This window comes from Rhinolophus ferrumequinum, chromosome 28, assembly GCF_004115265.2.
Source record: "Rhinolophus ferrumequinum isolate MPI-CBG mRhiFer1 chromosome 28, mRhiFer1_v1.p, whole genome shotgun sequence".
NCBI lineage: Eukaryota > Metazoa > Chordata > Mammalia > Chiroptera > Rhinolophidae > Rhinolophus > Rhinolophus ferrumequinum.
The window spans coordinates 13048846-13157495 of record NC_046311.1 but is presented as its reverse complement, the minus strand read 5'-3'; the positions used below and the strand labels follow the sequence as shown (position 1 = coordinate 13157495).

At 45.1% G+C, this 108650-nt stretch overlaps 2 protein-coding genes and 1 long non-coding RNA gene across 4 annotated transcripts; 2 read left to right on the top strand and 1 right to left on the bottom strand.

Annotated features, from left to right (window-relative positions):
- Positions 1–22688: 22688 nt before the first annotated feature.
- On the bottom strand, positions 22689–32433 carry LOC117018744 (uncharacterized). Its single transcript, XR_004422305.1, has 3 exons — positions 32308–32433; positions 27298–27666; positions 22689–22772 (listed from the first exon to the last, which is right to left on the bottom strand). It is a non-coding gene; the product is annotated as an uncharacterized LOC117018744 (long non-coding RNA).
- On the top strand, positions 32239–63725 carry TARS3 (threonyl-tRNA synthetase 3). Its single transcript, XM_033099939.1, has 19 exons — positions 32239–32664; positions 34408–34476; positions 35177–35373; positions 37163–37286; positions 41779–41900; positions 43334–43451; positions 45504–45568; positions 47245–47323; positions 48090–48236; positions 49104–49202; positions 50127–50293; positions 51947–52109; positions 54768–54905; positions 56270–56347; positions 56430–56530; positions 58840–58944; positions 60647–60719; positions 61490–61604; positions 62930–63725. The coding sequence occupies exons 1-19, from the start codon at positions 32347–32349 to the stop codon at positions 63076–63078; spliced, it is 2427 nt and encodes an 808-aa protein (XP_032955830.1). The 5' UTR covers positions 32239–32346; the 3' UTR covers positions 63079–63725.
- A 1244-nt stretch (positions 63726–64969) lies between these two features.
- TM2D3 (TM2 domain containing 3) lies at positions 64970–76398 on the top strand. 2 transcript variants are annotated; one of them, XM_033100366.1, is made up of 6 exons: positions 64970–65128; positions 65537–65629; positions 67234–67391; positions 71873–72047; positions 73616–73691; positions 75659–76398. In XM_033100366.1, the coding sequence occupies exons 1-6, from the start codon at positions 65038–65040 to the stop codon at positions 75822–75824; spliced, it is 759 nt and encodes a 252-aa protein (XP_032956257.1). In that variant the 5' UTR covers positions 64970–65037; the 3' UTR covers positions 75825–76398. The 2 variants fall into 2 exon arrangements, with proteins under 2 accessions (XP_032956257.1, XP_032956258.1); XM_033100367.1 differs by lacking the exon at positions 65537–65629 and having other exon boundaries at positions 64977–65128.
- Positions 76399–108650: the final 32252 nt, after the last annotated feature.

Here is a 108650-nt window from a genome sequence, read left to right as displayed (position 1 = left end):
CCTACCTTGCGTTCTTAGGAAGGCAGCATAATTCCTATCAGTGAAGAAAGACATCTCTCTATGGCTTTCTTCTCCCAAGAGACTAGTGGGAGAGAAAGAAGGGTGTGATTCTAGTTCAGCAGAGTCTCTGAGTATTTAAATGGAGTCCCAGAGCTGAGTTCTCTAAAGGCGTGGATAGAAATTGGGGAAGGAGGACAGAGAAGGAAGAGGGAAAGGGAAGGCTAATAGCTTGGCAGAAGGCTGGAGCCTGAGCTGGGACCGTGTTTCCCTGAAAATAAGACCGGGTCTTATATTAATTTTTGCTCCAAAACACGCATTAGGGCTTATGTTCAGGGGATGTCATCCTGAAAAATCATGCTAGGGCTTGTTTTCCACAGTTACATCTTATTTTCGGGGAAACACGGCAGACATGGTCAAGGAACTTTTCAAGAACAAAGAGTGGAGATTCAAGGTGACCCACTTGTTCTCATCTGCTTTATATACACATATCTTGTGTGGACAATGCTATTGAGGAAAGGAAATCTGTATTTTATGTGTTTTTATTTTCTTCAGATAAATACCCAGAGGTGGAATTGCTGGGTCATGAGGTAGTTCTATTTTTTATTTCTTGTGGAGCCTCCATACTGGTTTCCATAGTGGTTGCACCAATCTGCAACCCCACCAACAGTGCACGAGGGTTCTCTTTTCTCCACATCCTGTGCAACATTTGTTATCGCTTGTCTTTTTGATAACAGCCACTCTAACGGGTGTGAGGTGGTATCTCACTGTGGCTTTCATTTGCATTTCTCTGATGATTAGTGAGTTGAGCATCTTTTCCTATGTCTGTTGGCCCTCTGTACATCCTCTTTGGAGACATGTCTGTTCAGGTCCTCTGCCCATTTTTTAATCCAATTTGTTTTGCTATTGAATGGTATGAGTTTTTTCTATGTTTTGCATATTAACCCCTTACCAGATATATGATTTGCAATTATTTTTTTCCATTTGGTAGGGTGCCTGCACTTTCAATATTTTGCCTGGAACCTGTCTGTTGGTAAAGTCACTTTGTAAAAGGACATACGGGAGGGGACAGGAAGGGACAGACTGGTTTGACCATCCTTGAAACGACCTACCTCACAGATAGAAGCAAAAAGCTCATGAGACCAAACCCTCTCTGAGGCCACCTCTCTGTCACAATCAGCAGGACACTTGATGCTCGGGCTGTCCCCTTAGCTCCCTGGCTAATTAAGCCAAGTAACGTCTGAAGGCAGTTAAAGCAATAAACATTCAACACAACTCCTTTCACGATCTTGCTGAGCATTTCAAGACACAGACCACCTCTGAAGGTGACCGATTCCATTGCTGAACAGCTCCACATTCTAGAAACGTCTTCCATTTGTGAAGCTGGAGCTGCCTTGCTGGGACACCTCCCAAGGTCAGATACCTGCCTTCTGGGGCCATCACAGGAACCCTACTCCCTTCTGAATATGGCTGACCGTATTCAGATGCAGACAGCTTGAGAGTCTGCGTGGCTCACGGCTTAACATCTCCCCACTTCTTTACTGGTCTATCCCAACTCATGATTTCTAGAAACATGTATTGGTGTGTATGCCCCTAACTCATAGACTGTTTAAGAAGAGAGGAAAGTATGTCATAGATTAGTGAAAGTTTAAAAATATCTGATGATGCAAAGAAGTAGGTTGTTTACTTTAAGTGTATTAAACATGTGCCTGGCTTAACCATTCAGTTTGAACCTGTGGAAATCCAGTGCTTGAAAGAGACCTTGTCCTGACTTCTTCATAACTTATTCACTGTTTATCAACATAATTGTCTAAATGGAGCATCATCTATAGTTGGTATTCAGGAGACAATGCAAGTGGGGAGCAGGAATACAAAAATTCTGAGAAAAGCTAAAGGCAAAATTTACTGTTATGTTGTAACTGACAAAAAAAGAATCGCCCGGATATAATAAACTGTGGTCTTTGTGTGCAAAGTGAAAAATAGGGAGCAAGCACGTATGACTGGTTGGAGAATCATTTCTCCCTGTGGATTGTACTAATATAAGAAGGTGCCTCAGACCCCGAATTAGGGGGAAGCTTTTACTTGTCGGGGAAGTTGGCTATAAAAAGACAGGAATAATGAAAAGCTATGACCAATAAAAAGAACGAGAACTTAATCACAGCCTTATCAACCCACAACAAGGGGTCACGAACAGACTTAATTGTGTCTTATATTATTAAAACAACAACCCCAAATTTTCCTGACAACAATTTTTTGGTGCCAATAGTTTGGTTTCTTGCCTCCAAGTAACCAGCCTCCAAAAAAAGTCAGAAAGTTTTCAAATGTGTGTGTGAGTGTGTCTGTTTTATATATAGAAATACATTTGAGGCTATATGAAAGGAACAAAGTATTTATCTCAGCACACAGCTAAGGACTTTCAAAATATTCATTGGTGTGTAATGTTTTTTAAATCATTAAAATAAATGGGACAGTTGCTTTGAATTTACGAAGAATAGCACATATATAATTAATGACTTTCCTCTTTTGTTTGTATTGAACTTGCTTAGATTTTTTTTGAGGCTTAGTGAAAAGGCTATGTACAGGAAAAAACAATGTTTATATGTAATAATAAAGAGACAATAATAAAGAGACAATATTAGTAAATCAAAAATAGTCCTTTGCATACGTTTAGTTTAAAGATAGTTCCAGATCTTTTTCTACATTTCTCTTTCATCTCTAGTGCATAAACAGCATGAGAAGATCTTCAAAATTAGATCAAGTGTATCCTTGTTGCACACACAAAAGTGAGAAAAACATAAATTTTTCTAAATATATAATACAGGATAGAAGATTGTTGGAATTGCAGAACTCTTTTTCAAAATTAATTCTGAAACTAGACAGTGGTGACGGTTGTACAACAATGTAAATGGACTAAATGCCTCTGAATTATACTTTAAAAAATAGTTAAAATGGTAAATTTTATTATATGTATTTTACCATGATTTAAAAATGATCTTGCAAAAAAATACCCAGCCCATCATTCATCTAAATATGCCTGAAAATCTGCTTTGCTAGGAACTGACAATCTGGGATTTGAAGGAAAAAAGAATAAATAAATCCAGGTCAAATTTGCAGGATTGCCCATCCTTTTCTTTGTTGACAACCTGCTAAATGTTTGCTGACTTCTGGGAAAGGATGAGTTAGGTCCGCATAACCGACACAGAAGCGATTCGCGCTTGGGCCCAGCAGACCGGCACCCAGGGTGTCTTTGGACATGGAATTGGTCCAAGTTCAAGAGCCACTGGTACAGTGTCCTGTGGAGTCAGCTGATGGTGAGCGCGGCTGACACAAGTGGTCTTTATGCTAGAAGCCTGCTGGCCGCACAGAGGCACAATCCCCCATTCATGTGTTCCCTTTGGACTGTTGTGGTCTTGGGGCCTTTTGGATTTGTGTCCCTGCCAATGACAGAAAATAGCGGTGGGTGAATATTCCACCATAAAGTAGGGTCTTCTTTAGACGGGGGAAAAACTCCTGGTTAAAAAGGAAATCACAGCAACGAGTGGGAAAGGTGGACCACACCGGGCAGGCTCGCTCCTGAGCAAGTGAGTCCGGCTTTTATCCAAAAGTGTAAGCCGACCTGGCACCACGCCACACGCGGTTGGTCACAGACTTGTATTAGCTTGTCAGAGACTGTGCCAGGGATGATTAAGATCACCTGACATTCTGGCTCTCTCATCAGGACAAGGTAACTCGGTCGATGGTGTGGGAACCAGGTGCGGGAGGAACTCGATGGTTCTTTGACAGAGACATGTCCACTGTCCTCAGCGGGAAAGTGCCAGCTGGAAGGGGTTATACAGTTGGGGGTTGAAATCAAAATCAGTAGCGCCACTGAGGGGGAGAAAGTCTAGCTCCAGAAGCTGTCCCAAGATGCTCTGAAGCTCTGCGTCTCCAACTTTTGTGTGTGTCTAGATTTCACGGGGATCTTCTCAAAATATAGTTTTGGATTCAGTGTATTTTGCATTTCTGACACGCTTTCAGGTGACGGAGATGCTACTGGTCTGAGGACCACACTTCCTGCAGGAGGCTCTAAAAACTAAGGGCCAAACAAGGGGGAGGCCAGCAGGTTCCAGTTGGATCCGGTATCGAAAGTTTGAGATTTGGATCGAAAGAATGGACTACATACGTGGAATTGGAACTGAACATCTGAAATCATTCAGTCACACTCCTCAGGGGACAGCTAGTGAATCTCGATTGCAGGAAGTACCACTTCCAAGGGGTATCGCATGCATGTAGAGGGTGCTATTGGTTGCCATGGTAACAGGGAACTGCTACAGCTCTTTGGTTCCTGGAAGCCTGGGATCCTAAATGTCTGATAACGTGTGGGAGGGTTCTGAACAAAGAACTGTCCCACTCAGAATGCGGGGAGATCCCCATTAAGATATCTGACCAACACCCGTGGGACGAAGGCGGCTACACCCCTACCATTAACCTTGCCCGTCAGTTCTTCGCACATCTTTTTGAATTTACAGTCTGGAACCGTAGTCGCGGCCCATGAGTTTCAGCTCCTCGTTTTAGAATTTGGGCTGCCTTTGGAAATTTCCAGAGGGAAGAAAGGCCGATCTGTCTAGTGCACCACATATGTAGCACCACAGCCTGATAAAGGCATGGCCGTTCTCTCAACAGAGGATGAGATCAACAGGAAAGACAGCAGGAAGTCCTACAGAGTCTGACTTCACCAACATTCTGAATGACAAATCAGAACAGGGAACTTCCAGGGTCCCCATGAAGATGACACTCTCACATGATGCCGCTGCTGGTGCTTGCCTTACTCCAAATGCGGTGCTAGAGCCACCGTGCCTGACTCCAAAAACAAACAAGTTCAAGGCTTCCGGTCCGGCAAACTCCCACCACGTTCTTCTTCCATAAAAGGAAGAGGCCCACAGCCCTCGGTGTGCTGGCCTTAGGAAGCCCTCCTAACAGCAAACAGAGTCTGACCTCTGACCCCAACCGACAGGGTCAAACATTGCAATGAGCACATCAGAACTTCCTCTGGTAAACTGAGGAGATAAATTAGATATAGAGATGAGAAATAAAATGGGGAAATAAAGGCACTGACTTAGGGCAGCGTTAGAGCAGGATGATACACGAAGAGACTTTTAAGGAAAACCTAAATCAACTTAGTGTGGGAGAGAAGAGGCCTTCACAACTGTTGTTTCGAAGACACTAGAAAAAAAAGATGAAATAGTAGATGTTGCGATAAGGATATTCAATGCAATATAACTGACCCTTGAACACGCGGGTTTGAACCACATGGGTCCATTTATACGTGGATTTTGTTTCTATAAATACTATGAATGTATCTTCTCTTATGATTTCTTAATAACTTTTTCTCTTCTCTAGCTTACTTTATTGTAAGGATACAGTAGATAATACATATAATATACAAAACAGGTGTCAACTGACTGTTCATGTGATCGGTAAGGCTTTTGGTCACCAGGAGGTTATTAGTAGTTAAGTTTTGGGGGAGTCAGAAGTTATACACGAATTTGCAGCTGAGCTGAGGCCGGGGGCTGGTGGTGCATTCACGGTGGGACCTGCAGGCTCCGGAACCATTTCTGTGGGGCACGGCCCCGACAGACCCAAGTTCTTCATCTCACTGAATGAGACCCCACAAAAAGCCCGTAGTGCCCTCCATGGAAGCCCTCGGTGCCCTCTGCAGCCTGGCCTCATCCACCGCCAGTGGCTGTCAGCTCAGGTCCCTGCTGCTGGAGACTGGAACACCCTGTGGCTGACGCCTTTGCTCAGTGCTCTTAAGCAGTGAGCTACCTCACGTTGGCTCAGGGGACCCCACCCTACAGCTCCTTGCACCGCCCGTGACGTCTGCTGGAACACTCAGCACCTACATTGGGCTGACCACCCACTTGGCTGGACCCTCTGGTTCCTCTTCCATCATCCTTCGGGATGGAGGAAGTAGGCTTCTCTTTTATGTCTCTGCTATGAGAGCTTCCTCCTACCAGACAGAAGAAAGCACCAAGGCCCAGCAAAGACAGATGGAAGGACTTCTTCTCTATTCACTTTAGCAGAGGGTTTATTTAAGCTGCGAGTCAGGTCTAGACCGTTTGAATGGCAACTGAAAGAATCAACCAAATCCATAAAGCCTGGATTTATCATCGAGCCTCTTGCCAAAGAGGGCACATACCCACTCTCTGCTCTGGGCATAAGCCTCTTGATTTTCCTTCAAGGTGAGAGAGGTAGGAATGAAATAGGGCTTAGGGATAAAATGCAGTGGTATTATATTTGTAAAATGTTGTTTTCATTACCTCTGTTTTATAGGATTTTGTGGTGGGGAGAACAAGACCATGCAACCAAGAAATATATCATCTAGTAGTTGCAATGGATAAAGAGACAGGCTTCCCAAATCATAAATCAGGTATGAAATATGAATCGTATTTTGAACATTATGTGTTTATTTGACTAGGCCTGTACAATAGAATGCCGCTGTGGCTTGTACATGCATTTGTGTTTGTCAGTTATTCTCCATCCTCTTTTCAGCCTCCTACAACTAATTGATGTTGACCCTCAAAGAAGAAAAGGACGCCTGAATGTCAGGGCATGTGACCTGTGTTGTAGGATATAGCGTAGCTTCCAGAGACCGTGTCAGCTGTCTGACGGTTTAGCCTTCATACTCCTGACAGCTGTTTCTTTCTTTCACTGTAAGTTCAGAGAAAAATATCCAGAAGGGATTTGCTGCCCTAGATCTATCAAACAACATAGTTGAGGTATTCTGTAGTCTTGTAATACAAAAATCTAACACCAAGCATCATATCATAAAAGGGTTACAACTTCAATAACAGTTTCTCTGAAATCAGGCAGAAAGGTGTTTAAAGCACACCACGGATCCTTTGTAGAGATTGAATGAGATAAAGCTTGGGGACAGCAGAAGCTGAGAGATGTTTCCAAGACAGATGCTTCTCGACTATGATGGGGTTACATCCGCAAAACCCATCCTAACTTGAAAATACCGAAAGTCGAAAATGTATTTCCTACACGTAACCTGCGGAACGTCACAGCTCAGCCTCACCCACCTTAAACGTGCTCAGAACACGCACATTAGCCTCCAGTTGGCAATGACCTTGAGTTTCATCTCAAGAGTCAATGCCTTCCTTTTCTTCTTACCAGAAGGAGACACTGATGGGCGCTTTGAAGACATGATACGATGTGAAAACACAGAACACAATATCACAATGCATGATGGCTCCTAAAAACTGAAGCCGAGATGTTCTACACACGTGTGCGTGCACAGCTCTCTACTTTGAAATCTCACTTATGAATCAAGTTACAGATCTCCAATACGTACTTAAAAGGCAAGGTCTTACAGGAAATGCAATATGACTCAGCAAGGCTTCATTAAAAACAAAAGGATCCTTGACTGGGGACTCCATTCATTAACAGTCGAGAATGAAAGCCTTTCGAGCATCTTCGTCCATTCTATGAAGCCATTTGAAAAATTCAATTGGCATTGCCGGAAAGACTTGCAAACACTAGTGTAGCAGAAAGAATGATTGATTATGCTAATAGATAGTACCAGGGTGTGTTTAGGGATGGAATGGTCTCTCTGTTTCGAAACTAGTTTGAGTGGAAAGCAAAGCCCTCAGGGAGTGGGTTGCCCCGGAATGCCCAACAGGGAAACAGCGACAGTCCTTGGCACAAAAACTGAACAAGGTCAGGGAAGGGGAAAAAGATGGGAGGGAAGCAAAATGGCATGTGTGTAGTTGAGCAAACTGGGGAGACTCTTGGAGAAGTGTGCCAGGGAGAAATTCCGACCTGGTGAGTTGACCAAAGGACTCTGAGAACATGGAACGTCTAACATTCAATCTCTAGTCGGTGCAGGAAGCCCCGCCTCCCACCCTGACCCTGTAGTGAGGGGCTGTGAGGAGAACCGAAGAGAGATGGTAGGTGAGTTCCTCATCTGGCTGACGAAGCAGAGAGCAGAATACGGTGAGGGCTGGGTGACACGGGAGAGATAAAGAGTCAGCCAGGGCAGAGAGTCACGATTAGCCCCTGGAGCCCACAGAAATCTTGGAAGGGTGTTGGGTGCATCATGCAGATTCAAGTCAACTTTTTGGTGACTCTCAAAAGACAGCGTCACCTCAACTGAAAGCTGCATTGTGCTAAGAATATAAAATGATCTATTTGCGATTTTTACCATGTTAAGAAACACAGCACATGCAAATGTAGTGTACTAATTTCAGATGGACTACAGATTAGAGTTCCACAATGAGAATCTATAAGAAAGAAATGGGTAAATATTTTTACTAGTCTTTTATAGGGAAGAGCCCCCTAAAGATGACATAAGACTCAAGAAACCAAGTAGGAAAGGATGGCTAAATCTGAGGGCGTAAATGTGAAGCTCCTTTACACAGAAAAGGAAAAGAACAATAAAAGTCCTGCAACCGGATTGCCAGGGATCAGATAACACCTCAGCAACTCCCTACCTGTGTGACTTTCCCGACCTGGACCCCGTCTGTAAGGTGGGGATAATACTGTGCTTACCTCGTAGCACTGGCATAAAGATTAGATTATTTATACACGTAAGAAGAACGCTTATCACACGGCTACAGCAGCTCAGTGGGCTACCACGTTCCATTCCAGTGAATGGAGCAAACGCCCCTGGGGGATCCACGTCCCACTCCGTGAAATCCTGGGGCCTCACTTATTCCAGGATATCACAACTTTGCACATTGCTTCCTTTTCTGTGTCAGAACTCTCGTAAGAGTTCTTAGCTGGGAGCAAGACAAGGGGCAATTGCAAAGACAGGTACTTTATTAAATGGTGGCCGCCAAGAGCTAGATTTGTAGCCTCTTTTCTTGTTCTTTTTCCCTTAGAGCAGGGTCTCCCCGTAGCGGCACCACTGACGTTTGGGAAAGGATAATTCTTTGTCGGGGGCTGTCCTGTCCACGGTAGGGTATTTAGCAGTATCTTTGTCCTCTACCTACAAAATACTTGGAGCACCCCTAAGTCTGAGGACCAAAATTGTCTCCAGACATTGTCAAGGGTCCCTTGGGGATAGTAGTGAAGTCACCCTCAGTGGAGGACCAGTGCTTTGGAGGCTGGGAATGGAAGGGGGCCTGTCACCCCTCTGCTTGAGAATGAAAATGGTCCCCCCATCAAAGGCAGAGACTGTGGTTCAGATTACGAAGCAGTTAGGAAAAGATTTCCCATTCATGTTTGGGGTGTGTGCGTGTGTGTGTGTGTGTGAGTGTGTGCGTCTGAGATTATTTGACCCAATAGTCATCTACTGAGCGGTCCTTGGATGCATAAGGAAGCTTCAATTTAATAGCTTCTGCTCAATCGGGAGCAAAATCCTTGAAAGGGTCCCAACTGGGACGGCCCGTGTCCCATCACACTGTCATGCCTCTGCAAGGGCATTTTTATTTTTAAATTTTAATTCATGAATTTTTTGAATTAGCCATATATTTGCATGGTTCAAAATGGAAAAGATATAAACGAATGTAGAGTGACAAGTTTCTCCCCACCCCTGTCTCCAGATACCTGGGTCCTTCCCATGGGGCAGCCACACAAACAGTGTCTTATTTACTCTTCCAAATATATTTTATGCTTACACAAATATATCGGGGGTGCCAAAAAATGTATACAAGTGGACATTTTGGTCAACGTTGCTCAAGCAGTCGTTCGCCGTCATCAGAAGTGTCTGGACGCTGATGGGAACCACTTTGAGCACCTCTTGTCATTGCAGAAGTCAAACGTGACTTGTATTCGTCTTTTGCTATCGGTATATATTGAGTACTACAATTTTAATACAGTGTTCCTTTCTTAAAATATACATACATTTCTTTGGCACCCTCTGTATATAATTTTCTCTTTTCTTAAATGAAAAATGGCAGCATATTGGACATACTGCTGTGTACCTTTATCCGGACTCTTCTATGCATATGTGGTACCTGTTCACTGCTTCCTCCCTCCTAGCAGAGCTCTGACTTTGAGTGGTTCTTCCCTCCCCCCATGAGCCTCAGGGGAGATGGATTCCACCCCAGATCTGGGAGGTGGTTGGTCAAAGGGTGACCCATTCTCCTTGCCCTACGTCAGTTCAGAAATGGGTGTGAGACCCAATTCAGGCCAACGAGCAGCTGAGAAGTTTACTGGGCCCTCCAGGAAAGATCTTCTTTTTCTTTTGGGAGAACCATGGACTTCCTCAGGACATCACTGTGTGGAGCAGTGAGGATGCGACAGACACTTTGGGTGTGGCCCTGGGAGTGCCTGGATCAAGCCAGTCCTGAAGCTCGCCTACTGCTGTCCTTCCAGGCAGCAGGTGGAGGTGTAATGTCACCTTTAGCGGTCTAAGGGGAGGCCAAGAGGAAGTGACATGGGAGCTACAATTTTCAATGTGAAGCCCTTTCACATCCAAGTCTGGTGTGGCTCGCAGGTTTTTGGTTTATAACCGTAAAATCATCTCTCTGATGGCCAGCATGTGCCCGTTGGACAAGTCCTCCACATTCAGCTCTTAAAAGAGAGCTGTGCAAGGCAAGGCCTATGCCCCCCCCACAGCACAAATGAGGACAGGAAAACACGGAGGGTGGGGGAGGGCTTGGCCAAGGCCACGTGTCTCAGAAGACGCAGGACTGGAATCTGACCCAGGTTTGTTTCCATATCAAGGTTACTTTCCCTGATTTTCCTCCAAAGCCCAGGCTACTCTGGCTCAAGCCATTCACACCCACAAACACGTACTGAGTGCCCCGCTGCCCTCCAGAGCAGCAGGACCAAAAAGTTCTGGAAGGTCAGGAAGTAGAAAAGATTCAGGAAGAGCCTCACGGGATACGGCTGTGGTCACTGAAGTTGCTGCCGTGATGACAATTCGACCGACGACCTCCGACGCTGCCCAGGTCCTTGCATCGTATCCTCAGGATTCAGTGTTCAGGAGCCAACGTGCCAGCCTGCACTGGGGCAGGAGAGAGGATCTGATGGAAGATTCCCCAAGATGGACACTGGGGTGCTCTAGGAGACAGCCCCAAAATGATAAATGTTCTCCTGCCATCTCCAAAACTCTGGTGGCCAATGCAGTGAATACCCCTTCAGTGACCTCTTCTCACTGGCAAGTTCCTCCACCCCTTTTTCTTATAATTATTCGATTTATCTAAAAAGGATTCATTCCTGAAGGTGAGAGTGGAGTTCATGATGGAGTTAGCGGGCTGACCTCAATCGAAAGTTAGGAAAAAAAGCGCGTGTGAGCAGTAACGGCCTTGGTCGCAAATGTTGTCACAGAGCTTCAACTGAGTGTATGAAAGTGTCCCCTGGACACGTGCTGCGCATAGCACACATCCTTTTGTTTCTACGTGAGCTCAGGCATGCCACAGTGGTGTGGTTGCATTTTGATTGCTTTTTTAAAATTTTTTTTAAATTGGGGAATATTGGGGAACAGTGTGTTTCTCCAGGGCCCATCAGCTCCAAGTCGTTGTCCTTCCATCTAGTTGTGGAGGGTGCAGCTCAGCTCCAAGTCCAGTCACTGTTTTCAATCTTAGTTGCAGGGGGCGCAGCCCACCATCCCATGCGGGAATTGAACCGGCAACCTTGTTGTTGAGAGCTCGCGCTCTAACCAACTGAGCCATCTGGCCCCCCTGCATTTTGATTTTAACCTGAGGTTTGTTTTTAGGCCCTAAAACACAAACCAGTTCAGTTTGGTTCAAGTGAGAATCTACTGGAACCACACTGAAAAAAGGTTTTTGCAGCCTCTGCAAAAGGAAGCTGCAGAATTCACCACAGTTTTAATTTTAACACACCAAGGAAACACAATGAGCAGCTCTTGGCTCTGAGGTTGAAATCTCTTGTCTATTTTTATCTCCAGGCAAATAACAGACCGGAAGCAGAAGTGAATACTTTGTGAGTGGATTACTGAATCTCGCATCAGCAGCTTCTTGGGCAGTATTTTGTACTGGATGCCAAAGAAAATCATGTATCTGAAGCTATTCGTGTTAACAAACTGAGCAAAACATTTAAGATGTTTTTAGGAGAAATTGTCTTCCCACAGACAAAGAAAGATTAAGCACATTACAAATACTCCACTATAAATTGTGGTCTGTACATAGGATGGAATATTACTCGGCCTTGAAAAGGGAATTCTGACACAGGCTACCACATGGGTGAACCTTGAGGACACTATGCTGGGTGAAATAAACCAGTTCTAAAAAGACAAATCCTGTCTGGTTCCACATATATTAGGGTCTGAGAGCAGTCAAATTCAGAGAGTCAGAAAGTAGGATGGTAGCTGTCAGGGTCTGGGGAGAGAGGGCGAATGGGAAGTTAGTGTGTCCTGGGAGCAGAGCCTCAGTTTTGCAAGATGAGAAAGCTCTTGAGATAGATGGTGGTGATGGCTGTGCCACACTGTAGATGTATCTGACACCACTTAACAGGACGCTTAAAAATGGTCAAGATGGGGGCCGGCCCGGTAGCTCAGGCGGTTGGAGCTCCACGCTCCTAGTGCTGAGGGCTGCCAGTTTGATTCCCACATGGACCAGTGCCAGATGGCTCAGTTGGTTGTAGCGCGGACTCTCAACCACAAGGTTGCTGGTTTGACTCCTCGACTCCTGCAAGGGATGGGCTCCGGCCCCTGCAACTAAAATTGAACACGGCACCTTGAGCTGAGCTGCAGCTGAGCTCCCGGCTGGCTCAGTTGGTTGGAGTGTGTCCTCTCAACCACAAGGTTGCCGGTTTGACTCCCACAAGGGATGGTGGGCTGCGCCCCCTGCAACCAACAATGGCAACTGGACCTGGAGCTGAGCTGTGCCCTCCACAACTAAGATCCAAGGGACAACAACTTGACTTGAAAACAGTCCTGGAAGTACACACTGTTCCCCAATAAAATCCTGTTTCCTTTCCCCCCCCCAAAATTTTTTTTAAATGGTCAAGATGGTAAATTTTGTGTGCGTTTCACCATCAGCCTCAAAAACATTTCCCTCACCTTTCTGCACCTGCTTTCTGGTTTTACTTTTCATAGTTAGGTACCAAATCCAACAGGAGTTTGTCTTCATTACACAGCGCAGGGTAGGGACTGGAGTCCATGCTGTCCATTTATTGAGATCGTTTCCCCAACCGTTGATGCAAACACCCCCTCTTCTCCCCACTGGTGTGGAGTGCTGCCGCTCTCTGCGCTCATCCTGGGCTGTGTGTGGGAGTCAGTGGGCTCTCCTGCAGGCTGATCCATCTCTTTGCGTTTCCTCTGCCACAGTGTCTTATGGCTGCAACCTCACGTAGGGGGACACCCTACCACCCTTGGCTCTCCTGTTGCCAAATTGTCATGGCTATTCATGGGCCTCACTCATCTGGATGCATTTTCAGATCCACTTTTTTTTTTTTAGTTCTTCCAAATGTATATAGAAAATCAGCAATCACTCACCAATGAAATACCCCCCTGGAATTTGAAAACAGTGAGTACAGGAGGCAAGCTCTGAGATTTCCTTCTGCACCTAGGAATGAAACTCCAAGGGCTAACGGTGATTTAAAAGTCCATTCCATGGAGGCTTGACTACCTTGTAAACGCTCATTCCCCAAGCTTCCCATTTGGAGGCTACTAACGCAGGCAGTGCGTTGCCATGGTAACGGGTACTTTTAGTACTTTTTATAGATTAAAAGTGTTACACCCTGGAGTCTCTTCATGTAAATGAATAAATCTTAAGACGGTTTGATGCTTCATTTAAGGTAGACGCCTAATGACACAGAGCCAGACTTAGCCCACCATTAACGGAACATTTTATGCTTGATATGGACATGCGTTGGCACAAGAAATATAACATTTTCATCAGAAATTTTTACAAAATACAAGTTAACCCCTTTTATCCATTGAAATGTATCACTATTTAATAAATCGTGGCAGAAATGTATGTGTCTGTCGGGAGTCTGCACACATAATTTTGCCCCTGGGGGGGCAGAATCCCCACCTATTGTGGGGATCCCAAAGACTTGGAGAACACGGTGTCTTGTGATCTAATGGGGGATGAGTCACGGGGGTCCCCTGGGTGGGAGGAGCGTATGGTCTTGGTCTCGGTACTGGCTGTACAGGAGGAGCATATGGCCTGGGTACTGGGTACTGGGTCTTTACTAGCTGTACAGTCTTGAACTTCAATTTCCTCCACCAGAAAATGGGGATTATCGTATTTACTTTATAGAGCAAATGTATCTTCAGGTAGTGGCGTCTCTGATTACACACATGACTAGACAATGACTTCAAGTCCATATTTAAGACAAAAGGAAGGGGTGGAACTATATCCAGTTCAAATGTTCTCAGGAAAGTCCACAGGGAGCCTTGATGGTGGCTGCAAGTCACCAGGGGACAGACTGGGGCCCTGCACTCCCAGACACAGAGAAGGCATACAGACACGAGGTCTCAGGAAGGTGGTGGGCAGCTGGGTGAAGACTGGTCAGAGAGGAACCATGGGAGGGCCACGGGAGGCCCAAGCGTAGGCTGGGAGCATTCTCTGTACCTTATCCAGAGAATGGCATGGGGGTAGGAGTGTTCCAGAAGGAAGATCTGGCCAAACTAGGAGGCCCATGGAACCAGCATGAGGGCTGTGTGTGCCCCTGGCCTGAGGAGAGTGGGGCCTGAATGCAGGGATCTGGAGAGTAAGATAAAGACGCAAATCTCAGAGTCATAAAGAGGCAGCCTCTTGGGATGTCTGGATTAGCTACGCTGGGAACAGAAACAGCAGAAGGAGCCAAAACGTATCCGGAAAGCTTTGATCTTTTCTGATACACAATTGTTTAAAGCACCACCAATGATAACACAGTAAATGGTTTGGGTAGCTGACATTTGTCCTTCTGTAAAATCCTTTCAAGATGTGTTTATGAGCATTATCTCATTTGGCTCCCGCTAGAACTTTGGGAGACAGACTGGGCAGATGGTACGTCCTTGTCTAAAATCGGAAGAGACCATTTCTAGAAAAGTAACAACTGCAATCATGGGAAAACAATTTCTTGGCCTTATTCTGTTTCAAAAAAATATCCAACTGGCTTCTTCCGCCTGTGTGAACATCGTGGCCAAGGTCAGTTTCATCAGTCAGTTCTCTGGGAATCAGGAGGAAACTGCTGAAAAATGGACATTCCCGGGACAGGCATTCCTTAGAGTTCTCAAGGACAGACCTGATTGTCCAGCTGGCAGACCAGTTAAGTGCACAGACGTGTGCAATGGAATTCAGTACACATGTCCGCACATGGTCAAAACGGGGTACTTCCTCATCTCTGTCTGCCGCTCGGCCTCTTCCTTGAGCTCTTCCGAAGCTCAAATGGCTGTGGGCGTGGTTCTGGACGCTGTGCAATTACCCCACGCTCACCCTGAAATACAACTCAGCTCACCATCTGGGTGCCTAGATGACTTCCATCCTGACAGTCCTTTCGTGGTCCATGACATTTCCACTCTTCCAGCCCCCTAGGTGTGGTAGGCAGCGTCCCACATAGCTCCCAGGGACCCCCACCTGAGGGACCCCTGTGTAGTCCTCTCCCCCTCCCCGTGTGCAGTCCTCCGGCTGGACCCAGTGACTTGACTTGAATGAATAAAGTACCACAAAGGAGATGGGATGTCAGTTTTGTCATTAAGTCCTAAAAGAGAGTGACTTCCATCTTCTCCATACACGCTCTGTTTCTGACCTCTCGCACATTTTCACTGAGAAAGCAAGTGGGAGAAGTTCACGTGGCAGGAAACCGAGGGCAGCCTCTGACCACCTGCCAGTGAAGAATCTCGACCCTCATTCTCATGTCTCACAGGGAAAATCCTGCGCACAGCCACGTGGGTGAGCTTGGAAGTGAATCCTGCTCCCATTGACCCTTCAGATGAGACCACAGCCCTGCCTGGCGGCATGACTGCAGACTGTGAGGGACCCCCGAGCTGGATAACCCAACTAAACTGTGCCCTGGGTCCTTACCCACAGATAGCGTGAGACAATGTGCCGAGGTAAGGTCTGGGGTAATTTGTTATGCAGCAACAGGGAACTAACACCCCTGTTGTCCAACACGTGGAGTTCACTTTCCTCCTCTCAGTTCCAATAAGGCATCTAGGAGCTCTCCTGCCCTTTCCAAGGCCCCGAAATGTATGCTCTTCTGGAATGTGAGGGAAGGTAGTGGGCTGCTGAGGGAAGAAGTGGTCACTCAGTGCTCACTTCCGCACACGCTTTCCCCTGCTGCACAAACGCCTCTCCAGCGTCTCTCTGGAAGAAAACACTCTCCTCGCTCTCCTCCCACGGGCTTTCTATGTTCCCAAGCTTGGCACGGGTGCAGCCTGTATTGCTGTATCTGAGCCTGACCTGGTCAGCAGATTTTTTATTGCTGCTGCGTTGGATGGTTGGTTTGCCATGTTCCTGACATCGTGTTGCACCCAAACAAATCAAAAGGGCCTCGGCAGCCCTGTGGGACACTTCGACCCCCTCCCCAGCGATTCAAAGCCAGGTCCTGAGCAGCCAAATGTGGGCCCTGGCCACGGCTCACAGGCCTTTCTCTCAAGCTTCTGTGCCACTCACCTCCCCAGCTCTTCTATCTTAAGGGGCGTGAATAATCTTTCAAAGGCCTAGGCCAGGTTTTCAGATGGTTCTCCCCATCTTTCCAGGGGGTGTAGGATGGGACATGTGAGTGTGCCAGCTCTTCGGGGGGTGCGGTATGAACACACCCACTGCAAGCAGAAACTGGCAGCAGATATGGCCACTTAGTGGCACACGGCACAGAGATGACTCATGAAAGCCATGGGGAGTGGGGCACGGTGGCAGAGAACCAGCTCCCAGGCCCTCTCAGCGGTTATGAAGGAGCCAGGAAAATCGAGTACAAGTTCCTTTTCTGGCTTCCAAGGACTGACATGGACCGACGCCAACCTGCACGCCCAGCATGCACCCCCCACCTGAGTGAGCCCTCTGCACCCACCCTTTCTAGCCCAGAATTCTCGGACTTATCACGGTGATCACTTCATTAGGCATATAAATGTTGAATAACTATGGCGTACCCCTGAAACTTACATATGCATATAATGTTGTATGTTATCTATATTTTTTATAAAAATCTTAAAAATATATAACAAAAAAATAGTTACTGAAAGGATGAACCTCACAGACAGTACGTAAAACAAAAGAATCTGGATGCAAAAGAGTCAATACTGTGTGCTTGATTTAGATGACATTTTAGAATAAGCAAAATTCATTTAAGGTGAAAAAAACAATCATATTAGTTGCTTCTGGCTGGTGAGGGATTGCCTGGAAAGAGATACTAAGGAACTGTTATGTGGATGTATGCATGTGTCAGAACCGTACAGCCAGTTTTGTCATTATGTCATTTTGATATATGTAATTTTTACCGCCAATAAAAAAATTTTAAAAAATTAGTGACTGTAGGAGGGGCAGGGAATGAGTGGAATTGTGGAAGAAGCAGGAACGGCAGGATGTTGGTAATTATTGAAACTGGTTAACTGGTGCATATGGGCTCATTACATTACTCTGTTTACGTTATAAATGTTTCAAATTTTCCACAATAAAAAACATCAAAAAAAGTCTATTAAATACACATTCTGTGCTAGATACTACAGCACAGGTGGAGAAGGATGCAGAGTACAGAGAGAAGTAAATTAAACATGGATTTTTACTCACAAACATCAAGAGCTTTGGAAAGGTGAAAAATGTGGAATAAATGGAAAGAAATGCTGACCATTTTTTTAATATCTTAAATTGTCATTTTGTAACCCTCTAGTGTCTGTTTATAATTTACCACGGACACATAGATGTTTGAACTAATGATTGTATTGTCAGATCCATGGACAAAGCTAGCTCTGGAATATCGTTTCTTCCCATTTCAATGTCTTTGTTCTGTTTCCATGACTGCTGGCTCCCTTCTGTTCCTCTACACCTATGCAAATTCCACTCAGGATTTAGCAGCATGACTCAAAACAGGACCCAAGAAGATGAGGACCTTGTCCCAGCAGGTAAATACACTGCTTCATCCAGTAAGAATGGCCTATTATGTTATTCTACGAAGAAAGATGTCAGCAGAATGAAACACTGTGCTAAGTGGTGTAGCTGATGTACATTCTGCTTCAAACTGGATTCTTGCACCAGCAGGTAGTCGTGGGACCAACACTGAGGCAGCTGGTCGTTAGACTCACCTGGGGGGCGGCCAGATCAACGAAATCAGAACGTCTGAGGGCAGGGCTCAGGCATCAGTGACCCACGTGACCCAGCTGTCCACGTGACCCAGTCCACAGCCAGGGTGAGAACCAGTGATGCACGAGCTGCTGAAGTCCTTTCTCTTCCAGAAGTTTCTTTCAGCTGGCTGCTGAAGAGGTTGCTGTATCCCACCGACCCCTCAGCACTGCTATCTAGGGACACAGGGCCTTGTACTCTGGAACAGTTCATGCTTGGTTTCTTCAGGGAGGTGTGGGGATGTGTTCCCCAAGGTAGGGACCACCTTTGACTTTGCATTTCTCCCAACACTTAGCACGATGGTGCTCAGCAAATGTCTGTTCAAAATGTTTATTTAGGAAATAATAAGGACTATTTTCTTATTAAAAATTGGCTGTGTTCTTTAATATATATTAACTTAATTGCAAATTCTTTAATTTTGTATATGTATAGTGCCAAAAAATACATATACACATTTTAAGAAAGGAAAACTGTATTAAAATTGTAATACTCAATATATACCGATAACAAAAGACAAATACAAGTCACGTTTGACTTCTGCAATGACAAGAGGTGCTCAAAGTGGTTCCTATCAGCATCCAGACACTTCTGATGACGGCTTGAACAACGCTGACCAAAGTGTCCACTTGTATACATTTTTTGGTACCCTTGGTGTGTGTGTGTGTGTATGTATATGTAAGCATATATATATGTGTGTGTGTATATATATATATATATACACACATATATACACATATATACATATATATGTATATTTATAATTCCTATGGTCTAAATGTTTGTGTTCCCCCGAGATTCATATGTTGACATCCTAATCCCCAAGGTGATAGCATTAGAAGGTGGGGTCTGTGGAAGGCGATTAGGCCATGAGGGTGGGGTCTCATGGTAATGGGATCGGTGTTCTTGTAAAAGACACCCCAGAAAGCTCCCTGCCCCTTTCTTCCCTGTGAGGACTCAGAGAGAAGACGGCTATCTAGGAACCAGGAAGTGCTCACCAGACACGGCCAGCCCTATGAACTTGGACTTCTCGGCCGTCAGCAACAGTGAGAAGTAAATGTTTGTTATTGTAAGGCATCCAATCAACAGTATTTTGTTATAACAGCCCAATGGACTAAGACATACAAGTATGTATAAGATATAAATGTACCAAGAATTCCTTCTCAAGGTTCGGAACTAAAGAATTATGACTGGGATGTGTCCTCTCAGGAGAGAATATAAAAAAAGATATAAACTTACACGTGACTTTTCAGTTCTTTAATTTTGGGATTTACCCATTCAACGTATTTTCTCTTTAACAATTCTATCTACATTATTATTACGGAGATTCCTTTTTGTATTATTTTTGCTATCTGACCTCACATAAATCATTCAAATACTAGGATGGTGGTAAGGGAAACATCTGTTCTCGTGGAGTTTCTGGGTGCTGAGCTGACTCAGGCCTTCTCGAACCACCACTCTTATCAGCTGACCACAAATGAGACAGAAGCTATAACCACATATTACAAATCAGTACCAGAATGACCTTCACACACAAATGGGGTAGAATTTTTTCAATGAAAAACGGAAATATTTGGTAGCTCAGAGTGTTGGCTTCCAACGGTCTGTGTAGTGAGACCATTGTGTCCTGGTGACTAGCCCAGGACTACTGTCCATCATGGAAGCTGCCAGAACGGCAATGCACTGATTAAACAGGGTGTTAACCACAGCCCGACACTGATAAAAACAGTCTCACCCTTTAATTCACCCTATCTACCAAAATGTTCTTTCCATGCAAGACTTAACAATGGAAATAAACAAAAGCTTAAGCTGTCAAAGGACATATATCATGAAGAATGGCGAGGTTTTGGCGTTTTGTTAATGCTATTTTGTCTTTTCATTGCTTAGTTGGCTATGAAAACTATTATTTGCATCCGTTTACAATATTGTTTAGCTTGAAGGTAATTGTAAAAAAAAAAAAAAAGGACAACTGCTATCACTTCTCAGAAGCCCCCATTTTATTTAACCTAAAGAACTTTATGTAAGAGATTTGGTTATGAATCAAAGGCTGTCATTCCTTCATAATGGGTGATTTAACAAATTAACGTTAGGAGAGAGCAGACAGTGCGGGAATGGCAAGAAGGCATTAAGAGTGATTTATTCCTCGAAGAAAAAAAATCACTGTCAAGGCCAAGTTTAAATGATGTGGAATTTCATGGCAACTTCATAGCACCACCTAGTGGTGACGTATCTATCGCCATTCTTGTTTAAGAGGAGGATTTCGGTTTGTCTGTAGCCTGAGCCTGGCAAACCGCGTCCGTAGTCGATTTACACACACTGCGACTGTAAATTAGTAAAAGGGTGAAACGGGAAACATCTTTCATCATTCACAAAGTGTCTGTTAAAGTGAGTTAATATAGATAAATAATTGGTAGCTCATGTGCCCTAATATAAAATTTTAAAATGTTCCCAGGTTTCAGATATGTCTCAGACATGGATTCTCGATAAATTGTGTTTTAGGATATTGAACAAGTAGTGTGCTGACATCTTTCACAATAATGACAGCAATTTGTTTTGGGTTATGCCACAGACTGGAGTATTGCTTTGTGTTTTCTTTATCTAAACAATTGTAGTTTGTGCATTTCTTCTAGTAAATGCAACCTGAAAAACAAACACTTTTCACTTGATCGGTGTTTGTTGGAACACAGTTATCTCTATCTAATGAGATTGATGGAGGGTGGAGAAAATAATTTTTTTAAAGGGACAATTTCTGTGATGAATGCATGCAACAGCTGAAGAGTAGTATAGGTAATTTGGGGATTTTAGATCAAATTCAGCTATAAACACTAGTTTACCAATAGTTTTAATTATAAGCACTTCATCAGACTTATTGATCTAACCCTGGTTTAAACACAGACAAGTTGTAAATCTATTTTTTTCTTGCTTCCATTATTGTTTCATAAAACTCACATTGATTTGTTTGGCATAGGTAAACCCAACAATTTAATCTATTAGATGTCGTATCTCAACAATAAAGGGTCTGAAGAATAAATGTCAATGTCGAGGTCAAAAACTGTTTTTTAACAATTCACAATGTGTCTATTCTATTTTGCTTCCTGAATTAACAAATCTTAAAGAAAACCTTCCTATGTATTATAGTGGTACGATTTATTCCATACAGTGATATGAATTATTGAATCCCCATTCAAGAAGGCCTTTCTCCTTACTGAAAACAACGAGTAGAAGGGGGAAAAAGAAACAGAACTTACAGCTTTGACAAACCCCAGAGGCACAGAGGTGCAGGATCCTGTACTAGAAAGGGCCGTGTGACCAATGGTGGCCAGACCCCAGCCAGCTGAATGGGGCTGGCAGGACCTCATGCTCTCCACAGAGGGGCCTCATCCCTGAGCCACCAACCCAGCCCCAGCCAGAGAGAGCTGGCCCTGCACGGGGAACCACCACTGTGGGAAACCCAAGCCCACCCAGGTCAGCCTCAGGGACCTCTGAGAGATTTGCCCTGACATCACGCAGCGTGTTCTTTCTAAAGGACAGACTCTGCGAGGGGGCCCCAAGCACATATTTAGATTAATAAGCCTGATGAATGGTAAAATCAATTATACACGCTAATGAAACACACTCAGTGTAGGCTTGCACACTTTTCTACGATGCCAATTATCCTAATTTAGATATGTATCAGCAAGCCATAAGCAAATTAAAGAAAACCGACAGTTTACATGTTTTGTGCCTTTTAGGGGTGGGAAGGACATTGAATGGCGTAGGAACCATTTCGATGTTGCTTTGAGTTCTTGGTGTAGTCAAATCCTTCCTACCAGAGAGTCTGTACCTGCAAGACATGGCCACAAAGGTTTACCCGAGTTCAAGTTCTACTCTAGCCCATACAACACGTCATTGGTGAGCCAAGACAGCAGACGAAGGCCATTCGTATTTGACCAACTCAAGAACACCCCGCAGGGAATTGAGTATTGAGGAGTTTGGGGGCACAGGAGCACTAGCAGGCATTTTGGGGACCACTGCACAATTCTACTGCATTCAGACTCTAGCGTTTTACTACTGAAGGACACGGAGTTATCTGAGACACTAATAATGAGGAGCTTCGGCCTGCCTGGGGCTCCAAAAAAAACAAACACTGAGGACAGGCCCACATTTTCAACAGCATCAACGGCCTGCGACAAGAGCTGCCCTCCACAAACCATTCTTTTTTTTTTTTTTTTAAACCTACAGCACCTGGTATTCCCAGGCGGTCTCCCATCCGAGTACTAACCAGGCCCGACCCTGCTTAGCTTCCGAGATCAGGCGAGATCCACAAATCATTCTTGTTACCCTGCGGAACAAGCCAAGAAGTCACCCAGCGGCCTGGGCACGTGCGAGAAGAATATGGGCGTCAGCAAAATGATTTGTAAATGGCCGGAGGACAGCATGGACTGAGAGAAACACAAGGGGAGGAAGGAAACGCCAAGGAAAAGATAGGACATTTCAAAGGTGGCAAACCCAAATTGTTCACATACTTGTCAAATAACTGAAGACTTGGTTCTCCATCTGCTGTCCCAAGGGCAGAGCGAGGTCCGGGCTGAGCTCCAACTCTTGCTTTTGCTTCTGCAGCTCATAAGATCCTATGGCTTTGTTCTGCATTACAACATAAACAAGTGTCAGAGTCCTGCCAAGAAACTCACCCTCGCGTCGCCACCTTTCTTTTCTTCTCTAAAGACATAGGTTGCTGGAGATTTGGCTATTCCAAATTGTAAATGGGAAGACGGAGATTATTCAGTTCACATTTTTCCAGACACCCATTGAAAAATGGGTCATTACAACTGGTTCAAAATAAACAATTGCTGGCTTTGGCTAGGAATACAGTGGCAGTTTTTCAAAAGTGCATGTTGGGATTTTTCTGGTTATGGGGGTTGGAGTAAGTACCCGCCTTCTTTGCAATATGGAAAAATGGGATTCATGGAAACGGGAAGAAGGAAAAGGAAGAATCAGAATCCCTGTCAAACGTGGCTTCTTGCTGAACTACTGACCAACAAAAAGCACAGCCTTCCTCACCATGGGTTCAGGTTTGGCCTCTCTTGGGTTTGGGAGCCAGAGTCACAGGGAGGTTCACCAATCAAACTCATTTTCTTTCTCCCAGAACCTGACTGTGATTCCTCACTTCGTCTCGGGCAACACCGTGTCCACACACCTGGTTCCAAACCTCCGAGGTTTGATTACCTGTGAGCCTCTTCACCCGCCTGCCATCAGTCACGAGAGGAGAGCTTCCCTAGCAAAGAGCTGATGGTGCCCCTGTTGGAAGCGTCCATGGAGCCCCTCCAGCATGCAAAGCCCACCCCACCAAGCTCTTGGCCCACCCTCAGGCCCGCACTACCCTTCGCCCTCAGGCACATGTCCTTCTGTCATGTCCCTCTCCTCCTCGAGCTCCTAGAAGGCAGTCCCCATCCTCCCATCCGTGCGTACCCAGGGCCGGGTCCTGAACCTGCAAGGTGCAGACATGTTGTGATCTGTGACATCGAATCTCATCGCCCGGAAAAGCCTCACCCCAATAGATAGGCTGCTTACTGGAAAGGATGGCTTTGGGGCCGCTCTCCTTGAGCTCTCTGTATGCTCACACGTCAGCTGTCCATCCAGCTCTAGCTACTGCCTCTCCTCCTGATGGGTCGGGGGTGGAACAAGACAAATGCAGGGGCCACCTTAAGGGGTGGCAGCTACTATAGGGAAGAGCCTCTTGCCCCAATGTGGTGGCTTTCCCCTATAATTAGGGGTGTCGGGCTCTCCTTGTATCCCGATTGGCCCAAGTCATCTGCTGCAACAACTAGTGTTGTCCCACACAACATTCAAACGTGGATGTAAAACATGAGACACTACAGCGCTCCTGGGTCCCGTGATCTCACTAGCTGGTGACACTGAACAAAGTACAGTGAGGTCTTGCCTCCGCCTTTGTACCGATTAGAGCATTTTGCTTTCCAGAACTCTCTCAAGGAGCCCTGCTAACTTGGAGGCTTTCTAGCTCGGTCACCCTGGGAGCATTAGTTTAACAGTATGTTTTTCTAATGAAGGCAGCTGGCCCTTTGTGTCGTGTGGGAACTACCAGGCCTCCGTGGTGTTTATTCAAGTAGATTCTACCCCCACCTTGGATTTCCTCCTCAAGGTAGCTGTCATTCTACACCATCATAAAGCAGCCCCTCCTGGGTGCCCGCAAGGGATGAGCCCGGTGGAGAACAGGTGGAGCGCCCCATGCGGGTAGGAAGCGAGTCTCTGCAAAGAACATGCTTAATAATAGCCCAGAATATTACCTAGGGAATCACTTACAAAAGTTAGCCTACAACTAAATTCTGCCCATCGATAGGACGTTCAGGCAAAAGAGGGGGAACATTTTAGAATTTTATTTTTAAAATAATCGCTCCAGGTAAATTTTGATAATACTATTATTGCTGTGTGTGTGTATTATTATTTTTTACAACTTTTAACTTTTAGGTAGTCTCAAGCTCACACAGAAGTTGTAAAACTAGTATAGAGAGTTCTACGTACCCTTCATTCAGCTTCCCCCGGTAATGTTACATAACCCTTGTACAACCATCAAAGCAGGAAATCGATATCGCTGCAATACTAAACAGCAGACGTTATTCATATTACACTAGTTTTTGCATGCACTCATTTTTTGTGGGTTTGTGTGTGTGTGTGGTTGTTGTATAGTTTTATAAAGTTTTAGTAAATCGGTACAGATTTGTGTAACTACCACTACAATCAGATTATTTCTTTTTAAAATCAAATATTTCTATTTTCAGTTTTACTTAAGAACATGTTCGAATATGCAGAAAAGTATAAAAACAATATAATAGACATCCATGTTTCCAACTCTAGATTTAACAAGTGTTAACATTTTGACACATATCCTTCAGAATTTTTTAAAGAATTAAAATATTAAAGATGCAGCTAAAACCCCACCTGATCTCTTTTCTTCTCCCTCTTCCTTCTCAACCAAGATTCTTTACAAGCAAAATTAACAAACAAAACTCACTCTGAGACTGTCTCTTACCTAAAAAACCAAATAATTACTAGAATGTTAAAACTATTTTTGCCTTGTCAGCATTTTAAATTACATTGTAAAAAAATAATTACCAAAGTTTTTGTTAAAGCATAAGAGATATTTAATAGCAATAAGGACTTGACAATACGAAAATACAGGGTTGTATCGGTCTCATTTCCCTTAGTACTCTATAAAGTTCTACTGAACTAATAAGTGAATAAACAAATACTTCTCTGATAAATTTATATTATATTATATTACAGCCTGAAATAATGTATAAGAACGTATTACATGACAATCTAAAATAACATATACATAAGCCGTTTATAAATATTCATTTTCACCAATGAGATGTTTTCAATGGATGAACTATTTTACCGAACGTTATCGTGGCTGTGGTATAGGAGAGTTTACAATAAGACTATAATTCACAACTACTCTGCTAAAAAACAAGGATAGTATTTCCATTAACACTAAAATCCATGTCACTGGTGTAAAGCTGTGACCAACAACCAAACACTGTTTCCAAACAATGCAAATCTTTTCCTGCACTTCTCAAAGATCTGAATGGGTGCCCGGGTCCACAGGCCACCAGCGTCACAAATACGGGTCCCCTTCTGTGCCTCTGTCGCCATCGGTCCCACAATGGCCCCAGAACATTGGCTGGCATCACTCTTTCCCAAGCCTTCCTCCTTTGTCCTGCTTTACACTCCTTTTCTCTCCCACTCACCTTCTCCCACCCTTCATCCCTTTATTGTGTTGACCAACCCAAACCCTCTCTTAGCAGGAAAGGATCCTTTGTCTGTAGAAAGAAGGAGGTGGGGAAATCGGGATAGGCAAATACAGGGCTGTCTTCGGAAGGCTGGGAGAAGAGAAACAGCTGAGAAGACTCCTGTGCTAATTTTTTTAAAAATAATAACTTTATCGATATATGACACACACATTAGAAGTCATCCCTTTAAAGTAATACAATTCAGTGGTTTTTAGTATATTCATAGATGTGCTCAACCATCATACTAATTCCAGAACATTTTTATCACCCCCTAAAGAAACACTGTACCCCACTAACAGTCGCTTTCCATCTCCCCCACTTCTAGTCCCTGGCAACCACTAATCTCCTGTCTCTATGGATTTACCTGTTCTGGACATTTCATATGAATGTACTCATACCACATTTTGTGGCATTTTGCGACTGGCTTCTTTCTTTTAGCATAAGATTTTCAAGGTTCATCCATGCTTGCAGCATGAATCAAGTCTTCATTTCTTTCCTATGGCAGAATAATATTCCATTGTATATGTGGCCAGACCACATTTTGTTTGCCCATTTATCAGCTGATGGATATCTGGGTTGTTTCTACTTTTTGGCTACTCGCCTAGAGTCACCCTAAGATTGTGTGCCGTAGAGAGGAATGATTTAAAGAAGCCCAAATGCTTCTTACTTTTTTCCAGTTAGGAAATTGATGAAAAGATCTGTAGTTATTGGAATATTCTTGCCAGCTCAGTTTATAGAAACAATTATTTTTCTATGCCACCTGCGTAGAAGATTTGTTTTTCAGAAACCAAAACCCCATTTCCTTGATCTGGTGGTGATGACCACAAGAAAAGGCTTTTCCTGCCTTGCCTCTGACCGCATGTGTGACCTTGAGAAAGTAACTTTACGCCACCATTGAATTACTCCATTATAACTGTAATACTCCATTGTATAACCACGTGTTTCTGATGTTTTGATATCTCGAGGCCTTGCTGAACCTGGATGCCCCTCCCAGGGCCAGCCAATTCTGTAAGATAGCAAAAGACTCACCTGCAAGCGTGACTTCCATATGCAAGCCAATCCATCCAGAGCCCACAGTTCAGACCACCATCCACCTGCCCTCACCACCTGCCCTCACCACCTCAGGGCCACAAGCCAGACACACAGGGACAGCCCCATATTCCCTCCCGGAGCCTGTGAAATTCAGACTGGCCAGCTTCTTCCCACTGCGTCTGCCTCCTGACCACCCTCGGTGCTTCCCTGTGTGGCCCTCCCTGGCGTGGCACGGCACCCCTGGCAGTGGTCTCGGATCTGCTGGCCTCACCATACCTGAATAACAACGAAACTCACATTGTAGAACACCCGCTGACAGTACGAACCTGGGGCTGGGCTGTGACAAGATCGTGCGGCACTCTGAGCCTCCTGGAGACCTGGAGGACAAACACAGAATCCCCACTACTTCCTTCAGCACCGGTGATTACGGTTAATCAGGGCCCACATTGAAACTTCTGAGGGAAATGGTGCCATCTCGTGGTAGTTTGCAGTCTCTCAGGCCACCTCTTTCTCTTTTTCTTTTTTTCTCTTTAAGAGAGGCTTTATATTTTGGAGCAGTTTTTAGGTTCTCAGCAGATTTGAACAGAATGTATGGCAGTCTGTAAAATGACAATAATGTCATTTTATTCAATGTCTTTTTGTTACAACGTTGAGGAGACGTGGTAGGATCGTAATTCTTCTTTATATCCAGGAGCCTGGGGGGAAATTGGTTTCGTTACACATAGTTTCGCTTGAAGTCCCAGAACTGACCCACGACGTTAAATGAGGACTTACTGTACAGAGTCCATTCCCCTCCCCGCCCCCCCCCACACTCACAGCCGTTCCCCACTCACAAATCCCCCACCAGAACGTCCCGTTTATTATAACTGACGAGCCTGCATCGACACGCCTTTAGCATGACTAGCTGACATCTTAGCATTCCCTCTTGGTGTTGTATGTCCTGTGGGTTTGGACAGCTGTGTGATGACATGTGTCTACCATTATAGTGTCACACAGAGTCGTTTCACTGCCCTAAACATGCCCTGTGCTCCACCTGTTCGTTCCTCCCGACCCCACTCCTGGCAACCACTGATCTGTTTTACTGTCTCCACATTTTCGTTGCAGGTCATTTTCACTCTAAGATTTTCTTTATTTGTCTGCCCACTTCGGGCTGGTGGGTGATATAGTACAATGGGGAGGAAGACACACGACTGCCCCCTGGAGGACAGGTGCAGGTAGGGATAGACCAAGTCAGGTAGACAAATAAATAAAACAATTACAATACAGCTGAAAGAGGTGCTGAGAGAAAGTGGTAGTCGGTCTATGTGAAATAGAGTGGGAAGGTGTCACCTAAACTAAAACTGCCGGGATGAAAAGAAGTCAAGATATTAAAAGCGGACAGAAGAGATTACCAAGCAGAGGCTCAGAATGTGTAAAATTCCCAGAGGCAGGAAAGAATGGGATGGAGCTGAGAACGGGAGGGCTCCATGAGCATGCGTGGAGGGTGTGAGGTCATCGGATAACGTTGGAGAGGCCATCAGGAACTCAACCTCGCTGGCCTGCTAGGTCCTGGTAAGAAATTTGGATTTTCCTCCGTTTGCAGTAGAAGGCTCCAGAAGGCTTTACCCAGGGCACTGACATAATCTGACAAGTGGTTTCAGTAGCTCCTAACATCTTACCCTTTGTTTTATCATTTGCTCTCTCTTTCTTTCCATTTTTTTCCTGAACTGTTTGGACATTAAGTTACACACAGTCATTCCCCCCTTATCCGCGGATTTGCTCTCTACAGTTTCAGTTACTTTCAGTCAGAAAATATTACATAGAAAATTCTAGAAAAAAATGAGTTTGAACTATTTTATCATACCAGAAAGCAAGGGAGCAATTAAATGTCTCTAGAATCCATTGAAGAGGCGTCTATGCCTCAAGGCTGCAGAGCCTGTCAGCCAGGCTCAAATCTTTTCTTCCTCAGTCAACCGGTCACATAGAATTTCCCATGAGCCCTTAGAATCTGTGGTCATATAGGTGACTTGCTTACATGACTGACTAGTGTCTTTAGAACTTCTTTGAGCCTGATCTCATCATATGTATCTATGCTGACACACACTACTGTGCATGTCCAAACTGAAGACCTGGCGGTTCAGACAACACTCGGTTCATGATGGACAATGTAGGTAGCCTGGTAATTTGGTGACCCATGACCTCTGTTATGGTCTACTACCAAACCTCTCAGAAGCAGAGAATGTCATACTTTCCTCCCTAAAGGACTATGATGCCGGGATTCACCTAGAAGGGCTGTCAACGTATACATACACACCCATATCTACAACGGACACTTCAAACACTGCCAAATCTGTTGAATCCTGAGGTCCACATACCTAAGTACCTTCAGGGCAATGTGACCTGCTAGAAGATTCTTCTGTTCAGTCCTACTCAAAACCTGCAGTCTCCGGAGTTACATAGTAATTAGATCAGAGCAACATACTCCAGCGAGGTAGATGTTGTCTCCAAAGTCCAAAGAGGCCCGTTTGGCATTATGCCTCTTCGTGAAAAAAGGGCAAGATTCAGCAACTTTTCCTTTACCGTCTCTAGATGTCCTAAACTACTGGAACCCTAGAAATTTCATGGAATGGCGGGCCCCTGCAATGTTTAATTTGGGGTTTTATTTTCCTCCTCGGAGCTTTCATATGTCCCACCAAGGTGACTATCATATTTGCTGTTTCCTGCTCACCAGGTAGACTCAGCAGGATATTCTCAGTGACAGGATGCCAGCACGATGTCCTCTGAAATGCGGCAGCACTCAAGGTCCCTGTGGACCAGACTCTGCCATAAAGCTAGAGAGTTGCTGCAGTCCTGACACAAGCCTATGAGTATATTCCTGGTCTTATCCACTGAATGCAACTGCTGTGGGTGGCCTTTAACAGGTACGGAGAAAAACGCATTCCCCAGATCCATAGCTGCTCATCAGGTGTCAGGATTATGTTGATTCTGGAATTCCACCAATGAGGGCATATCTGGAGGACTAGCTGGAACTAGAGGCACCATCTAACAGCATTTGCGACAAATGACAATGCGCTGTAATTCTTCAACACTTACTTGTCCTCTCACAGGCCAAAGACGTGAGACAAATGGAAGCATGGTGACAATCAGACACTGCTTCTTTCATGTCCCCGAGGGTGGCAGTAATTTCTGCAGGAATGTGATATTGCTTTTAGTTTACTACTTTCGAGGTTGAAAAATTTCTAGTGGCTATCACTTGATCTTTCCTACTCCCGTTTCCTTGAAAATAAGACCTAGCTGGACAACCAGCTCTAATGTGTCTTTTGGAGCAAAAATTAGTATAAGACCTGGTCTTATTTTACTATAATCTAAGACCAGGTGTTATATAAGACCTGGTCTTATATTATTTTTTACTCCAAAAGACACATTAAAGCTATTTGTCTGGCTAGGTCTTATTTTGGGGAAAACAGGGTAGAATAGCCTTAAGTCCAAGAGTCAGGGAACCACTCAGTGATTCTGTCAGTTGCTAAGGATGTCTATGGAAACTGCTTTCGGAAACTGGGGAAATAACCACAGTGTGAGTTTGGGGACCCAATGAGCTCACTGTCAGTTAGATCCTAGCCCAAACCTGCAAACAACCCAAATGTCCAACAACAGATAAATGGATAAACAAATGGTGGTATATCCATACAATGAAATACTATTCAGGAACAAAAAAGGAATGAAAAACAGATATGCCCAACAACATGGGTGTATAACTCTCAAAAAATTATTATGCTAAGTGCAAGAAGCCAGACAAAAGGAGTAAGACTGTATGATTTACACACTAACCCATAGTGACACTAACCCATAGTGACAGAAAGCAGACCAGTGGCTGCCTGGGGACTGGGGGTGGGGGGCACAAGACAGACAAATTACAGAGAAGCCTGAGGAAACTTGTGGGGCGCCAAGCAGGGTCACAGCATTTGACAACACATAGGTCATGGCATAATGGGAGGATCAGAAACCAGATGGCAGAGGGTTGAGAGGCGACTGGAAAGAAGGCAGAGCCAGTGTCGGTATAACTCTGTCCAGAAGCTTACCAGGGAAGGAATGAGAAAGATACAGTGGTTTCAGTGCCATGCTTTATGGAACTTCCTCCTGGGAGCTGTTTGTGATTCCAATTCGCTTACTCCAAACAGCTTGCCCTTGCCCCTAGCTGCTTCCGGCATGCTGCTTCTGCTCCTAGAGGAGCATTCACTCACCTCTCCACCCTTCTAACATCTGCCAACCTTCATTTTCCAGAGCAGTTAGTCCTTTTCCTACTGCATCAGTGCCAACTAAGCTCTCCCATTTTGGAACTCTGATGGCATTTATTACCTGTGTCTCATCATGTGACATGTTCAGTTCAAATTTCCCAACGTTGGAAGGCACATAATGTTAAATGCATACACACGGGCATAAGATTGTCTGAGTTTGAATCTCAGCTCTGTCATGTGGTGGTGGCTGTGTGACCTCAGTCAAGCCACTTAGCCTCCCTGTGCTCCATTTCTCCCTCTATAATAAATGGGTATAATATTATCGCCTGTTATAAGTTTTAGTGTTAATATTTGGAAGGAGCTTAGAACAGTGTTTGCCACATTCTAACCCCTAAGAAAGTTAATAAAAATCCATTTGTGTTCCTTCCACAGGAAGGGTTGTGCTTCTGGTTATGAGGATACAAAGATGCATGTGGCATTTGCCCCATCCTCGAGGAGCGGGCAACTTCTGGTCACATTTAAATTTTTGTAGAGATCCTCTATGTGCCCTGGCTCAAGCAGCCTTTGCATTGGGTCAGCCTTGGCATGAAAGCTAACGAAGGTTGATTCTCAATGGCCACTTTTCAGAACACGGATGCAAGTTGAAAGAACAGTGACTGCCGGAATTCACAAGAGTTAAAAGACAGGACCCATTGGGACAGGCGATGTTAGCCATCCCAAGATTTTGGAGGACTTGCGTTTGAACCGATGAATGGCGACACGTTGATAGCCCTGAAAGTACCTTGAGCCTATTCGGGCCCCTCAACCACTACTCTCCAGGCCCAGCCACTGCGCGAGCCTGCACCCAGTGGACCCTACTCGCGCGACGTGTCGGGTCTTGGCTCCGCCCCTGCAGGGTACAAGCCCCGGGCCCCGCCCCACCTGTCCCCGCCGCCCCGCCTCTCTACTGTTCCTATAGCCCCGCCCCTGCAGTGTACGTAGCTGCAGCCCCGCCTCCCCCATCGCCCCGCCCCCTGCAGTGTACGTGACCACAGCCCCGCCTCTCCCCGTCGTCCCGCCCCCTGCAGTGCTTCCAACAGCTGTCTCGCCCTCCCCGCAGCTGTCACCGCTGCCCCTACCTACCACTCAGTGCCCTGCTGGTCGTTGACAGGGGCCGGCGCCATGGCGGCCGAGGCCCTGGCGGCCGAGGCCGTGGCTTCGCGCCTGGAGCGGCAAGAGGAGGACATCCGCTGGTTGTGGGCGGAGGTCCAGCGCCTGAGGGACGAACAGCTAAACGCACCCGACCGGTGCCAGGCCGAAGGGCCGTGCCTCACGCGGGAGGTGGCGCAGCTCCGGGCCGAGAACCGCGACCTGCGCTACCGCCTGTACCGCTTGCGGGTGTGCCTCGCCGAAGAGCTGAGCCACCAGATAAAGATGGAAAGCGCGGCGCGGGCAGCGGCGGCGCAGGAGAACGCCGAGAACGCGGCTGCCGGCGCGCAGGTAACGGGGAGGCGGGACTCCCTGTGGGGAACGCGGTAGGGCGCCTCCTAGGGCCCGGGCGGGGCCGTGGGCCGGGACGTGTACATATAGCGGTTTTCTATGGAAGGACAGGTGCAGGTGCAGGCTGTGCCCCGCCCCTCTGCCCGGCCCCGCCCCTCTGCCCGGCCCCGCCCCTCTGCCCGGCCCCGCCCCTCTGCCCGGCCCCGCCCCTCTGCCCGGCCCCGCCCCTCTGCCCGGCCCCGCCCCTCTGCCCGGCCCCGCCCCTCTGCCCGGCCCCGCCCCTCTGCCCGGCCCCGCCCCTCTGCCCGGCCCCGCCCCGCCCCTCTGCCCGGCCCCGCCCCGCCTCATGCCCTGCAGGGTGTGCCTGTCCTGTTCCTCCTGCTCTGGCCTGCGGGGGAACCAATGAATGGCCTGGACATCTTGGGACCATTACCTTTCCAGAAATCGCCAGGTTGACCTCACGGTGCCGTTGCTCAGCTCTTCCAGTAAATTGACTTCCACTCATTTCCTTCAGTACCAGAAAAAGCATTTTCCTGCTGGAGTGTTGAAAGCTCACTATTCTTTGCTTGGGCAGGAAGACGAACGGCTGCGTAGTTTGCCGTGTATAATGCGCACCCAGGATTTTGGCCCAAACTTTCCTGGGGGAAAAAATCTTTCGTTTTAATTTTTTAATTCAAATTTTTATTTGTTTACATTTAGGTACTTGTTTTTTGTATTATTAAAGAATTTTAGTATTTTTTTTAACATGGTACAAGAAATTTTATATAACGAATAATTATAAAACACAAGAACAGATAAGAGGTACAAGAAATGTTAGGTATTGGTAACAAATTTACTATATTTACGCATCGTAGAAGGCCAAGAACTGTTTGTCATTACCAGTTCATTGTTAAGTTCAACAAAACTGATTATCGTATTACAGGGTATTCTTTTGCATATGGATATTGTTACTGATTTCTAGAGTTACACTTTTAACTCATAAGCATAAATAAAATAATTGAAAACATTTATATAAATACAGAATTAGTACTACCCACATATAATGCGCATCCTTATTTTTCCCTCACAAATTTGGGCAAAAACATGCACGTTATACATGACAAAATGTGGTCTATAATAAACCATTCCCTCTAATGATGGCTGGTTCTGAGCTATTTAGGATAGACGGTTGTTGGTCTTTTTGTTGGCTTGTTTTGGTGATCTAGCTGGAGTGCTGTATATTTAACATCATTAACACAGTATTTTAATGTTTTAGTTCATTGAAGGACAAATTATCTTCCTGTAACATAATAGATTTTATAAGTTCTGAAGACTTTTTTCAGACTGTGTGGTGTTCTTCGCTTCTTTACCAAGGAAAACCATGGCAACATCTTCATGAAATAATGCATTTAACATCTCTGGTGGCAGCTACACAACCATTTCCCAACAACATTATTTGTTTAAAGGTTGGGGAGAAAAGCTTTAAAATATAGTAAATGTATTTATATTTTAAATATACTATACATTAAAATATATTAAATGTTCTTAGGAAGAACGTATGAAAATGCACAGACAGGAAGGACCAAGTGTAAGAACACAACGTGTCCGTTGTGGGTTGTGAGCGGTGGTCAGAGGCCCAGCTTTGAGCCTCTCGGTATGAGACTCTTGCTACCTGCTGGCATGGCCCTCCTTCCTCAGGTTTCCGATGTGCTGCTCTTTCTTGTCATTGGTGTGAGTTACTTATAATTTACCTTTACTTCTCAGCCTCCTTCGAGTCAAAACCAAGAAAAGGACGTTAAAAAGAAGGAGGAGGAAAGGAAGCCTGAGAGTGAGGTAAGTCGTTGCTATGGAAATAACATAAAATACTACCTGTAATTAAAATGTTCTTATATAGTTAATTACCCAGGGTTTTAAAATTAAAACATAATTACTGATTACATTACCTCTTGGGGCACAGTAGTATATTTAAAACTTTGCAATCCTTAGATACAAGATGTCTTAACTTAAAGATGAGCTAGCCACTCGGCTATAAAGTACCCCTCAGCCTGCATGAGATAGTAGAGCTCTTCCTTTGTGTTAAGTAAACTGGCTACTATGCTTTTTTAAAAAAATATAAATCATTAAAACAACCAAAGAGTATTTATCAAGCATCAACGTTTGGTGGAGCAAAGGAGAAATACATGGCTTCAGAGGAATCAGTCTGGGTCAGGGATTGAGACAAAAGCAGAAGGCACAATAGCGAATAAAGTAAGACGGTTATAAGTAAGTGCTGAATTGTGCAACTGTGTACGTGTGTGTTAACAGGGAGATGCCATTGGGTGTAGGAGTTAGAGGAGGTGGGCTCTGAGCTGGACCATGAGAGCTCAGGAGACAGGTGGAGAGGAGTCTTCTGGAAGTGAGGGTCGAGTGATAGAGGCTGGAACTGGCAATGACCGGTGACATCCTGAGAAGGGGGTGGGACTTATTTAGAGCTGAGCAGTTAGAAAAAAATGGGCTGCATATGTTAACCGCAGTGGATTCTAATGATTTTCAGGTGAAAAATCAACCAAATTTCATAAAGGAAAGACTGAAACTTTTTGAAATGTTGAAGAAAGAGCATCAACTGTTATCTGCCACTTATGAAAAAAAGGGGAATACAAGTAATATGATCACAGTAAGACTGGCTGATGGGAAAACAGTGCAAGGGGAAGTTTGGAAGACAACACCTTATCAAGTGGCTGCTGATATTAGGTAAATCATGGTTTGGAGAAGGTATTCTCCTTCCTCATCAGAAGTGTTTTCTAAGAATGTATCCATTGCCTCCACACTTAGTCATCTGGCCAAAGGTGGCTGCAAGGAAGGCTGGGTCATGTGTACTTTAGGAGAGAATGGATTTGAGGAGCCCTTAGCAGTCTGTCACGACCTCATTAATAACCATATCTAATGTTTATTAAGTTCTTCTTATGAGTATGCCGTATTTAATCCATATAATCAGTGTATGGTGAAAGTCCCATAATCCTCATTTTACAGATGAGAAAACCGAGCTTAGCGTGGCTGAGTAAATTGTCCAGTGTTTAAACCCAGGTCGGCCTGACACCAGAGTGCACGCTCTTAACCACAGTGTTGCTCAGGTTACTCTCAGATGCAAAGGAAAATGTCACATTTAAGGATGACACCGTTTAGTGGTACCTAGTATTGTGAGAGCCCAGAGAAAAGGTACCGTTGCACCTTTCCTGATAGGAAAATGTGGCAGTATATTACGACAAAAATCATTAAAAGTGCATTTCCTTTGGTCCAGCAGTTTTACTTCTAGACTTTTTCCTTTTAGAAAAGAATAATTGGATACTAAGATGTATGTTCAGAAATGTTCTTTGTAACATTATTTGTTATGGCCAAAACATAACAAAAGAACAAAACCCACAAAGAAATAACCAAAATGCCCAGCAAGTCTCAGGTTCCACTGCAACTATTAGGTAGCGTGTTTTAGAAGTCTGTCTGCTGGTAGGGAAAATATGACTTATTTTAAGTGTAAAAGTAGCTTAGCAAATAACACACACAGAATGATACTATTAAAGATTTTATATTGATCTATATATTTATCAAAAAAGGTAGAAGGGCATACTAATTTCTGAGTGATGGGATTGAAGGTGATTTTTTTTTCTTTCTGCTTTTCTGTGCTTTCTAGGTTTCTTCTCTTAACATGTTATTTTTGTCAATTTTCAAACAACAATAAATGTTATTTAACACACTCACACACTCTCACACACGAAAAAGATCAATACCTCAATAGAAAATAGGAGGACATGGAAAGTTCATAAAAGTAAAATGGCCAGTAAATGTCTACAATAATCATCAAATAAATCAAATGAAGACAATAATTTCCAAATTCACATTGGCAAAGATTTAAAAATCTTTCAGGATGCATGGAAGTGGTACACTCAGACAGTATTTATCAGAAGTCTTTCAAGGCTCATATCGTTTGACCTAGCAGTTCCACTTCCGAGGGCTTATTCCCAGAAAAAAGTCACAGATGACACAAAGCTGCCTGTGCAAAGATGTCTGTGCAGTGTCTTCCACGATAGCAAAACGTACAGGTGACCTAACACTTCTAGACTCTCTTGGAAGTGTGTCTGATGGCATGGCTGTGAAAAAGCAGGCTACAAAATGATGTTGGCAACTGTGTTTAAAAAAAAAATAGGTGTGTGTGTGTGTGTGTGTGTGTGTGTGTGTGTGGAGTGGGTGTAAAAAAAGACTAGAAAGACATGTACTAAAATGTAGTTATCTCTGGGTGATGAGATGTATATGTGATCTTTATTCTTTGTGCTTTCTCTGTTTTCCAAGTTCTTTATAGTGAACGTATAATATTACTTTTGTACTTAAAAGAAATGTCACAAAATAGAAAATATCAGTCCCATTGGTTTACATTTGTATTGTCTTTTAAAACTAAGAGACAAGCCCTGGAAGTTATTTTAACCTTTTATTTGACGAATCATTGTAGCATGTGGTAAGGTTAACTGTCAAGTGACTTTTCTCTCACTAGTCAAGAACTGGCTGAAAACGCAGTAATAGCCAAAGTCAATGGTGAATTATGGGACTTGGACCGTCCGCTGGAAAGGGATTCCACGCTAGAGCTGCTCATGTTTGATAATGAGGAAGCTCAAGCTGTAAGTATTTAACAAACAACAACCAACTTGGGTATTTATGTTGTAAACTCCATTATGTAGGAAGCCACATGTTGAAGTCAAGAGTCATGACTTTTGTAGCCACCTAAGATTCAAAATCTCTATATTGGTGTTTAATAAATATTTAATAGACTTAAAAATTGATCAATTTTATAATTTAATAGGTATAGGAGAATTGGAAAAAATGTAACAGCTCAAATATCCTTTAAATACTTGTTAATGTAGTAGTCTATAAATAGATACCACATTGTCATGTAGGTCTCTGATACACATTGTCATTTTAACTTTGGAGTGTCCCTTCGAGCAGTCCATTAGCTGCATAAAATCAAACCTATTATCAGCATAGGTTGCATTCATTGTGATGTTTATGCTAAATTTCTTGATTTATTAATCCATGCTATAAGAACCATCTTATAATTACTTTCTCTTTAAAATATGCAAACTATGACCATTAAATAGCTAAACAATATAATCAAACCGCTTTTTAAAGTGTTTCAGAAAACAATTTTTAAAAGAAATCAGTACCTTGTATGTATTACTTAGTTTTTGTCGCTAGTCCTTAACAGCTGTCACCTAACCTCATCCCAGCTGTTGTAAAATGTTGTTTATTCCCTTAGTCAGCTGACCGGTATCCAAGGCGCTGGATGCATGTCCCAGAGCCCGTGGGGCTCCCACTTCAGAGTGTTTCCATCTAGTGGGGGGAGGTAGTTAACAGGAAATAGGCAGCCAGGTGCTTTCCCATAGTGTCAATCTCTGGAGAAAGAACTGAGACAGGCCTGGCGGTCAGTGTTAACTCTCTCCTGTGGGCATCAGCCATCCGGGCACTTTGTCATGCTGGCGGTCTCAGTTCACCTGCGGGCATCGTCCGTGACTCTTCTTTAACAGTGGCTGCTGAACTCTCCCAGTCTGGCAGGTGGTGGCTGGTAAGGGTGGGGGCTCTACCAAATTGAATGTTCCGTGGGCGTGTTTGGGGTTCTGTCCTTCTTGCATTTCATGACGTCATGGAAAACCCCACACTCATTATTACAGGGAGTCTCTAACGAGCCCAAGCAGCACACCACTGTACCCCTGCTACTGACAGGTACCTGGCATCTCATGGTCGGGCCCCCATAATACCTACATGCGGTGGTCGATGAAAATGAGAGTGGTAATACGCATTTAGTCAGTGCTGCTCTGTGCCAGGCACGGGCCGCGTCCCTCCTGAGCATCGTGTCCTCGAGGCCCAGTTACCTGGCCACAGGAACCGGCTGTTTTACAGACGAAGCAGCCGGGGCTTGGAATGCTTAGGTCACGCTTCCAAGATCTCGGTGCTGCTTTTACTGTAAATAAGTAACAGATTTTTTTGGTTCTTGGATTTTACTTTCCTGGGCTGAGCCTATTAACAAGATTTTGAACATCAACAGATTTAGGAATATTCGGTGCATATCCTGAATGAGGAAGAAAGCCCTATAGAAAAGCAAATTTAGAAAACTCATATCTGCAAAATGATACTGATTTTGTAAAAGCGTTTTCTGTTTTACTGAAAAACTCAAGTCTCTTTTATATAGCAAATTCTTACACTTTTATTTTAAAAAATTATCCTGTTTATAAGAATAGTTGGTGCATAATGTTACATGAAAGAAATACTCCCTACCCTCCAGATAAATTCACATAGAAATTGACAGAGGAAGAATGTTTGTGTAAAGTTAATAAATATGCAAACCAGAAACAAGGGGTGTTTTCTAAAATGATATTTCAAGTTTAAGGACACCTGATTGGTATTTCCTTTTGTAAGCGTAATGTCCAGCATATGTATGAATACATGTTTTACTTTAAATATTTAGTAAAATCCCAGTGGCATTCAGCTGGGATGTCATGCTCAAGAAAACATAAGGTGCTTATTTGGAAGTGTAAACAACAAAAGCAAACTTACATACGAACTAAAGCTGCTAATTATGCAATGTGCTTGTAGCTATGTTCATTGGCCTCTCAGGGTGTGTCAAAGCAGGAGTCAGGTGTCACCTGTTTTCAGTGGCTGCTCCCCCAGCCTGTGTATTCTCTCAGCTGTACTGACAGTTAACCATTCCTCCTTTTAAGGTTCTCTGTAGCACCAAAGCTTTCTTGGCTTTATTCTCACCTCTGGTCGTTCTTTCTCAATCCTCCTTGCTGGCTTGTTCTTATTTGTCTACCTCCAAATGTTAAGAATTGCTCAGTGCTCAGTTTTGGTTCCATCTTTTTTTTTTTTTAAAGATTTTTATTGGGGAAGGGGAACAGGACTTTATTGGGGAACAGTGTGTACTTCCAGGACTTTTTTCCAAGTCAAGTTGTTGTCCTTTCAGTCTTAGTTGTGGAGGGCGCAGCTCAGCTCGAGGTCCAGTTGCCGTTGCTAGTTGCAGGGGGCACAGCCCACCATCCCCTGTGGGAGTTGAACCGACAACCTTGTGGTTGAGAGGACGCGCTCCAACCAACTGAGCCATCAGGGAGCTCAGCGGCAGCTCAGCTCAAGGTGCCGTGTTCAATCTTAGTTGCAGGGGGCGCTGCCCACCATCCCTTGCGGGAGTCGAGGAATTGAACTGACAACCTTGTGGTTGAGAGCCCATGGGCCCATGTGGGAATCGAACTGGCAGACTTCGGAGTTAGAAGTACGGAGCTCCAACCTCCTGAGTCACCCGCCCGGCCCCTCCTTCCATCTTTATAGTCCCATCCCAAGCTGTCATGTCCATCAATACGCTGTCAACTCTCAACTCTTCTCTCTGTAGCCAGACATGCCCCAGTCCTGCATACGCTACTGCCCATGTGACATCTCCACCCAGATATTGTACAAGAATGTTCAGTTCAGTATGTCCGCAGTGAAATTCTTTAACCCCAAACCTCCTTCTCTCCTGTCCGCCATCTCAATGTACCATATACCCAGTTGCTCACCCCAGAATCTTAGAGGTTGTCTTTGATTGCTCCCCCCCTCAACTCCCAGTTCATTGATTGATAAGCCCTTAACTTTCAGAGTGTGTCTTGAATCTGTCCACTTCTGTCCGTCTCCACTGTCACTACCCGAGACCTGTCTGCTCTCTCCTTCCCCAGAAATCCAGTCCATGCTGCTACCAAGGGGTGTTTAAACATGGAAATTGAGTCTTTTCTTTTCTTCTTAAAACCCTTCCATGTGTCCCATGGCATCTAGGGGAAGAAGAGCCCAGTTCTTCCCCGTGGTCTGCATAGGTCGCCGGCCCCTTCTTGCCTCTCCAGTCTGGCTCCGGTGACTGGTCCATCCTGTGTCTTAACCACGCAGGCCTTCCTGACTCCCTGGGGGAGCGGAAGCGTCACTGTTACTCTATTCCAGTGTCCTGCTCATGCCCTCCAAGTCAGTCCTCTTTTCATCTTGGGATGGTGCACTCACAGGGTTATCGTCTGTCTCCCCTCCACTACGTGAGGCCCAGGACTCTGTTTCTGTCCTTGTATTGTCAGCACCTAACAATGTTCGCTCTACAAATACCCGGGTGTGGACCATGCAGTGAGGAGCCTGCCGCTGGTGCTGTCAGGTAGCCTGGCATCCCCGCACCGCCCAAAGCACAGGGTCTGACTCAGGGGTGAGCCTCCGGGTCTGTTTGTGTGGTGCTGTGGGTCAGGACGGCACATGGTCGGCTCCAGAGGCCGCTCCCTGCTCTGACCTCTTTCATCAGACAGCTTTCTATCTGTAACTCGTTCCCTCAAATAAATTACAACTACCTGAGGGCAATTAAGTGCTGTCAGAGGGCTCGATTATCTTGTTCCTTTGGCACCTATATGTATTTGGTGACTTTGGTTAGTTTTACTTTAGCCATAAACCACTGCCTCCTTGGGAATTCAAAACCAAATCAACTTTCTGAACTTGTCGGGCCGATGACCCACCCTTGGACTACAGTAAATTAAGTCGTGTATACGCCGCTCAGAGGTCTCGGGCAGCCAGGAAGCATTCCCGGGCAATACCTTCTTCCAGAACCATCCTTCAGACGTCCACAGTCACGTGCTGACTGCTTGTTGATTTTGTATGTGGTACCCGTGTCACGAACTGCCTCTCTGGCCGTTGTTCTGCATCTGACTGAGACGCTGCCCCTGGAGAGGAAGGAAGGGAACCCCCAGTGTCTATCAGCCCCCAGCTTTCGGCCACTCTGTGCTGACCCAGGTTTCCGTGCGGCTGCCCTGCTCAGTGTCCAGGGGATGGTGGAGGCTGTCACACGGTTAAAATGCACAGAAGGAAAAGGCTTAGGAGCTGTGCTTTCGCTGAGACTCATGACAGCGGTTTCACCCTGGAACCAAGAAAAATGGCAGGTGGAAATGCGGGGAGGGCTCAGAAAAGACTCTCTCCTAAGTGGGCATCAAAGAGTTTCTTTCCAAATTGATGTTGCCCTGTGTCTCGGGGTTTCTCCCCTTAGCACGTACCCGCTTGCTTACGCATGTTATTTTGCTCAGACCTCTCCATGCATCACGTTGACAGCCAGGGGCCTCTGTCCTGTGCCTGCAGGTGTACTGGCATTCCAGCGCACACGTCCTTGGGGAGGCCATGGAGCTCTACTACGGAGGCCATTTGTGCCACGGTTTACCCGTTGACAACGGATTTTATTATGACATGTTCATCGAAGACCGGTAACACCCCTGAATCGTCACTTCCCAACGCATGTGTTTGTAGCCCGTTGTTTTATAATGGTTACATGTTAGTTTAGCGACTGTACTCGTTGCCTACTGTGATTACAGACTGGTGAATCACTTTTGAAAATTATTTTTTTATGAGTTTAGATTCAAGGGTAACTTCTCAAATCGTTTTCGTTCTTTTCCTAGAAGGAAGTGATAATATTATTTATCTAATCTTGAACTTGCTAGAGCACGGTACTCATGAAGATCAGAATCGAAGGGTTAATCTCTAGAGAGTAGTTAGTGCTGCTCTTCTCCACGATGATTGAAGGTGCGGTCCACTTGGCCGGACATCTCACGTGATGAGTGCCCGACGGGTGGTTCAGATGCCTCATGTTCAATAGATCTGTGCTTGAAACCCGTCACTCACGACAGGCCCCGCCCCCTAACCCACATCCTTCCCTGTGGTTCTCGTGGCTCGTAAGGATACCGCCAGCTGCCAAAACTGAAAGCCAAGGGTGCTCCCAGTTCCCCCTGCTTCTCACGTCTCCCCCCAACCCCAGTCCTCAACCCAGTTCTGCCAGTTTTATCTCCTAAGTATTTCTCCCACCCTCCTCTCCTTCTCTTCCTTCTGCCTTAATTTAGACCCATAGCAGCTTTTGCCTGGACGGCCACAGTGCATTTTACCTTTCCCTGTCACCTCCGCACTGCTTAACTGATGTCCCTAAGTGAGTACCCAGTCTCTGTGGGCCCCGCTCAGGCTTGGCCAGCTTCACCTCCTGTTCCCACCACCCCAGGGGTCACTCCACAATGGTTTTGATGGCCCACTGTGTGCTCTGTGCTTGGTCTGGTGACTGAGCAGTGAACAGCCCAGTCTGTCATCGTGGAACTAACAGTCTGGTTGCGGGGAGACACAGTAAACCCACAGCCATCGACCACCAGGTGGTGATGAAGGAAACCACACTAGGTGTGGGCAAGTAAGTGTGTGCCATGACAGGCAGGTGGTCAGGAGAGGGTAAAGTGGCACTGAAGCAGGGCAGAGAACCAAGAGAGGGAGCCGGCTTTCAGGCTATTGAGGGGAAGAACAACTCTTCCAGTGGGATTAAATCTGATCGTGTGAAGGAGAAGGAAGATGGCTCAGTGGAGCGGCCCACCAAGGAGCTTAGTCTCAGGGACATCCGAACAGGGCTTCTCAGATTGCAGGCCTCGTTGCAGACTGAAAGCAGATCACATATTGTGTTCCTGCCTCAGTCTCCCTCTTGGAGAAATAGGGTTATCTGCCTTGTATATGAAAGTTTGGCTTTCTGAAGTCCTGTTGCAATAAAACAGCAAATTCCTCAGTTAGAAAGCATGTCAATCAGTGACAAAGACTTCAGGACAGAGGTCTACCTAAAGGAACAGGCATGATGTCTGAAAAATCAGGGTCAATTCTTATGTGCTCTTTTTAGAGCAGTGTCCAGCACAGAACTACCAGCACTGGAGAACATGTGTAAGACCATCCTGCAAGAAAAGCAACCTTTTGAAAGATTAGAAGTCAGCAAGGAGGTCCTCCTGGAAATGTTTAAGGTAATTCGGGAGACTCATTAGACTAAGAAAACCTGCTGCTAGGAATATGAAAAATAACAGAGACACTTTTTTCTTTGCAAATAATTGGATGTTGCTTACCAAGTTGTTCTAAACAGTTGGTTGTCACCGGTCACTCGGTCACTCAATGGGTTAGTCCCCTACTAGTTCCTGAACATTTTAATGCAGACATAGGTAGTTAAAGGGCCAGGTGAATAGTTGTCATATATGTGTTTATAAATCGGATTAATTCTGAGTATTTTTACTAGTCTGCTTAACTCAATAATATTTATAATACCATATAAAATTCTGGCCTTTTTTCTTTGGGGTTTTCTTTAAAAAAATTGTTTTTAAAGATTTTAACCTTTGTAAAAAAAACTTTTAGGTTTTTCTTTGTATTGTTTTGACCGGTGTATTTAAATATATTCTTAATTTTATTTTTTAAATTATACATATCAGAGAAAGCACAGAATTTGAAAGCATAATATTGTTACTTTTGTGGACTTGAATTAACAAATAGATTTGAGTTTGGTAAAAGTTACAGCTACTCTTTTTTTGTGGTAAAATACTCAAAATACAAAATTTACCATCTTAGCTACTTTCAAGTGCCCAGTTCTGTGGCGTTAAGTACATTCACATTGTTGTGCAGCTGTCACCACCGTTTATCTCCAGAGTTTTTATCTTCACCAACTAAATCCCTGTACCCACTAAGCGCTAACTTCCCATTCCCCCTTCCCCTCTCTCTGTCTCTATGAATTTAACTACTCTTAGAACCTCATGTAAATGGACTCAGACAGGATTTGTCCTATCTGTTTGAGACCCTGCTGCTTTCAGTCATTTTGGCTACGTACCCAGAAGTGGAATTGTGAATTATATAGAAATTCTCTGTTTCATTTTCTGAGCAAATGGGATACCAAAGCGGCTGCACCATCTTCCATTCCCACCAACAGTGCACAAGGGTTCCAATTTCTCCACATTCTTGCCAACGCTTGTTATTTTCTGTTTTGTTTTTTGATAAAGGCCATGGTGCTGGGTGTGATGTCGGATCTCATTGTGGTTTTGATCGACATCTCTAATAACTGACGATCTTGAGCATGTCTTCATGTGTTTATCAGCCATTTATTTGTATATCTTGTTTGGAGAAATGTCAAGCCTTTTCCCCAGTTTTGAAATGGGTTTTTGTTTTTTGTTGTTGAGTTATAGTTCTTCATATATTCTGGATATTAATCCTGTATCAGGTATGTGACCTGTAGTGCTTCTCTCCCATTCTGTGGGTTGAGAACTAAACTCAATCAAACCTTTGTAAAGAAAGATGATTTGATTTAAACTTATGCATATGCAACAGTTAAATCATGCAAATCTATTTATTTTTTTCCTAACAACTACCTCTTCTAAGTTGTTGCTATAAGGTTCCCGGCACCATGACAAGTGATGAAAGGAAAAGTAACTGTTGAGTGTTTAAATGTAACGATGTGATCATTTACTCTAAACTTTGTTTTTGTTTTTATACACAATAATGTAGCTGTGTCTACAGAATTTTATTTATTTCATGTAGCTAAAATTGGAATCTGCTAGAATAGTGCTGTCCAAATGGAAATGTAATGTAATCTACAAATCTGAGCCATGTAGGTAATCTGAAATTTCCTGGTAGCCACATTTCGAAAGTACAAGAAAGGTGAAATTAATTTTTATAACATCTTATTTAACCCAATAGTATCAAAATATCACTTCAACATGTCACCAACATAAACAATAATTAATGAGCTATTTTACACCCTTTCTTTCACATTAGGGCTCTGAAATCCAGTGTTTGGCAGCTACAGCACATCTCGTTTCAGATTAGTTGCATTTCAAGTGCTCAGCAGCCACGTGGCCTCGTGGCCTCATGGCCCCCGCCCGTACTGGACAGTCTCGCTTAGACTGCAAGCTCTTTGTATCACCAGGGTCTCAGCACCTAGAACCTACTGAACAGTTCAGTGTTTGTTCCAAAAAAGAAAGTTTTTTTTCCACTTAAACATTTTATGTAATGGTTTGTAAATGTATTTTTCTTTGCAGTACAATAAATTTAAATGCCGCATCCTGAATGAGAAGGTTATGACGCCCACTACCACAGTTTACAGGTAAAGTCAGTTCTAAATCCTGCTCAGTGGTGAACCTGAAGGCTTCGGCAGTAAAAGCAGTTTGTCTTTGGGTGGCCAGACCATTTGTGAATTTGCATAGTTGACATATACTTTAGTTAGGGATTCTGAAATGTTGTCACCGAAAGGCCATTATTTTCTCATTTGTGTTTACCATGGTCCTGAAAGCCAAGTTTTGTTTTCTGGATGTGTAACAGCATCTTTCTCTCTGTGGGTTAGACTGTGCTTGCTACGTTTTTGGGGGTCATTAGGGAAAGGGTTTCTGTTTCATCCTCCCACATTCTCGCTAAGGTGGCAACGGGAGCCGTTATGGGCTGTCTCCTCACCTAGCGGTTCTCTGCCTCTTGCCATACTCATAGGAGAAAAATGGCTTTTTTCTATGGGATTATTTAAAGATTAGAGTATTTATTAGTATTGAATACTAATTAAAGATACATATTGATTATGCTAATTAGGCATTTCTTCCATTCCTCTGAGGGTCGATTTACAATCTCCGTCTCGGACAGAGAACAATGTATAAAGCCTAGTCATTCAAAGAAATGACATTTCATGTTTAAAGCTTCATCCTATTTTGATGAAAAGTCCAGTCCCTTTATGTATTTATAGTAATTGTTCATATTTTCAGCAGTGAGCTTTTAAAAAATTTAAAATTGGTTGAGTTAGATAAGAAACAACTACTTTCTTTACTAAATTTTCCTTAAATTGGTTTATGTTAAGTAACTTTCCCTCTGACCTGTGTTCCTAGTATTTTGCCTCTGTTCATGTTTCTGTACTTGCAGAGAAGACCTGTGCTTAAGGTTTGGGGTCCTTGTTCATTACAGGGACAAGGGAATCCCCAGCTACGGCCCTGTGTTTTGGTAGCACTGTCATCTCTCAGCTAAACTTTGCCAGAGATTTGCATTCTAAGGTAGTGCTGTGTTTTAAAAAACCCAAGAAACAATTACACATTTTACCATAAACCCAGAGGTCCTGAAAACAAACAAACAAACAAAAAACCCTTGACGTTTATTTATCTTGTGAAGAGATTTTATATTTTAGAGCAGTTTTAAGTTCACAGGAACATTCAGGGGAGGGTACAGAGATTTCCCTTATCCCCCCTCCACACATGCACAGCCTAACCCCCCACCCAACATCCCCCATCAGAGGGGTATGTTTTTTACAACTGATGAACCTGTAGTGACACGTCATCACCACCCAGAGTTCACTCTTGGCGTTGTCAATTCTGTGGGTTTGGTGAAGTTTCTTTTTAAGGTAAGATATCAAGCTAATGCATTTTGTATCAATTTTATATATTTTTTGTTTTGAAAATTAGTGTAGAGCAGGGAAATGGCTTTTTCATTTTTCAACACTGGAAGGTTTTTAAGAGCCTTGGGAAAGGACAATGAAAGGTGGTGTCCAGTCTGCACTGTTTCTTTCAGAAGATTCTGTCGCTTTTGAATTTGAGCAAAGAGGAGAAGACTGGGTCCTGAGACTGGATAAACTGCCTCTTTCCTTTGCCCTACAGTAAAACTTAATTTAAATTGCCCCTCAATTAAAAATTGCCCAAGACATACAAACAAGTGAAATCCTTCACTTAAAACATGTGAGAACACGGTGTACAATGAATGGTCCAAAATCCTCTAACTGTGTCTGGGTGCGTCTCAAATCTTTTACTATAGGTGCGGTTCACTGGTTGACCTTTGTGAAGGCCCCCACGTAAGACACACTGGGAAAATTAAAACCATAAAAATTTTCAAGGTAAGGATGTGTTGTTTTAAGATAGCAAACTTTAATTTGGCGATATAATTAGGAATTTCAGCCATACCTTTTGTAATCTGAACATCAGGCTATTTTAAAAAACACTTCATTATTTGATTGTTATATGGGCTTCTAAAAATTGTATAACTTTTTAGAATTTTGGTAATTAGGACATTATGTATAGCTTTTAGTTATCATTGAACCTTACTGTGTTACAATGCATTTCTTTTTCGTATGATTCTTTAAGACATTTTGTGCATACTGTGGCTTTCTTATGTGAGCAAAATCATTTATCTGTGTGTAGCATATGTACAGAAAAGAAAAAACCAAAAGGGGACATGGAGGTATGATGGAGAAGCTCTGGGAACCCAGAGGCCTGGGGCTGACCGCACTCCCAGCCCTCAGGCCTTGGCTTTCTCACAGGTGCATGAGCGCTTGGTGACAGCACTGTACTTAGCCATCAGCCATGGATCGGCAAGGGTGACCTTGACTTCCTACATCTTCTTCCTCTGCTGCTCCCCTCATGGTGGTCACAGCTGCCGCTTTCGTTCCCAGAATCCTCTGTGCACTCTTTACATAGTTACTGATTAATTTAGGCCAGGAAGCTTTAGTGAGAACCAACTTAAGATTCTTTCCAGCGCTACAAAACAGTCACCTTTCAATAAGTTACGTTGATGCCTAGTGGAAAAGCGTATGCATATTTAAGGCTGATTTTACTTATAACCCAATTTTGGATATGTTTACCAAAATCATGTGTGATGTTTAGAATTCCTCAACATACTGGGAGGGCAACCCTGAAATGGAAACACTGCAGAGAATCCATGGGATATCCTTTCCCGATAACAAGATGATGAAAAGCTGGGAAAAGCTCCAAGAGGAAGCCAAGAAACGAGATCACAGGAAAATCGGGACGGTAGGCTGCACACACTGATCACGATTGGGATGAGAGCGTTCCTTTGTTGGCTTATGATTATGTCTCATAAAACTATGTTTGAAAAGTAACGTTTCTTCTTTTCTCTTCTTTTCTACTTTGCTGGGACTCATAGTTAACTGTCGAGTTCTTTCATGCTAATACCCCAATGTCGTCTAGTCGCTTTTCTTCCTGTAATCTTTATAAGATTTTAAAAATTATACCCTTCTCTGATATTTATCATGATATAAAAATAATGTGTTTAAAAACTTGTATATACTTTGATTACATACTTTGTATTTGGGAAGCAGAGCAGAAGGAAAGAATGAGCTTTGAAAGCAGGTAGGCCTGGGTTTTAATCTAGTCCTGCCACTTACGAGCTATGTTATATGTTGGGCCCAGCATTCCCTTATGGTAGGTACTCCATGTCACGTTTCTTGCTGGGTAGCTGTGCAGGGCTGACGCGAGGGCAGACGCTGGACAATGGTGGCCACGTGAGGCAGGCTGTCAGCATGTGACAGCCATGATACTGACCACCATCACGTCACGCCCACGCAGCAGTGACTATCTCCGATCTTTTTGCGATGTCTGCTCATGGGATCCATCCTTTATGGTGCCAAATGAGGAATTAACAGTAAAGCAGAGGTGAAATCAAAGCTAAGTTCAAAGCTAAGTGACCATGAACATGAATTGTGATTTTCCATGTGCTGTTCATCTACTTAGATACAAGTATTGAGGGACTTTGGAATGTCAGTTATTAGAAGGTGAAAATGACAAGTGAGTGGGTGTGTTACCCCTGGCAGATCACGTGTGTGCAGTAAATAATAATCAACACCAGTGAATTTGAAATGCAATATTGTTTTACTCTAGAAACAAGAACTTTTCTTTTTCCATGATCTGAGTCCTGGAAGCTGTTTTTTTCTTCCCAGAGGAGCCTTCATTTATAACACACTTATGGATTTCATACGAGTAAGTTAATTTTTAAAATATTCTTATTTAACTCCATTTTACATTTTACTATTTTCTCTCAGTAAAATGGCCAAGCATTTCCATTAATTTTATTTTGGTAATACTAAGAATTTTGAACCTGAACGAAAAATAATGGATTGTGTCTTCTACTAAAAGCATTGAGATAATTTGTATTTTTCCTAAGTTAAATGTATTCTTGGATTTTATGAAATGCTTCTGTCATGCATATAAGTTTCTAGAGCACTGGAAAGCATAAGCATTAGCCCAAGTGTGGAACATCCTGTTCAGAATCTAAGGAACACCAAACAAAGATCGCGAAATTGATATTTTGAAGAAAAAAGCAGTTGAAATAAAAATAAGAACTTTGATCGAAATCAAGACTCTACTTGTTCCCAAAGATTGAATTTGGGAAGCTGTTAGTAGGTAGGGAGGAAGGGAGAGAAGCCAGCTCATAACCTAATAGACACCAATTGCTTAAAAGTGTTATGGATTAAAGTGTTACCATCAAAACTGCAAGTTAACATGCAACATGGCATTCAGACTCACTGAGTTATAAAATTAGTCAACCTCTTAAGTAGTAGCAAAACCCTGCTGTTTATCTAGAATGTAGAAGGATTTTGGAGTTCGCAATTACACAAAGTATATATATATATATATAATATTTCAATTAATTTTTCAAAGAATTAAGACATTATATAGTATATACTGTTGTAGTCTATAAAATAAATATACTTAATGTGAAAATTGCACTGAGCATACATTCATCTTTCATGATCCAGAAAATACACCTAAAACAGGGCCCATTAATCAGGAATTAATATAAGACGTAATCTCGAGTTAGAAAATTCTTGCTCACACCATCACTTTGCACAGATTTGTGATCTGTCAGAGACGATTGTAACTCTCAGTGCATTTATCTTAAAGGAGGAATATCACCGTCAGAATTTCATGGAGGTGCTCTCTCCCAACGTGTACAATAACAAACTCTGGGAAGCCTCGGGCCACTGGCAGCATTACAGAGAGAAGATGTTTACCTTTGACATTGAGAAGGACACTTTTGCCCTTAAACCCATGAATTGTCCAGGGCACTGGTGAGTAATGGAAGTCAAGCAGATCTTTGCAGAAGAGCCCAGGGCACCCTTCATCACAGTTAGCTTTTCCTGTTACTACAGGTTTGCTTCTTGGAATTAAGGGATTCCTTTAATTTGGAGAATGTTGGTTACTAGTCATCTTTACCAAGTTATTTCATTCTGGAGAATGAATTTACTATTTAAATATGTTCAATCTTTAGCAGGTGTGGAATGTTAGCTGGAAGCCATTTAACTTTTTATGCTTCGTAGACATACGTATAAATTTTATAAATTATTATACTTGTCTTCATAATAATAATAAACTTCAAATATATCTATTTACAGAACATTTCATTCTTATGTATTGTTCGGATTGATTATAACAAGACCAGTGACGTCATAATTAATGGGCTACTTGGATATCTTGGAATCAAGGAAACTTTTCCTCCAACATTTCAACATCTTTGAAATTGGGATACATCTAAAATTGAGGGCATCCCAGCATTCTGTCACAATTTATTTAATAAGTTATTTTCTTCCTTAGTGTTACATAAAATAATGATACACATTACAATCAGTATTGTCTTAGACTCTATGAGAGAGTGTAATTATCAGAAAGTCGGTATACAAATTCAGCATTGTGGCACAAGCAGATTTTACAACTGGAAGTGAACAGACTCAATTCTTTATGAAATATGTCCCAACGATGGTAGTTTTGTATCATCAGCATACTTAATTTCGAGTACATTGACCTTAGAAGGAAACTACTAAAACAAACCTGTGAATATTGAAGAAAGCTCTTTGCCCTTTTCAGTAAAGACTGAAAGAAGTTCGGCTTTATGATGACTGCGTGTAAGCAAAACATACTCACCTTTAACTTTGTGACAACTGGCGTGTAAATGTTCTGTCACCTCTCTTTGTAAACAGAAGGTGGAGGCTAATCCAGACTCGTGTTAACAACTTCTTAACTCACTTTCCCATTAAGGTCCATTTGAAGCTGTAGCCCTTGGTTTCAACTATAATTTTAAGAAAGGCTGAGTGAGAGTAGAGAATGTAATTTTGTATTTTCATGCCTCAGAATAAGAAAGCAAGCTCTCAGTGGCTTATTGGTGATGAGATGTGGGGGCCAGGAGTGCTTTCTGTGGAATAGAGGTCATTTATTCAACAGAGAACATTAACTGAGTGTTTACAGTGCTTGATGCTAGGAATACAGAGGTGACTGAGACACAGTCCATTTCCTTGGAGCAGAGTGAGGTTGGAACAGATGTATAGAAAGTCATTTATAAAAAAAGGGAGCCCAGTGTCCAAACAGAAGCATGTTGCAGGTATTCTGGGAGCCTGTCTGGGGAAGTGCCAGAAGGGCTTCACGTAAGAAGTAGCCTTTGAAGTGAATTGTAAACGGTAAGTGGAAATTCGCTGGGTGAGTGGGAACAGGGACCAGCGTTGCTGGAAGAGAGAATAGGCAGAGTTCTTTCTCAGAGTGCTTTGCTGTAGTGATGTAAATTCAAGTTTCAGTAATTCATAGGAGAAGAAACTTTTTTTAAAAGTGGTGATCTGAGAACCAGAATAAGGTGTTTACAAATCTTGAGGCTTAATTCTAATTTATTAATGTTTAGGTAATTACTTAATCTTTCTATGCTAAGTAAAAGCTGTGTGTGACTGCATCTTTTCTAGTCTAATGTTTGCCCATCGTCCACGATCCTGGAGGGAGATGCCTATTAGATTTGCTGATTTTGGAGTTCTTCATAGAAATGAACTGTCGGACACTTTAAGTGGCTTGACCCAAGTTAGACGCTTCCAGCAGGATGACGCTCACATCTTCTGCACAGTGGAGCAGGTAAAGGATAAAACAGTAAGAGCGTGGTCGGCACCAACTCAGTGTGTGCCTCAGACATGTCTCTCAGTTTTTCAGAGTCACTGTACTCATATAAGACGTTTGGTCCAGTCGCGGAGGTCTCACATTTTGTAATTCTCTAATTTGGGTCATAAATCAGTAATCTCTTGACATGAAATTTATGTACTTTTCTTACAAGCTTCTTCCAGTTTTATTATAAATACATTAAGTTTAATGTTTGAGGGGATTCAGTAGAACTTTGGATGTTTTTGTTTTTCAATATTGCCTAAAATTTAGAGTTTACTTTTTGCAAGTTTTCATGTTAATTCAAATTAAAATTGTCATGTGAAGGACCTAATTGACATTTATGGAACATTCTAACCAATAATAGCAGAAGACACATTCTTTGAAAGTGCACAGAGGACATTGACCAAGACAGACAATATTCTGGCAGCTTTATTTGAAATAGCCAAGATACATAAAACAAGCCTCAGTGAGTTGCAAAGGCTTCAGTTCATATAAAGTGTATCTTCTGGCCACAGTGGAATTAAAGTGGAAATAAAAAACAGAAAGCTGTCTGGAAAATCCCCAAATATTTGGAAAGTAAACGACACATTTCTAAACAACCCAAGTGTCAGAGAATAAACCAAAAGGAAAATTGGAAAATGTTATATACCAAATGAAATAGAAAGGAAATACAGCACGTCAAAATTTCTGGGATGCCGTTACAATGGCACTTAGAGGGACATTTCTAGCACAATGTTCCTACATTAGAAAAGAAGAATGGTTCCAAATCAGTAACCTCAGCTTCCACCTAATAAACTAAAAAAAACACAGAGCAAATTACATTAGAAGTGAGCAGGAAAAACAATCATAACAGGTCAGAATAATGAAATAGAAAAAAGAAAAACAATACAAAATATAAAACCTACTGAGCACCCACTCCCCACCTGTGAGAATGGTCAGAATTAAAAGGACTGACGATAATATCTGTTGAGGATGTGGACGCTGGTCGTGGGGATGGAAAATGGTACGATGACTAGAAAACAGTTTGTCAGTTTCTTGAAAAAGCAGAACACACCCTCCCATATGACCCAGTGGTCTCCTGTTTTTTTTTCCCAAAAGAAAAAGAAAGCACATGCGCATAGAAACTCATACACAAGTGTTCACAGCAGCTTTATTTGAAATAGCCAAGATACAGAAACCACCCCAACGCCCAGTTATCGATGAATATATAAAGTGTGCTGTGTCCATACAGTGGAAAACTACTCAGCCATAAAAAGGAATGGGCTATTGATACAACAACACGGATTTATCTCCGAATAATTATAGTCAGTGAAGGAAGCCAAAGAGCATGTGATGTACGATTCCACTGATAAAAATTCTTTAAAATTCAGACTAATCCATAGTGACAGTTACGGGTCCTTGGCTGTCCCCTTTCTCCTAAGGGTCTCTATTTTTGCTGGCCCCATCCCATTTGCATTTAAATGTTCTCTCCGCCCCCCAGCGCCCTCTCAGCTTCAGGGCCCTTCTCACTGCACTCTGGCTTTGGTTAAGCCCTGGGCTCAGCCCCATCTCCCCTGCATTTCAGGCCTCCCTCTGAGCTCCGGCCGTCAATCAGACAGGGCCTGTTGGCTGCGTCTGCGTGGCCATCACAAGCTCCTTCACAGGGCCATGTCCAAACTCAACCCCCTCTTCTGCTTCCCACACTGCTTCGTCGTCCTGGGCCCGCACGAGCGTCCTCTCCACTGCCCAGGCCACGGACCCAGGTGTCCTGCACTTTTCACTCCTCATGTCCAGTTAATCACAAGCCCTACTGATAGCTTTCCCTAAACATATGATTAATTCCTGAGTAATTTCCTTCCTTCTCGAATTGCCAGCATCCATCACAGTGCTTACTTAGCACATGGGTAATTACTACCAGTTAGTAAACGAAAGGATAGATACCCTGCAAATGCATCACACTCTCTGCATTCCAGAGGCTTCTCTCAGGTTCAGGCCACCATCATTTCACTCCTGAAATTCCATCAAATGGGCTTGTCTTTCAACCTCGCCAATCTATTTCTCATACTTCAAAAGAACAAATTAGATTGGTTAGTCTGCTAAAAACACCCCTTCATTGGGTTTCCATTGCTCTCAGGCTAAAAAGTGCAGACTTTACTCTGACTTTGAAGGCCCTTTATTTTCTCTGGCCCCACCTGCCTCTGGCCCACTCACCTGCCACCTTCCCCTCTGTGAGCTCCCTGTGGCTCCCCTGTCCTAGCCTGCTCCCCTGCACTCTGGGCCTTCACTCAGTATTTGCTCTGCTCCCAGAGAGCTCCTGCCCTCCCTCTGCACGGAGGACCTGCCCCTGTTCTCCCCTGCAGCTTGGCTCTCACTTTCTCGAGGCGACGCCTTTCCCCCTTCTAGGCTGCAGTGTTCATGGTGAGGTAGCCCTGACCCTGCACTGGGCACGGGGCCTCGGGCAGCCTGGGCAGCCCGTGCACCTGGTGGCATTCTGTGACTATCCAAGTAAGGAATAGATGAACGGCCAGTATCCCTGCGTGTACCCACCATGAAAACGTGCTTTAGTTCCATGACATGAACATTTAATTTAGAAAAAGGCCATACATGGATTTAATTGGTGTTCTATTTAAAATATTTCATTTGCTCTACTTTCAGATTGAAGAAGAAATAAAGGGGTGTTTGCAGTTTTTGCAGTCTGTTTACTCCACATTTGGCTTCTCCTTTCAGTTGAATTTGTCAACAAGGCCTGAAAACTTCTTAGGAGAGATTGAGATGTGGGATGAAGCGGAAAGGGTAGGTAGGAACAAAGTGCTCACCTTCATTTTCGCGAGTACCAACCACCCAAGTGACTGTAGTCACCTTGTGTGAAGATGCAGTGCTTTGCAGCGCCAATTTTAAATCGGAACTTCTGGGATAAATATGTCGATTGTAGAATGTAGTTATCCGGTTTTCTTCACAAGGATAATAACAATACCGTACATTGTTTCACACTTTAAACTTTCTATCAGGTTTTCGTTTATACTCTGGTCAGTGCCAGTCCCTACTAATGAATGTCATAAGGGGTTTTTTGTTTTGTGTTGTCATACGTTTTTAAAGAAACCCTCTGGCTCCTTCTTCAGCGGCTCTGGTCTGTCGTCTACCACTGAAACCTCTATAAACCCCCGGCCCCTTGGAAATGCTTTGACATCGCTGCACACTCTGCTGCGTCCCACCTTCCCCGAGTTGCAAGGAGCCCTGAAGATCCGGAAGGACATCACAGCCCCGCCCACCCCATCCCAAGCTCACTGATGTGTCTGGAGCCCAGCACATGCACCCCAAGTGCTGTTGCCAGCCAGAGACTTGGTTTACCAGGGGGGGACAGCAGGGGACAAAGGACATCTTGATTTCTCCTTCACAGGTCCGGGCGGGTCCAAGGTCACGTCCTGTGCAGTGCAGCCGCTCCGGCTGCCCTCACACGTCCTGCCATGCCTCGCACACACGAGAGCGCTCTTAGCCTTGGCCGCTCCTATCGGGCTTTCCTATCCCCGTGTCCCCAGAGGCCAGTGAGGAGCAGTGACCTCTGCTGTCTGCTCTCCCCTCCAACCTGGCCTTTGTTTGGCTTTTTAATTCCCTGGGAGCCCCCCAGATTCTTTCCATCCCTTAGTTACCTGCAGGGCCTCATTTCCCTGCAAACACATCCCAGTGTCTCTTCTTTCAGAAATGAATGAAGGGAGGAGGGTGGCCTCCCAGCCTGTGAAGTGCACCCATGGGGGTGGCCTGCTCTGGGCCTAAGTAGAAGGGAAGCTGAGCTTGGAACTCTCACCAGGAGATAGACGCTGACATGTGGGTGGGGCAGAGGGACCTGCATTGGCACCAGGGCTGAAGCATCCCTGCCCTGCCAAGTGCTTACCTGGAATTCACTGGAACTATTTAGTGAATTATCATTTTGCCCCAAATAAAAAGCGTGTGTTTCCTGAGAGCACGTGCTGCCTTGATCATCTTTATGTAGTTCTTGGTCAGTGGTTTACTGACTGTAAAAGATGCACAATAAATATATGTTGAGCTAAAATAGAATATAACTAGAGTTATAAGAACTTACTGTTTTGAGATGATGACAAAAAAAATCAAATGTTCAATGCAATAGAAATTTTAAATGTTCTCATCTTTAAAAAATACAGCAATTGCAGAACAGCTTGATGGAATTTGGAAAACCATGGAAGATGAACCCAGGACATGGAGCATTTTATGGTCCTAAAGTAAGTAGACCATATGCTTCACAAAGAGTAAAATTTTAAAGAAAAGTAAAAACTGGCTAAGCAAACATCATTTAATTTACAGATTGATATAAAAATAAAGGATGCTATTGGCAGATACCACCAGTGTGCTACGATCCAGCTGGACTTTCAACTGCCTGTTAGATTTAATCTTACATATGTTAGGTGAGTGACTGAATATGATAAATAATGTAGTACTGATGTCCTAATTATTTCTCACTGTTGAATTTTGAGAGTTCTTTATATATTCTAGACATAAGCCCTTTGATGGATACATGATTTGCAAATATTTTTTCCTAGTCTGTAGCGTGTTTCTTTTTCATTTTTTAAAGTGTATTAACCTTCCCTTTCATCTTGAGATTTTAATTTCAGTGATATTGAATTTATACATTTTTTTTTCCCTTTATGGTCATGCTTTTGGTATCATGTCTACAAACTCTTTGCCTAAGCACAGGTCATGATGATTTCTCCAACGCTTTATCTTAAGTTTTCTAAGTATTAAGTTTTACACTTAGATCTAAGGTCCATTTTCAGTTAATTTTTGTGTAAGATGTGAAGTTTAGGCCAGAGCTTGTTGTTTGTATCTAGAGGCCTATTATTCTAACATCATTTGTTGTAAAGAGCATTCTTTCTGCATCGACTTGCCTTTGTATCTTTATCAAAAATCAATTGGATTTATTTGTGTGAGTCTATTTCTAGATTTTCAATTCTGTTCCACTGATCTTGGTCAGTACCATCCTGTTTTGATTACTCTAGCTTTATAGCAAGTCTTAAAATTAGGTGATGTGAATTCTTTGTTCTTTTTCAGAATTATTTTGGTATTCTAATTCTTTCGCTTTTAATAAATCTACAAAATAATCCTGGTGGGAACTGGATTTCATTGAATCTAGAGATCAGTTTGGATGATTTTACTTCTTAATTATATTGAGTCTTCCAATCCATTAACTTCTTTGATTTCTTTCATCAGTTTTTATAGATTTCAGAATACAAGTCTTGTATTTCATTTGGGGGAGGCAATTGTAAATAGTATTCTTAATTTGACATGTATATGTTCATTGCTAGTCTTGAGAAATACAACTGAGTTTTGTATGTTAAACTTGTATTCTGAGACTTTGCTGAACTCACTAGTTCTAGGAATGTGTTTTTTTTTTCTTGTACAATTTTGGGGATTCTTCTGTGTAGACAATCATGCCATCTGCAATAGGGATGGTTTGCCCCCTTTTCTCTTGTCTGTAGCCTTCTCTTGCCTTACGGCACTGCCTGGAACTTCGGTGCTAGAGGGATGAGAGTGATGTGCTTACCTTATTCCAGATCTTAGGAGGAAAGCAAACAGTTGTTTCACCTTGAAGTACAATGTTGGCCATTGGTCTTTGTAGATGCTGTTTATCGAGTTGAGGAAGTTCCCCTCTAGTGCTAGCTTTCTGAGCGTTTTTTAAATCATGAATGGGTGCTGAATTTTGTCAAATTTTTTTACTGCATCAATTGATATGAGCACATGACTTTTCTTCTTTAGCCTGTTTGTACAGTGGATGACATTGATTTAGAATATTGAACCAGCCTTGCATTGCTGGAATAAATCCCACTTGCCCATGGTGTATCACTGTTTTTATATGTGCTGGATTCAATCTCCTAATAGTTTGTTGAGAACTTTCGCATGTATATTCATGTGGGATATTGCTCTGTAGTTTTCTTTTCTTGTACTGCCTTTGACTGGTTTTAGTATCTGGGTGATGCTGGCCTCATAAACTGAGCTGGGAAGGGGTCCATCTTCCATTTTCTGGAAGGAACTGGTGTTATTGGTGTAGGAGTATCTACACATAGTATTTGGAATTCTTCTGTAGGAAGATTAGCCTCTTCTCCATTTGTTTCTTTATCCAATCATTTATTTGTATCCGTATAGACTTGTCAAATTTACTTTATACTTTGGGTTATAATAAAATACATTTTAGAGTTCGCCTTGCCCAAATCGTGCCACCCTTTGCCATTGGCCGCTCTTTTGTGTTGGCTCTTGTGTCCCTTTGACATGCCGCATCCTTTCTCTTTCTTTATTTAAAAAAAGTTTTAGCACTTCTTTGCTCACTGCTGTTGGCACTACAAGATGCTGCAGGCTCGTTTGTGTTTTCCCTTACCCAGCTTTTGAACCAGCCATTTTTCCAATGAGAAACAAAATTTTTAGAACCGAAAAATATAATGACAGTATTGGAGAATGATACATAGAAATCAAGACCTGGGTCCTGGTGAGACTTCCCTTGTTTTTTCATAGATAATGTATTTCATTTCCCTTTGGTTTATAAAAGATATTATAATTAGAAAAAAACTATTTTGAATAAAGAGCATATTTTATGCTTAAAGATTTACGAGGAATGCATTTTTTTTCCATAGTTTGGGAAAATATCTTTTAAATATAAGGTAAAAAGATAAAGTTATTAGTGAATATTAAGAAAACTCTTAAATGTGGAATTTTCATTTTTTAGTAAGGATGGGGATGATAAGAAGAACCCTGTGATCATTCATCGAGCCATTTTGGGGTCAGTGGAAAGGATGATAGCCATTCTCTCAGAAAACTACGGAGGAAAATGGTAAGTGATACGGAAAAGAAAAGCTGTATGTCTATTATTCTTAAAAATCATGTCTAAAAGATAAAATTATTATGAAAAACTTGATGGCTTCTGCAAGTATCCATACAGCAACAAAAATTCTTGTTGCATCTACCAGATCAGAAAACAAAAAGCAAACAGAGGCGGAGTGGCATGACCCTGTATCATTTATCTTTCTGGGAACTCAGGAGAGTTGTAGAGTTACCTTCTCACCTATTTCAAGCCCTTTGCAGATCTAGTCGCCGTCCGGAAAACATGGCTTGCACTCCCAGGGGAGCACCTCTTACCACACTGCCATCCCTCCTTCAACCCATGTTGTTGACCTCATAAGCCACCCTCCGACCATTGACTTAGGAGGAAAACTAAGGTAAACGATTGTAAACCTGGCTCAGAGCGGCCCTGAACGATATGCTGGCCCAAATCCAGAGAGGACAGCGACCGTAGCACAGCCCGATTTAGGGCTGAAGAGGAAGCCAGTGCCCTCCAGGGCAGGGTTGTGAGCCACCCCTCTCGTGGGCCTCTTTGCCTGGAAGGAGAGATGGCCCAAGGGATGGAGTTATTGGCACGGGCTCTGGTTATTGCTTTGGCCACTAGGCCAGAACCTTAGAAGTAGTTAGATTGGGAAATAGATGACAAGCACCCTTGAGGAAGAAGAGTGTGCATGATGGCTCAGAAAGGGTTTTGAAGGTGAGATGCCCACCCAGAGGCTCCCTGTGGAGGTTTCAGTATTGAGATACAAGAGGACCCGCTCTGTTGTTGTCATCAGCTTTCTTCTCCCCCTAAGTGAGTGTCAGTGGCCACTGGAGGACACGCAGGAGTCCAGCACCGTGGACCTCCCAAGTCCCATCTGCTAGGCCTCTTCTGCAGACTCAATCTGCCATCACGGTGATCGGTCCTGGGCCCTCATATGACACCATAACCCAGGGAACAGCCAGTTCGTTTGTGGCAGATTGATGACATTGGATCCCGTTCATCATCCAGGGCCAATGACTGTTCACTAGAAGACACAGCCGCTCTGCGGGCCTGCCGCGTCTGCCAGCAGCACCACAGAGACACTTACTGAGCCGTAGCCCTGTCGCAAGCAGTACCTCTAAGCATAGAAGAGTAACTTTTTAGCAAAAGATTAGGGCACTGAGCTGACATGTGGGTTTCACGAGTATGATTCAGGGACATTTAGCCCTTCCATTCATCCTTCAACCTGTTCTACCCCGCCTTTCCTATCAAAATCCCCAATTTCCCCTTTTGTCTTCTCTACTGCCTTTAACTCTTTTTTTAAAAATCAAAATTTATTGGGGTGACAATGGTTAGTAAACTTACATAGATTTCAGGTGTACAATTCTGTAATACACCACCCAGAGTCAGTTCTCCTTCCATCACCATATATTTGACCCCCTTCACCCTCATGTACCATTCCCCTCCTTCCTTACCCTCTGGTCACCACTAAACTGTTGTCTGTGTCTGTGAGTTTTTGTTTATTTATGTGTTTGTCTTGTTCCTTTGTTGCTTTCAGTTTTATATCCCACATATCATGCCTTTTAACTCTTCATGTGGTTTCTTTTATTTCCATACCACACTACTGACTCTGCTCTTTTGTAAACTCTTACTTTAAAAAGAATGTTTGGGTATTTTTTTAATCATGGAATAAATGGTCATTTTGAAAATATGTATGTTTTATATATTTTAGGCCTTTCTGGCTTTCTCCTCGTCAAGTAATGGTCATCCCTGTGGAGCCAACTTGTGAAAAATATGCACTTCAGGTAAAATCAGAGATGCTTATAGTACACAGTAGTCTTGGCGTGTAGTCTGTGAAGGTCATTGACTTGGAAGGTTATTTATGCCTTAAAATACTGCATAACTGATACATTCATTTAGCAACCTGTGCTTTCAGTGATTGGGAGTTAACACCCACTCATGCCTGCACAGCTGGATCAAAACTGCTGTTTCTTAATGTGTTTGGGAAATTGGTGTTTTAAAATATCTCTTTAAGTTATTCTTTCCCACATGGCTCTATTAGGGTAGAATACTTACTTATAGTATCTGTTGCTGTGTCACAAAGTACCCCAAAACTTAGCAGCTTAAAACACCAGACATTTATTATGTCAGTTTCTCCAGGTCAGAATCAGGGAGCAGCTTGGCTGGGTGGTTCTGGCTCAGGGAGTCTGAGGAGGCTGCAGTCGGGTGCCAGTGCCCAGGCTGCAGTCCTCAGGCTCACTCACATCTTCAGAGGCCTCCCGGTCTCGCCACACACACTGCGCAGAGGTGGCCTGAATGTCCTCCCAACATGGCAGTGGGTTTCCCCAGAGGGAGTGATCCGAAAGAGATGGAAGCTGCAGGTTTTACCTCAGGTCAGAAGTGACATGCCATCACTCCGGCCCTTCTGTGGTCACACAGACCAAGCAAGTAAGCAAGTACAGTGTGGAGGGACCGACACAAGGGTGTGAATACTAGGAGGCAGGGACGCTGTGGGTCGCCTGGGACGCTGGCTCCTCCAGATAGTGCAGTAACAATGTCTTTCTTTTTCTTGTAGGTATCCAGTGAATTTTTTGAAGAAGGATTCATGACCGATGTTGATTTAGATCATAGTTGCACACTAAATATGAAAATACGAAATGCGCAACTGGCTCAATATAATTTTATTTTGGGTAACTTAAATTTGTATATATTTTCCCAAATGCTTGTCTTTTTTTCACTTTAATTCCAAAAGACAAAATGAAGACTATGGTATAACTAATTGATTATACTATACCAGTTTGACTGTTGAATACTTATCCACAAAGGAGAGTCTGGTGTCCCTGGAGGGCCGTTCCTATGTACTCTTCGTTATTTGCTGGCAGAAGACATATAAATTTTCACATGAACCCTGTGGCATAGTAATACTAGGAAGAATTAGTATCCCAAACCAACAGTGGAAAAAAATGTGAAAATCATCTCACCAGTAGAATTATACTCCTTATGTTTCAGCCATGTCATGAATCTAAAATATAAAATAGTCTCCTTTGCTTTTCTGGTTTATTAGAAAACTTTAGGATTAAAATTCATGAGTGGAAAAGATCGCAAATTTAAGATGCTCAAAAAGAAAAGAATTAAGTGAAAAAATTAAAATGTCCTTGAGGCACATAAATAATTAGATGCAGAATCTAAAATTTTGACTTGAAAACATGAAAATGAGGAGAAACTGATACTGATATACTCGCAGGCATGATATTGTCTCCCAATCAGTTGGGAGATTCTGTAGAAGGCAAAATAAACATGCATAGTTGTCCTATCAACCATTTGTCATCAGCAGTGTTTGACTCTAGTAGGTACGGTGATGTTTCTTTAAGTCAGCCTTCTTGTGGTGACAGAAATTTCAAAGACAGAATTTTTTGGACAAGCATTGGAGTGTTCATGGGAGGTAGAATTATTAAGAAATAGCCAAACCATTAGATGAGTATCTGGAACGAGGAACTCAGCTCTTACCAGGACTATTTCTTTCCATTTCTGGCCCCCAGTTTGCTCTGATTCTTTATGCTTCTCTCGAACATTTGCTTTATTCCCCTTACTTGCTGACCAGTTTCTTCCTTTCACATGGCAAGAAACATGGCTGCAGGTTCCTATATCATCTCACACTATGGGTCACTAGAAAGAACGAATTTTACCTACATTCCAGAAAATTCTGGTTGGCTGGTTGGGTACAGGGCTGGTGCCCATCCCTCAATGCATCAGGGGGTAGAGTCGGGGCTAAGAGCTCCATGCTCCCATTTGTACCCCAAGAACATAATAGGTGTTCTCGCAAGTGAACAAGAGAGTTGGGATTAGAAGTCATTTGTTCTCTCAAGAAATTTCCTGTCAGGATGACCTAATGGTCATTAGCTTGATATTTAGTGATTAATACTAAAGAACAACTCAGTAAGACATATGGGTCATGTGGCTGTTCGTTTAATGTTTAGTAAATCGTTGAGTTAAAATTTCCCTTTCTTTTCTACAGTGGTTGGAGAGAACGAAAAAACAAATAATGCTGTAAACCTTCGAACAAGAGAGAACAAAATTCATGGAGAGATTTCAGTCACTTCTGCCATTGATAAATTGAAGAATCTCAAGATATTACGTACAATAAACGCTGAAGTAGAGTTTTGAAGTTCTTCCTCATAGTCCCTTCTATGTAACCTTGTTTTGACCCCTAAAAATGCATTTTTCTTAATGTTAAAACTTCTTCTGAGAACTTTGGAGCCACCGACAGGTCCCCTGATGGGTGTAGCGAGAAAGGAGACAATGAATGAGTAGCTGATATGTACAAGAGTTAAACTTTGTAATCTCTGAAGACAAGAAGAGGACAAGCTGGGGAAACTTAAGTTTCCAAATGTCGTGAGAAACTTAAATGGCAAAATGTTCATCGAAAGAGGGAAATACTAGAAAATGAGAATTGTTAGATATTACTGCTAAGATTTGTAATTTTGAAAAGATGGGTTTCAAATACAAGTCTGCAAAGCTTTTTGGAATATGGCAAAAAATAACATGATGCTAATAACATGATGCTCTCAGTTGTTTTTATGGTTGTTTTACTAAAGTTCACACTGAAACTTTCTGTCCAAAATTGGAATCATTACTTAGCCAACAACCACAAGAGAGGCTAATACTAAATATTGGGTTATTGACAAAGGACGCTGAATTCAGATTCAGTATTGTGCAATCTACTATTGTTTGCATCGTAGCTTAAGAGTTGCTATTTTAATGCTTCTAATTGACAACTGAATTTTGTTCTTTAGAAAAAATAAATTTCCAAATAAAATGCATCACAGTGTTTCCAGTGTTTCAGCTATGGGTTTACACCACAGTAATCTGCTCCCCTAAAGTTAAATTACTTTTTTGGTGGGATGACAGTCCACTGGTTTATATATTCAAATAGATTTCTGATTTTAACAAAGAGGAATGTCTTACTGCTCAGAACAGAATTAAAATGGCTTTATGCCAGTAGAATTTAGCTACCCATTAAGCAGCATTTTTTGAGTGTTTATTTGGCTAGGTGCTGGGGAATTCAAAATAAATTGAAGACATGCTCTCAACACTCTTTCCTGAACACGTGGTAAACAAAACAGTATTATGTATCAGACCTGTACAGTGCTGTAAGATTTGAATTGTGTGATAGTTTTAAAGCTAATATTTATTGAGGCCAGGCACTATTTGTTGTACTTTTTTTCATTCACCAAACGTGCTAGTGAGGGAGTGGGGAGTCAGAAGATTCCCCCCACAATGATCTTGTGACAGGTGGGTAGGGAGAGGGAAGCATGTCAACAGCTCAGAACAAAGTCTGCTGCGGTAGAAATAGGTGCAGATTGCCAAGTGAGCACGCAGGGAGCCTGTGGCCTGGGTGCGTCTCCCCACGGCTGGCCTCCCAGGAGGGGCCTATGCTTTGGACCCTCCTTTCACATCCAGTGCTCTCATCCCCGTGCCTGGGGACCTGAAAACCTGCTGGCTATGTCCAGCCTCTCCAAGTCTTAGAGGAATTTCCTGGACGTAATTCTTGCCATTGTGGAGCTGGCGAGTGGTGGAACCAAGGGCAGGTTGCGGAGATGCTAGCTGGGCACAGACCGCGCCACCTGGCACACCTGCGAGTCACTTCCCATACTTGCCGATAAGTACCTTTCTAGTATGAAATTAAACGTAATGTCATCAAAACCTTTGCACAGTACCTAGCACATACTAGGGGTTTTTCTCTCTAAGCTTAGGTACATAGCCAGCCACATATAAAAAGGTGCCCAACTTCCCAAATTTGCCCGACTGCTTCCAGTCACGTGTGCATTTGGGTCCCCGTGACCTTCCTCGGTCTCTAGCCGTGGAAGGAGAAGCGAGCGCCGCGTCCCAGGGTATGAGCTGTGTTTGGGAACCAAGCAACCTCCCAAGGTCGCAGAGATCCCAGCCACCCCAGCTCCGGGGGGACTCCGGCCCGGGCTCTGCAGACCCCCTCCAGAGGCCGCGCGCCTGCGCCCTGGGCTCCCGTAACACGCCGACCCCGCCTCCTCCGGCGCGCGCGCGCAGGCGCCCCACCCCTCGGATGAGATCTGGGCGACGGCCCGGAAGTGCGTGCGCGCCGAAAAGATGGCGGCTGCGGCTGTGCCGCTGAGGGGACTGGGCCGACTCTGCCGCGTGCTGCTTTTCCTGTCACAGTTCTATGTCTTGTCTGGCGGTGGTGAGTTAGAGTCCGCGGGCCATGCCGGGTCTGGCGGGGTGGCCGGGGGCACCGCGACCTGCGAGAAGCGTCTGGGCTGGGCCCGCTCGGGGAGGGCGGAGGATGGAGGCTGAGTGCGGGGCGGAGGGGGGCGGAGCGCTGCAGCCCGAGTCGGCCGCGTCCTGGCCCCCGGTCCGCTGCCTCCCCTCCTCTCGGGGGCACCGGCACCGCAGGTTCGGCTGCGGAGGCCTGGAGCCGGGGACCGAGGGCTCGGGGACCGTGTCGACCCGGTGGGCGTTTCGTTCTTTAGTTTTCTGGGTAGTCGAGCTGTGAGGTTTTCACGAGCAATTACTGCGTGGTGTGGACTCGGCTTGTTCACCCCACACCGCGAGTTTTATATCCCAGGATAACATGTTTCTTTAATTGTAGGATCCTTAAATTTAGAACATTCGCAGCCGCTGGCTCAGTCAATAAGGGATCCGGGCCCAACACGTACTTTCACAGTAGTTCCCAGGGCAGCAGGTACTAGACATTTTCTATTCTAGTAAATGTGTATACTTAATATCTAGTGGGTTCTCCCTTTCTTTTTCGGATAAAATTTCTTCTAGTATCTGAAATCACTTTCCATTTTTGAATATTTTGTTTATTGTACTTTAGGTTACATGAACTAAGGGCGGATAAACAGACATTTTCAGTAGCCAGTCTTGAAATTTCGATACATTTTCACAGCGCGCTGTTCATTTCCGTCTGTTTATTTCTATTATTTTTTCACTTCATCAAGATAATCCTCAACCAATGTTCCTTTCCCTTCAGAAAATTTCTTGTAATTCTTGAACCCTGTTCCTGATATTGGATAGTAAAAGCACCCCCAAGGCTGTTTGCAATGGAAGGATCACAGAGGGACTCAGAGAGAGACTGTTTTGAACAAATTATTCACCCATTTGGCTTTGGTTTTCTCGTCTTTAAGGTGGTGGGGTTAGCCTGGCCCTCTAGAGTCGTTTTGGCTTTGTGATTCCGACTGTGCATTCTCCAGCCACAGTAGTAGTAGGAACAAATGGAGTTTTGTAGACTTGCCCATCTGCTACAATAACTAAGGAGGACCAGTTTTAAATAAGTTATTAGTGTGTTTGCTAAATGGGACTTTTTCTGTATAATTTCATCCCTTTAGAATTCCCTCCTTTCATTGAATTGAAACTAGCCGAAGTATTTTACTGATTCTGATGTGAATGTAAAAGACTACTAGAAGTCACCAGCATACTTGAATTTAAAACATTATAGAGAAAGCACAAGAATTTTTGACTCTTTTGGACGTTTTTGAAAACTGCTCTGATCCTCTCTTCACTGATAGAAATATATTGTACTCCTGGCTAGGTTGGCTGGGGAAAAAAAAAACAGCAACCCACCGAACAAATTGTTAATATATAGAACTCTTTTGAACTTTGGTAGTATAAAACTGTAAATGTTATTAGCAAATTATGGCTTATTGAAATAGCAGTGTAGAATAATGACAACATTTTCCAGAATTGTCACCTCATTGTACTGACTGACTCAGAGGGTCACTGACTTCATTTCCAAATTAGTGTTCAAGAGAAAATAACATTGGATTGGAAACTGAAAGGTTTGGATTGTTTCCAGTTTTGCCACTCCCTCTGTGATCTTAAACAAACCCTGCCATCCTAAGCGTTAGTTTTTTTCATCTTGTAATGTGGTAGAACTTTTGAGGTCTTTAACCCCTAGCGTTTTATATATGTATGTGTGTGTGTATGTGTTTATATATGTATGTGTGTATATACACACACACACACACACATATATATTCATACATATATACATATATATGTATATGTAAACACATATATACATTATGTATATAAGCACCTTTGGTTTTTATGGTCATTTGGGGGACGATAGCTAAATACGTTTTACGTAACTGTTGAGCTGTTCACTAGGTCACACAACTGGATGGTGGCAGAACCCTGCTGTAATTGCAGGTGTCTCTGACTCCATCTCTGCTCTTTCCATTCCAGCATAGTATCTCACTGCTAATGATCGTGCCCCTTAATCTTAGAAAATTGTTTTCCTCATCAGTATTACAAGAGAATAAGCTTCTCTCTCGCCTCTCACAGAAAGTACCGATATCCCACCTTATGTGATGAAGTGTCCAAGCAATGGTTTGTGTAGCAGACTTCCTGCAGACTGTGTAGAATGCAAGACAAATTTCTCCTGTGTCTATGGGAAGCCTGTCACTTTTGACTGCACAGTCAAACCTTCTGTTACCTGTGTTGTAAGTACTGCAACTTACTTATTCTAAATGCACTCATTGTAGACCTGGAGTTACAAGAGGACTGTAGGCTTGATTGTGGGGAAATTCTGAAAGAAAGGGCTTTGCGTTTTATAAGTAATATTTTAGGAACAAAGTCGACTTTATCAGAAGACTAAAGCTTCCATGTTCAAGTGAGGTTTGATTGTAGTGGTTCAGATGGCAGTTTTTTGACATAAGGATAAATTGAAGCAGTTATCAGACTTGTTACAGAATGTCAGAAATAGAAGAACTCAAGCATACCAACTGTTCCCCATCAGAAATGACTCTGTTACGAGCATCATACCTGCATCTTATCTCTGATATTTTGACAGACAGGAAGGAGCCTAGAAAGGCTTTCATAGTTGGTGTTTCTTAGCGACTGCTCTAGGCATACCTGCTGCAGAGCTACTTGACTGGGGCTCCTGTTAGAATCACAGACTCCTACAGGCAGCCCCAGACCTGCTGAATGGAGTGTAGGTCTGGCAGACTCGGGTACCTGCATTTTTTAATGAATGGACCAGGTAATTGCTGCGTACTCCATTTAGGAATACGATTCTAGCATCTGGGCAACGGAGAGTAGAGATGAAGAATGAAGCATTGTTTCACTCTTGGCCTGCCGTAACCAGCCGTGTGATTTATTAATCCCTGTCTCATTAAGTGAGGGCCCAGAACAGCTTTTCCTAAAGCGTTTCCATGGAACCCTTGTTCTGGGAAATGGTTGAGGAAGAAAAAACAGATTCTATACCGTGTCCTCTTTTGTAGATTTCCCTTGACCAGCGAGTCTAGCATTTCCTTCACTTACTTGAACAGGGTACCTTTTCCCCCACTCCATTCTTTGGCACTTGGTCTGCGAAGGATGGATTGTAATGTTCCTTCCACCCCAGGCTCTTTCTGGAATGCTCCTGAAGTCTGTCTAGTATTACAAGAGGGAACGAGGGAGGCTTCACTCCTAAGGGGAGATAAGATTTTACACTGTCTCTGAGTGTAGTTCTTGTAAACTTAAGTATTTGCCATTTTCATAGGTTGGCGCTCACCACACTGGAAAATCGAGCTAATTGCCAGATAGTCTTCACAAACGCCCTTGAATTAGCAGTCAGTCTTTGTTGCTGTGTCTTAAATAGAATCTCCTCCCTACTTGGCTAACCCCATTTGAAGGCTTTTAAAATTATTTATCTCATGGGTCTAGTACATCATAGTAGGAACTTAATGAACATGGGAAAACTTTCCTAAGGGAACTTTTCCAGAATTAGCCCCCTCTGTTGTTTGCTTCAGCTTCTTGGACATTCATCTTCCCAAACTGGTTACAGAGTGAGAACAGTTCTCAATTTCTTCCTTTTGTAGATGTTCCAAAACTTAGCTCTTTCATTTAGAGCGAAATAGCAGAGGATAAGACAAATAACAAAGGAGAAACTGCAAGCTTAGGGAAGTTTCTGAACCCCTTGGTCACGCCCTGGCTGTGATTTGTCCCCAGGTGGGTTCCTTCTGTCCTCCTGCTTCAGGTGCCTGGATCTCATCTGCTTCCAGTACTAGCCATAACAGAATCCTATAAAATAGCAGGTACCCAGTCCTCAGGTGTGGAATTGGAAGTCTGCCCCAGGGGGGTCCGGGGGTCTGATCCTTCTTAAAAATGAAAACAGTAAAATATGTGAATTGGCTCCCAGGAGCCATGGGTCCTAGGACAGCTGTTGCCAGCTGACCCAGGGCGACCCACCCATTCTTCCCTTATTTGTTTAATGACGATCTGTAGGGTCCCTTCTTGGTAAACACATTAACATTTCAGGAAGAAATAATCCATGACCATCACATGGGCATATGCAGATGTCCTCTCTCTCCCACTCTTATTTTGAACTTCAAATCATGGAAAGAAAGAAAGTGTTCCAGTCTTTCTTCATACATACTGACTAGGGACCCAGAGGCTAAGGGACTCTGACCTGGATTACACCAGTCAAGGGGAGTATTTTATAAGGCCCTGTTAAGTACATGGATAGAAATAAATGTAAAAATCCTGCAACACTTTCCATCTCAGATTGTTCCTGTTGCGATTATAATGGCAACTATCAAGCCAGACGATGTCAGCTGGAAATGTGCTTGACAGAAACGTATTGCTGTGTATTACTTGGAGAAGATACCTATCTGCTGCTAGTGTGTGTAGCATATATACATAAAGCCTTCACATGGGTCTGTGTTCTTAATAACAACACCTGTTTCACAGAGGGAAAGATAACAGGTCTTTTTCTTATAGATCAGCTTTTGGAAGGGTCTGTACTTCTCTCTGGTGAGAAGACAGATTCAATAAATGCTGATATGCTTGGGTAGCTTTCTGGGAATAAAATAGAATCCCTGTCTTGTTCAAAATAAATTACAGATAGGTCAAAGATTTAATGTGAAAAAATGAAACGAAGTACCTGAGAAAGCATGAGATGGTTTTGTTATAATATCAACATAGGGAATATTTTTCTAAGCATAAAATAAAATTTAGAAGCTATAAAAGGAAGAATTGAGACATGTGACTACTAAAAATTAGAGAATTCTGCATGACCTAAAAAAGGATAAAGGCAAAAGATAAATTACAAACTAGGAAAAAGTATTTCTAACACACATTACAAATAATGCACTGATATCCATAATATATGAAGATTTCCTAAAGGCCAATGAAGAAAAGATGATAATCCTATAGAAAAATAGTGTTGGAACAGATGTGGTGTTAGAGCAGATGGTTCACAGGAAAGGAAATACAAATGGACTTTCAACACATGAAAAACAATGTATAATTTTTCTCATAAAGAAATACACAACGTGTTTTTAACCTGTTAGATTGGCAAAAAAAAAATAAGTGTGGTAACACTGAGTTTGAGGGTATAAGCGACACCCATATCTTGTTAGTGCGTGGGCACATTGGTCATATCTGTGAACCTGATAGATGCACACACATGACCTTTGACCCAGCAATTCCATATCTGGGAATTTATCATGTAGATACTGCAGATGGATGCAGATAATACATCTAAGGATGTCTTAGCTGCATTGTTCACCCAGGCAAGAGATTCGAAACACGCTAAATTTCCAAGAGAACTCTTTCATTTATGGCTCACTCTGGAATGTAATGAAATAAATATATTGCAGCTATTGAAAAGAACTAGGCAGCTCTAGAGGTAGTTACTGATATTTGCAGAATTAATTAAAAAGTAAATATCAGTGGGAAAGTTAAAAAAAAAGAAATGAATCTGGGCATAGAATAGACTCCCTTGAAGGCCAGTGGGTAAGCAGTTCTTGGGGTAGGGTGGGCACTGGCTTTTGCTCACTCTCTTGTCTTGTCTGGCAGTTTGTACCAGACGTGTATTACCTAGTTTTAAAAAAAACAATGGATAAGAAACATGTTATAAATGCATCAGTAGAAATTTGCAGGCATTTAAAACAGTATTGTCTAAATCACATGGTGTCTTACCCAGTTTTGACTGCTACCTATAAAAGCAGTTGTACATTATGAAAAAAGTTAATAAATATGATCATTTCCAGAAGTGATTTTGTGACCTTTGGAAAATGATTTTGAAAAATAGGTATTACAATATAATTGTCAAGTGGGGGTAAAAAGGGTACAAAATGCTTTTAATATAATTCCTCTTCTATCAGTCTCTATTACAGAAGTTAAAATGAAAGATTAAAAGTGGGTCTGGCTGGAGAGGTTACAGTTTTTTCCTGTAATTTCCAAATATGCAATTTACAAAGAACATGTGCTACTCTTATAAGTAGAAAACAAAATAACGACTTTTTCAATTGAAAGGAAAAAGTCTGGTCTGGAAAGCTAAGGGCCAGCAGGGAGCACTTGCTGAGTCTGCATGGGGTTCTTGTCTAAGTGGAGAGAGATTTTCTGGGGCTGCCTGTTGGGGGATCACGCCAAGTGCGCGTGGAGGTGGGAGCTGCGGTGACAGCCCTAGCACTGGACTGTGCTGGAGATACGAGGGAAGGTTTGAGACTGGGGGCCAGGTGTGTGCTGTACTCCTAGGAGCCCGCGTCTGGGCTTAGGGAGCCTGGGTTCCACTCGTAACTTGCGGCTCTGTGACCTTGAACAGATGTACTCGTCTGTCCTTCCAGTTATCTGGGACCCTGGCTTTGTAGAATAAAATTTCCCTTTTTTGTACAAAAGTACACATGCTCATTATTAAAAATTTATCCAGGTAAAAGTGATGACATAATCTTAACCACCCTGAAATAACCTTAGTTATTTTGATGTGAGTTTCTCTGACTTTTTTCCCTTAGGTATATATTTTTGGGTGTCTATTTTTATGATTATAGGGTCATACCACTTACATTTGTTTTGCACACATACGGGTTTGGTACCTGTTTTCTTGCCACTTCCTGCCCGATTCTATTTAGAAACTTTGTGCCATATGACTGTAGCTTTGGTGACATATCTACAAGCTACTGTGTTATGATTGATGAGTTCCGTGTCATTTGGTACATAGGATCAAGACTTGAAATCCCAAAAGAGCTTTGTCATCAACATGACTTGCAGATTTTGCTGGCAACTTCCGGAACCCGACTATGAGTGCTCCAATTCCACGAGCTGCATGGCGGTGTCTTGTCCTCGGCAGCGGTACGCTGCCAACTGCACGGTGCGGGACCACGTGCATTGCTTGGGTAAGCTGGGGTTCAGGGAAATTTGGGAGCAAACCAGTTTTCTCTGAGCTTGCTTATGGAACTTGAATCAGACGTTGGAGGATTAAGTTGGAATGATCTCATCAGAAGCGTTTATCAGCACTTTTCAGGTATGCCAAGCCCATTAATAAACTCGGTGAACTAAAAATGTCCCGAAAATTTGCAGCACTCTTACCTTTTAAAATGTAATATTTGATAAAACAAGAAAACACATGGAGGTCATAAAGCATAATGTACAGTGATTGAGTTTCACCCCATTCCCAGCTAGTGCGGTGATGATGTCATCACAGCTACCTGGGTGCTTTGCGTGCGCCCGGTTGCCCTCCCTCCTTCACAGGTAACCCCCTTTTGAATTTTATTATCCCACTTTCTTTTGTTTATTTTGTTTAACTTATTTAGTTCTATCACATTTGTGTATAAGATACAGTACGATATACAGTGGTGCATGTTTTAGAATTGTATAAAATAATAGCAGCCAGTTTATGGTCTTTTTTTCCTCCTCCCATTATGGCTCTAAGATTCATGGATGTGCCTTCCGTTTCTTAACCTTTTCCTCTTACTTCTGAATAATCAATTGTACGATTGTGTCATAGTTTACTCATTCTCCTATATATTTGGATTATTTGTATTTTTTGCTTACAGAGTGTGCTGCCAGTAAAACTTGCGTGCATACCTTCCAGGTGCATGTGGGCAGGAGTTGGTCTGGCACACTCTCTAGCATGTGTTAGTTTCCAAAGTGGTTTTACCTGTTTACATCCCCCCAGCGATCCATGACTGTTCTTGGTGAGCCACACTCTCTCCATGCTTGTTATCCCGAAGTTTTGTCTTTTCCTTAAAGGTTTCTAGGAATTCTTTGATATTTTCGATACTAACCTTTTGGTGTCCCTGAAATCCTCTCCCAGGTTTTTACCTTCTTTTTTCCTCCCCCACTTCATTTTCGTGTCTTTTGATGAACAGAACTTTAAATTGGAATTAGTTGACGTTCTTAGTCTTTCACAGGTAGCTCTTTTTTGTGATTAAAAAACCGTTTCTTACTCCAGGTGCATACAGATAGGTTCTTAGGTTTTCTTTAAAAAGTTGTAAGTTTGGCCTTTCGCATTTAGGTCTCTCAGCCGCCTGCGGTGGGTTTTGCTATGTGGTGTGAGGTAGATTCAGGTTCCCTTTTTTCCCCACGTGGACAGCCAGTTGTCTCGGGATGCTTCCGGGCAGCCTGTGTGTGCCCCGTGCCCTGCGGAAGGGTTCACATATGCATGCTCTGGGCGCTCTCCTCCCATTGCTCCGTCTGTCTGTCTCACAGCCCCACCGTCTTAGTCTTCACTTCACCCAAGTCTTGGTCGCTGGTAGGGCATTTCCCATTCTTCGAGCTGTAACCCTTACTTACCTGATTTAAATTTTAAGTCTTTCTCTTTACCATTTGCTGTCATAAACATTATTGTAAGGAGAGTTGACTTCTTAGATTTTAAATTACAAGGCCACTCGTTACAGTTAAGTCTCTGTGTGAGCGTATTTTTATGCCCATTTTTCTAAGAGCGTTTCCCATTTTTTTTAAGGTAACCGTACTTTTCCCAAAATGCTGTACTGCAATTGGACTGGAGGCTATAAGTGGTCCACTGCTCTGGCTCTGAGGTAAGCTTCATTACTAATAAGCTAAAGGTGCCATTTGGATTCTCCTGGGATCAGTGGATTCTCCAGACATTGAGCTCAGCCAGGCTTCTCGTTCACTCGGCTCCTAGCACGGTCAGACAGACCTGAGGCGAGTTACTTAGATCAGATCAATACCTTCGTGGAATGTCATGGCAGGATGCTAGCTTTTCTCCCAAGATGCCTGCACAATCTAGAGATGACCTAATTGATCGTCAGAACCAGTCAGGGATTCCCGTTCTGAATGCACCATGAATCAGTCAAATGCTGTACGCTAACTAGTTATAATAGGTAGGCTTACCGTGTATATTTCCAATTTTTAGTAACTTGTGTATTATTAAAAAAAATACATGCTCAGTAGTGAAAACTGGAGAAGGTGAAAATGACAAAGACAAACATTAAAAATCACCTATAATTCCACCATCCAGAAATAATTAAAGACTTACAATTTTTACATAAAAATAGGCTTGTATTTGTTAAACTTCTCAAGTTTGGGAAAAAACAAATTGTACCAGTTCCTCCCACCAGAGGGCAGGTGGGACGCTGGTTAAACGCTTGACAGAATGAAGAAGTTGTGCCACCTATAGTTGCAGGTTGGGGTTAGAGCCTGAGACCCCTTGGCCTGCGGTGTAACACGGGCAGGGCTTCTCTGCCTCATCACTGTTGACATTGGGGCCAAATAATTCTTTGCTGTGGGGGTGTCCGGTGCATAATAGGACCTTTAGCAGCATCTGTGGATTCAACTTACTACATGTCCAGTTGGGGGGGCATGTGACACTCAGAAATGTGTCCAGATATTGCCAAACTAACCCTTGTCGAGAACCACGGCGTTAGGGTTCGGGCTGAGGAAAGAGAAGGGTCCTGCTGGCAGGAAGGTGTCACCGGGAAGTAAATGGAGTCCAGGATGGAAGGTTACATATAACACAGATGAGATTTGGTAACTGGCCACAGTCCTTGTCAGCAAGGATTTAAAGGAAAACTTATTTTTCAAATTTTTTTATTTTGGAGTAATTTTAGATTTACAGAAAGGTTGCAGAGACGCAGTGTTCCTGTCCGTCCCTCACCCCGTTTCCCCCACGTTACTGATAATCTTAAATGATCGTGGTGCATTCAGCAGCTGGCTTTTAAAAACTAAGAATCGTTTTCCTCTCAGGACTCGACGTGGTTTCCTTCAGCATCTTCACTGTAAATGTGATAATGTCCAGGGTTGGCTTTAGAATTCTCGGGGGTGGAGGGGTAGAGATGAGCCAGCGTTGGCCGCCATTAATGGTCGGAGCTCGATCGTGGCTACTGTTCTCTTCATTATTTACTTTGCTGTGTTCCGAAATTTTCCATAATAAATTAAAAAGAAATCCCATCAGAAGTTGTCCAAATAGTGTTAGATCTTAGCATTTGAAGGACCCTTTAAAATCATTTATTCTTGACACTAAATGTGTAGAGATGAGTGACTGACAAAGTGAGACAGCCTGACCCGAGGCAGCCAGAGCGTGAGGACTGCCTCACGGTGCCAACTCCTGACTCCACGCTCGGACGCACTGTTAGACGGGGTCCCTGCTTTGTCCTCGGAGACGTGCCACTTTCAAGATTGAAGTGCAGTGAGGTCACTTACTTTCCTTTAAAAGAGAAACATTAGATTTCAGTACAGCTAAAGATTGTGTGTGCACTTTTGACATTGTAGTGGTCTTGCCCGTAATTACAGTTGACCCTTGAACAGCGCTGGGGTAGGGGTGCAGTCGGAAATCCGCGTGTAGCTTAGGTCGGCCCTCCTCATACACGGATCCCCTCCGAGGACCGAAAGCACCCAGTTGGTGTTGTGAAACGTGAAATAGTCACTGTGTTCCAATACGGGCTGGATCATTAGAGACCCTTTCCCAGACATGACTTGGCGGGGCCACAGCTGGCTGCGGGTGTGGGGGGCCTCTGGTGGATCCCAGCCCTGTTTCCTGTTGCAGCATCACGCTCGGTGGCTTTGGCGCGGACCGTTTCTACCTGGGCCAGTGGCGAGAAGGCCTCGGCAAGCTCTTCAGCTTTGGCGGCCTGGGCATATGGACGCTGATCGATGTCTTACTAATTGGAGTCGGCTACGTGGGACCGGCGGATGGCTCTCTGTACATTTAGCTGTGGTTATGTGCTTCCGACAGGAGCGGTGCTTGGAAGGAGGCCTTCTGCCTGTAGGAACTGATGTGCTGTGAGTGTATGTATGTATGTTTTTAATGTACAGCATCTGTACTTTGCCTGCCTTGATGAAGGTAAAATAAAAGAACACGGAACCATGCTGATCCGGAACTTGTTTTTATTTGCCCGAAATACGTTTTTTTCTGTGAAAAATCTCAATTTAATTAAACTAGAGGAACCAACTCCGCAGTGATTGAAAATCGAGTTAATTCCTGTGACTTCAGTTTTCTGTTGCTTAAGTCCAACTGTATCATGTGGATCTCAGCCTGATGTGACTGAAAAGCTTCAGCTGTGATCGCAGAAATGACAAGTGCTTTTATTCTTCAGCCAAATAAAGTTATCTGCCCACACTTCAGTTCTCTGTAAGATTCGCAGTCATGCCTATGTAGTCGGGTCTTTCTGTGTGACTCTCTATGCAGGACTCGCGTGTCGAGTTGCTGTGGTTTGAATTTTGTTAGTGCTGTATGTAAAAGATTGTGAGAGTACAGAAAATAAAATTGTAAGTTGCTGTAAGACATGAAGACCTGTTTTCTGTTTGTTTTCTGTATTGAAAAGATAACCATGAGTAATTGTAACAGCTGGTATTATTAAGACGTAAAATGTTTATTTTTTAGAGCATTACTCCATCCCCACAGATACACAGTTGACCCTCAAACAGCATGGGGTTGGGGGCACCCACCTCCACTTAGTCGAAAATCCACGCGTAAGTTAAGTCAGCCCTACGCATACGTGGATTTCCAACTGGATCGAAAGTACAGCTGACCCTTGAGCAACATGGGTTTGAACGGCATGGGTCCACTTCAAATCTGCGTATACGTGGACCCACGCAGTTTAATCCCTTGTCCAAGGGTCACCTGTGTTCATAACTGGCTGGTTCTTTGACACCCCCGAAGTGTTAAGTGTTTTAGTCTGATGAATGTTCTTGAGTCTATAGATCCTTTATTGAAAAGAAGAACAGTTATTAATCCAGAATGGGTTTTACAAAGGTTCCTTTTAAAACCTTACACGTCTTAGCATTTTCCCTTTCACACTGGGTATCTGAGTATTCCTTTGTAAACATCTGTTAACAGCTGGGAGATTGAACCAGCCTATCCCATCTAGAAGCTATGAAATATTTTTTTGAGAATATCTCCATCGATCTCATGGGACAACACCATATTTTCTTCACCAGGTTGTTAATTACAGTTTACCTGAAAGGGGCCTTGAAACACTTTTGCTGATAACTTGCCATTTAAGAACAGGCTTCTTGGCAAGTGGAGAACCTTCTGTCTGGATAAAGAGCATTTCCAACTCCTGTCACTGGGCGGTGTGTCCCCTTTGCACTTGCTTTCCCGTTATGTTTCCAGAAACAGCCAGTCTTCGTCGACACATGAGCACGCGCGCAGAGTATGGCAGCCCTTCCGGATGGGAGGAGCCCAGTTGGCACGGACCTTTCTTTTCTAGGGCCAGCCCCCTTCTTACCCATCATGGGAACATGAGACTTGGTGGAGCAGGTATTTCTTTAGAGGAGGACCTGTTCCTGCAAAGAAACATCCCCTCCGCTAACTTCAGTAAAAACTTTCCTGGAGTGTCGTCCAGGGTTAACTGCAGAGGAGACGCCAACATTTTCATTGAGCTCCGCGGAGGGGCCTGGCAGTTTTGGGCATTGCCACCTCTGCACAGTGCTCCTGCAGGGCATGGGGGCACCTGCCCTGACAGTGGCCATCTTTATGGCGTTGGGACCTGAGTTAAATAGTGAGGCCCAGTGTTTGGAAGGTGAAGGCTGAAAGATTCTGAAGCGTCAAAGAGACGAATGAGTGAATTTATTTCCAAATCTAAAAACCAAGGGGATACAAGTCTTTGGAACCTAGAGGATATGAGCAAATAGGGGTGCGTCCTATCGAGGATTTGATTCAGCCACTGGTCTCTGAAATACAGCTAGCAGGAAAATGAAGATTTCCAAATACAGTGCAAACAAATTGATGAATGACGAACTCATACGTCGGCCCCTAAAAGAAACTATTAAAACTCCACTCAAAGGGCACCAGAGAGAGTGAGTCTGATCTCTAGCAAATTCCATGGGTCTCTGCTGCCAGCAAAATGTCGTGTGGGTCTGACTTTTGGCTCAGTTTCTGTGTGCTGTTAGCTCTGACAAGGGGCTGTTAAATAGGGCACCGCTTCGCGGGGCTCCTCATCAGTTTCCAACTGCTATTGACGGGTTTCTGGAAATTCGGAATTTATCACCGCAGCAAGCCGTATGTCATTACTACATCTCACGAATCTCTGCCTTGCTTTGTCCGTGCTCTTCTGCTTGCTTCTTATTCCTCCCGGGCAGCTGCTGTGTTATTTATGTCTAGTCCCCAGCACAGTACATTCCACGCAGTGGCTCACGCTTGCTGAGCATGTCACTGCCATGGGTGTTTTGCAAGGGTTCAAGCACTTGTGTGGAATTGTGGGAACTGGCAGTGGAGGTGGCTACAGGGAGAGAAAAGAAAGACATTGGCTTTAAGTAAATATGGGCCATAGCACCCTGTTAATCTGATTCCCCCAAGTCGCTGAGGACCAACTCTGGTTAGTGCTGCTTACAAAGATTTTTAAAAAGAATTTACGCTTCAAGATTTAAAAATGTCTTCTCTGTGCCACACAATTTTGTTTCCCTATACTTTTTTAAATTCCAGCAGACTTGCATTTATTTTTGGCACCTCAGCTAAGGAATTTACAAATGATTTTAATTCATCTCATAAGCAGTGAGTGGAAAACAAGCTGTATCTGATGCAGCTTTTCAAATACATCAGGAGTGCTTAAAAATGAAGGCAGGTTTCTTTACTCCTGCTCTTAAGCTTTCCCTGTGTCCATACCATGTCTGATAAAAGCACCTCTAACAGAGTATGAAGTGTCAACAAGATAGTAGAGGGGATGTAAGTTAATTATAACCTAGGCAAATTGGGTATAAAGTCTTACATATGAAGTATTGAAGTTGTATTCTGTAAACACACTTTGATGCAAAGTAAGGAAGCTTTGATTGAGACACTTGGACGTAATTAAGAGGCTCCATGAGAGCTGGACTCTGGCTCTGTACTGTAACCCAGCGTTGAGAGTCCGACCTGGCACACAGTAGGCTCACAGTGACCATCTGTTGAATGAATGAATGATGAGTACTCTCCAGGCGTAAGCTAAACACCTAAAAGGATTGCTAAGAATTTGGGGATGAAATGGAGTGTACCTACACCACAGCATCTCCCTTTTCAAATACGTAATGACATGAATCCAGTATAATAAAAACTGGCACCTCCTTTCCACAAAAAACAACCAACCAAACAAAAACCCAGCAGCAAACAAGAAAAGACAAATGTCAAAAGCACCCAAACATGGTAAGAGAAGACAGTTAATTGCTCAGGTGTGCAGGTTATTCCTAGAAAAGGTCCTTGGGCATCAGCAAAGTCCTTGCAAGAGAAACAGACTTAATTGGGAGAACGGTCTAGTCCTATCTTTTCCCTGTTACTGCAGGGGAAGTGAAAAGACTTCTGGGAAGTGACCAATGAAAGGCCAGTAAACAACCAGCACCAGTTCTCTGATATGCATGTGGGGGGGGTCCACGCTGGACCAGAGAAAGGACCCAAAGCCAAAGACGACCCCAGGGGTCATGAACCTACCTCCTGACCAATTGGGACCTTTAGAAAATCTCAGATATTCCAGCAAAGATAGTCTCAGCTGAGTTCTCTCCCACCCTGGTTATCAGGCCACTGAACATTGAATGGAGCACAAAATATATAGCTTCCCAGCTGCTTAGACAAACAGGAATGTATTCACATGACATCATGAAGTTGCCCACATTACACGAGAACACAGAAAATGACCCACGACTATAATAAAGTGAGAGGCGGTAGTAAGTATTCGTGAATGAATGAATGATGAGGAGCCCATACATTGCTGGTGGGAATGCAAGATGAGTACATCCACTTGGGAAGACAGTGCGGCAGTTCTTAAACCTTTTGAAGACTTACCATGTGACTCAGCAATTTTAGATATATGCCCAAGAAAAAGGAAAATGTGTGTACGTAACAAAAACTTGTCGATAGCAGCTTTATTCATAATAGTCAAAAAGTGGAAACAACTTTGATGTCCATCAACTGAGACATAATGCATAAACAAATTGTGGTCTGTGTACAATGGAATATTATTTGGTCGTAAAAAGGAATGAAGTACTGATACATGCTACCACCCAGATAAGGCTCAAAAACACTGTGCTAAGTGAAGGAAGCCAGTTATACTTTAAGCTGGGGAACTGGATGGTTTGTAAATTACATCTCGATAAGGCTGTTTTTCAAAAAAGAAATGGCACAGCAACTGCATGTACGTACTGTAGCAGGGGAACCAAAAAATAGAGAAGAAAGGGAGGAAGGGACATAGTCTACGAAAGGAGGATGAAGAGTCCATCTTGGGAAAAAAAAACCCAAGAAACAGAAGAGAAGTCCCTGCAAATTTTTTGGTTATAGGACACGTAAGTGTCTTCTTTCCTTCAGTGAAGAGACACTGAGTCCCTAATAAGTGGCATGCACCTTTCTAGGCACTGGACAGAGAGCAGTAGACGAGTTCTTCATTTCATGGAGCTTGCATTCTTGTGTACAAAAACATACTAAGCATGAAAATACTCATTCCTTTGGACCCCTTCCGTCATGGAGGCGACCCCGATCTATCCTCATTGGAAGAGACGGATTCTGGATATAGCTTTCCCTAGCCTTATGCACTGCTTCTCACAGATTGCTTCTGATCAAAAAACTCATTTCACAGCAAAATGTGGCACCAAGGGTGGGTTCACGCTGAGAAAGGGGGAAAGGGTCCCGGTAGTAGCCAGGCTGTGACTTTAACCTCTGAATATAAAAAAATGCAAGCAGTACTCCCCCACTTTTTTTTTCTTCTAGTTTCTGAGCGTGGAAGCTTGAGTCATTGATTCGAGACCTTTCTCATTTTCTAATACAAGTATTTAATGCTATGAATTTCCCTTTAAGCTGTGGGTACGTCTCAAAACTTCTGTTGTGTATAATTTAAAATATTTTATAATTCTTTGGACTTCCTCTTTGACGTACCCAATAATACCAAGTGTTATTTTTAAATGTACTGTTTGATTTCCAAATATATGGGAATTTTCAAGATATGTATTGTTTAAATCAGTTTCTGGTTGAATTTCATTGTGGTCAGAGAATAAAATTTGTGTTTTAATTCTTTTAAATTCATTGGTTTGCTTTATGGCTGAGTATGGTCTGTCACACTGGAATGTATATCCTGCTGTTCCAGGTAATGTGTTTTGGGAATGTCAGTCAGGTCAAGTGGTTGATAGTATGTTTCAGGATTTCTATATACTTGCCGATATTCTTTGTACTTATTCTGTCAATTACCAGCAAAGGGGTGTTGTAGTCTCCAGTTGTAGGAGATTTGTGTATTTCTGTTTTTCAGTTCTATCAATTTTTGCTTATGTATTTTTAACGTGTTATAAGGCATGCGTACACATTTAGGTTGTGATGACTTTTAATTGTGGTAAAATATGAGGGATGCCAAAAAAATGTACACAGGTGGACACTTTGGTCACCATTGCTCAAGCAGTAGTTCGTTGTCATCAGAAGTGTCGACGCTGATGGTAACCACTTTGAGCACCTCTTGTAATTGCAGAAGTCAAACATAACTTGTATTCATCTTTTGTTATCAGTATATGTTGAGTATTACAATTTTAATGCAGTTTTCCTTTCTTAAAATGTATATACATTTTTTTGGCACCTTCCGTATACATAACACGAAATGTGCCATTTTAACCATTTTAATGTACAGAGGCATTAAATACATTTGTTTACATGGTTGTGCAACTCTCACCACCATCCATCTCCAGAACGTTTTCATCTTCCCAAACTGGAACTCTGCACCCATTAAATCACAACTTTTTATTCCCTCTCCCCCGCTAGCCGTCACCATTCTATTTTCTGTCTCGATGAATTTGGCTATTTTAGCTACTTTATATAAGTGGAATCATACAGTATTTGTCTTTTGTGTCACTTAGCATAATGTCTTCTTGTACCCTGTGTCAAAATTTCATGCCCTTTTAAGATTGGATAGCAAACAGTTCATTGTATAGACCATATAGACCATATTTTGTTTATCCATTCATGTGTTGATGGAAATTTGGGTTGCTTCCACCTTTTGGCTCCTGCGAACAATGTCGCGGTGAACATGGGGACAAATACCTGTTCCAGTCCTTGCTTTCAGTTATTTTGGGTACATACCCAGGAGTAGGATTACTGGATCATAAGCTTCCTCTGTGTTTGATTTTTTTGAGAAACGTGATATCTTCTTGATGAATTCACCCCTTTATTATATATAATGTCCCTCTTTATCCCTGGTACTATTTCTTCTGAAGTCTACTTTGTCTGCTATTACTCTAACCACACCCACTTTTATTTTATTAGTGTTTACTTGGTACATCTTTTTTCATCCTTTTACTTTTGTAACCTGTCTATTTCTTTAAACTGAGTTTCTTTCAGACAGCATGTATTGGGTCTTGGTGTCTTGTCTAATCTGATAATCTCTGCCTTTTCATTGGGGATTTTAGGCAGTTTACATTTAACATCACTAATGATATGCTTGGATTTAAACCTACCATCTTATTGTTTTCTATTTGTTCATCTGTTCCTTTTCCTCTTTTTTCTTTTTCCTACTCACATTTGGATTAGTTGAATTTTTAAAAACGATTTTCAGCTATGTTCTTCAAATACATGTTTTTTACCTCACACTCTCTTCCTCCTGAGAGTCCAGTGATACAAATGTTAGGTTTTTTTTTTTGTCATTGTCTCACAGATTTCTGAATCTCTCTTCTTTTTTTTTTTTTTAAGTCTACATTCTGTTATTCAGATTGGAAATTTCTATTGATCTCTCTTTGAGTTCACTTATTCTTTCCTCTTTCGTCTTTACCACTGAGCCTGTTTAATGAGTTTTTAAAATTATTGTACTTTTAATTATATCGTTTCCCTTTGGTTCATTTTTTTATATCTTCGATTTATTTGCTGAGATTTTCTATTTTTTATTTGTTTTAAGAGTGTTCATGATTGCTCACTGAAGCATTTTTATGATGGCTGTTCTGAAATCCTTGATAAATCCTATATAATACCAACATGTGAGTCATCTCATGTAGCGTTGGCACCTTTAGATTATCTTATTCAACTTGTGATTGCTTTGGTTCTTGGTATGACGAGTGGTTTTTTGTTTGTTTGTTTGTTTGTTTTTATAATTGTATCCTGGACGTTAGAGATATTGTGTTTTTTGTTCTTTCCCAATCCTTCTGTTGAGGTGTAGTGTGCAGGTCCAGATCGGGGCCGTTCAGCTTCCTGTTGGGCTTCCTCGTGTCCCAGGGGTGGGAGAATTTGGTGCCCTTCCCTCAGCCTCTCAGGCCTTGGCTTCGTGAGAGGGGTGGAGCCAGAGAAGTGGAGAAGTGGGGGGCCTGTGTCTGTCCTCCAGCGACAGCTGGTCTCTCCCTGCACACCCACAGACACATCCCTCCCCGGCCTCCTGGCCTGGTCCTGATATTCCTCCTGAGAACACTCAGAGATCTTTCACGTGAGTGCAGACTTCTCCAAGTCTGGATTCCCCAGCTCTTCCAAACTTACATCCTGGCCCACCTGTGGCCTTTACTCATTTGCTAAACTTGTAGCTGATGCCGTCATGTCTTCTGGCCAGTTTGTCCTGTGCTCTGCCGAAGGGGAAACTGCCACTTTCTCCATCCTACATGGAAGCAGAACTTAGAGGTTTTAAATCACAGTTACTCACTTTCATCTGCCTGGAGTCATCCATCCAGAGCATTGCGAGAACTTCTTTTTCCAAATGACTTTAAAAGAATTTCCCAGCCATATTTAAAAGCTAAAAACTGTGAATGATCTGCCTTTTCTTTTCTTTTGTAACCTAGTAACCAAGATCATTAATGAAGATCACAGTTAAACATCTTCCCTTTGAAGAAATTGAAGAGTCAACACATAGTCAGAAGGTTAACTTTTTTCTCTTTCCTTTGGAAGTTCTTGTATTATCTTCTTTTAAATACATATATATATGTATATATATATACATATATGTGTGTGTGTCTGTGTGTGTATATATATATATATATATATATATATATATATATATATATTCTCTCTAACCGATTTGGACAGTATGTCCTGTGGACTCTCAGAGACCATGCAGTCTGATTGATTTTTCTTTTGTGTTAGGTCTGTTTATCTGGGCTTGTTAGTTCTGCAGTGTGCACAGAGTGACAGAACATTTTTGTGATTAATGTTCCAACTTCTGTGGATATGTAACAGATCACCTCAAACCTCAGTGGCATAAAACAGTCACTCATTTTCACAGATACTGTGGATCAGAAGCTTTGACAGGCACAGCGCAATGGTTTGTCTCTGTGCCATAGTGCCTGTGGCTACAGCTAGAAGACGCAGGATGGGGGCCAGAGGCACCTGCAGGCGCAGTCTGTACCCGCCTGGCAGGACCTCTTCACCTGGGCCGGGGCTGGCTGGGCTTCCTCACAGCATGGTGGGCGGCCATATGGAGGCTGGGGAGGGGGCCACAGAGAGGCTGGGCGGCCACAGAGAGGCTGGGGTGGCACACGAAGCCTTGGGGGGGTACCCGGAGCCTGGTGGGCTGCACGGAGCCTGGGGGAGGGGCACACGGAACTTGGGGGCACCCGGAGCCTGGGGGGCCACCTGTAAGATAGACTGCTGTTCTCACCTGGCTCCAGAAGTCGTGTAGCAACACTTCTGCCAGAGCCTGCTGACTGAATCAGTTACAAAGGCCCCACTCAAGTTCGAGGAGGATGCACATGAACTCCATGTCTTTTTGGGGGAGTAGGAAGACTCAGGAAGAGCATATGAAACTAGAAATAATTGCAGTGGCCATTTTTCGAAAATGCAATCGACTAGAATCAATCTCCAAAGTCTTCAAAAGCTAAGAAAAAGAGGGAAAGGTGGGGGAAGAGGTCCAAGGGAGCTGGCTACAGTCTCCCTGGAAGGCCCTTCAGAATCCCTCCTCACTTTCTAGTTCCTGTTTATGGCTACGATGGGACCATTAACTTCCAGTTATTCTTTGGTTTGCAGTATTGGCAAGTGTCCCTGTTCAAAGAGTTCCTACTGTGTGTTTTTTTTTAGGATTTGTTAGCCCTCGTGTCCCTTCTAGGTTTCTGCCAGTTAGCTTTTCTAGTGCAACGCTTTGCATCTCCCGGCCTGACCTCAGATGGGCTGGTTGGAGGAGGTCAGAAAAGCCTGGAGTCCAAATTCGTCCCAAGCTTTCCTTTCTGACCTGCGATTTGGGAAATCTAGGTAGACAGTTTTAGAATTTGAACTGAGTTTGGAGGCCTCCTCATGTCAAGGAGGGTAAACCATTGGATACTCAGGATGTCTTTTTCTGTTTGTGTTCAGATGCCCATCAAAAGAACAATCCTGTGTTTGTCAAAAGTAACCCAAAGTAGCCATCATGACTTCAGGTTGTCCTTGGTGAAATAAGGTCATTGACGTGAGGTGGCGTGTAATGTGGAAATACACAGTAAGCAGGCATTTGGCCCGAGGGGCTCAGGCCTGGACCCACAGGACTCCCCAAGATCTGTAGTGGTTGCTAGAACTATGTGTCTACAGTCCCATGTGTTAAGAACCTGGTGCAGAGCCAGCTGTCATGGACCCGCTGTTACCTGTCTGCGTGTGTCCGTCTGGAGTGTTGTTCGTCTGTAAGGAGACTCGTATAGGGAGAGGACAGGCAGAGCCCGTGAGCCGGCCTGAGGGGGGCCTCACTGGACCCACCCCTGCCCTGTCCCTGAGACGTCCTCTTACGGACAAGACAGCAGCACTCGGTTCACTGAAGGGCTTGTGAAACACTTGCCGCTCAGACTCCCCTTATCATTGCAGGTGGGCGGGCCTCTGGCCTCAGATGGTGACTCCAGGTCTCAAGTGTGCCTGGGGTCACACGTTGGGCCGGGGCTGCAGGACCGAGTGTCCCCCTGACTCACGGTGGATCCTCTGCTTACTCAAGCACCCCAGGCTAAGGCCGCCAGGGTCACAGTCACCCGGACAGGTAAGCGTATCTGGTGGCTGTGCAAGGGAGACACCCTCCCACTGCGTTTGAGCCCTCAGTGCTGCTGACGTCAGCTGGCTGTAATTTCCACGCACGGCACGGAAGTTTCAGTCGTGGATGTGCTCAGAGACGCCACACAGGACACTGCTCTGAGGACAGCCGCAGCCTGGGCCCCTGTGGGTGCTGCCAGCCTTTGTGTGCAGCTTCTTCTTCTGCGCTGGGTGTGGACATTCTACATCTTCTCTTGTCCCCCAGCCCCAGGTGTCACTGCTGTGTCCTGCACTTACACAGTGCAGTCACTTAGGAGTTCACTCTTCTTCTGTCCGCCTTCCGGCTCCCTGAGCCGCCACCTTTTGTCTGATAGCCGAGTGGTTTCTGGGTCTTCGGTGTTTTAGCCTGGACCCCAACAAACAAGGAGCATGTACCCTTAAGAAGGAGCATGTGTCCTTTCGGCTGGCTCCTCTTCCTTCCTGCCTTCTGGCTGGAAGGGGGATGCAGTGACCTCTGTGACAGAGCCACACACTGAGGTGGGCAGGGCAGAGGCAAAAGGTCCCTAAGGCTAGTGGACGTCACCCCAGCTCTGCCCTCAAAGATACAAAATGCTCTCGTTTGTGCCACGGGCTCTTCCTAGCAGCCACATGCCACTCTTACCTGTCGTCCCTCTGCATCTAGCTGAAAAAGGGGCCTTGATGTCTCACCTACTACGTAAGAAAGGAAATTCTTCCCGGAAGGAAAGAACTCAGTTAATTGTTCATGTAATCATAAAAACATTTTGTAAGGAGGTAGTGAAAGCAGATAGTTAAACGTCTTTGCTGGTCTGTGACAGTCATGTCACAGACCCTGTCAGGGTCCAGGAGCAGCCGTCACTCTATCCCCCTCTCTCCTGAACCAGAATGAAAGTGATGTGACACATGGTGGGACGGAGGCCTGACAAGGTGGCCGGCAGCAAAGTGGTGAAAAGCTTAGGCTCCAGAGCGCTCGAATGCACCTGTGCGACCTTTAATCCCTCTGGGCCTCAGTTTCTTCATCTGTAAAATGGGGGTATTATTGGTTGTTACCTCATTAGGTTGACATGGACACCAAAGGCGACAGCTTATATAAAACAGCATAATATGTGATCTCCACACATATTTACAATCCACTCTAATTTATAAACAAAATGGCAAACTTTTGTGTTTTTACTGTTATCAGTGGTGATTTGTGACTGTTCTCAGCAGCTGGCAGTGCCCTGAGGGTGATAGTCACCCATGAGTTGTGGCCTCAGCTTCGCAGCTCCTGGCCCTCAGTTTAATCGCTGCCCCTACAGGGGAAGCAATGGCTGGAGGTCAAGGCCACTGGCCAACCCCTGCAGACTGGCAGAAGCAGAGCAGTGTGCTGTGCAACAGGTGGCAGGCAGAGGCTGCCTGGTGGGCATGGGGTCCCAGCAAAGGCGACGACCAGCTGGCCCCACAAGTCCTCCATGGAATATGGCGGGTGAAAGCCAACCAGTAACTGAGAGGGTGGATGTCCAGGGGGCCAAAGTGTGTCAGCTCTGCCAGAGCTCAAAGGTCAGCTCACAGCAGACCAGTGGCTGCCTGGATGGCTGCATCCTGACCCCGACTCCCCAGGGCCACGACATGGGTGCATGTCCCCGAACCCTGACTCCAGCCTTCTCTCACCTTCTACGAACTCTAACTAGATGCATTATGATGCAATTGATTATGTATCAGTTCAGCCATCATTTCAATTGCTAATCGATCCCCATGGGCTTTTGTAAATCGCTCCAGCCACTCTGTAGGTGTAGAAGACACAGCAACCTGGCACCGTTTTCTGTAGGGGTCGGGTCACACTTCCTGCTGATGTCCTCTGGATGGCAGCTCACAGTGTGACCCACCTTCCACATGGGGACCCCAAGTCGCCGAAGGAAAATTAAATTGTGCTTGGAGTACTTTGGTTAAGGATAAAAGTGTTTCTGGTAAAATGTTAATTTGTAAGCTTGAGTGATTACAGGGATAACCCAGGTTGTCTGGAAAAATTAGATTTTGTTGTTTCCTGCCAGGGCTGAATTAATGAGATGTCACTTGGGGGAGCTCAGTCTTTTATCAAGATCTGCTTTATGATGTATAATCTGATGTTGACGGACCCGCAGCGCCCAGAGCCAGTCACCCTGCAATTAACACATTCGTCTGTGTGTCTACAAACCACGCCGCCTCTGGCACAGGTTAGGGGCCAGGACCTTCCCTGTGTCCTCACCATAACACACATTCACACAGGCACACACGCGCACACTCACTCACGCACACGTCGCATCTCGCCGGGCTTGTTAGAATTTATTTCCACATTGAAGTGACCAGATAGGTAACACACGCCGTGCACGTGTCATATGAGCTCTTCTTGCAGACCCTGTTTGCTGTTTGCACAGTGACAATGGCAAAAGTTTATAAAGGGCAGGGAACGTGAGGAGAGCGGATGGGGACGGCCTTCGAATGAGACCGGATTCCCGATGGAAATGAGGTTCTGGTGCTCTTCTCAGAAGAGGGGCTTAACGTGACTTGCCGTAGCTCTGGTGTTGCGCCTGTGACATTTGGTCTGGTACTCTGCGGGTACCTGGGACGTCTTCTAGGGCTGCTGTGTCACTGAATGCTAAGCGGCTCGCTGAAATATGACGCAACGGTTTGGGATCTGAAGTCCCCACGCAGCGCCACCCTGTGTTGCCTGTTGCGAGGTCAGAGGTTGGAACATAACCGTGGTGCCACCAAAAAGGGCGAGGAAAGGGGGCTTCCACTGAGTTGTGGGTTCTGTCAGTGCGTTCATTTACATAATGGCTGATCTGGAGTTATCCCCCTTATTTTGTTCCCAAGTCCCCTTTACAAATCGTTGTTGGGTGGTCCCAGCTGAGATTCAAGGCTGAGAAAAGTAAAGCCATTGCTCTGTGAGTGGCAGTGCTTACCTGCAGGTGACATCGCCCGGGCGCGTTTACCTCCGTGAAACTACCCGCGCTGCCATTCATCCCTGCAGAGTGGCCACATGGCAGACCCCTGTGTCCCTGCTCCTGAGGGCACAACAGCCTGCGACAGTGGCTTGGTGGCCTGATGTATTGCACTGACATTCCATGGCCTAGGGCAGGGCGTCTGAGCCAGGTGGGGGGAAGCAGACACTGGGCTTGGGGACGTGCTAAGCTAGCCCAGCAGGGTCTCCAGCGGGGTGGGGGGAGGGCTGGATAGGTGGGGAAGGTCTTTGGGGAGCGGGAAGCCCAGGAGGCCCCTACAGAGGACCTGCTGTGTGGGAGGTGTAGCATTTGAGGGCGCGGCTCCAGGGGGCCCGAGAGGCTCTTCCATTCCCTGACCGGATGCCACGGGACTTAGGGTCTTGTGTGACCAGGCCCACGTCATGGTCATCAGGCAGCATTATGCCCGGTGGGGGTGTGGGAGGGGTAGGCGGCTGGGCTGAGGTTCCCCAAATGGGACCCCGGGGAAGCCCCATCCTTCAGTCCATACAGAAATAAAATTGTTCCTCGTAGCCTGACTCTTCCTCTTTGGAACGTGTGTGAGTGATGGCTCTGGAGGGGGCACGGGGGCTGCTGAGACGTGACAGCTCTGGCTCTCGGGAGGCGTTCGCTGCCCGGGGCCTGACCTTCCATGTCTCCATTTCCTTTGCCTCCTCCCCCACTTCGCACCACCCTGGACTGGCCTTGCTAGTTCCCACTCAGCACTGTCTCCTGAGGGGTCACCTTCAGCCTAAAATCCGGATAAAGTTCAATTTCCTGACGGAGCCCATATCCCCGGCCCCTCCTTCTCAGGGGTTCCTCCCCACGCCCACCCTCACAGCCCCGCCCATCTCTGGGTGACATCCCACCCCCACCCCCAACACCGTGTTGCTCCCTCTGCCTGGAACCTTCTCCCTGGTGGACTCTAGTCTAACTGCCAGTCACTTCTTCGGGGCTCCCCGGCCCCCAAGCCCCCAGCTGTGCTCGCGCCTGAGACCTCCTTCCCTGAGGTCGTGTGTTTGTGGTGTGGTTCCCCGTGAACTGATGTCTCCGCTGGCTGTGAGCCCACAGCAGGGACCACATCAGCCTGTTGACCGGTCGCTTGTCCCTGACCACCGCCACCCTCGCTCTCAGGAGGTGCTGGTGGCTGTAGGGAGGCAGCGGTGGGCGCACAGCGAGTGCCCACAGTGTGACCACAGCAGTGTCACCTGCCTGGAAGGAGCCCAGAGGTCCCGGCCCCAGCAGGCAGGGCCCCGCCCTCTGCACGTCCTCAGGCTGCTCTTCCAGGGCACAGGGAGCCCATGCTGAGGCCGCCTGGCCCCTGCCAGACCCTGCGGCCAGCAGCCCCCAGCCCAGCATGGCCACCCGGTTAGTACATTAGCAACTGTTTCTCTGCAGCTTGTGCACATCAGCCCCTTCTGGATGGGGACACTGACAAGCTGACCAAGGAGCTTGTGACATGGAGCTTTGCCGAAGTCTCGCTGGCCAGACATGGGGCGCTGGTTGGGAGCAGGGAGAGGGACAGGAAAGCACATTTGGAGAGGGGAGCGAGCAAGGGGCAAGCACAGGCAGGGAAGGGCCGCAGCTGGAGGAGGAGACCACGGGAGGGAAGGGCCACAGCTGGAGGAGGAGACCACGGGCGGGGAAGGACCGCAGGTGGAGGAGGAGACCAGGGCAGGGAAGGACCGCAGCTGGAGGAGAGGCCACGGGCACGGAAGGGCTGCAGCTGGAGGAGGAGACCACGGGCGGGGAAGGGCCGCAGCTGGAGGAGAAGACCACGGACGGGGAAGGGCCACAGCTGGAGGAGAGGCCACGAGCACAGAAGGGCCGCAGCTGGAGCAGGAGACCACGGGAGGGAAGGGCCACAGCTGGAGGAGGAGACCACGGGCGGGGAAGGACCGCAGCTGGAGGAGAGGCCACGGGCACGGAAGGGCCGCAGCTGGAGCAGGAGACCACGGGAGGGAAGGGCCACAGCTGGAGGAGGAGACCACGGGCGGGGAAGGACCGCAGGTGGAGGAGGAGACCAGGGCAGGGAAGGACCGCAGCTGGAGGAGAGGCCACGGGCACGGAAGGGCTGCAGCTGGAGGAGGAGACCACGGGCGGGGAAGGGCCGCAGCTGGAGGAGAGGCCACGAGCACAGAAGGGCCACAGCTGGAGGAGAGGCCACGGGCGGGGAAGGACCGCAGCTGGAGGAGGAGACCACGGGCAGGGAAGGACCGCAGCTGGAGGAGAGGCCACGGGCAGGGAAGGACCACAGCTGGAGGAGAGGCCACGGGCACGGAAGGGCCGCAGCTGGAGGAGGAGACCACGGGCAGGGAAGGACCGCAGCTGGAGGAGAGGCCACGGGCAGGGAAGGACCGCAGCTGGAGGAGAGGCCACGGGCACGGAAGGGCCGCAGCTGGAGCAGGAGACCACGGGCGGGGAAGGGCTGCAGCTGGAATTGAAGACCACGGACGGGGAAGGACCACAGCTGGAGGAGGAAACCACGGGCAGGGAAGTACCGCAGCTGGAGGAGAAGCCACAGGCAGGGAAGGGCCGCAGCTGGAGGAGAGGCCACAGGCAGGGACGGGCCACAGCTGGAGGACACCATGGGCAGGGAAGGGCCGCAGCTGGAGGACAGGCCGTGGGCAGGGACTGCAGCTGGAGGAGAGGCCACAGTCATCTGCCCGGCTTGTGCTGTGCAGGCTGGGCCCTGGGCCAGGAGAACTGCCGGCCACACACCTTCCTGGGTGTGCTCCTTGGTTCTTTGAGGCGCTCAGCATAGTCACAGCATCCGTCCTGCAGTGGCTGTTTGGGGACTTCCAGGTGGCAGCTGCATTGTGGGGGACGTCGTGATGGTCCTCACACCAACCCCGGCCCACATGCTCCCCCACGGTAGTGACGTGCTCCAAAGCAGAGTGTAGCGGCCCAGGACGTCCACAAAGGGGGCGTTGCTCTCCTGGAGCCTGCCCCTTGGTGGAGGGCTCTCTGGGCTCCCTATGAACCCCCGGCTTAGCCCCAGAAGGCGGCAGGGGAAGGGTTTCATCTCTGGGGAGGGATTGTCCCCTCTGGGTTTTACTATAGAGACGTTGATCCCTGGGAAAAAGAGAAAGGAAGATCCTGTGACCTGCCTGTGTTTTGTTTCCTCTCAGCGAAGGCTGAGCTCTCCGACGGTGGGTCCTGCGACCAGGGCGGAGGGCCAGTTCCCAGGGATCAGCTTTCCCAGGTACCATGGTAGCTGCAGAGGCTGCTGCAGCTCCAGGGCCACACACTTCCTGCCATCAAGGTGGACCTGAAGCAGGGCATTGTCCTGGAGCTGGAAGAAAGCCCAGGGGACCTTGGTCCCACCCTCACGCACATTAGGCCTGGCAGGCCGGGCAATTGGCCCAAGCCCTGCGACCAGCCAACGGTGACGTCAGGACTCGCCCTTGGCTCTCGGACCCAGAGGCCCAGAGTCACTCCCGCAGGGTCCCCTTCAGTGACAGAGTGAAACAGCAGCGACCATGGCAAGGACAGCTGTGCATCTCATGGAGGATGGAGGATCTGAGCATGCTGCAGGGGGTGCAGCTGCTCCGTCACATTCGGGCATGAGGTGAGGGCAGCGGAGCAGCTCCCCTGCCCGGGCAGCCAGTGCAGGCCACTCCCGGCCCTTCTCCATCCCAGCGGTGCCAGTCCTGCCCCAGTGCTCAGCACCGGCTTATTCCGGGGGCCCTTAGTCCCAGAGCTGCACTGGGGCTGCTTGTCCCCCCTCAATGAAAGCCGACTCTGAAATGTTCTGGAATTCTGTGAGCCACTCAGGAAACACAGGCATTGTTAACAATGAATTATGTGAACATACCACTCGATATGGTGCATTAAAAACAAAAATCACTTCCTAATTATTATTCTCCATTCGCCATTATCTGTGCCTCGGGTTCTTCCCAACTGGACAGAGGGGAGACGCTATGTGATGCTGGCTCCTGGGCGTCCCCTCTCAGCTGTACAGGCTGTGATGTCACGTTGGCAACTTGAAATTGGCCATGGTGGGAGTGTTCGCACCCTGAAAATCAGAAAACACTGCAAGTTAGGGCAGGTTGGTGGCAGTCTGGGTGCATTCATGAGACAGGAACCACATAGTAGGTTCAGCAGGGGAAGTTGGCTATGTAAAAGAGTGATTGTCACATGCAAGGACAATCACATAGGGGCTGAGGGAGCCCTTCCAGAAGGACGAAGTTGTTGGGTTCAGACTCTATTGGAGAAGGTGTGGTTCCACCGGGATGGCAGACATTCCCAGGGTCAGGCAGGCCGGGCGGGTCTGGGCTTGCCGGGCAAACAGCAGGGCACCCCTGGGAGTGCTCGGGTCGCCTCGGGGGCGCAGAGGTCGCAGAGGGAGCTACAAGGCCTCAGGCAGGCGGTGGTGGGGGGTGTTGGTGTCTGTGCTGAGAGGGCTGCAGACGGCGTCACCAAGCGAGCTCGCAGAGGGAGAGCTATCTGGGCCCGAAGCTGACCCTCCAGCCCCCTGGACCCTGCAGGAAGCCCTGCACTGAGAAACGTTAACATGGCACCATCTAGAGGGAAGGAATGTGTGAAGGGTCCGTCCTTCCGTGTCCTGGAGCATAAAATGAAGGGTGTGGCAGGAGCTGAGACGTAATACACCCAGACCTGGCTATTGGTTTCCTACGAGATTGCCGCACACTGCATGGCTTAAAGCAAGAGCGTTTATTCTCTCCCAGTTCTGGAGGTGAGGAGCCAGAAATCGGTTTCACTGGGTCCAAATCAAGGTGTCAGCAGGGCCATCCTCCCTCTAGAGGCTGGAGGGAAGAACCCGACCCACACGCCTTGGCTTCGCCCTTCCTCCACCCGGTGGTCACAGCCAGCTGTCAGCGTCGTCAGCTCCTCTGCGTGGTGTTCACACTGCCTGCTCTGTGTCACAGCTCCCTCTGTCCCCCTCGTATGAGGGCAACTGTGGTTGCATCGGGACCCCCCAGATAATCCAGGGAGCTGTCCCCGTCTCAGGATCCTTTAGTGACCTTTGCAAAGTCTCTTGCAGGTGACATTCGCAGGCCTCACTAATTAGGATTATTATTAGGATTATAGAATGTATAATTACATATACTGTTTATACATATTTACGTAAAATGTATAGGTCGTATATATGATACTTATAAAGCATACTTAGATAATAGGATTATTTGTAAATTAGGTGCTGCACATTTATGATATAAGCAAAATTTATAACAAACTTGTGTATATGTATTTCTGTCTCTATCTACGAGATCTGACGATTAAGTTCGCGAACTTGTTGCAAAGATGTTGCTAACCTTTTTTTGATATCAGAGGGATTATTCATTATGGATTTGTACCAACTGGACAAATAGTTAACCAAGTTTACTGTTTGGAAGTGCTGAAAAGGCTGCGTGAGAAAGTTAGACAACCTGAAATTTTCGCCAACAATTCATGGCTCTTGCATCACGACAATGCACCACCTCACACGGCACTGTCTGTGAGGGAGTTTTTTAGCCAGTAAACAAATAACTGTATTGGAACACCCTCCCTACTCACCTGATCTGGCCCCCAATGACTTCTTTCTGTACCCGAAGATAAAGGAAGTATTGAAAGGAAGACATTTTGATGACATTCAGGACACCAAGGATAATACGACAACAGCTCTGATGGCCATTCCAGGAAAAGAGTTCCAAAATTGCTTTGAAGGGTGGACTAGGTGCTGGGGTTGGTGCATAGCTTCCCAAGGGGAAGACTTCAAAGGTGACCGTACTGATATTCAGCAGTGAGGTATGGAGCACTTTTTGTAGGATGAGTTCGCAAACTTAATTGTCTGACCTCGTACATATGTTGACATACATACTGTGTTTCCCCGAAAATAAGACCCTGTCTTATATTAATGTTTGCTCCAAAAGACACATTAGGGCTTCTGTTCACTGGATGTCATCCAGAAAAATCATGCTAGGGCTTATTTTCTGGTTAGGTCTTGTTTTCTGGGAAACACGGTACATACCCAAATATACATATATTCCCCAGAGCCAGTGTTCAGCATTTATCAGCCTGCCCCTGCTCGATGCTTATTTCCCACAGGATAGGGGTGCAGGGGAGCCCAAGGCCCCCACAATGGGGGAGACATGTCCATTGCACCCAGGGGGGAGTTTGCGGCCCCTGCTCTGTAATGAGTCTGCCCCCCCCCGTGGTGTCAGCTTCCTTGTCCACAGAGGGTTAAATGAATCTGGGACAACCACCCGCAAGTGTGACTGTTTCAGCGGAAGACTAGGCTTTGAGTTTTCAGCATTTCTTTTGACTGCAACCCATCCAATGGGGCTGTTACACTATTGGGGGTTTTTCCCTTTGGTTCTTGAAATAGCTTTGGAGTAATAAAGGTGAAGGGAGTGTCTTGTTAGTCACTGCAAACCCCTTTCCATCACCCCTGAGTTTATGTCAATGAGGTAATTTTTGGAAAGCCCACAGGATGGGGGCCGGTGGCCAGGAGGACCAAAGGTGTGATTAGAAGGCTGGGACACTCAGCTCCAGCCCCTGAGGTCTGGGGAGGACAGAGGGGCTGGAGGTTGAATCGGTCACCAAAATGGCCATTGATGGAATCAATCATTCCTATGTAAAAACCCCAAAAGATGGCATTCACGGAGCTTTTGGGTTGGTGAGCACGTGGCGATGTGGGGAGAATGGTGTGATCTGAGAGGGCAGGGAAGCTCCGCGGCCTTTCCTCCTGCCTTACCCCATCCATCTCTTCTGTCTGGCTGTTCCTGAGTTACCTCCTTTTATAATAAACCAGTGATCTAGAAGGAAAAGCAGAATGCATCCATGTGCTGGGAGGGCGGCTCACCCCAGACTCTGCAGGGACAGGAGCTCTTGTTCTTGGGATCCTTCTGGACCTCACCCCGTGTGTCTCTTCATCAGGTATTCATTAGCATTCTTCAGTATCCTTTGTGGTCCAGTGAGGAAACTGTTTCGCTGAGTTCTGTGAGTTGTTTCAACAAATGACCAAACCCAAGAGTGAGGCCACCGGAACCACCCGAAGCATGGCTAGTCCTTTCCTCACACCTTCCGTGTGCATCTCTTCTGTCTGGCTGTTCCTGAGTTATATCCTTGTGACAGGTGACAGCCTGCACTCGCGGTTGGTGTCTGGAGCAGGAGTGGTCTTGTGGGCGAGCTGGTAACCCATGGGGTCTGATGCTATTTCCACATAGGCAGTGTCAGAATTAATTGTAGGACCCCCCAGAGAGTTGTCGAATTGCTTGGTATTTTGGAAAACCCACAGATTTGGTGACCACAAGTATCAGAAGTGAAGTGGTAGAAGAGTGGTGAGTAAAGGAGGAAAACGGAGGTTTCATTTCTTTTTCTTTTTCTGTACAACTTCCAAGCTGACTGCCATGGTGGAGGGAGTGTGTAGTAGAGAGAAGATGCCAGTTTCGGCCAGGACGCTGCACGAAGAGGTCTGGGAGCTGAAGAGCAGAGACTGAGGAGCCTGCCAGTGGCCGAGAGTCTGGGAAGGTCCCAGGAAGCCACGGGAAAGTGTTTCAAGTGGGAGGGGGAGGCCAGCAGGGTCCCCTGTGCCGACAGGTCACATGAGACGAGGATTGAGAGCTGAGTTTGGGGGTGGCCACAGGGGTGTCTAGAGCCCTTTCCGTGGGGGGTGTAGGGAGGGAAGCCGACCTGCGTGGGCTCGGTACATGCGCCGGAGAGACGGGAAGCGTGGTGCTCGTCAGCCTCGTGCATGTTGCTGGCGGGGAGCAGAGACGTGGCAGCTGCAGGGGCCTGGGTGTGTGTGTGTGTTGGGATATTCCGTACAGAGGAGGTGAAAGATGCAGAAGAGGAAGACGAGAGCTGCGGGCATGTCCTCTGGCTGGGGAGAGGGAAGGGTCTGGTCGTGGGTGGGAGCAGAGGGCCTTAGGTGGGATGGACGGACAGACGGACGGAGGGCAGGCTGACGGGGCCCAGAGGGAGCTGGGGAGGGACACGCAGACGTACGTTTCTGTGTCTGCTTCCCCCTCCCCCCACACCCCACAACGGGAAGCCAGGTGATGGCAGCTGCCCCCCAGCGCAGAGGACGATGTGAGACAACTGGGAAAAGAGATCCCCAGGGTCTGGCATAGAGCCAGCACTCGGTACACACACTGTCATCTTTTTTACCTCAGCGTCCCTGTAATTCCATTTTCCACCCCAAACGTCACAGCCTGTGCTCAAGCAGGTGGACTTCAGAGGCTGACAGGCAAGACGGATGGAGCAAGCAGAATGGCTCAGAAACATCTAGTCCCAGAATTTCCAAACGCTGGACAAGACGGGCGTGTAGCATCTGACGTAGTTCTACAGTAGGTGCCATTTTCCTTAGCATCTTCCCAAGCGGCTGGTACCTTATCACAGAGCCAAACGCTGTAAACACCCACTGAGTCAGCAGCATCCTTGCACGTCCGTGGGAGCCTCTCCTGGGCATTTGTATTTGAAACAGCCGCTGCTGTTGTCTGTCCCCAGGACGTCTCCCTTCCCCGTCGGGGACTGTAGGACACCCGTTCTACGCTCCATCTGCTGGAGGACTGTGTTGTGAAATAGCCTTTCGGTTTTTGATCCCGTAGATACACACACATTTAGAAACAGAAAGAACACCTTCGTTTATGTTCTGTGACTACGTGGGTGAGGGCAGATGAGACCTTTCAGCGTATATTATATTTTTAGGTTTTTAAACTCCCCTTCTTATTTCGCACATGTAGTGGGATGTGCCATGGACCAGCAACTGAGAATTCCTGAGGCTGCAGCAACAGATACTCTAAGCTGGAGGTTGTCGCGGTCCCCGAGGTCCACCTGGCGTCTGAATATACCAGTTAAAGGGTTGACAAAGTGGTGGCCCTCCCTTCTCCGAAAACTCAGGCCCCTGTGGGGTGTCTGGACGTGAGTCTCTGCCCCAGCGTCCTGGGAGCCCTTACCTTGTTTGCTGTCTGTCACTGGACTCTGGGGATGCTTGTCGTGCAGTAGGTGTGATTTGGTCATGCCCGTGTCTTCTGAACACCCTGCAGACATTTCACAGTGTCCCATATTGGGAGGCCTGCCTTCCAAAGACACTTCCTTTCCCAGCCTGCTTTGGTGTCTGCCCATGAGATACCATAGGAGTGTGACAGAAGGGAGCCCGGGAAGCATCAGGCAAGGCAGGCACCTGGGTGGAGCAGGCCAGGGGCCGCTGAAGTGGCTGTCCCGGGGCCACTGGCAGCGGGGGTGGCATTGCGGTCAGCGAGCCCTGCTCTGTGGCTCTGCAGTTCTGGAAGCTCAGCCTGAGCCCACTCCTTCCGCTTTCCTGATGGTCCTTTGAGACTTCTCATACCCATCAATATATTCCCTCCTGCCTGCACCAGATCGAGTGGTTCTGTGGGTGTTCGTGGGCCACAGGGATGGATTCCACAGGGGAGATCCAGGTTTGTGGGGCTCGAAGCTCATATAATTATGAGGCTTGTAAAAAGAAGAACATACAATTATGCAAATAAAACTAAGCACAAAGGTGAATATTTATTTAATGAGAAAAGAAATTACAAACTTTAAACCTCAAACGTCACATTCTGGAAAATAACATAATTATAACAATCTTCTACCTTAAAACACCTTTCCTATGTTTTTTGATGATAATTTTGTGATAGTATTTTCTATAGAATCAAAAGATAAATGAAGCTTGCCTTTAGCACTGTTGATTACATTTTGATTTTCTTATTGAGAGCTTAGAAGAGATATTTTCAGCTTCACAACTTGTCATTAATGAAATGTCACATAAAGTTTTGGATTATTTCCGGTTGGGCAAAATCTTTATCAAGTTCCTGTCCTAGGTGAGCTATGAGATTACAAGGCATTTCAAGTTTTCTTGTCATCCATTGATGACATTCATTATCCAGTTAGTCACCAATATCTTCTTGTCATTTGCCAGGTGAGTCAGTACAGGGGACAGTAAGCAAATTGTTGGAAGCCGTTCCTATCCCAGAGGACTTCCTATAATTTCACTATACACTGAAGTGACTGTGAATCACATAAATATATCCCACTCAACTGAAATGTATCCCCAGCTCACTTCCGCTTAACAGACCTGCAGCCACCCCCAAAATGTCGGTAGCCATCCCCAAATCACCCAACAAGAGGGGACCTATAATGGGGGGAAAATCAGAGCAGGAATAGTGAGTGGTCAAAACCAGTTAAAATTAAAATCGCTTATTCTTGTAAATTCCATAGAATGTGCAATCAGATGAGCACTGCTAGGCCCTCCTAGGGACTTGGCAAGACCCATGCAAGTGGGGGGAGGAGTCCAGATATGCAGGGTGACTGGTGTCACTCTAACTGTGCCTCAGCCTCCAAAAATAACAACAACAGCAACAACAATAATAATAGTAATAAATCAATTTGGTCTCAGGTTTGTGTAAGCGCCAAGCCACAAAAAGCAAATTAATATCACAAAATCCTCAGTCAATGGTCTGAACATTTTCATGGGCCTTATACCATTGTGCTTCATCCCAGCTCTATAATAGATTTAAGATCGTTTCTGTCCTGCAAATTCTCCTCACAAGCAAAGCAACATAATGTGGTCTTGGAGATTTGCAAAATATTTAAAGGGTAGCCTCTTTGTTCCGTAAATCAACCTAGGCTCCCGATCCTGGGGAAATGAAGAAAAATGCACATCTAAAAATGCCGATTGTCCAAGAAGATGGCACTCAAAACACTGGACATGACGTATGAAAGCGATATAAGAAGCCTCCAAAAGGTCGAGAGAATGCGGCAGACTGGGTAAAAAGGACTCAAGGAACAGCATCGTAACGCGTTCCCTGAAGAAGTGGGCAACCTAGAAACACCAATGAGTGCAAACACAAGTGCTCAACAAAATCCCGCCATGTCTCACCAAAGGGCCGGGAAGGGCGTAGCCTAGTAAGGCAGAAAACTCTCCATCAGTAGCTGCTCTACTTCAGCCAGCATCCCGGGGAAACCATGGCAAGTAGGGAACCCAGACTTCCACCCTCGCCAGACTGTATCGCAGAGCCCCCCGCCCTGCTTCCCTGATGGGATTGGTGTCAGAGAAGGCTGAGTAGGGCGCGGGGCTGTTGGTAGGATGCTCCCTGACAGTTCCAGATTGAGCGACGGGACCCGATGCGAGCGTGTAGCAGTTCCTTGGTGAATGCTCCAAACAGGCGTGGAAAACCTTTAAAAGTGGGATTCCATGGAAGTAGGACGGGCACTGGCCTGGCATCTTATCCCGGTTCTGTCTTAAGCCAGCTGGGGGACAGTGAGCACAGTAGTTGGCTGCTTTGAGGGGCACGTGGCAGCATACAGTACTGTCGCATGCGATACAAGAATTATCATGTAATCCAGCAGGAAGCAGGGAGGCCAGCAGTTGCACAGTGGATCAGTGCCTCTGAATTGGCCCTTCTGAGATTCTCTGGTCTGAGATGGATGCAGCAATTCAAAGCAGCACTGCCTAATACCATGTGTGCCCATCGGAGAAAAAGGGAACTTTTTCTTCCCATGCCCTTCTGTAGCTGGGGAGGAAAATGGTTCCAGTTTCTTAGCGTGCTTCTCCTTACGTTTCATTGGCCAGAGCTGGTCACATGGCCACCTCTTCCACCAATCACTGGTGGAGGGTCTCATGATTCATTCCCTGTTGCTGGGCATATTGCCACCCAGGGAACTAGAGTTCTGTTAGCAGGAAAAAATGGAGAAGAGCTGTTGGATGGGTGGGCAGCAGGCCTGCCATAGTGGAAAGTGGGCCTCTGTTCCATGAAATGTTCGGAGCTTTCTGGGTGAAGGGTCTGTGCTGTTCCTGGTCTTCCCTCTGCAGCCTTGGAGAGGCTCTCCCTGGGGGGCAAGGGTCTTGTGGGCAACCCTACCCACACAGCCCCTTTTCCATCCAGTGAAAGGAGAATGGTTGCATCGCAAAGAGTGGGAATCCTCGGCAAGACATCCGGCCCAGATCGTGCCCCACCGCCTACATCTCTCAGCCGGAGAAACAAGTCCGCTGCCTTCCTCAGAACTTTCCTGCGGCGATAGCTGGCCTGCCAAGATGGCCTGGGGACCCTGTAATGGATGAACACCAGTGACATTAGCAGAAATAAGGGAGAGATGAGCCAAAGGTTGGCAAGTACACCTCAGCTCCATCTCAAGCAAGATCCTTGAGACATTCTTCATCCATTCCCCGGGGAACTGGAAAATGACCAGACTCCCCCTGCGTGTGTGTGTTTTAATATAAGTGCCCGCCAAATTTCTCCTGCAATTTAGGGGACCGTATTGGGTTGGCTGTCTTGGTCAGCTTTAAGATATTGGTTTGAAAAAGGGTCATAAATTTTATTTTCAATTTCGGTTCTGTGGCTTTTATACTTTAATATGCCCCTACAGACTTGCTAAGCCTGATGGTCAGGTTAAGAAGACAGATGGGTAGTGGAGAAGAATCCTCCGCCTCACAGGAGGATTTTCAGCCTCAGAAAGCGTCCTCCTCTCTCTCTGTGGGTGTCAGGTTAATTTGGGGCTGAAATTAGAGCGTGGCCGAGGATTGAAGGTGCATATGTTTTGTCTGGCCAGCTCTGTGTCTCAGTTGGGGCTGACCCTCCTGTGGCTACAGGGTTTGACATGTGACCCAGATTCAGCCAATCAGAGAACTCCACCCCTTTGGAATGGGGAAGGACCACTGAACTTGGGCCAATCAGAGCCTTCACTGGAGCTGCTGGGCAATAGGGTTCCCATCCCCTGGATCCAGCTATGCCTGAAGCCAGCTACTCATAAGGAAGCTGCCCTTACACAAGCCAGTACGTGCCCCCAACTGCCCCTCGTTTCAACATTGGCTATTTTGAATTGGAATTGTTTCCTACAACTGAAAGAGCCCTGAATAGGCTCTTTCAAAACATGGGTCTTTTGAATACCACATCTAGGCTGTGCATTAGGTGATTCCTGGGACACCAACACTGGCCCCGCCCACAGTTCGTCCTCCATGAAATGGTGTTTGATCAGTGTGGGACGGGCTTGCAGGCATGTTTCACACTCACAGCACACTTGCCAGGATGCATGAGGCACTCTTCCCTGCCCATAGCCTCAGCTTTCTCTTCTGTTAAATGGGCTGCCCACTTTAGATGCACGTGGGAATGCAATGAGAAACCAGAGATGGTACAAAAGTACAATGTCTGACCATCTGTAACTTAACCAAGGCCAAAGAGCTCTGAACTGAAGGTTTTTCCTCACTTTTTTGATGGCCAAAAGCTGACCCAGTGTAAATGAAGTGACATGAGGCTCTCCATAGTCTGTGACAGTTCACTCCCTTCCCTATTTTGGGTCTTCTAATATCCTCGGATTTCCCCCCAAAACACTTCCAGCGTGATCTGCTCCTCTGCACGCATGATGTTGTCTGCTTCCTGAGGCTTCTACATCACACAGCAAAAGTTACCGAGCCTCACATCCTGTGCAGGGAAAGCATCCCTTCCCTGTACTCAAGGTCAAGTTCTAGTTCTTTAACTAGTAAGATTCACCTCCCTCCCTCCGTCCCTCCTTCCTTCCTTCCCACCCTCCTTCCTCCCCCCCTTCTCTCTCTCTCTCTCTCTCTCTCTCTCTCTCTCTCTCTCTCTCTCTCTCTCTCACACACACACACACACACACACACACACACACACACACGCATGGGCTCCTGAGAGGAGGAGGGTGAAGTACAAAATTATTTATGGATTCAAAGAAGTGAATGGTGGTGACGAAGGGGACAGCCAGTGACAATGGGGTCCCAGCCAGGGGTGGGCACTGTGGTGACTGTGGCTGATATCCTTTGGCCACCTGTCTCCATCCCAGCTTCCTGGGGATGGAACGTTCAAACCTGCATTTCTCAGACTCACTTGCCTCTGGACTCCCAGTAAGGGTATGACAGAGAGGTGCATGACACCTGGAAAGGCAGGTGAGCCCGAGGCCTCGCTTCTGTGGGCAGGTTCAGTGTGGGAGGCATGGGTTTTTCGCAGCAGGGGAAGCAATGGCCTCATGGTGCGTCTGGGGTGGATTGCGGCTGAGAGCTGAGAGGCCGCTGGGCTGTCTCAGCAAAGGACTGAGCCAGCGGCTGACCTCCCTGCCCCACTTCCCAATGGTGCCAGAGGTGGCAGCTGGGTTCTGCGTGGAGAACCTGTCCTGAAGCCACACCTCTAGCACAGATGACTTTGTGCCTCCCTTCCTGTGTCCGCCTGCAAGGTGCTTTCTCTGGTTGTACGGGAGCCCTGACCCCCACGGGCCTGGGAAGGACCACCCCGAAGCCATTAGACTTGAGGGAAAGCAATATTGAAGAGACCTGTAGCCCTGAAGGACCTTGTGTGAGGAAGAATGGGGGCGGCTTGGAGGTGCGTTAGATGATGCTGATGGCACAGGGTGGGTGGTGCAGACCCTCCGAGGCAGCTCTGGAGAGAGGACCATGAAACTGCTCTGCTTGCAGTTCTGGGGTGGGGGGAGGCTTGTAGGGGGCGGACCCTTCCTCCTTCCCCTTGGACTTGGGAGACAGCAGCCCCACCCAAGGAGGGAGTTGGCATGGAGAGCCTGGGGAGACCTCAGGCTGTTTAGATCAAGGAAGGGAAAGGATTGAAGACAGAAGGGAGATTGTTTACTATAGAAGAGGGTTTATTCAAGCCCAACAGCAAGGCTTCCTGGAAGGATCTGGATAGGCACTGAGAGTGGGAAGAAGTGGGTGCAGGGTGCCCCCGGGGTGCACCTAGAGGCTGGAACGGGAATGAAAGCAAGTGGCACCATCTGTCCCTGGGATGACACTTCCCCTTTCTCCTCATTGCTGGATTAAAAATTAGTTGTGGGGCTGGGGAAAAGTCTAACCATCCATAATCTGAATAAAGAAGCCCTCAAATAAATTGAAATTAAGATGGTTTCACTTAACTGTGTTCCTGTGATTAATTACAGATTATTAAATTGGTCCATTTGTTGTTCATTATTGTTTCCTGATGAATTTTCACTGGCTGATTTTTAAAAAAATCGTTATCAAGGCAAACTGCGGTGGGCAGAAATGGTATTGTTGTTCCTTTCCCATCTCTCCTCTCCATCTGCTGCTCTGGCTGAGGTGTGCGGTGGTGGGGAGACCGGGGCAGGGTTCAGGAGAGCTGGCACACAGCTGGAGTGAGGGGCGGGTCTTCTCTGCCACTGGAGGGGGGCGCTGAGGGGCTGTGGAGGGAGGGTGGAGAGGCAGGAAGGCAAGACTGCCCACTGTCCGACCCAAGCCCTGTCATCCACCCCACGTGACCCCCACCAGCCGCCTGTGGAGTAGGCCCTGGCCCTGCCACCTCGAGCTTCCTGCCAGCCGTCCTTTCTGGAAAGGCTCAGAACCTTCAGGCCTGAACCTCGCTGAGCTCATAGCCTGGCGGTGGCCTGACAGAGCAGCCAGGCGAGCCCCTCAGCTCCCCTCCTCTTCCAAGGGGTCTCTCCTTGGCTATCCCACCCTTTCCTGCTGCCCTCAGCCCCACCTCCATTTAATTCGTACCATTCTGATGGGTCTCTCAGTATTTCACTTACATTGGGATCGTGAGCTTCTGTGCACGTGTATAAGCAGATGGCGTTCTTTTGTGAATTGCCTGCTATATCCTTTGTCCATTTTCGAATACGCTGTTTCTTCTTTTGCCAACACACAGAAAGTCTTTATATATTATGGCTGTTAATCCTTTGTGTACTATATATGGTGAATATTTTCTTTTTTTTTTTTTTAAGATTTTATTGGGGAAGGGGAACAGGACTGTATTGGGGAACAGTGTATACTTCCAGGACTTTTTTCCAAGTCAAGTTGTTGTCCTTTCAGTCTTAGTTGTGGAGGGCGCAGCTCAGCTCCAGGTCCAGTTGCCGTTGCTAGTTGCAGGGGGTGCAGCCCACCATCCCTTGCGGGAGTCGAACCAGCAACCTTGTGGTTGAGAGGACGCGCTCCAACCAACTGAGCCATCCGGGAGCTCAGCGGCAGCTCAGCTCAAGGTGCCGTGTTCAATCTTAGTTGCAGGGGGTGGAGCCCACCATTACGTGTGGGACTCGAGGAGTTGAACCGGCAACCTTGTGGTTGAGAGCCCACTGGCCCATGTGGGAATCGAAATGGCAGCCTTCAGAGTTAGGAGCATGGAGCCCTAACCACCTGAACCACGGGGTCAGCCCCGTGAATATTTTCTTTCAGTCCATCCCTTATCTTTTTTTTATTGTTCATGGCTTTTTTTTTATGGTAAACAGGTTTTCATTTTTATGTAAATAAATCTCTCCATATTTTCCTTTTATGAAGACTGAGTTCTGGTTCTTGTTTAGGAAGTCCTTCTTAATCCCAAGATTATGAGAATAGTCTTTTGTATTTTCCTCTGATTCTTTCATGGTTTTGATTTTTACATTTAGGTTTTTGATCTACCTGTAGTTTACTTTTGGGTGTGGTGTGTGAAGTAGGGATCTAAGTTACTTTTCTCTTCAAAACTTCCAAACACTATTGATCCATTTTTCTCACTGTTATTATCCAGTATTGGAAATCGATACATGCAATTAACTTACATCTATTGTGATTAACTTAAAGGGGAGGATACATATTCATCTTGGTACATTTCTTAAATTTAAAAATTAGCTTAATCAAAATCCTCAATAAGCTAATAACATAAGGGAACTTTCTCGACCTAGGAAAACAAGCCGCGGCCTCAATGGCTCATAGTTGGAACAAATATCCCACACTAATGCAAGATACGAAGAGTAGGGCATGTTGGTGGGGGCTGAAGGGTTTATGGGAACTCCCTGTATTTTCCACTCAAGTTTTTTCGCTAACCCTAAAACTGCTCAAAAATAAAAAAAAAAAAAGCACGCCACAGCAAACATAATATTTACTGGTGAAACTTGATAAGGTTTCCCGTTAAACTCAGAGCAAGGCACTGACATGCTGTAACCACCTCCTCTTGTCTTCTTTCTGGTTCTGGCCGCTGGAGTCCCTGTTTCTTGATCCCTTACTCTGTGAAGTGAAGACGTGACACCTCCACTCATACTCAGTTCTGCTTCCCAACTTCGGTCAGCCTACCTCTGCTCTTACATTGTCACGATTGACAAAGCGGGTCTGTAGCTTTGTTGCAGATGGATGCTCAAAGGTGAAAGTCAGCAGCCAAGAAACCATTCATGTGGTTTTGACCGTGTGCATTTCATCAGTACTACGCCAAGCTGTGCGCTAGAATTACGTTTCCTTCCATATGGGTCTGCGCTCAGGATCCTCGGTCGCTACAAGAAGAAGTTTCACTTGGATTGTGTTTCATGCACACGGTCCATTACTCAAAATTGTGATATACTTTGGTTTGTTTCATATTTGGATAATATCTTCTATGTTCAGTTTGTTTTTCTTTTGGAGAGCAAAAAACAAAGGCCTCCAGTTTCTAGCTTCCTATGATTCTGTTTTGCTTAGAAGCCGTTTCATTCTTATTCTCAAATCCCGCCCAAATCATGTACTAATTTGGATCAGGTGCTTCATATAGAGATTGCGACTATGCATCCTTCGCCTTTCACGGAGTACCTTGATGGCCCCGTGTCTTGGCAAAGGATGCTATGCCTTTGTCACCACCGGCAGTGTCTGGAGCATGCTGTGTACCCCACAGAGCCCATTTCCCACGGGCCCGCCCTCCCCAGCCTCTGACCTCCTGTGCCAGTGTAAAGCCGAGAGCTTCTCCTGACGGCAATTCTGGGTTTGGAGTCATGGTTTCCTGGAGTCGCTGCCTTTTTCTTGATTCATTCTCTTATTTTGCTGGAGTACTATCTTTGGTTATTTCCTAAGGAAAAAAAAATGCACGAGAGGTTATTTTTTTGAATTCACAAGAATCCAAAAGTTACATATGAAGGTATATATGTATGTATGTATGTATGTATGTATGCATGTATGTATGTGTGTGTATGCATTTATTTATTTCTTTATTTTCAAATACGGTGGACATTCCATATTATTTTGTATTAGTTTTAGGCGTACAGCATAATGGTTAGACATTTATATAATTTGTTAGACATTTATAATTTATATAATTTGTGATCCCCCTGGTAAGTCTAATAGCAGACTTTCCATAGTGTGTCCCCACACTTTGGCTGGACTTGCAGACTGAAGCCATTTTTCCTGCGTGCTCTGTAACGCTCCCGCTTCCTGCGTGCCATCAACCACTTCTGTCGGATTCTCAGTCCTCTGTCTTGTTTCCCTCTGGAAGTTTTTTGAGATTTCCTCTTGATCCTGGCTACTCTGAAAACTCATCATGTGTGTTTAGATATAGATCTGTGGATCGCTAAGGATGCTTTTAGCTGCCATAGAACTCCCAACACATGGCAACTTGAAAGATAAGGAGATTTATCGGCTTGTATGTTAAGGGTCTCGAAGTGGGCAGTTCAGAGCTGGCTCGGCCTTGCCATCGAGGCCCCACCTTCTCTCCATCCTTTCGCTCTGCTGACCTTGATGCGTCAGCGGGCTGCCGAGGGCCCGCCCTGCAGTGTTCAGAGCAGCAGAGGGAACCGTCTTATCCTTGAGCCTTACTCTAAGAACTAAGACATCCATCGCAGACTCTCTCCTGGCTGGGAGACATTTCCTGTGTCTCATCAGCTAGAATTGGGTCGCATGGCTCTCCCTCTGCCTGTGAATAGAATCACCACGATTGTATTAGACCAGCACGGGCCAATCTCAGGGCCAGGGGCTGGGGCTGCACGGAGGAACCTGACAGCTTCAACAAAATCCAAGTTGTTACAAGGAAGAAAGGAAGGGGCTGTTGAGTAGCGGGCCATTTCTTCTTTCATTTTTTCAATTTTGATTTCATACTTTCAACTGTGAAAGTTGCAAAGTCTTGACACTGATCATTTTAAAACTACAAAGCAGCTCAAACGTGTACAACTATTTCTCTTTAGTTTTTCTTCTTTAAACAATGGTGGGATTAACATAAAATGGTTTTCATGAGGTAAGGGGATATATAGAGACAGACAGTCAGACAATAAAGACCCGGAATCAGTGTATTAGTAACTGTATCATTAATTCATCAAACCCACCCTCTGTACTTTCAACAGGCAAATAGTACGACACTGGCCCTGTGGGAACAGTTTTCTGTTTTGCAACTGTGCAGAAACGCAATTTCTGCTTCATGCCCACAAGTCTTAATTGTCTACAAGCAGTGCACCAAGTCTCATTCTAGTTTTTTCTATTCACATTCTAAAAGCTTGACCGTAGGTTCTTTGTGGGTGGGAATGCTCAAACTTGAGCTCAACTCCCACTCAATTCACCTGTGCTCTCTGATGCCCATGGAAGGTCGGGGATACTTTTCTTGTTGTGACCTGTAGTTTAACTGCTTCAGTCTGAAAATGTCGGAGGGCACTTCAGGAGGGAAAAATAAATGCCCTTAGTTATTTTACTTTAATATTACTAAGCTGGGTTTCAGACAATTGTGCTAAGAATCACCTATGTAGAACTGAGTTATACAGTAGTCCATTTCTACCTGAATAATTGTCTCCTTGAATTCTAGGATATTTTCTTGTTTTATTTTTTGAGAAGTACTATATGTGAACTTGATTATAGAGAGACAAAATGTGTGAGAGAACCTGATACTCTTTGAATAGAGATTATACATTCTTTCATTCATATGATCCTGGAATAATTTTCAGATCTCTAATAAAAAAGCATGCGAACTTTTAAAAATCAAAGAATTTATTTAGGCTAATAATGACAAACAGTATTTTCCTGCCTCATCCACAAAACTTCTAATTTTCACTTCCCTGAGGCAAATACTTTTAATTACTTTAGAGGGTTTTTTTCCTGACATTTATAT

Excerpts from the sequence above, each read along its gene's own strand:
- TARS3 (XM_033099939.1), top strand. The coding sequence starts at position 32,347 with ATGGCGGCCGAGGCCCTGGCGGCCGAGGCCGTGGCTTCGCGCCTGGAG. Across the intron at positions 35,374-37,162 it reads CAAGTGGCTGCTGATATTAG|TCAAGAACTGGCTGAAAACG; the intron begins GTAAATCATGGT and ends TTCTCTCACTAG. Across the intron at positions 61,605-62,929 it reads TCAATATAATTTTATTTTGG|TGGTTGGAGAGAACGAAAAA; the intron begins GTAACTTAAATT and ends TCTTTTCTACAG.
- TM2D3 (XM_033100366.1), top strand. The coding sequence starts at position 65,038 with ATGGCGGCTGCGGCTGTGCCGCTGAGGGGACTGGGCCGACTCTGCCGC. Across the intron at positions 65,129-65,536 it reads CTATGTCTTGTCTGGCGGTG|GATCCTTAAATTTAGAACAT; the intron begins GTGAGTTAGAGT and ends CTTTAATTGTAG. Across the intron at positions 73,692-75,658 it reads TCCACTGCTCTGGCTCTGAG|CATCACGCTCGGTGGCTTTG; the intron begins GTAAGCTTCATT and ends TTCCTGTTGCAG.